General features: G+C 37.1%; 1 protein-coding gene across 1 annotated transcript; it reads left to right on the top strand.

Annotated features, from left to right (window-relative positions):
* Positions 1 to 88,140: 88,140 nt before the first annotated feature.
* Positions 88,141 to 137,455, top strand: DKK2 (dickkopf WNT signaling pathway inhibitor 2; the record flags this gene model as incomplete). Its single annotated transcript, XM_081332324.1, has 4 exons — positions 88,141 to 88,389; positions 133,900 to 134,050; positions 136,633 to 136,782; positions 137,100 to 137,455. The coding sequence occupies 4 exons, from the start codon at positions 88,141 to 88,143 to the stop codon at positions 137,348 to 137,350; spliced, it is 801 nt and encodes a 266-aa protein (XP_081188450.1). The 3' UTR covers positions 137,351 to 137,455.
* Positions 137,456 to 144,179: the final 6,724 nt, after the last annotated feature.

Here is a 144,179-nt window from a genome sequence, read left to right as displayed (position 1 = left end):
TGACTGTCATCTTTACTTTTTCACTTCAAAAAAGGCAGACTACCATCAAAAGCATGTTCTTTGGGAAAGGACTTTATTTCTATCATCCACATCTTGGTAGTTATAGAGCCCATTATATAAACAAAGATTTTCTTTCAAAGTAGTTGGAAAAAATAGTCTTAAACCAATGAGCCAGAGAGTTGACATGACACTAGCACTGCATCTTACTTAAGCAAGGCAATCAATTCCACTTGCTTTCTCTGCAGAAAAAATAGTAAAGTTGAACTCTGAAATCCTAACCCAAAGTTGCCAACTGTTTCAGATTAAGATGACCTTCTCAAAGTGACCTAGCATAAATCTTGATTATCAGTCATGGAGATTTTCAGGGAAGAATGCAGATGTAGAATGCAGATGCAACATTTAGTCATGAAAATAGCAAAATTACTTTTAATTTAATTTAGTTTCATTTTAAAACATTTGTTTAACTTTGGAGGATTCTGTGACCTATTTGTGGGATACCTAGTGATTTACCACTAATGCCTGTCCTAAATAATCTGGGGTCAGAATGTTCAAAAGAAAACTAGTAAAATTTATTTGTTTGTTTTTTGTTTATTCCAAAATTTATTTACTTATTTATTTCCAAAAATCCACTGAAAGGAGAAAAGTTAAGCATGATTGGATATGAACATCGTATTAGAACAGAGATACAGTAAAAGCAATAAACAAGATACACAAGTCAAAAGAAAAGTTGAAAATATAAGGCTCAACGATCCTGATTTTACAAGAAGGAAGTACCACTAATGACTATAGAAGGAAATACTCAGGTTGAGAATCAATAGTATATGCTAGTTTTCAATAAAAATACATAATCTGCTTTATGAAGAGCCATAGACTGATGGCAGAATATTATTTGGTATGCACAGGATTCCAACTTCCAGTTCTAATAAAAGAGATTTTAAAGAACATAACTACAGAATTCTGGACCAGTGACTAGATTGACTGTATGGACAGTTTCAATTTAATATGGGTTTTCTTACCAGATTTTTGCTGAATGTGAGTGAAAACCAGGTAGTATAAGTTTTTAAAACACGTGCAGGTCTTCAGAACTAAGCAGGCATTATGGTTAGGATCCTGCTGTATCAGTAATAGACTCCTGTGTGGCTACCATACATACTTAGGAAAAAGTGCAGCCATTTGAAGAAATTCACTGACAGAACCAACAAACCTGGCCACACTGGATGCAAAGCACCTTTTCAGCTTCAGATCCAAAAAGCAGCACTACCTCAGCAAACAAATTTGATTGTATAATACCATTATAATTTCTTCTAGTATTTAATGCCTTGAAAATTAACAGAGTGTGGTAAAAGCCATTTCCAACAGACACATCACCAACATGATCCAAAGATAATAGGAATATAATGATAGTGGTAACTGTGGAATGGATGGCTGTTGTACTTTTGTAAGCTCAGACATGTCTTCCTGTAGCTGAGAAGAGAGAAGAAATGCAATGATCTCATATAAATGAAGAGAAGGACTAGGGGTAATGTGATAGCAGTGTTCCAATATCTCAGGGGTTGCCACAAAGAAGAGGGAGACAAGCTATTCTCCAAAGCACCTGAAGACAGGACAAGAAGCAATGGATGGAATCCACCTAAAGAGAGAAGCAACCTAGAACTAAGGAGAAAATTTCTGACAGAACAATTAATCAGTGGAACAACCTGCCTCCAGAAGCAGTGAATACTACAACACTGGAGGTTTTTAAGAAGAGACTGGACAACCATTTGTCTGAAATGGTATAGGGTTTCCTGCCTGAGCAGGGGGTTGGACTACATGACCTCCAAAGTCCCTTCCGACTTTATTATTATTTGTATAAAAGCATAGGTAAATATTTGTTTGAAGTTGTTGCTGTATCTCATTGTGTTTGTTTATCTAGTACAAATCAGTGGGATATCCTCATTAATAAGTATGATTCTGTGGAATTTAGTTTGTCTTGAGGTACACTTGAAGTTTCACATCTCTGAAATAACCTTCAAATGTCATACCTTTTCAACAGCCATGGTACATTCTGATTATCTGTTTGCTAACCTATTCTTCAAAAGGATGGTAATTGAAAGTGATTTATTGATGGCATCTCACTGTTGATTTTGATCTTTAGAGTTGAGCTCTATGACAATAGAATCTAACTGCTTCCAAAAATGCCACTGATCCAGGTGAAATGATGCCAGTTCCCAGAAAGTATCCCTGGGATTTAACAGCTTTATATCAGGCCCTTAAACTACATCTTTTAGCAGCAGCTGCATTTGCGAGATTTAGCAGCCGCCCCAATTATCTTTACTACTTGTGCCAAGCTTAAACAAAAATTCTCTGGTGTTTCTTCTGAAGCATTTCCATGCTAGATAAGGTCAAGGCCAATGTGTGTTTGTGGATGCTGGTATAATTAATCTTTCTCAGTTTTTTTTATTTGCTTGGCAAAAGATTATTTTCCACCAGGATCTGAACCCTAGATAAGGGCATGTCCTCATTCATTTGATCTTAGTTTCAACATTCAATTCCTTTCATCCTGAAATCCATAGGAATCCCTGCCCTCTCCTGAATGCAAAAGGTGAGTGTGGTTTATTTATTGCATTATAAATAGCTACTTTTGGAATATTATTCTGCCTATATCATGGAAGGAAGGCAAAACTAGAGTCATTGCTCTTTTGCTTTCACAAATCTTTCCAATTATATTGATCAGAAGTCAGTATGTGCTTATTCAAAGCAAGTCACTAAATCTGGTTAATTATTGTGAATGGAGATGGAACAGCCTTGATTTTGATCTTCAGAGTTGCAGCCTTAAAAACATATTTTTGGATCATAAGACTCAGCAGGATCACAAAATTGAATAGGAATTACAGCTGCCGGGTGAAGAATTTCCCTGAAACATTAGTAATGTTGCCAGATAGATTTTGAAACAGTTTGAAGTGGGGAAGAAAAAGAAATATAATTGTGGGCTGGAAATCAATCTGGCTTCCTTGCAGAACACACCAGACATTATGGCATGTGAACAAAGATCTCAATTTCAGTCATAAAAATTGTCCCTTATTTCTTATGGATTTCATTGGAACAGATATCTGTTTCTGTGTAGACTGCAATGGGCTACTTATAGCCCACTCCAGATCATCAATTCAAATGTCTGATGAGTGGTTTGTGCTAGTTTTTCAAAGCAAAGATGAAGAATTATCTGTGAAGAAATGTGAGGTGTGTGTTGCAAGGTGTGTATATATAATTAAAATGTTAAGGACTTTGATAGCAGATTTTCAGAGATAACATATTGCACTGATTGCTGTCTTTTGTACTAAAGAGTTGGCATAAGTCAAACTGCCGGCCCATGGGCTGGTTGCATCATGTGGAGGCCACGCCTACCCCAGCTCCGGCAATGCAAAAAAAGTCACGGCACATCATGACACATCACATGACACAGTAAGATTGACACCCGTGGCATAAGTGATAAGTATGACGGACTCTGCATAAATGTTAGGCAGTTTAAATATTAATGCTATCTCTGTCTCTGTCACTTTCTCTATATCAGTCAATCAATCAGTCATTAATCAATTAATCAATCAATCATATATTTATTGATCATCCATCCATCCAAAAATCAAGGCAGTCAGGCAGCCAGCCTGCCTGTCTGCCAATCTTCAACTTTATCTTTGGAAACATGTACATATGTGTTAATGGGAAAATGATATGAAGAGGCAATTAATCAGCTCTAGTCCTGCTGTCTTGTTCTATGCACTGAAATTCCTTGAATCCCAGTCAGTTCATTACACATTTAACTGTCCATCAATGTATATCTTGTTTCACTCAACAACAGTATTCAAAATCTAATTACAGAGAAGTAATTAAAAAGTTCATTGGCAGTTAGCAGTGCCAGGAACTATTCCAGTAGGTCTTGTAAAAAATATTTTACAATAATAGTTCATTAAAGACCAAGTGAGCAGTGTAATGTGGTTTTAAAGAAAGTAAATTCACACTTAGGCTGTATCAACAGAATCATTGTTTGCGAACTGCAGGTAGTAATGCTTCCACTTTATTCTATGTTGGTCAAACAATTTCTCATGTTTGTGCTTAATTTTGCTCACAGCAATTTGAAAAGAGTTCAGGGCAACTGGAATAGATTCAGAGAAGACTAGCAAAAAATAATTAGGTGACTGGAAACTATGTCTTATGAAGACATATGGAAGGAGTTGGGAATATCTGGACTTGAGCAACGACTGAGAGAAGACACAATCACACTCTTCAAAGCTTGAAAGAGATGCAGAAAGTCAAGTAGGTGGAAGGACATTAAGTGGGCTGAGAAAAAAATGATCTAAGCTTCATAAATATGATAGGACTGGAACACAGATCTCATCAGTCTTATTTCAACACTCTAGTTACATCATTTTTCCATCTTTCTTTCAGAGTTGCATTCCATTACAAGTTCTGTTTTCTCATCCTGTCCCTCTTATTTCTTTATCTGATGCAGAAATCTGAAATTTTATTTTATTCATTTTATTTTTATAATACATAATGAAAACCATAAGCACAATGTTTCAAGTTACTCTGCAAACAGGAAGTGACATTAAGATATGATTAAGATGTATTATTTAAAGGACTGTCTATGATTAATAATATCCAGTCAGTTTCAACAAGAAGCTAAGAATAGCATAAGCAATAATTGTGTGCTTTTTAATTAAATGAAAGTAGCTATAAAATAATTGTATTAATTGTGGCTTTCAGATCATACTGAGCAAGCAAATGCTGTAGTAGAATATTAAATTTTAAAATTGCCAAAAATAAGCTTGGATTAGGAACTTTTCAATGGTTTATTGTGAGAGGGGAATAGCCTCTACTGTATCTTGAAAAAAATGGTGGAGCACTCCTTTTTTGCGCCAGCCAGGTTAAAAAAACTATTGTCTAGTGGTAGTGGTGCAAGTGAAAAGCAAATGCCTTAAAGGAACTCTATTGCTTATTTGTTTTTCAGTTTTTGTAACACATTCAACCCAAAAAACTCTATATGGATTTCCAAACAGTATCTTTATAAACAAAAATATGAATAAATCCAAATGATAAAAAAGAATAGTACTTAACCCCCCCACCCCACACACAAACCCTTTAGCTGAAATCGAAGACCCAGCAAAACAAAATCACCTTTGACATCTTCTAAAAAATCACTAGGGAAGCTAGATTCTTTTCAGTCAGGATTCAGACCTGCTTGTAAGACAGAAGCCTAATTATCCTGATGAGGATTTCATCAGAATCTGATGTGGGAGATATGCCCTATCTTGGCCTTTTAGTTTTCTCACTATTTTTTTTTCTTTTTACAACCCTGTAATACCTTGCTTCGAGGTAGAGTCTGAGTGACTGAATGAAGCTGAGTGTTTATTGGCCGGATGCCCTTCCTAACGCCTATGTGGAGTTCACAACAAGTATTTTCTCTTTGTGCCTTGGTAGAGAAACATCTGTCGCTGTCTTGGTTTGAACTCTTAACCTTTCCAGTGGGAGGCAAGCATCTTCACTTCTAGGCCTGTGTGGCTCTCATCTCTAGGCCACCTTGCTGTTCAGTTTTCTCACTGCCTTTAATTCCATCAATTATGGTATTCCTTTGGACTAACTGTGAAGATTCATATTTGGGGTCCACTGTATTGCAGTAGTTTCACTTCTGCTTAATTTGGTGTTTATAGACAATTATTTTAGAACAGGGGAGGTAACTCATTGGTTGCCTGAAGAATGTAAATATCTAGATAGGGAGAAACAAGATGAAGTAGAATCAAGCTAGACTTACTGTTTGTCTAGATGTGACTTGTGGACTTCAATACCAGGTAACTTTATTGGATGCATAGATAAGTTTGCTATTACAGGACTTTAAATATATAGAGTTAAGGAAGTGAAAAGGAAATATAAGAAGAGAAGTATAATGGAGATCTTACAGAAAACAGTGGGGGCTGAGCATTTCTTTATGGGGTAAATGGACTAAGGTTTTATTCTCCCTGAATGGAGTGTCCTAGACACAACAACATTAAGCTTAAGGCAACAGTGGTACAGCAGAGAAATGTTGTACCGCCACAATAGAGATAATCAAAATGCAAGACAATAAAAAAATGCAGTCTATTTCTGGAGGCTTCAACAGGGACAGTAACAGATCTGGATGTGTTGGAATAAAATAACTCCCATGATCTATAAACAGCCCCATCCTATCATGCAAACTCGTTATAGGAGTGTTAACTATCCTTTCTGATGTTTGTGTTATAAATAAAGGGATAAAATTGAACTCCTGTACCCAACTGCTTTTAGAAGTAAAGGGTAGTGACATATAATCAGCCAGCAGGCTGAAAAAAGGAGAAGAGGAAGGGTAGGGGGGTTTTTCAAGGGGAAAAAAAATTATTGCACTCCAACTTTCTCTCTTCTAATTTTGATCGTAGAACATAGTTTTCAGAAATGTATAAGTGAAAGATGAAGAGTGTATGTTTCTGCTGCTGTTTTCTTTATTACATTAATATTAACCCAGGAAATCAAGGAAATGCCTGCAAAAGATACTGGGATTTATTCCATGCTCACTCCCATCTCAAAACCTCAATGGGGGCCACATCAAAAGCTAACATTAGCTAGGCTTAGCTAGTTGCAAATAGAGGATTTTAGTTAATGTTTATATACTACACAGTTATAGTTTTATGAATTACATCTTTTATTTCATGTGGAAGCACAAATATATCTGCATACACATACATACACACATACGCATGTGCACATACACATATTCATACACAAACATCATATCCCTATATGGTACTTTGAATAAAAACAATGGTAAACCTCTACTATTTAATATATCCTTCTTAAATGCTTTACATAGCTCAATCCTTCTTTTCCCTTAATTTTTTTGACAGTTTTTTTAATCCATTGCTGATGTTTTGTATTTCATTTTAGAAAACTTTTATGCAGAATGTACCATTTTACAGTATGGCCATATGTTTTATATTGTAAGGCACTTTTTTCTTATTAAAGTAGAGAATATGGAATATTTTTAAGGGTAAAAACAACAAAAATTTGATTATTGTTTCTAAATCAAGAAATTATATTTGAGTAGATTTTATATATTATAAAAAATGAAATATTTTGTTCTGGAAACTTCCACTTCTATCCTCCTTCCCTGTATTCCAACTAATTAACATACAGTATTATATCTACTAGATCAGGGGTGTCAAAATGCCGGCCTGCGGGCCGGATGTGTCATGCCAAAACCACGCCCACCCATTGCCAGCAATGGAAAAAGTCATGACACGTCACGTGACGTTGCAAGTTTGACACCCCTGTACTAGATAGATTGATTATGCGCCATCAAGTCCTTTTCAAGTCCCACTGACCCCATAGTTAGATGTTTTACAAATAGTAATGAGGTGTGGGAATCATCTCAGAAAGGACCCTACCTACTACCTCAAAGTAGTGTTAGGATTCCTGGTATTGGTTTCTTCTCCAGGCTACCTTGAAGGGCTGAGACTTTCACTACAGGTAGTCCTGGAGTTACAGCCACCATTGAGCCCAAAATTTCTGTTGCTAAGTGAGGCATTTGTTAAGTGAACTTTGCCCTATTTTACGACCTTTGTTGCTACAGCTGTTAAGTGAATCATCGCAGCTATTAATTTAGCAACACAATTGTTAAATGACTCTGGCTTTCTCATTGACTTTGCTTGTCAGACAGTCGCAAAAGGTGATCACATCACCCTTGGATACTGCAAAGATCATAAATGTGAGTCAATTCCCAAGCATCTGAATTTTTATCACATGACCATGGAGATGCTGCAACAGTCATAAGTGTGAAAAACGGTCATAAGTCACTTTTTTCAGTGCTGTTGTTACTTCGAACAGTCACTAATGGACTGTTGTACTTGGGTGTTTTAAGCCAACAAATCAGGCAGGCAGGCAGGCAGGCAGGACACACCACAACATCCACAGGCTGTTGCAGCTTTCATTAGAACAAGAGAAGTAGCCTTGAACATCACGTTGCAAGTTCTGCCCATCTTTTTTAGCCCGTCAAGAAAGTGCAGACAAGATGCACAGCCAGAGTATTTACTGTCTTTACTGTAAAGTTACCTTATCTGACTGAAAGTATTTCTCCTCTCCTTTCTCCTTTTCAGAAAACTAGGGTCCCTTCTGAGATGTTTCCCAGGCCATCGTCTCTGGGAATCTTTTACATGCCTGTTTTCCAGTCTGCAGCTCTCCCAATTTCTCCCAATGTCTCATTCCTATGTGCTAGTACATTCTTAGATTTAGATAAGATAAGATAAACTTTATTGTCTTTTTTTACTGTGGGCACAACAGAACACATCAAAAATGAAATTTAATTGCCCGTTCTCAGTGAAACACATACATGACACACACCTAAACATACTGTATACAACATATGTATAGATCCACACCCCTACATATACATAACAAATAAATATTAAATACTGTCCATCTGGAATATATACCGGAAGGAGGAAGCTTGAGAGTTCACAAGGTTAATGCTGTATGGAATGAAACTATGGCTGAATCTGGGTCTTCTGCTACAGATACCACGAAGCCTCCTCCCGGAAGGCAACAAGGAAAACAGGTCGTGAAGAGGATGTGTAGTGTCCCAGATAATCTTACAGACCCTGCTCAAGCAACACTTCTGTGCTATGTCCTGGATGGGAGGGAGGGAACTGCCAATGATCTTTTCAGCCATCCTCACCACTCTCTGCACCACCTTCCTTTCTGAAGCAGTGATGCTTCCAAACCAGACTGTGATGCTGTATGACAGAATGCTCTCGATCGTCCCCCTGTAGAAAGTGGTCAGGACAGGGGAAGGAAGATGTGCTTTATGACATAGTGATGCCAGATACATGATTCTGCCTCCTTCCCTTCCCCCCATTGCAGATATCTATAGGACAGGACTTTTCAACCAGTGGTACGGGTACATTGGCACCTGGCAGGTGGTACGTGACCATCCTAGAAAAGTGGTAGCAGGGGAGGGGAATGAGCTGAACCGGTGGCAGCACCGCACAAGCCTGAGCAAGAGATGGCTGGAGCTGCAGGGCTGTCAGGGCTCAGCGGAAGTGCCAGGATCAGCAACACTTTCCAGCTGATCGGCGCTTCTTCAGGGCTGTCAGGGCTCAGTGGAAGCAGCAGGATCAGTGCCGGGTTCCAGCTGGAGCTCGGTGCTGATCCCAGCACGTCTGCTGAGCCCAGAAGAAGTGCCGATCAGCTGGAATGTTGCAGCATCTCCAGGGTCTTGTGATTTACATTCAGATGCTTGGCAACTGATTCATATTTATGATGGTCACAGTTTCCCAGGGTCATGTGAAGTGACCAAAATCTGCTGCAACCACCTAGCAGATTGGGGGGGGGTAATAAAAACCAAACACCCCACCCTACCCCCGCTGCCAATCCTCAACAGAAATGCTCACAACAATGAGAACCTCAGACAGGAGGAAGAGTGCCACCGGGCAGGCAGGCAGGCAGGCAGGTGTCTTGCTCGGCTGTGGCTTGGGGGGCACTTTTTTCAGTGCCATTGTAACTTTGAACAGTCACTAAGCAAACTGTTGTAAGTCGAGGACTACCTGTACTTCATCAATTTTTTCCTTTTTTTTTTTTTGGTCATCAGGTTTTTGACACCTTGCTAGGCCAGGGCTTTTCAACCTTTTCACCCACTGTACCACTTTTAGGATATGGCAACATCCGAGTATCACCAGTCGCCTAGCAAATCCAAAATAAGTGACAGATTATATTAGCTAATTTTAACAATTATGTCTCACTCCTATTTTGTTTTCATGTATGATCTTTTTTAAAAAAAAAGAATGGCTAGGGATTTCAATGCAGGAAATGGTTCAATACTGTCTGGTTCTTAGACATAGAGGTCTTAGACATAAGAGATCCAATTGTAGCAATGTTAATCTTCACCAGAAATGGTCTGTTATAAAACTAACAAGTCTTAATTACTCATCAAGAAAGGCAACCCCCCCAAAGACGTTGCATTAGATTAGAAACTCATTTGCCTCCTAGATGAGGTGATTTATGAAGTTAAAGTTAAGCTTGGAAGGATCAGAGAAACCTGAGGGAGATCTGACAGACAATTTCATTCCAACAAAATAAAGTCCTTTTTTATTCTCCCTACTTAACAGAGGTTGGTCAGGCTCCATGGGGGCCTGCTAGGGATTTGCTTTATATCAAGACCCATGAATCTTGAGTTTTATAGGTTTTTTAGTTAAAACGTTTTTCATTGAAATACAGAATGACTACATATAACTGTTCGCTTATAAATGCCTCGTAAAATAACCTTGGATGGTTTAATCTAAACAACAAAACAAATAAAAAACCCCCAGTGGTCTTTACCCCAAGTATATCAATTCCCTCTGATGTTCCCTATTGGGTAGGCAATGATCAATGGTGAAACTAGCTAAGATTTTCAAAGATACAGTAGGTATTTCTGTCTGTTCAGCTTGAGTATCCATATTTTAATCAGATCCTGTAGGTTAGGGGTTCCTAAACCTTTTGCCAACATGTCTCCTTTTAGTGTCATCTGAATGTACACACCTCCTTGAAAAGTCCAAACTCTAAAATGAACACAAAGGAGCAATAAAAACAATATTTTTTTTAGGAAAGGTGGATTTGTTGATACAGTACAACAAAAAGGTCCTTCACAATCTGGATATTTCTGCCATTAAGTCTGCTAATTAGAGCACATGACCATGTAATTCTTTTTAGAATGATTTTTATAACTTTTAAAGAGTACCTACAGTATGGTACTACAGGTAGTCCTTGACTTACACCCGCAGTTAAGCCCCAAATTTTTATGGCTAACTGAACCATTTGTTAAGTGACTTTTACCCATTTTATGATCTTACTTGCCACAATTGTTAACTGAATCACTATAGTTGTTAAGTTAGTAATATGGATGTTAAGTGAATCTGGCTTCTCCCTAGACCTATTTTGTCAGAAAGTCACAAACGGGGATCACATGACCCCAGGAAACTGCAATCTCATAAATATGAGTCAGTTGCCAAGTGTCCAAATTTTGGTCACATGATCAAGGGGATGCTTCAATGATTATAAGTGTGAAAAACAATCAGAATTCCCTTCTTTCCTTGCTGTTGTAACTTTGAACCATCACTAAATGAACTGTTGTAAGTTGAGGACTACCTGTAATCTGGTCAGTAAATGTCAGTAGAGTCTGTAGCAGTTCAGCCCAAGAATTTTGTCCATCTGCATCTACAGTACTTAAGAAACATGTTTAAACTAACCCACTAACCCTAAATTAAAGCCTAAACTTTAATTACTAAGCTGCACTTGATTCCAAAGTAGAATGTAATGGCTGTGTTTCAACTTTCAGTCATAAAGCTGATCTGGTATCATTACTGTGGAAATTGATTATATTTTGCATACATCTTTTAGTTGTGTTTGAGACAGTCCAGCACACTAGTCTGATTAAGGTCCTACAACTAGTTCTGATCCAAACAATGAACTGATACTGTCTGTAAGCTGTGGTTCTTGGCATTCCCCCAGACAAATGCCTCCTTCTATTTTCATTCCAGGTTAGATATCCAGGTTCTTTTTTAAAAAGCACATTTATATCAGCCTGTAAAAAATGGCAAGAGTTTCATTTGTGTGGGTTCTGAGTTCAATAAAGCTCAATATATTTTTGACAAGTTTACTGATACTAATGTTCCATTAGGGACATCTTAATGGCAGAAGAAGATATCTGAGGAGGATGAAGTGGGTTGTTACTGTAGTTTTTGCATCTTTTGGAAGTGGTATTTGCAATTTCTTTCTAACATTGAATCACAAACTCAAGGTGACACCTGGAAGCCCCTGGTCCACATTGTTTCATGTCATTTGATATAATAGGAAAGTTTTGATGTAATGAATTCCAGAAAAACAGAAGAATTGTCATTGTGTATTAGAAATGACTTTCCATTCAATGAGAAATTTAAAAAAGTTTTGGGGATGATAGAGATTAATGGGTAGCACAGTGTCAGAATCTCACAAAGTCTACATTAATTAGATGTATTGAATATGAAAAGGGATTAAGTTAGAGAAATCTTGACAACTGGATACTTTCATTTTAGCTTCCCATTTATCTCTCAGTTTATTTACTAGGATGAATATTTAATTCTCTTGTTAATAATTATTTAATGAACAGTGGAGGTAGAGGAATTGTTATAAGTCGAGGATTACTTGTAGCCTTTTTTGGGATAGCCTATACCAGTGATGGCGAACCTTTTAGAGACCGAGTACCCAAACTGCAACCCAAAACCCACTTATGTATCGTCGGTTGCCAGGTGGGTGTGACCCATTGGGTGGGTGTGGCTGCAGTGGTAACGGCAGACTGGGTGGGACTAAAAAGTTTAATCAATCAATTCCAACTTTGCCAGATCTTTTTTTCCCCCCGCAAGAAGTTGAAATTGATTGATTGAACCTTTTTTTTGTTTTGCACATGGCAGTGGAGGCCCAAAGTGAAAAGGTTTTATAAAACCCAGCTGAGGGCCTAGGACTGGGGCAATGGTGCGCACGCCCACAGAGAGGGCTCTGTGTGCCACCTGTGGCACGCGTGCCATAGGTTCACCACCACAGGCCTATACTAAAGAACTTAAAATCTATCAACAATGTTTTGGGATTGGCATGTGAACCTAAAAATCTTTAATGTTATTTATTTTGAAAAAAATATATAATAATATTCAGTGAAATTATAGAGTAAGCTATTGCCCTATTTTAGATAAAGAGAAGACTACTTATATGTAGAAACCTGGTCCACAAGTCAATTACACCACTACCTTGAAATTCTGAACATTAAAGCTTGCATTAAGTCCATAGCATAGCAAAATGTTGATATAAAAAAATTAAATGTGAAAACTAGATTTTCCTGTAAAGACCATAACAGCATTGCTATGCATTTCAACAATTCCTGGTCTTTTCTGAATATAATGTAGCTATTTCCCCACAGTCAATATCCCAGGTTATGCAGCAATGCCAGAAAAATAATTAAACCCATTCTGTGTTCAAGTGATGCAAGGCATAGAGGAGTCTGGTTTCAGTTCTGAACTGAAGTGGGAAATCTGAAGAATATTCCTCAGTTTAATTTAGATCCCAGAGTCAAACCGAGGACGGACATGGATTCTTAAATAGACTGATCCATTCTTCCAAATTAGATATTTTTCTATTTATTGAAACATCTTAAGACATGTAAATTACAAGTAATTTAATTTCCAGATATGCATGGTACAGTTCTGACTTAGAATAGCAATATTTTTTGTGATTCTTATTTTATGCTAGTGAATAAAACATGATAAATCAAGTGTCAATTCTTTTGTCCCTAATACTCAAATGTTATAGAACTGCTATAGCTCATGCTTTAAAATGGATTTGTGGGGAATGAAAATGGCAAAATCAGAGTTATTTGCTCATAGCAATTAAACCATATATAAACATCAGACCATTTATGTTTGTATGTGTCATTAATCAGCTGTTTGCCTTTGTGAATTTCTTTTTAATGGGTAAGAAGGTTCACATAAGAATTGGTCCTGCTGCAAAATAAATCTTATTTATATTATAATAAATCCAGGATTAAAAGTGTAAGGATTTTGGCTGTTTTGATACTACATAAATATCATATATATTTAGTCTTTAAAATTGTAAGAAATTGTGAGTAGTATGAACTTAAGCCAAGTATGATTACAGTAACATAAAAATAGCTAATAAGAATATCCAATAAATCATATTTTACCCTTTTATATTGGAGAAAGGCCTGATTTCTGCCTCTTTATTGATGATGAAGTTAACATGAGACTTGAAATATATGCAAGAGATTGTGTGTACAACAGGATTTTTGATTGTGAGGATAACAGATACCATTGCTATACCATTCTTAGTCCTAAAGTGCTGTCTCATAATTTGTTTACACAAATCATGTAAGTATATCTTAATGCATCTTTCATGATATTTTGCTGAAAGGGGTTTAACTCCTATTCCAAACATTTGGGAAATATAGGATAGCAAAAGTCTTTTAATGATCCACAATAATAGGAGACTAACGGAACTCGTCCCAGCTTCTGCCAACCTAGCAGTTCAAAAGCACGTAAAAATGCAAGTAGAAAAATAGGGACCACTACAGTGGGAAGGTAACAGCATTCCGTGCGCCTTTGGCGTCTAGTCATGCTGGCCACATGACCACGGAGACGTCCTTGGACAAACACTGGCTCTTTGGCTTTGAAACGGAGATGAGCAACGGCCCCTAGAGTCGGAAATGACTAGCACGCATGTGCGGGGGAACCTTTACCTTTACCTTTAATGGAACATAAGAGAGCCATATTGATGTAATGAAGCACTGGGGTAGAATCCAAAACATTGTGAGTTCTAGTCCCTCTTAGGCATGAAGCCATCTGGGCTACCTTAGGCCAGTTGTTCTCTCCCAGCCCTAAGAAGTATGCAATGATGAGCCACTTGCCAAGAAAACTGCATGGATTTGTCCAGGTAGTTGCCAGGAGTCAACACTGACTTGGCACACACATACAATGAACATAAGTTATTACATTGATTAAATGATATTTCTATTAAAAAGATACTGTGGCTCAAAATAAACTTGATTTGTTCCATATATATGTGCATTAGAAAATGTTACTATATTTTGATTCGGTGAATTACATTGCTTAATGCAATTTTCTCCAACCATCTATCCTTCAAAGGTATCAAGACTGGAATGCCAAGAATTCTTGATCAGCAAGAATTGTCTTCCTAACACATCTGAAAAGTTGTGCTGTTGTATTGAGTAGGCTGGTGCATTAATAATATTAGAATCTAATCTAGAAAAACATAATGTGAAGTAATAATGACTGTTGTCTAGGAAAATTATGTTGGAATAAATTAAAAATCTAGGGAAAAATAATATTGATCTCACTTTCTCACTGAAATTTGCCAAGCTTTTTTAGATACATAAATGCTGATTGGTCTTATGGTAGGCCAGAAGTACTACAAAGCAGTGGTATTTCTTCATCATGATATGAACTAAAAGACACAATCAGGAATAATCAATATGCACAAAGTTACATCATGACACTGTCGGTTGTAACTGTCTGCATGATGGCGACATTCTTAATTCTGCTTGGCCTCCCTCCATTCTCTGGGGAAAGTTGAGTTCACACACATGTTGCTGGACAAGAGACAAAGATAATCTGTCACACACGTGTAGAACAGATGCCTGTAAAGGGGGAAATTGGTTCAGTTGTTGCATGACTCATTTCCGTTGTCTTGCTGTCCAGGCAAGTGTTGACCCACATGGAACTGGTCTTTGCGATTTTTCCATCTCAGAAGCAGGCAGACAGCCCACCCAAGAGAACATCACAGTAAATCCTTCTGTACCACAAACTGTTTACTGTTGGGTACCACCTGCTTTTTGAAGAGAAAGCTTATTAGAGAAAAATATCTTAAAAGCATTGAATAGACTGAAAAGGAGGAATCGTTGCTGCATTTGCAAATTACTATTATGTTGTTTTCAGAAGTCACTTAACTTGGCCTTTTGGGAGTAATAGATCCAGCAACAGCTTTTCCTAGTAGATAGGAATACAGCTGTTAAATCAACCAAAGCTGGCAAAACTTGATAACTGACACTGCTTTCATCTCTAAAGCAACAGAGCCAGGATGATCTTAAGAAACTATGTCTGTAATCTTTCAGAAAAAGTGAAATGTTACCCAGAATGGGTCACACGCACCCCTTTTAATCAGAAGATTTTCTACATCAGGGCTTTTCAACCTTTTCACCCATTGTTCCACTTTTAGGATATGGCAACATCCGAGTACCACCAGTCGCCTAGCAAGGTGTCAAAAACCTGATGATAAAAAAAGGAAAAAAGTGTTGAAGTACAGGTAGTCCTCGACTTTCAACAGTTCGCTTAGTGACTGTTTGAAGTTACAATGGCACTGAAAAAAGTGCCCCCCAAGCCATTGGCAGCGGGGGTGGGGTGGGTGTGTTTTGTTTTCTATTCCCCCCCCACTGGGTGGTTGCATCAGGTTTTGGTCACTTCACATGACCCTGGGACACTGTGACCGTCATAACTATGAATCAGTTGCCAAGCATCTGAATGTAAATCACAAGACCCTGAAGATACTGCAACATTCCAGCTGATTGGTGCTTCTTCTGGGCTCAGCAGAAGCACCAGGATCAGCGCTGAGCTCCAGCTGGAGCTTGGCGCTGATCCTGGCACTTCCACTGAGCCCTGACAGCCCTGCAGCTCCAACCATCTCTCAGGCTTGTGCAGTGCTGCCACCGGTTCAGCTCATTCCCCTCCCCACTACCACTTCTCTAGGATGGTCGCGTACCACCTGCCAGGTGCCAATGTACCACAGGTGGTACTTGTACCACTGGTTGAAAAGCCCTGTTCTACATCTTTCACACTGTGCTGAAGTACCCATATGAATTAAATTTCTTATGGCATATCTACAGACTCCTTGCCCTACTGTGAGGATGATCCACTAATATACATGGCACCAATCTAGATCTTATCATTTATATATCAGCTGAGATAGCATGAGCATGACTTTAATTGTCCCAGTCTGCAAGTGTGCGTTCCCTCTTATCCCACCTCTGGCCATTGCATGCAGACAATCTAGGCTGTGTTTATGTATATGGATGTAAAATGATGAGTTTCCTATTAACAAACTTGTGGCTCTAGTTGATTCCACTTGTTTCCTGCAAGATCATCAATGTAATCCTTTATCTGTACCTGTACACCTACTGTTTATATGATGGGAATTCCCTTCCCAGTGAACACTGCATCAAGAGAAGCCTGGAATGTCACTTCCTCTCTTCCAGTTATGTATTAGGATAATTTATAGCACCCACACCAATCTCATATTGACTGTTTCCCCCACTTTCTAGCTCTTATATAGGATTTATTCAAAAGTTGCATAAATCCAGGTGATCTCTGGATGACAACCAAGAGATATTCTTTGCTGCTACCTGATGGTCCCTAGAATGAAAACATTCAAGCTGTATGAAGAACATTGCCGAATAGAATCTTCTTCTTGTTGTTGTTAGCTGCGAAGTCGTGTCTGACCCATCGCGACCCTATGGACAATGTTCCTCCAGGCCTTCCTGTCCTCTACCATCTTCTGGAGTCCATTTAAGCTCACGCCTACTGCTTCAGTGACTCCATCCAGCCACCTCGTTCTCTGTCGTCCCCTTCTTCTCTTGCCCTCAATCTTTCCCAGCATTAGGCTCTTCTCCAGTGAGTCCTTCCTTCTCATTAGGTGGCCAAAGTATTTGACTTTTAGCTTCAGGATCTGGCCTTCTAAAGAGCAGTCAGAGTTGATCTCCTCTAGGACTGACCGGTTTGATCGCCTTGCAGTCCAAGGGACTCGCAGGAGTCTTCTCCAGCACCATAGTTCAAAGGCCTCGATTCTTTGATGCTCAGAATCTTGTTAGCTACATGGTAAGTCATGATGTGGGATTGTGAGGTTGTGTTTAAGGCAACATGGTTTCATTCCAGTTCTACAGTGGGAGGGGATATGATAAAGGTGTTGTAAAGATGTGGCCTTGATCTTTCTTATTCATTTCAATATTTCCTTGTCAGGATTTACCATTGCCTCTTTAGAACTAAACTAGTGAAAAGAAGATCTGAGTATCATCTTCAAAAGACTTCCTTCTGCAGCTTCATGAAGACAACATGGAGCTCTAAGATACAGGACTTGATAGGTGAAAGACCATGATCATTATCCAGTGTTTACCATTTTATTTAGTCCTTCCAGGAAGGATTCAAATCAGAATAACACTTCATTCTTTCCTTTACTGACTAGTTATTTCATATTAATAAAATGTCAGAGATATCAAAGCCTACTTAGAAAGCCATGAGGAATGTACAAGTTCATATTCCCTTAACTAGTATAAATCATCCATCAAAATGACCAAGCCAGTTACGCACTCGATAACCAGATCGCTAAAACAGCTAGCTATATAAGCAGGTCTTCCAACCACCAGCTTTTACTCTGACAATGTCAGCAGAGGACTGATGAAAGCTAACTATTAAACAGTTTGTTTTTATTTATCCCGAAGTTCAGTGTATTTTTAATATGAATATACCTGGGATTCGAGTTTTTAAGAGAACCAAGGATATATACTGTCAGGACCCACCCCAAACCACGTCTTAGGAAGACAAAATTCTTGGAGTCAAATCTATTCCAAAAAGAATCTTTACTATGACATGCTTGGTTGTAGGAACGAGACAGGACTTAATATTATTCCACGAAGTAAACCCTTATAAAGAGTTCCCGGTTTAAACCCCCTTAACCCCCATTTGGTCAGTCCCCCATCCTTTCTCTCGTATCCTCCATCTCGTGGGAAAAAGGAACTTAGGACCCTTCATGTTTATTGCTGTCTTCCGTGACAAAAACCAGATGCTAGCCCCCCCCCTTTTGTTTCCCCAGTTCAAACGGCTTCTCCTTTCCTTTGAAATGCATATTGCCGGTTCAATACACATCTCTTCTCTTCTCTTCGGGAGATGGCAGAATCCATGGAATAATGTTTGAAACATTCCATTTATGAATATGATATAAATGGATTCTGACATATACTGTATATACTGTATAGTATGCCATTTATGACACATGCAGATCATGATTGCAGGGACTACTGCAGTAATTAAATAGGAGTTATATATATTCGTACACTAAAGTTGAAAGCTCAGACATTACTCAGTGTTCCAGTTGATAATGTCCTAAGAAAACTACTGAAAAGTTGGTTGAGTCAGGGCATTAAAAATGGCTTATTCTTCTTCCTCCATTTCTTTCTGAATCACAGTTTTTCCTCCTCATGTTTAAGTGAGCATTGGGGATTATCTCTAGACAGAAGGAAATGGAGAGACTAGTTCACAGTGTTTCTAGTTATCCACAGACATGTTGTGCCTGCACAAATGAACATTGCCTGATAATAGAAACCTGTTGGGGCTTGACATCTTAGTACTTCTCTCTATCAAGGAAAAATATTTCCTTTTCAACAGCAATTTTAGGAAATGGGGTGGGTGGGAGGTAGACAATGACAGCAGACATCTCATTTCCTGAACTGGCAGCTCTCTAAGAGTTGAGAAGGCTTTGAGTCTGATTCAAAAGTAAATACGGTGGCTTGGCAGTTTCATTTTCAAGGATTTTCTAGGACAGTACTGTACTGTAATTATATCATTGAGTGTATTTTTGATCAAGGGTCTTGATAACATCTTTTATGTGACTCCACTTTTCCATCTGCTCTCCTGAGCTTAGCTCCAGCCTAAAACCACTCTGCGTGCGAGAGATCAGTGGCAGGTTTTGGTAGGGAAAATATGGAGAATGTAAATCTAATTTCCATGTAAATGCCAGTGATTATTTTCTAATGCCAGCATGCTGATTTACTACCCCGCAGCAGTGGATTTCAAAGCATTCTGGAAACTGCTGCAGTTTCCTGGGGACAAGAAATCACTTTCAATACTTGGCAAGCATAGCACCTTATTTTGACAGTAGGGGTCTTTTTTGTATGAATGAAGCGTCAGGTTTTCATGCTTTTCCAATTAAGTACATACAACCTTGAATGCTCCTGTAAGGATTCCTGAAATTAGCTTTGTTTCAACATAACGAAAGGATGTCTGTGTCACTGTGTCCCATCTTGGATTATATTCCTCTCTTTCCAATATTTTGCAGCCTCTCTGGCTTTCCACATTCAGTCCCTAAGGAACACAACACAAGAGAAGCATTCCTGTGGGAACATTTTCAAACCTAGGAATGTGCATAGCCAGAAGAGTAGAGGAAGGAAGGAATAGATAACAGAAGCAACATCAACATCTTTTGCCCTTTCATAATAAAAAGTCACTTTAAGAAATAGCCCCAAAGAAGTTGGACATAATTTTTTTTATCTTTCATGAAGGTAAACTAAATGAATGTTACTGACTTGAAGTGTGGGAATGTTGCTGATGCATGAAAATCTCCTGTATGCATGTGACCACCAGGAGATGAGTTTTAAGATAGCTTTTATCTACTCAACACAATAGTTTTAGCATTTAAGGAGTATTTTCACAAGGAAGTATTAGAAATGCATTACCTGATCTGCAGTTTCAATTGGTGTTTTTCAGGTGTTGATATTTTTCAGTACATATTGGTTTCCACTAGCATATTAGGTCACCTCTTATTTCTGGCATAACTTGGTGTCTGTTGGTATTGCCACCTATCTGAACAAGAAGAATATCTAAGTGATGTTTGCATATTGACTAGTAACTTGCAGCCAGCACCACCCCCAATCTCTCCATTCTGTGCCACGTTATTTAAAAAAATACACTCACAAAATAAGGTGTTTTATTCTCTGTTTCAAGAAGTTCCCTGTAGAAATAAAAATGCCAAATTTGATAGAGCATTATTCTACAACAGACATGTCAAACACAAGGCCTGGGGGCCAGATCTGGCCCGTGAAGCGGTTTCATGTGGCCCGCAAAGCCATCCTGGAAGCAGTGAGGGAACGGCCCCCACTGCCTTGGCCCTGGCCCAGAGACCCTCCTCCTGCCAGAGACCCTCAGATCTGTCCCACTCCTGCCCAGGCCCCCATAGGCACCCTTGATGTGAACGATGTAGAGCTGGCCACGCCCACCCAGTAGGCCATATGCACTTTAGCCACGCCCACCTAGTAGGCCACGCCCACCCTGGCCATACCTATCCGGCCCCCTGAGGGCAACCGCAATGCTGATGCGGCCCTCAATGAAATTGAGATTGACACCCCTGTTCTACAACATTCTTGTATAAATTAAAAGGGAGAAGACAGGGGGAAAGAAAAGTGGTTGTGTCTGAGAATCGGAAAAAGAAAATAATGGGCAACTAGACAAAGTCAATTCACAGATTGGGCTAAATCATAATTCAAATTATGATTTGATTATATTTATAAAGAGAGTTTTGATTTAGGCTTTTTAAATTTGGTAAACTTAGCAATTGTAGTTTCTAACCAAGTAATAAGTGCAATCGATCATTTCTCTTGCCATGCAGTTGAAGCAGCAGTCACTTATTCAACGTATAATGCATAAGCAAACCGTAGAATAGAACTATGTGAATCCAGTCAGAAAATAAGTTATGCGAAAGAAGACAAAGAAACAGAGGATGGGGGAGTATGTGGGGGAGAGAAAAAAAGAGAGGAGGAAGGGGGGAAGGGGAGGAGAAGAACTATGGAAGGAGAAACTGAATGAGATAGATGAATGCAACCCATTAAGTCTTTGTGCTAAACTTCTAGATAACTTGGATTCCAGACCTAGCTCAACTGTGCAGTGCTATTGGGCACAGTTATCTCAGGCCAGATAAATGTCTCATGAAAATAAGCTTGATTTTAAAAATTTAGTTTAAAAATCAAATAACAAAAAAGGTTAATTAGAACAGTCACTATTGTATAGGAATTAAATTTAAAAATTCCTATGGTATGGCAAAAAACTTTTTAAAAAGTTTGGGATAGTTTTATTCTTTGAAATAAATCTACATATCATTTTGAAGACATTTGCATTACATAAATAGTTTCTACAATGATTGTAAAAGTACAGATAAGTTCTATCACACAACCCAGATTTCCTGTTTTTACTACATGCATGGTAGTTTAGATCAAATTACAAATTGCAAATTTTGGAATATGTTCCATGCACACCAGCAAGGTGGCTTGCTTATGTTCTGCAATCCAGGTTTAAGGAAGAATTGAGTAGCTGAGGTTATTGATTACTGTAGACTGTTCACATCACTCACCTTATATTATATGGTCTTCTTACTTGCAGTTTAGAAAAACTATGGGCTATTAAAAGAGGTGAGAATAATTTAGGTAGACAATATCTATAACTGGGGTTATTTTGTTACTTTTGTTTCAGTCTTCTAAATTACAGTGACAATTAAATGTTGCCAGTGAAACAGTAAATGTGTGCATTGTTTAGTGCAGTGTTTCTCAACCTTGGCAACTTTAAGATGTGTGGACTTCAACTTCCAGAATTGTCTGGCCAGCATGCTGAGGATGGGAAACACCAAGTTAATGAATAGAAGAATTCTACCCAAACCATGTAGTATTGGGGTTGATAACCTTTTGGTGGTTAAGAGCTGAGAAGCAGTGGGGGAGGCTGATTAACGTATGTGATCAGACTGGCTTTAATAGGTAGAGACTTTATATTTTGTTTTGTTGCTTTAGTTGGTTTGGAGGCTTCTGTCCAAGTTTACAGCTGTTTCCCACTTTAGAGCAGTATGACACTGAGTCTTTAGTTTTCAGTCGACATGGCCAGAAGCTGGAAATTGGCGTGTTGGGGGCCAAATACAGACCTTGACCAATGATATTTTTCTGAAGAGAACAAATTCTCACTTACATTACAACATGCACATAGCAGTCCACTGAGACAGATCTGGTTGCTTGTCTTTGTCACAGCTCTCTGTGCAAAGTTATTCCATGAGTTTCTGCTTACCAGATGTGTGCTGGCTACTTTCTCTTCAACTCTATGTATTTAATTACAAAGCATCTAGGATGTGTTTGTGTCAGTAATGCCAGTAACTATCCATGTTTGGGGTTCTTTAACTAAGAAGTTCAAAGCTCTTCTTTAATGACATATTTAACTATCCTTTTTCCTAATGCAATACGTGGGTGTTAATGGCAATTAATGGCAGGAATGACACATCTTCAAAACCTGGCATAACAGCCTGAAGATATGCAGTGCCTTTGCTTTCATCTGCTGATTTTAAATGGATTCTTCCATGTATTTCTTCTATTCTTATCCTTTTTATTGTTTGATTTGATTTGATTTTGTTCATATGTACAAGGAACTCATAGGAATTTATTTGATATTTGAACTGTATACACATTGGCATACATGCAGTTTATTAAATTTTAAATGAAGTAGTATTGAACAGATACATATATAGTTATTTAGAAAGAAATACTCCACTGATTTAGAATATACTGCCAATCAAAGATGAGGCTTTTGAAGAATTTTTATGCAAGGAAAAGTAAGCATTATTAGATATATTAAGGCTGCCTGGCTCCAAAAAGATTCCAAAAACACTCCAAAATGCTCTTGCATAGATTACAATTTATGTTAACCTGTTGAGAGAATGTAATTAACCACAGAATCCAAGAACATGAATCTTCCATGTGTGAGATAAAATATGAAAGACAATATACAAGTAGTTTAAACATTTCCTTTGAAAAGGAAATTACTATACAAAATATCAAATATCTGGGTGGAACTCTCTTATGACCCAATCCTTACAATAGATAATAAGAGCAATCGTGTGAATGGCCAGGAGTCAACAAATTATGGCAGGATATAAATACAATCAATCAATCAATCACTCAATCAAATGCACGGTTTTATTGGGAGATTCAAGGCTCGACTAGTTTGGGTACATCATTTCATTCAATTTTTAACAGCACATTTTTCCCCAACCCATACTAGAAATCAAAAGTATTGGGACCTCACATATTTAGCAATGTAATTGGCCTTTAGATTTTGATTTAATTTTAATCAAACAGGCAAAAAGTAAGGAGGCCATTTATTCCTAACCTTGCAATGTTAAGGCCCCAGGATAGCATTTCAGGGGAAAATATTTTGATATTTTGCCCTCCAAAGACACACCAGGGCTCTGACTTTTGAAAAAGAAAATCTAGTATTGGATTCTCTGAGCAGCTGATCATTTCAGCACTGGAAAGCTTCAACTCAAAATCTCAAAAAGAGGACATAGAAAGGGTGTCCAACGGCGATGCCGTGTGTGTGTGTGTGTTTGTCTATTTGTAAATAAAAAAGTCAACATGATAGGTGTTTGATAGAACACTTGTGACCATTATCTTGACTTTTTTTTGACTTGTCTCCAGATGCCCCTGGGCCACGCTATATTTGATTCTTGGTCAGAATATTTTTCTCCTCTAAAGTTCTTTCTTCTGCTGAACATGTCAAAGATGTAGGTAGGTGGGTAGATAAATAGGTAGGTAGGTAGGTAGGTAGGTAGGTGGGAAGGAAGGAAGGAAGGAAGGAAGGAAGGAAGGAAGGAAGGAAGGAAGGAAAAAGTTTGTGACCTAATATATTGATTTTTTGTTAAGTAGTAGAACAGATGCTTTTCATTATTTTCTCCAAGAAAGTTCAGTAGGCTCTTGGATCCCTTAGGAAGCAGAGGCCTCTGATAAGAGCAGAAATCAATGTCTGTTCTATTCTTACCAAATGGAAGTGGCAACTTATGCTGCCATTGGTGCTTATGTTTCCTGGAGCATTTTCAAAATAGGAACAATATCACTTTTCAGATTCAGAAACTAAAACAAGAATGCTTTTGCCAATATGGTAGGGCTGAACTCCAGAGAAATGTCACAAAATGTTGAAAAATCCTCTTGCAAGACTTTAACATTTACAGTAGTAGGCATAGAATTACTTCCTTTTAGTACTGAAAAATCCCTCGGAGACTTCAACAATACTACCTTATCATTCTTTGCATCATTTCATTATATCAGCCCAAATCTTTTGGATTCACTAATTATTTCCATTGGATCCTTAGAATTATATAGCTGTATTTTTGGAGATGTAGAAGCCAAGTCACAGTAATCATCCAGGACTCCTCACAAATTACACACAAACATTAACCACACTACTGTTTAATGGATGTTCAAAATTCCCATAAATGACAATAATAAAATAATTATTTTGAAAGGCTTTCTCCACTTTCAGATATTCATTTCTCCTTTCAGACTTCCTGGAACCCACTTGAAAGACTTTGATTGCAGAACACAAGCTGTCGGCTCCCACTCCCAAATCTTGATTGCTCTTTAAAACTCACCAAAGACAAGGAGAAATTGTAGTTCTTTGACAGCTATGGATGAAGTAATTGGACAATCACTTAAATATGAGTCAGCAGTGTGCAGCAGCTGCCAAAAAAGCTAATGCAATCCTAGATTACATTAACAGAGGGATAGAATCAAGATCACATGAAGCATTAGTACCACTTTTATAAAGCATTACTAAGACCACACTTAGAATACTACATCCAGTTTTGGTCACCATATAATAAAAACAGATGTTGAAACTCTGAAAAGAGCAACAAAGATTGGAGCTCAAGGCTAAAACATATGAAGAACAATTGCAAGAATTGAGTTTGTCTAGTCTAGTGAATAGAAGGACTTGGGGTTACATGATAGTAGTGTTTCAATATCTGAGAGGCTGCCACAAAGAAGAGAGAGTCAACCTATTTTCCAAAGCACCAGAAGGCAAGACAAGAAACAATGGATGGAAATTAATCAAGGAGAGAAGCACTTAGAACTAAGGATAATTTTTTTAAACAGTGGGAACAATTAACTAGTGGAATGACGTACCTTCCAAAGTTGTATGTGCTCCATCACTGGAGGCTTTTAAGAAGAGACTGGTCTGGAATGGTATAGAGTCTTGAGCAGGGGGATGGACTACAAAACCTCCAAGGTCCCTTCCAACTCTGCTATTCTTTTTTTTTATTCTGAAGCCAGGGGCAGAATGGATAAATGCTAGTGTTAAAACAGACATAAACCTTCACAGACTCAATATGGTCAAGACTTCATTGTTCTTAGAGCAGACACACTGGAATTAATTGGATTTGGATGGAGATCTGTCTTTGTTATAGGCAAAACTCTCCTTATGTATGTGGAATTGTTCGTGTGTGCATCTACAGACACATGTGTGACTCCTTCCCTGCCAATATACAAGTTTTGCAATGTTCTTTCAACCTAGGTTAGAAAGAATTGCAGTGGCATGGTGCAGTCTAGAGGATTCACACAGCCCATCTTTTTTTACTTCCTTTGTCCCCCCCCCATTCATCTATTAAGCTGAATTAACAGCTTCTTTTGTTTCATTGCAATGTTATAAGAGGAGTGCTGTGCAACACTGACTGCCCAGTGAAGGGACGAACACGAGGAGTGTTGAGGACAGAGCTGAAATGAGATTCTGAGGGCAGAAAGAAGCTTCAAAGACTGTTAATCACAGCTCAAAATAAATGAAATTGGTTTTTTATGCAATACCCGTGTCCTGTGCCTACTGGTAAGCTACAGCATTTTTCTATAAAGCTTTTCATCCATTTGTTTTCAACCTAGACAAAACTTCTAGAAGTACACATAATAAAAATCCTGAACTATGTATATATGCAGAAGCTTTGGCTATTGAAATGGCTAGAGCAAGTAAAAGGGAGCAAGGTAGCCCCTTTGCTCTTGAGGGAGGGGGGGTTGAATTAACTAGATTTAGTTCTAAAAGGAGGGACATGAGATGTTTGGAAATGTATTAGAAACAAAACAAAAATCCTGCCTTTTCGTATTCTTTCTTCATTAATAAAAGTAATTGGAACAAAAACCAGCTAACAGAATGACAAAGAACTTCTTTCTTAAGAATGAGTTTTTTTCCTTTGTGATCAATTGAAAAAGCAATCCCATTTAAACTGAAGTTCCATTGGTGGGGTTTTTTTGTATTAAATACATTAGATCTTGTTTCTCTCTATGCGTACATAGATTTTGGCTATTAAGCAGCTTCAGTATATGTGATTAATTTGAAACAGCATTTGGATAATAGGGATATGACTATGCAAAAATGCAGTTCATTCTTACTATCTTTAGAGACTCAGTGAGTTCTATCATTCCAAAAATGCTGGCAATCTGAAGAAGGTGGATTGAATCAGGTTTCCCAGTAGAGATGCATAAATATATCATTGTATGCATCCTTAAGCCAAAGGTCATAAATAAAAAGTTGCTCACTTAGGCAGCTGACAATGAATTTAAAGTTTCCATCTTTAAACTGGGGATGACTTTTGGATGCATCCACAAGCTCACTGACAAGCCAAAGTCTTCTGTTTTTCCAAAGCACATTAATCCTTAATACTCACACATAGTTATGTGTTGGTCTCATTTCCAGTCTCTTGTTTAAGGCTATATGGTCACTGTATGCAGTAGCAGAATTACCCTTCACTACTTTTGGATATCAACAAGTGTGGAGGGAAACAGCATGCTTAGCATTAAAATAAACAAATATTGCTGGCCAAGAAATGCTTCAGGCAGCCCAACTGCTGGCATTTTTATTTTCTACTAATTGAGCAGTGGCTTTGACTTCAGGAGTCCTAAGAATGTGATATTATATGGTGCATAGAAAGACACAATTCTGTTCATAATTAAAATACACAGGATTTGAGATCAATGGTTTTTTAATGCAGGTCAACGAGATTGCCACATATATATCAATATTTCTTCTAACAAGCCAATGCTTACTTAAAATAGTTTTAATTATGGCTGAAGTTTGCAATGTAGTATGTGTAAATTAGATGGAGACATATCAATAGCTCACTTTAGTCCAGAGTCTGGACAATAAATGAGATAAAAAATGTGGCATGCCACCTTGTAGAATCCATGAAAATGAAGTCAGAAAGTTTTTTCTTAAACAGCAATGACACCAGTATTGTAACACTAGCTAAAACAGATTAAGATTAAGATCAGGTGTGCTGACAGGGTGGATTGCACTCAGTGTATAGATGCGTTTCTCAACTTTGCCAACTTTAAGATGTGTGGATTTCTGCCTCCTCAAATACTGGGAACTAAAGTCCATACTTCTTAAAGATAGTTAGCAGAGAAAGAGTGATCTATAGTATTGATAGATTGTAGTAGATGCTGAACAAGAGCTTGCTTTTTTTTAAAAAAATCCATTTATATCCCGCCCTTCTCCGAAGACTCAGGGCGGCTTACAAGCTTAGCAGTAGCCTTCATTCTATGTATATGCCTGCTTATTAGGGCTTTCACACACACCCCAAGCGGCATTATTACAAAGTCAGCTTAATTGCCCCCAACAATCTGGGTCCTCATTTTACCTACCTCGGAAGGATGGAAGGCTGAGTCAACCTTGAGCCTGGTGGGATGCGAACCTGCACTAATTGCAGGCAGCTGGTGTTACTTAAGGAGGCATTAACCCACTGCTCCACCAACGTAGAAAGCAAGAGGTATAGTGAAACAAGAATAAAGCAAGTTGAAAAACTACCCACAAAGCTTGATATTCCTCCAAAAGAAGAAAGAGAAAAAGAAAAGAAAAGATTTTTTTTACAGCACTAGAAAATCTATGATTTAAGCCTGTTGGAAGAAAAATCAGGTCCAGTTCCAAGCCAGAAGTAAATAAAATGGAGGCCAAGTTGCTGGAAATAAAATGGAGGCTGCTTAGGAAAGAAGGTTTTTGTTTATTGATGAGCAGAATCAGCAACAGCATACAGTTCTGGGACAACTGACCAGTGGCTGTGTGAGTGGATAGACCTTTATGGGGCTCTGAGACTTTGAAGTGGAAATGTTTCTGGGTTGTGCAAAGAGGTGAGCTTTTCTGTCTTTTGGTAGCCTGAAGAGAGTTTTGGGTTAATACTATTATGTCCTAAAGGTCGTGTCCTGCCCTTAGATTTTGGGTGAGGGAATATAAATTCTTAATCCCATTAGGTATAGGGGCTGAAGTTGTTTTGTTTATGAATAAATTGGCCCAGTCTTTCTGAATATCCATTCAAAATCTAACGACGAGCCTTTTTGCTTGAGGCTTTTTCCTGTAGCAGGAAGACTGCTTTCTGCCATTGTTAAGATTTTTTTTCTCCATTTCTCCTTTAGGGGAAATATTCTATCCTGCCTTTTTTATTATTCCCCAAAATATTTCATTCTCGGGGGGAGGGGGAGGGGGGGAGGAAAGTACCGACTTCTTACAAGCCTCTATATAAGTCAATGTAATGGAGATAGCAAAAGTGTAAACATGGAGCTGTTCTTCGTCTTGCCCAAGCTTGCTGGTGACTTCTAGGAGTTGTAGTCTCAGAACATCTGGAGGTTACCAGATGGGGAAGAGAACCTTAAGGCTCCTGCTTGTCTCCTGGCTTCTTGCGTGCTATATCTTCAAACCAGATTGTCCTCAATAGTTCTGCCAAGAAAAGGGATCTTCATAAAGCGATTTGCCCAAGGAAGAAAGGCAGTAAAATAGGACACATGGCCCCTTTAGGAGATCTGCCAAAATAAAGGACTTGCCAGTCCAGATGACTGGTGAATTTATGTAGACTTTTGAAATATTGTTATACTTTTTACACTTTATACAAGTCCTGAGGCCATGGACAACAACGCATTCATATTAAATATTGATATAAATGTGACGCGTGACATAAGCATTGCATTGTCATAAAAGGCTAGATGTTTATCACAATACAATCCTCATTTTAAAAAAAACCAGTAATGAATACTGCATTGTACTAAGTGCTTAGCTTTTTAGCTACTAAAGGGCATAAAGCATGTTTAATAACTATATAAATAAAATCTATTTTAAACGTATGAAAAATTGCTAAAACAAACATGCTGTATGACTAAATTAAAAGAGAGTGCTTTATGAATAGAAAGGGTGAGGCATAGCCAAATGGGACAGTCCTTTGGGAATATCACGTGAGAAGACTCTTTATTGCAGAGGTCTTCAAACTTGGCCCTTTTATGACTTGTGGACTTCAACTCCCAGAATTCTTCAGCCAGGCACACTGGCTGAGCAATTCTGGGACTTGAAGTCCACAAGTCATAAAAGGGCCAAGTTTGAAGAACCCTGCTTTATTGTGTTTCCAAACATGGGGACCAAGCTCTGTGCTTTTAGATTCTCACGGAGCATAAACCAGAAGGCTTTCCACAAAATTTCCTTCCCATTATCCTGTTATTCAATGTACTGGTACTTTGTACTTTTTTGCTGCTGTATTTTGTACATGAGTCAGTCTTCATCATGTTTAGCCAAAATTCTAATGAGAAAGGATTTTTTTTAAAAAAAACATTACTGTTCAATATACACGAATACGCATGAAATCCTGTTCTACTGAAATAAATCTTGGAATTATTTTTCAATTTGTTTTCATGTTTTACATTAAAAGTTATGATGTAACCAATCCTTTCAAATATTAAGCCAGGCTTTATATGGAACTCTATGTGAGGTTGGGATGATTGCCTCCAATTTTCCCTCTTTCAGAATGGACCTCTGGGCCTCTTCAAATAGGGACATCTCCAAAATAACTTCTGCAGCTATTAAAGTTTAAGCAGGCTCATTATAAAACAAGCCATCTCTCCTGATAGATGGTCTCTAAACTGCTTAAATCTTCATAATTATGTTTTACATTTTGTATTGAGAATGAAAAAAGGGTTAATGCAGGCTTTTCAAGGTAGGTGTAGAGTAGACTGATACAATGACATCTATTGGCCATATAGTCAAAATAGGTGGCATTCATTTAGTCAACCTCCCACTGGGTGTCAGTGTTTACTTCACACAAATGAAAATGAATTAAAGTGTACAGTCTTAACATAGAGGGAGAGGGAGATGGAGGGAGGGGGAGAGAATGAGGGAGAGAAAGAGGGAGAGAAAGAGGAAGAGAGGGAGAAAGTCTTATATCTAGTAATAAAAAAATTCCAAAGAATGTATATATGATGTTCTGCCCTTGAGAATGTCCTTCTCATCCAAAAGGAAGAATTTTGTAGCAGTCTACAGAGGAGTAGTTTTTAAAATCATCTCTTCTCTCATGTTGATCTTCACACTGCAGGGAAGAGCACTGTTCTGTACCAGCCTGCTACCGGCCCTGCAGAAAAAGCAGGGACAACCCCTTTTCAAACGGCAACAGGCTGGAATAAAGCCTGCCAAATTTATTAACATAAAACAGACACCAACCATGAAACAGGAGCTATGAAACAGGACTATTCAAGCGGTTGCCTTCAGCAAACCAGCCCTCCCAGACATTCCCCTTTTATACAGTTCAGGGCGTGGCTTCTCTCTGCCTCCTTCCGAGGTGCCCCATTGCCTTCCTCTGTTTACTCCTGATTGACTGCCTCCTGCGTCGGGCGTCCTTGAACAGGGCCAGCTGTGGATCATCTTCATCCACGCTGTCAGGCTCACACAGCTGGGTCTCCGTCATGACCAGGTGGGAGGGGCCTGGCTGAGGGCTCTGCGGAGCCTCAAGGCCATCATCAGCAAGCTCTTCAACACCCCCCTCCTCCTCCTCTGAGTCGTCCGACCCAACTGCCGAACCCACAGGCTGACCCTGAATCACAACAAGCACGTTCAAAGTATGATTCATAAACCTCTTTCCCCTAAATTCCAGATATACAGGAAAAATAAATGCAAAGTCTTCACATGACTTCAGGAACTAGCTTATTTTGTTAATGTGGACAAAAAAGAAGAAAATATTAACAAAAGAGTTACAAGGATTGTGAACAAATGGGGTCCAGAATGCAGATATATGCCATAGAACCAATGTTAGAATGTAATCAGAGTGATATAAAAATGAAAATGCAGATAGAAAGGATATGTCCTACAATACCAGACAACAACAACAACAACAACAACAACAACAACAATAATAATAATAATAATAATAATAATAATAATAATAATAATAATAATAATAATAATAATAATAATAACAATAATTTTATTTGTATACCACCCTTCTCCCGAAGGACTCAGGGCGGTGAACAGGGCAAATATAAAATACAGAAGTACAAAAATTAAAAGTGATTAAACAGGTTGCCCGAAAGATAAAATACATTAAAACAATAAAGCCCTCACCCAACAGGCCAGGTCGGCTTGTTCGAACAAGTAGGTCTTCAGATCGCGTCGGAAAGAGCGGAGGTCGGGCGCCATCTGGAGCTCGACCGGTAAATGATTCCATAAATCCGGCGCGCCCACAGAGAAGGACCTCCCCCTGGGGGCCACCAGACAACATTCTCTGACCGGTGGCACCCTGAGGAGGGAAGTTGATGCCGGCAGCAGGTGATCCCTAAGGTACTCCGGACCCATGCCATGTAGGGCTTTAAAGACCATTACCAGCACCTTGAATCTCACCCGGAAGACAACTGGGAGCCAATGCAGCTCACGGAGCAGAGGTGTAACATGGGAGTATCGGGAGACTCCCAACACAACTCTCGCGGCTGCATTCTGTACCAGTTGGAGCCTCCGAGTGGTCCTCAAGGGCAGCCCCATGTAGAGAGCGTTGCAGTAGTCTAAACGAGAGGTCACGAGCACATGAGTGACCGTACGCAGGGCATCCCGGTCTAGATAGGGCCGCAACTGGTGCACCAGGCGAACCTGGGCGAAGGCCCCCCTAGTCACCGTTACTATATGATCTTCCAAAGAAAGCTGTGAATCTAGGAGGACTCCCAAGTTGCGAGCCCTATCTACGGGGGGGTAATAACTCGCCCCCCATAGAAAGAGGTGGAATATTCTGAATATCCCAAGATGTCGGTACGCACAGCCACTCAGTCTTGTCAGGGTTGAGTTGAAGCCTGTTCCTCCCCATCCAGATGAGCCCAATTTTTTTTAAAAAAGAATCTGGTGGCTCTACACCTTTATATTAGACCTATGATATGGAGGAGATAAAATATGGAAAAAACATGAAGCTAATTGAAACACTATAGCACAGGATTGTATGCAATACAAACATCAATTGGCCTTGTTGCTTTTGGTAATAAACTTATTCAAATGTGTAAGTACTGAAGTATAAGGAGAGTCCTAATTTCATTAGTAACAAAATTATGGATTTTAAATGTTCTTGTGAGCTCTGTCTAGAATAAAGGAAGTATTAATGATCTGGATTTTACCTCTGAAGGCCAAAGAATGGTAATTAACACAACATTGCTGCCTTTTCTTACTTTCCTTTGAAACCCATGTGTGAATTGATGTTGCCTGGCTTGAGGAGGGGCTATACTGCCCTGAGTTAACATGAGATGATGAATTAGCTCTGTTTGAAGATTATGTATAGCAAAGCACTCTTAAGACCACTGTTAAATGTACTTAAGGATGTGGCTCATGCACCATCTTCTGCACAACTTTAAGAGCTGTGGTGGCACAGTGGTTAGAATACAATATTGCAGGCTAATTCTGCTCACTGCCAGGAGTGCAATCCTGGCCGGTCTTCCATTCTTCTGAGGACAGTAAAATAAGGACCCAGATTGTTGGGGCAATATGCTGACTCTGTAAATTGCTTATAGAATGCTGTAAAGTACTATGAAGCGGTATATAAGTCAAAGTGCTATTGCTATTAAGATGGAAATAAGTTAGGTTGGTTGGTTGGTTTGTACCTTCAAGTCAGGGTTGACTTCTGGTGACTACCTGGATTAGTCTGCAGTTTTGTTGGCCAGATTTTTGGAATTGGCTTCATTCCAGCTCTGAGAGCAACTGGGGCAAGATCACCCAGCTAGTGGCCTAAGGTGGGACTCACAAACTCTTAGTTTCTATCTTGATGTCTAACCACTACATCAACTGACTCTCTCTAGTTATAGAATTAGTAGGTGGTTTTTTTGGAGTCTTGAGGAAAACTAGATTTGAATTATTATTTAAATTGAATTAAAGTTAAATTAATGAATTCCAGTTCATTGATATCTTTCACTTTCTTTCATGTTAAAAATTATGATTTCCTGGTGACATTTAAGGGGCTCCGGAGGTTGTTCCCAAATTTTTTTTAGAGCCATTTATGTCATTCAGAGTGTTTTGAGTAAATTGGTTTATAAGTTGATAAATAAGTAAAATGAATAAATGGAGCACTAGGATTTTAGGTCCTGCACCTTAATGTAAAATCCCAAAGGAATATAGAAAGTGCAGGTGAGAGAAATGAGTGAAAGTTCAGGGTTAGAATCCAGATGAATGAGTCAGTGTATAAAATTCCAAATTCACCTGATACCATAACAGAATAACTGAGCTAGAAGGGACCTTGGGGTCTTCTAGTTCAACCCCCTGTCCAAGCAGGAGACCCTATACCATTTCACTCAAATGGCTGTCCAATCTCTTCTTTAAAATCTCCAATGATGGAGCACCCACAACTTCTAGAGGCAAGTCGTTCCACTGTTTAATTGTACTTACTGGTAGGAAATTTCTCCTTAATGCTAGGTTGGTTCTTTCCTTGATTAGTTTCCTTCTGTTGTTTCTTGCCCTGCCTTCAGGTGCCTTGATTGATAATAGGTTGTCAATAGGTTGTCATCTGGCAAAGGTTAACAGTATGATTCTGTTTATAGTTTATTCAGATGCAAACCCCATTCTATTGAATGCTACTCCCTAAAATCAGGTGAATGTGCTTGAAAACTAAGCCAATCTGAAACATACACCCAAATCCCTTCTCAAGTATCTTTGGGTCCCAAACTGCTCAAATGAAAGAAGACTTTTTTATTTACCAGCTTTTCCCCTTTGACAAGGGTTTAAATGTAAACAACTTTGTGTTTGTATTTCATTACTTAAAACTATGGAATTGATATCAAATGAGGGTGGTTTTGTAGAAGAAACCCAGTAGCTACATCCCCAGTAACAAGCATGCCAACTGAAGACTGAAGTTGCATCTCCATGAGGAACACCCATGGGGAAGGTCAAGATGGCAACTAAGATTTAAATTGTAGTCATCATCTTGACTTTTGGGATAACACTTTCCCATCCATATCTTGTCGATGTCCCTAATCTCAGCATAGTGTAAGATTGCCAAATTCCTCTTTCCAAACATGGACTATTCTGAGTTCTCTACCTAAGCAACAACTTTGTTTTTAAAGCAAAAGACAAAATAGCATCAGTTCAAAATATATTACTTGGCCTTCTGTAAGTATAGTAAAAATCACAGGATTGTGATCTATATTGTTTCTTCATCAATTTATTTTTATCTATAATGCGAATAGTTTAAGACTAGGAAAAAAAACACAGCACTAAAAAGATGTGTTGGATGTGTCAGCTTTACCACTGTTATGAATAATATATTGTTAAAAATAGTTTGGGACAAACCCACAAAAAATCTTTAATGCGCATTTTTAAAAAAAAGACTAGCACAACTTGCTTTCTCATTTTTGCATTTACTTTTCAGCTTACTTTCACTTAATCCATTTTTTTAAAAAAAATCTTTGCTAATGACCAAAGGTAAAGAAATTGTCTTTAAAATATAAAGATTCTTTCCTACCAAAGAATTCACAATATATTTAATTTTTGACATGGTTCATTTTTAAAAGAACTTGTGAAATATTTTAGTAAAATCAGGGCTTTTTTCCTCATAGAACGCTCAGAACGGAGTTCCGGCACCTTTTTTGGATGGAACCTTGTAGGTTAGGCAAGGCAGGTTGTATGACATGTGTGAGTTCTGGCACCTTTTTCTTTTACAAAAAAAGCACTGAGTAAAATTAAATGGGAAGCTACCAACATAGGAATTTTACTGTTGGCATAATAAAAACAAAACAGTGACGGCTAATATTATTTTTCTTTCCAAGATGCCCTTTACATTACAAAGAAAATGGTTTAAAATGATTTCAACCCAGAAAAGGTTATCCATAACCTTTCACATAATTGAGAATTTTGTGACTGGATGGAGGCCTTTATGGCAGTCATTTTGTAATTGTTACACTCTCCAAAATAATACATAACATGAGATTCTCAGCGATTATAGGTAAGTCCTATACAGGGAATAGGACTAACTCAACTTTTCTTAACCTCAGTAACTTTAAAATTGCAAAGTAGTTAAAGTTGACAAACACTGGACTAGATGAACTTTAGAGTCTCTATTAACTCTCTGATTCTAACTTAAACATCAAGCGGTTTAACTAACTGAATTTAATTTCAACATTTTTCTCATGCCACTGAGCTTTTTCATTTTTTTCTTCTTTTTAAAAATCTAATAATAAATAAATACCAGTTTAGGAGGTTAGTTTGCTTAAGAGGCTGGTAAGACAGGGTTATGGATATAAGAAAATGTGGTTCAGTCATATGTTTCCTCTTGCATAACTGTTCACATAGTTAAAATATAGGCTCTATACCATATTTATTTAGCAACCAAACCTGCTATAATTAGTTCATTTTGCATCTATTTGGGAATTTTATAGTAATTGGAGGCAATCAAAACTTATGTACTTTCCAGTAATGTCCCAGATTTCTTTTATGCTATACTCAAAAAATAATTTGGAAATTAAAAAAATCAAATGGTTTAAAAGTTTTTAAAAGATCAGAATAGCAATCTGAAATAGAATGACTAGATGGAACACATTTCTGGATAATAAATTCTTAGTTTAAGAGTGTAATGTATTGGGCTTTGTCTTACTAAAGTGTATCACGTGGGGTTAATTGCTAGAAGGTTGCTTAAGCAGGGAAGCTGGCTAACGGCTCCCAACTCCTCAGACAACCCGTCTCCAGCCTGTTTCTAAGGTGGCAATAGGTTGCTTTAAACCTATAGGCTGCCACCTAGAGGCCAGGGTATAAATAGCTGCATTCACAGCCCTGTTTCACAGTTCACTTCCTGCAAGCAAATGAAGAATGATTCTTGCTGAACTCACTGGCCTCATCTCTTCAATCAAGCACAGAACCCAGTACACAACAAAGAGTTCTCAGTCAGATTCCATACTGGAGGAGTAAAGTCTTTGTGTGCTTTTCACATCAATAGTGATTTGATTTTCATGGACAATTGGACATTCTTCATCATCATTAATCTGTTAAACTAGGGTTTTAATATAGTATGAAAGGCAATCAAATGAATGCAAGGAGATTCTCCCTTCAGCTCAGTTCTCCCTACTTACTGAAGAAAAAAAACACACCAGGTATTTTAAAATATTTTATATTTCATATGATTATTATGTTCTTTATGGCAGGGAACACAATTTGTGAATTCCAAAAATAGAACATGAATGATAGAGATGAAAGAGGGAGAAAAAGAGAGACACCCACACAACACACAAACCTCTTGTCATTAAATTGGGAAGTTTGCCTTAATCAGCATGTCTTCTAGGTGTGCGGATTTCAACATCCACAGATCTGACTTTGAATTCTGGATTTATTTGTTTGCTTATTTATTTATTAAGTTTTACATATAGAGCAAAGGTTAGAGTCCATCGTGCAAGATGAGTAGCAGAAATTAATTGCAACTGTTCCAGTGTAGAATTAAAACTGTTCACGAAGAGAAATATAAAATCCATAATGAGGACAACCATAGGCACCAAAACAAACAATCAAAAGAGCAGAAGATCAGAAACTTTTCCAGAGTCTGTGCCAATGAGACCACCAGGAGGAAGGCTGGTTTCCAGAATTGCCAAGTTGGTGAAAGCTGACTTAGCTGTCTTTGGCTCCCTTTCTCCACACACATACACATCCTTACACAAACCCTAAATCGCATATTGTATCTATTTTATTTCACTTAAAAAACAGAAAACCTTATGGGAAGAAGCCCTTTGCAATTGCTTAGTCTATGAATCATGCCAACATTTGGTTTGAGTTGCTTTTAGTTATTTGACAAAAACTAATGCATAAAGGGAAAACTTTAAAATGTTTGACCCATTTTTCGTCACTCGGTTGGTGTGAGTAATGGTGGGGCCCTTTATACATTATCCTATCTGCATGCTTTTCCATAAATGGCTCCCTCACTGCTAGGACAATGATTTAAAAAACCAGTCAACCTCAGCAGAGGTATGAAAGCATGGCTTTTCCTATAGAATCTGCATTCTTTGTGATTGGGAACTTTGTGGTTTCTCTCCCAGTGCAGCTGGACCATTTCAATATTATCCCAGCTACCACTCAGGAGATGATACCATTGTATTATTAAGAGGATGCTTCTGTTGCACATATTTCTTGAAACTAACACAGAAAGATAAAAATCATATAAAACAGATGCTGCCCCTGATGTCATACATATGACTCCCTTTATTCAAGGTTGGTAATTTTATTTAACATTTTCCTTTGTCTATGTCTATTCTAGAACAGCACTCCATAAAGTTGTTCATTTTTCATTTTTACTGTCCTTGAACTGTTCATAAGCACATTAGTCTATAACTGATTCTCATTTGCACATGATAAAATGCATATTTTTTTCCTGATAGAATCAGGTGGTAGCTTGCAAAACTTTTTCCTACAAAAAATAATTGCCAGAAAGAAGATTTGCCTCCATCACTGCCTGCTTTCCAGAACAGGAAATATTTCAAGGGGTCTTTGGTGGTTACTTAGATGATATAGTTTGTTAATTGTGTTAGGATGCCCTGGTTACTGTAGGAAACTCTCTTAATTATTTATTATATATAATCACACTGGACAGTTTAATTTCATTTGAATTTATTTATTTTATTTTTAAATTGATGGTCATAGATGTTTGATTGCACTATATATGTCTCAAACTACTGGAAGCTTTTGTGAAACACAGACATATGGAAAAACCAATAAATAAATAAAATGGGAGAAGGTTTGGCGATGAAGATGAGAAAGAATTTTTGAAGACTTAATTGAAACTGTTATTTTTAAAAAGTAGATTGATTTATTATTTTTAACAGAATGAAATCTCTTATATGCTCTTGTTTGTTTCAAAGATGCATGAATTAATTACTTTTAGACAGCTATAATTTTAAATTAGTAAAACAATGGCAACACTAATAAAAAACAATAACAATAATGAAATGAAAACAAGTGTTATTTGTCATGAGGATTCTGAGCCAGTTTAAATGCAATTCCAGACTGTCACATCTTCACAATGACAGTAATGTTGGATATTTGAACTGATTTATTTCCAATTCAAATGTCTATGGAAATTCTCAGTCATCCAGGTCACGATTGTCTCAAAGGTGCTTTTTCAAAAGTCCAGTTGCCTTTTGAAAAAGCACCTTTGAGAATGCCATTTCAGATATTGCATATTTAAAATGACTGCAAAGGTGGTGGTTTTTTTTAAAAGATGTACTTTTATTTTCCCGTTGAAAAAACAGAGGGGACAAGAGAAAGGCTAATGATGAAATATGCTCCATTTATTTGAAACAAGACATTACGTGCCTTGTTCTAATAATTGTGTGATTCACAATTTGATGAAATCCTGGCTTGCTCTATTGTTCCTGATTTTATCTCACCTTTCTATCATTTCCTGAGTCTCCAGTCTTAGAAAAGGCTACTTTGGTGCTTTTCAGCTTCCCTTCAGTTGTCCTGACTAGAGAAGCAGAGAGGAGATTGAGCAATTTCCCTCTTCTTTTCAGCATCAGTAAAAAAAGTGAACACAGACCTGCAGCCACGTGGGATGAACCACGTATTTTCCCTTATGGTGTTTTCCAATTTGAATTTATTGATTCTTCATTTTGCTCTTAATTATTAGAGGTATGGTTTTCCTTTTCTCCAAGAGCTCAAAGAGACATAGTAAAGGTAAAGTTTCCCCCCGCACATGCGTGCTAGTCGTTTCCGACTCTAGGGGCCGGTGCTCATCTCCGTTTCAAAGCCGAAGAGCCAGCGCTCGTCCAAGGACGTCTCCGTGGTCATGTGGCCGGCATGACTAGACGCCAAAGGCGCACAGAACGCTGTTACCTGCCCACCGTAATGGTCCCTATTTTTCTACTTGCATTTTTATGTGCTTTTGAACTGCTAGGTTGGCAGAAGCAGGGACAAGTAACAGGCGCTCACTCTGTTACGCGGCACTTGGGATTCAACCCGCCAAACTGCCGACCTTCTGTTCGACAAGCTCAGCGTCCTAACCCACTGAGCCACCGCGTCCCGTAAAAAAGAGACATACCTAGCACTTATTCATAAAACATAAAACTTCTTCTTCTTCTTCTTCTTCTTCTTCTTCTTATTATTATTATTATTATTATTATTATTATTATTATTATTATTATTATTATCAGCAGCAGCAGCAGCAGCAGCAGCAGCAGCAGCATAGTGGTCTATTTACTTTCTCTGAGCGAAACCTACCTGATAAGGTTTTTACTGTGGCATGCAAAAATCAATAAGTGCAAAGAGACATACCTAGCACTTATTGATTTTTGCATGCCACAGTAAAAACCTTATCAGGTAGGTTTCGCTCAGAGAAAGTAAATAGACCACTATGCTGCTGCTGCTGCTGCTGCTGCTAATAATAATAATAATAATAATAATAATAATAATAATAATAATAATAATAATAATAATAATAATAATACTGAGTTTTATGTTTTATGAATAAAAGTTGTATAATAATAATAATAATAATACTGAGTTTTATGTTTTATGAATAAAAGTTGTATAATAATAATAATAATAATAATAATAATAATAATAATAATAATAATAATAATAATAATAATAATAATATGTAACAGTGATTCCCATTGTCATCAGGGCACTGGGAACTATGTCCAAAAACTTTGCAAAATACATCAAGAAATTGCAGCTTCCTGCAATAACTCCAGCAAAGCTACAAAAAACTGCGTTACTGGGAACATCTTACATTTTAAAGAGATACCTGGTTGATACCTAGGATGCTGGCAGCAACCTGTGTCAACCATTAGTGCCAGTCAGTCTGAGTGTTCAGTTGACTGAGGTTTATGTTTAATGAATAAAAGTTTAATAATAATAATAATAATAATAATATGCAATGATTTAACCTTCAAACAATTTCAGACATTTTTCAGACTCTACCTGCATAACTGAGAATCTTCATTGACATTTTGCAACTCACTTTGAGAAGGAAGCCCGAGGTGAGTGTGGTAGGAGTTAGTACATTCCAACGACTTTTTACCCAACTGCCTTGCTCTGACTGAAGAAGTTGGCTGGATAGGCAGTGAAACATCTTTCAAACCAACAACAGCAAAATTAGTCCAGTTGCAGGGATTCAACCTTCAAAGAGCTCCAGACAAGCCTCACGCTATCCTGCATGTTTTCCATGACAAAAATTCAGTGAAGGTATCCTGCTTATTGAACTGCTTGTCTCAGCAAAACAGAGAATAGAGCTTCTTACTGTCTTTTCAAAATGTCATTTGGAGAGTTAGGAGGGCTTCTGGAATAGTAGATTTCCTTTGCTTGCTTGCTGTAATTGTGATCATCACCAGCATTTTCCCAGCAACTGCCATTTACATTTTATAAAAATATAAAATACAAGTCAAATGTAAGCACACAATTCATGTCATAGATATTTTAGTTCTATTTGAATTTTCACTCCATGATTCTAGTAAATGAATAGCTATGTTATATTATAAATCAGTACTCTAAATTTTACACATTTAAATTATGAGTCTTGATACAAAATAAAAGTGAGAATATGTCCATTATGAAAACTGAGCTATTATCTAGAGCCTTGAGATGGCATATACCGGTAATATACATAACATCTAAAATGCATGAATATGAAAGCAGTTCTAACTTAAGTTCTTTAACTTAATCAACATGTTTAAATTTAAAAAAAAATAAGAATGAGAGTGTGGGATTATAGTTGTACTGGAAGGAATAATTCGATTAAATAACTATACATATTTTATTGAGTATTTTCTGCCTGTCTTGACATGCATTTGAATTAAATTCTAAGGAAATTGTTTCTTAAAATGAAGATCTCTGAAAAATGAGAAAATGCATTTAAAATTGGCAGAACACTTGCTTTGAGAGAAAAACTGCATCCACAATTCTTGAATTCTGAATTCTTTCTTAATGGAAGATGCATCTTAATGGAAGTGAGCAAAGAAATGATATTTAAAAAGTAGACAATACTTGCATTGTCAGTTTTTCTAATCAGCTACAGTTGCTGGCTATTCTTGTTTCAGTTTTACTGCAGATGCACTTATCTGCATAAGAATATCATAAATATTTTTAAAAATATTTTTTGGAATGTCAGTATGTTGTAACCAGTTTTACTGTAGCTTGCAGCCAGTTTTGAATTTTGAAGAACACTTTAGCCCCAATTTTGGGTCAAAGCTAATAAAAGGAAGATGCTCCCTTGCCCTTGGGAAGTTTCCCAACTGAAAGTTCAAAAGGTACATTTTAAAAATTGTTCTTTCAAAATGTCACAAATAAAAGAAAAACAAGAAAACACACACACAAACATTTATATATATATATATGTTTTGACCTATTGCATTTTCTTCTATCTTTTAGTGTTTTAAAAAATTGTTTATTATGGCGTTTTTTGCACAGCTTTAACTGAATCATTTTTGTTAATATTTGTTAATATTTTGTTGATATTTTTAATTTTTAATATTTAATTGTGAGATTACCACTCAAACAAATTTTAGTAATATTTGCTATAACCCAGAACATTTATGTTTATTTTATTTATTTCATAGATAATAGAAGAATTGTAAGTAACATAGGAAGGTACATTTTAATTTTTTCATAGTAATTTTTATCAAAGATAACTGTAAATACTAATCCAAATAAAAAAGTAGAAGAATAAAAAGAAAGACTAGAAAATGAAGAAAAGAAGGAAGAAAGAAACACAAAGAGAAAAGAAAAGAATATAGAAAAGAAAGAAAAAATACACAAAAAGGACTTTCAACCTTCATCCCAACAAGTATAAACAATTTTAGTAACTTATCACCTCATCTTAAAATACAACAAATGATCTCTTCTTCCTATAGATCCATCTCTTATTTCTAAACAAATCCATAAAGCATCTGGTAAGATGGGCAGCATACAACAAGATGGATGGATAGATAGATAGATAGATAGATAGATAGATAGATAGATAGATGATAAATAAATAGATAGGTAGGTAGGCAGGCAGGCAGGCAGGCAGGCGGACAGACAGACAGACATTATCATTCAAAAATCTATTAGGACAGGGGTGTCAAACTCAATTTCATTGAGGGCCGCATCAGCATTGTGGTTGCCCTCAAGGGGCCAGGTGGACGTGGCCTACTTGTTGGGCGTGGCCTACTGGGTGGGTGTGGCTAGAGTGCATATGGCCTACTGAGTGGGCGTGGCCAGCTCTACATCGTTGGCATCAAGGGTACCTATGGGGGCCTTGGCAGGAGTGGGACAGATCTGAGGGTCTCTGGCAGAAGGAGGGTCTCTGGGCCAGGGCGAAGACAGTGGGGGCCGTTCCCTCACTATTTCCAGGATGGCTTCGCGGGCCACATGAAACCACTTCGCGGGCCGGATCTGGCCCCCGGGCCTTGTGTTTGACATGTCTGTATTAGGAGATACCAGCAATAACATTATATGTATTTCAACCTTGAACAAACTCTCCTTTTATTTCTAACTCTCTTAGTTTTTAGTCTGTTTAAACAATGTCATAGAACTTGATTTTTTTTTTCATTTTTTCTTTGTCCCTTGTCCTGAGACTTTTAAAAAAACTTTAGCAAGCCTCTTTTGTAAATCCAATATAGAAAATTATCCAAATTACACCTTTGGTTTATTGTTTGTGTATCTCTTGTAACTATTAAAATGTCAGCTGGTTTCATTTCTATGTTCACTGCAACATGTTTTTTTTTTCCTGTATCATCCTTGTTAGCCTATCATTTTTAAATCCACTTTTAACTCGACCACTGTCTTGTCAGATATCACACGTAGATGTATATGTTAGGGTTTTTTTCATGCACTTTTTTTTCTTTTTTAATATCTTCTTTGTTTTGTTTTCTTTTCTTTGCTTCTTTAAAAATTGGTTGGTGTTTTTTATTTTAACTTTTTTTTGAATAAAATAAAAATAGAAAAAAAGAAAAGGAAGTATGCAAACTTAGTGTTCTTTGAAAGGGGCCAACTGTGGTTTGAACAAGATTACTATTCCCTGAGCTGGAGCAGCTGTCTGGACCACAGTTGGCAATCTGGAATCACCCCGCTATATTGTGAGGCTTTGAAGAGCCAGTCTACCTGCCATGCCCTAATTCTGCCCTGCTCACCCATCATTTCTTTCTCTGGAAGTCTGAAGTTGCTTATTTTTAAGCTCCTGAAATGATTTCAAAAATTCATTTCCTATCCCAGGACTGCAGGTTTGGCTTTTCCTGATTTAAAGATAATTTAACATCTTTAAACCGTATACAATTTCTTCTTTATCCGTTGTCGAGATAAATGTGTTGCCATGTTAACTTTCTTCTCCCCCCCCTTTTCCCCCCCTTTTTTTGTAAACTTGGAAATATGTTTACAATCTAAATGGGTATCCTAAATGAGTGATGAACCAAATATAAAGGAACAGACTGAATCTTACTAAGATTGGTCACTGAGAACAAGCCTGAACTTGGAGAAAGTGTAGAGCAGGTCATGCAAGGAATCACATTTTTCTGAAGAATTCAAGCTTTCAGCTTGAGGATATTGATGTTGAGGCTCAATCTATATTTTACCTTTTGCAGCCCGAATGAAGTTATGTTTTTGTCAGCCAGTGTAACTTGATCTTAACTATCCTGAATTAAAAAATAAAAAATGAATTAAAAAAAATAAAAAAATGAATGTCTGCTCATGTATCACAAGCTCTGTATCTTGAGGTATACCTTGAATGTCATGATGTATATAGGAAAAAAACCAAACCTTTTGCATCAGTCTGATCCTCTTTGTTCCCCCACTGCAGCCCTAGATACCACTGAGTAACAGCTTTAAATGCTGGATGATTCATCCCAGCTGATTATCTTTGGCTGAATAAAGCATTTTTTGAGAAATAAAAGAATAACTTTTTAGGGAAATGATGAGAGTCAGCATGAAAGTGGTCATAAATGCATGGGTCTGAAGAATAAAACTAGGACCGATGGAGACAAGGATGCTGGGATAATAATAATAATAATAATAATAATAATAATAATAATAATAAATAAATAATAAATAATAATAAACAATAACAATAATAATAAATAATAATAATAATAATAATAATAATAATAATAATAATAATAATAATAATAATAATAATAATAATAATAATAATAATAAGTTGGAAGGGACCTTGGAGGTCATCTAGTCCAACCCCCTGCTCAGGCAGGAAACCTTATACCATTTCAGGCAAATGGCTGTCCAGTCTCTTCTTAAAAACCTCCAGTGTTGGAGCATTCACCACCTCTGGAGGCAGGTTGTTCCACTGGTTAATTGTTCTAACTGTCAGGAAGTTTCTCCTTAATTCTAGGTTGCTTCTCTCCTTGACTAGTTTCCATCCGTTGCTTCTTGTCCTGCCTTTGAGCACTTTGGAGAATAACTTGACTCCCTCTTCTTTGTGGCAGCCCCTGAGATATTGGAACACTGCTATCACGTCACCCCTCACTCTTCTCTTCGTTAAACTACACATACCCAATTCCAGCAACCGTTCCCTATATGTTTTAGCCTCCAGCCCCCTAATCATCTTTGTTGCTCTTCTCTGTACCCTTTCTAGATGTTCTGTACCAGCCTACTGCTGGCCCTGCAGATAAGGCAGGGACAACCCCTTTACAAGAAGGCAAGAGGCTGGAACTAAGCCTGCCAAATTTATGGACACAAAAGCAAACAGAGCAAAAACAAGACACGAACCATGAAACAGGAGTTATTCAAACAGTTGCCTTCAGCAAACCAGCCCTCCCAAGCATTCCCCTTTTAAACAGTTCAGGGCGTGGCTTCTCTCTGCCTCCTTCTGAGGTGCCCCATTGCCTTCCTCTGTTTACTCCTGATTGACTGCCTCCTGCGTCGGGCGTCCTTGAACAGGGCCAGCTGTGGGTCATCTTCATCCACGCTGTCAGGCTCACACAGCTGGGTCTGCGTCGTAACCAGGTGGGAGGGGCCTGGCTGAGGGCTCTCATCAGCAAGCTCTCCAACACCCTCAGCAACCTCTCCAACACCCCCCTCCTCCTCCTCTGAATCGTCCGACCCAACTGCCGAACCCACAGGCTGACCCTGAATCACAACACTAGAGTCTCGACATCTTTTTTACATCGTGGTGACCAATACTGGTATCATGGTTTTCATGATACTATTAGTTTACCAGGTAACAAGTAGCTTTACAGATTTGCCACTGTGGACTTTTTGCAATTAAAGACTTGGTTGAGTGCTGAATGTTCAGTACAGTACTTCTAATACTATTCTGGCATTTTTAGAAAACATTTTCTATCTTTTTACCCATGCTGTTATTGGGCCTGCTTTGTGAAAGGCAATTGATATAACCTTTCCCCTAGCCTACTATCCTTCCTCAAACATGTCATTGTGTTAGTATCATTAATATATATTTGTGGAATGCGGATTCTGAGGGGATGTTCAAAAACCTGGTTGGGGACAATACAAATGCAAGAAGACTCCATGAAGATGGAATCCTGATCTCTCCAGGAAGCAAGAGTGGAATTTTATTTGTACCACTTTTCATTCTGTCAGTCCTTCCCATCTGCTAGCATTTGTCACCCAATATTAAATCATTTGTTCATAACCACAGGCCAGCAGGAATATTTTTTGAATGACCTTGGAAGGTGAAATATTATCAGAAAGATGGAATCAGCAATAGAGTTTGTTTTATTCCTGGGGAGTTAGAAAAGACAGTCAGAGAGGGGATCGTTCAAAGGAACAACTTGAAATTCTTTGGAAATGTTTAGCTTCTGCTGCTGCTAACATGACCTGCCAATATATAAAACAATTGCATGTGAAATATAGGTAGAACAAACTTTTTCTGTCTTTTAATTGGTATTAAATAGGTATGAAGTTTTGTTGCTTGTGTTCATGCAAGCCAAGTAAAGAGACTGGAAATTATTTAGAGATTTTTTTAAACCAATTTTTAATCAGACTTTATTGTTAAAGCTAGAAAGTGGGTGAAGTGAAAAAAATGTAATATTTGCATTCATAGTGTTTTGGAACTGTAAATATTTAAACTAAAAATTTGAAACATATAATTCTGATTTTGTGATAGGATCAAAAGGATTCCTCAATCCATATTCATAATCTCAGCAACAGGATTTTTGTTTATAATAATTAAATAGTTAAAAAACAGATGGGCACAGTAAAGTTCTGGTAGCTGTTTTAAAAAGCAAAACATAGAGAGAACTGAAATTCAGGGGCATATGCAAGTGTAACGAGAATGAAAAGATGCCTCCTTCTTTTAATTTTGCTTCACCCAGTCCATTGTGCAGAAGATGCTTTGGCTTCTTCTACCTAGATATGGTACTTGTTTCCTTATTGAAATGCTAGAATAAGAACAAGCAGTCTGGGTTTTTCCTGTGACAAGTGAACTGGACAAGCAAATAGTGAGAAGAAGAGGAAGCAGGGCCATTAGAAGGGAGAATGGCTCAGAAACTGAGCATGTAGCCTCCTTTACTTATTTGATTTATTTATGTTAGAAAGTTTAGATGGCTGCCCGTCTTACATATTGAATTCCAAGAGGCTAACACCAATCATCAACAACAGCATATTAAAATCAAACACCCACACAAATTAAAACATGATAATACAATAACTAAGGCATTTTATATCAAAGCCAACTATACAAACCATGCCTACATTGGGCTAATCTAACATCTTGAGCCAGTACTTAAGAAAAGCTAGATCTTCATGGACTGCTGGAAACCTGGGAGGATCTGGAAAACCAGGATGGTCTTTGTCAACTTTGAGCTTGTCGATCAGAAGGTTGGCAGTTTGGCGGGTCGAATCCCGAGTGCCGCGTAACAAGAGTGAGTGCCTGTTACTCGTCCCAGCTTCTGCCAACCTAGCAGTTTGAAAGCATGTAAAAATGCAAGTAGAAAAATAGGGACCACTACGGTGGGAAGGTAACAGCGTTCCGTGCACCTTTGTCGTCTAGTCATGCCGGCCACATGACCACGGAGACGTCCTTGGACAAGCGCTGGCTCTTCGGCTTTGAAATGAAGATGAGCACCGGTCCCTAGAGTTGGAAACGACTAGCACACATGTGCGGGGGAACCTTTACCTTTACTTTACTCTGACTAAAATTACAGAATCATATGGAAGAAAAAGGCATTTAGAGCATCAGCTCCAAAATTGTTTAGTGTAAGAATCAAAAAATAAAAAATGTCAATTCAGCTTCTGGTGTAAAACAATCAGCAAAAATGAATCCACCACCATATATGTAATTTGTTCCAGTCTTGAGTTGTTCTTATTCTTCAAGGTCATGTCTCCAAACATTCAACAGGAACCTGCCTTCCTGTAACTTAAGCCCATTATTCCCTGCCCTGCACTTTTGGATGATATAAAACCGGTCTTGATCTTCTTTTGACAACCTTTCAAAAATGTTAAAACCATTATCATATCCTCTCCCAGTCATAGTTTCTTCAGCTAAACATATAACAACCTCATCTTGAAGGACTTAATTCCCATTCCTGTGTTCATGTTTTTTGCTCTTCCCTGGAGTTCTTCCAGTTTGTCTGAGAAGGAGTTTAAATTTATCATTTATCTAAAATGTGCATTAAGTAATAGAGGCAGGATAAAAACTTAATAAATAATAATAATGATAATAATAAGTTGGGTTGTATAGATAGATACATCTTGCCCTAGTAGTATTTGGGGGGAAAAAAGTGAATCCTTGTTTCTATCAAGGCAAAGCGGGTACAGTTTTGTGGCAGGGGAATAGCAGTACTGAATCATGAATAAAATAAAACAGATTTAGCTTTATTTTCTGGAGCTTGTCCTTATTGGAAATTTCAATGGCTCTTTGCCCAGTTTAACTTCTGAACTACTTCTCAGAGTTCTTCTTGAGACAGTCACTGACGTCAATAATATATTTAATTAGAAATAGAAAAGAACAACGAATTAGAAATGACTGTTAATACTTTTCTATCAACTAGTAGTAAAAGTCTTGCCTGAAACCCTATACTTAGTTAGGTGAATGCATTATAATTAATATTTGCCATTTATTTGTTCCTGGCCATGTGCTTTAGTTGTGACCTAACAGTTGGTGATATTTATAAACACAAGTCTAGTCTTACTATTTGATTACTGATCAGTCCCAGTAGGATCTAAACTCCAGGTTAGTCAATTTGGTATCTGAGGAAACCAAAGCGGACATGTTAAAGTGGACATTTTGGAGGACTAAACAGGTATCAGGAAATAATTTATTCAGTTTTCTCCTGAGTAAATAACTAGCTATATCCATCATGGCAGGAGTGTAATGAAGTGCTAACAATATGATCTTAAAATTATAAAAATACTAACTGGTCCATAACAATGTTGTTCACTGTTGCTCACTTGATGTATACTTTGATTAATACAAATATTCAATCATGAATTAAATCTAGGGTCTTCATAGTTGGCCAAAGCTAAGTAGGCTATAGTTCAGCTCCTTGGTAATGGCAACAGATGAAACTTCAGAAAGGCAGGAAGTTTAACATTTTTGTTTATGTGTGGGTTTGCAGCAATCTGCCTATACATTAAAAACATCTTGTCCATTAGAAGCTGATTATAATTAATATCCACTAAATGGTGGTAGATCAATCTTTAGTGCCCCAATATCTGTCCATCAGAACCATGATTTCATGGCTTTTTGTAAAGCAGTAGGGATGGAGTGGGCCATATATCTGTTATGATAAGATTTTTTTTCTAAGAAACTATATTTAACTGAGTTCTATGAGTATACAGCACAGTAATCCATTTCAGTTATGGAATTAATAGAATTAATAGAAGCCTACCAATTCTAGACATACTGGCTTGGACTAGACTGGATTCCTATTGGATGTGGTTCTGTTTCAAATCAATTATATTCATGCTTGAGCACATGGATTGAAAATTTATAAGAGAATGAAGAGTTACTACAAGATAGCCAGAACACAAGTGAACAGGCTACTAGTTATGACTTTTTGTTTTAATGCACATTAAAACACATTAAAGTTTTGGTTTAAAGTTTAAAGATAATAATTTCATAAAGGACTTCAGGGATCTTAAAACTGCCCAACAAGAATTAGTACTTAGCTTTGCAGATACATACATCCGCAAATTATTTTTCCCCATAATCCTGAGCAATATAGGAATCCCATTAAAATATCAATAGAAATATCATTTAGGGTTATATATCTCCCCAAAGTGCTTTATAGCATTCTCTGGGCAGTTTACAATATATAGCATTACTTGCATATTGCCCCCAACAATCTGAGTCCTCATTTTACTGACCTCGGAAAGTTGGAAGGCCTTGAGGATCAGGATCAAACTCCAAACTCTAGGCTGCTGGCAGAGTTTAGCCACTGCACTGTCAGGGCTCCTGAAAATAACTATTATTTTCAATCCTGCATCAGTATGCTAAATCTAAATTAATATTTGCAAATAACATGCAATCCTTGTTTTCTTCTATCTTGCTTTAATGAATCTTCCATGCAACAATTCCCAAATAGTTCTTTCCATGTTTTCAGTTCAATGCATATTAATGGAAATGCCTGTTGGCCGTCTGAATTTGGTTTGTTTCTGAAGCTACGGAAGTTCTTTCAAAGTTGTACAAGTTAGGGATGTTTCTTTAGTTTTATTTCAGTGTTTAGCTATCTGTCATCCAGAAGTGCAATGTTTACTTAAACACTACAAATTCAGTGTAGCAAATTAACAAGCCCTGTCGTAAATTAGAAGCTTTGGACTTAACTGGTTGTGTTGAATGTTATAATTGAAAAAAGCTCCACAAATGTTTTGTTCTTTGGGACCAGATTTGCAGAAATATCTGTTTTAAAAACATCACTGTCCCCAAAGTAATAATAGGTGTGTACTAAACTAAACCATAAGATGTATTTCAAAAAGAATATTATTATTATTATTAGATTATATTATTATTAGACAAAGACAAGAAATGACATGCTTGAAAAAATTCTGAGATTTGTTATTCTGAATTCTCTTTGGATTTTGAGATATATCTCAATTGATTGAGTGATTAAACATTAATTCTTGAAAATGATAAGCATGTTCCATAGTACTGAACTGTACTGTTCAGTACTATATAGTACTGTTCTAAGTAGCTGAACTTCATACTTGAATACATATCCTGCTCTATTAGTTGGCATCTGTAGAATAATATAGAATACACTTTACTAGATTCTCTAAATGGGAATCCCTGTGAAGTAACAAATTTCCTAAAAGCATAGTGTCAACTCTAATACGAACCAACAGCCATTTCCTTCATTCTAAGTTGCCACAGGATTGGGAGGGGGGATTGAGAATTTCTACTAATGAAAACATTTTATTGTCCCATGGGAACCAAGGTCATTTTTGTCAATTAGATAGGGACTGGAGCATTTAGTTAGAAAGCCCATGAAACTCTTCTATTGGGAAACTTAGCTGATTTCATAGCTCTGGGGTGGACAGTTCAGTTTTGTAATATTGTTGCTTCTGAAGGGAACTTCTGACTTGGTTTTACTTTTGACCAAGCTGATACTTTGTAACCAACAAACATGTTCTTTGAGGAAATCTCAAGCCTTGGAGTTTATTTGATTTATTTGGTCTTGTCTATCAGAACCTTGACACATAATCAAAATTCCCCTATCTTCTGGTTGAAGAGAATTTCTCAAATGGTACCAAAAGTTCTTATAACATTTTTATAGCAACAAAGATGGCTTACTTTTGTAGTCATTCCTAATTATTCTGATGAAAAATGAAAGAAATATTATTATTCATTCTCACCAGCTGCCTGCAATTAGTGCAGGTTCGCATCCCACCAGGCTCAAGGTTGACTCAGCCTTCCATCCTTCCGAGGTAGGTAAAATGAGGACCCAGATTGTTGGGGGCAATTAAGCTGACTTTGTAATAATGCCGCTTGGGTGTGTGTGTGTGAAAGCCCTAATAAGCAGGCATATACATAGAATGAAGGCTACTGCTAAGCTTGTAAGCCGCCCTGAGTCTTCGGAGAAGGGCGGGATATAAATGGAATTAAAATAAAATAAAAATAAAAATAAAAAATAGTTTCTCTGCATGTTGGATTAATGTTAATAAAATCACTATTCCCCTGAGGTTTATTTGCTTGTTTGCTTGATTGATATAACTGTCCATTTCACTTAGGTGATTTTGAATAGCTTACAATAAAATGGATAAAACCAACAGCAGCTAAGCTTCATAAATAACCATTTACAAACCTGGGAGTCCAAGCACAATGAGATGGGAATATACCCTTCTATCTTTTAATATTTGGTTAGTATCAAGTATCTAGATGTTTTTTTCTTTTGTCCTCCCATAATAATTTAATTTGAAGTTCATGTTTTGGGCTTCAGTTTTTAAACTTCGTTGGCATAGAGATTCTTCTTTTCTCTCCTGATGGACTGCATGGGTTCAACTTACAGAGAAATAAAAAGAAATAAAATAAAAAGAAAGTATTTCTTCAAGTGATGAGGATACTTCCTGGTGTCTGTCTCTCCATGTGGATTCCTTAGAGCTTTAGACAATCTACCTTTCTCAAGACCAGAGAAGAAGAAATTGTTGGCAAAAGCCTCCTAAGCAGATAGAAAGATAACAAGTGCTCTGCTTTTCAAAAAATTTGTAGCACTGGCAGTGAAATGTTTAATGTGTAAGTAATGCACCACATTGATGAGGTCTGTTAATAGCACTCCATAATAGCCCAGATAGTCTTCATTAAGACACTTAGTGCAGGCACAATTAAGTGGTACACAAGATGGCTCATGTTCATATACAATAAATATTAGCTTAGATGAGTTATATATCCATTCCATTGAAACATCTGTATTTGCAATGCAGTGGCTTTGAGGGCTGCTTATGCTTGGAAGAGGCAGCCCTATAACGCTGTATTTTCTCAAAATATAATAAAAGCCTCTGCAGTTTGTGCACATGGTTGCCTTTTGATCATGTCCATGCACACAAAGTACTGCTAGACTATTAGGGCTGATTATCTGGCGAGCTGTGCTGAAACGGAAATCCTGTCTCTATGAGCACCACAAGTACAGTAATTAAGAAAGCAAACTGGGAACTTATAGCAAAGTGTAATGACTTGCAATGACTTGCAATAACTATACTAGATTGGCATATGCTTGACTGTATGCAGGCCTTCTATCCATTAATGAGTTCTGCTTCTACATAATGATTAAGACAGCTTGCTTCAACTTGGATGCCCCCCAAATGAACTCTCAGAATTCTCCAGCCAGTATGATCATTGTTGAGAGTTCTGGAAGTTGAGGTCCCCACATCTGGAAGATGCCCAGGTTTGGGAAGACTGGATAAAAATTTCATAACTATTTAATTCAGGGGCAGTAAGCCTATTGCCCTCCAGATGTTTTGGATTTCAACTAATCAACCCTAGCAGCCTGGCCAATGGCAAAACTTTATTGATGTTGTAGTTTGAAACATCTGGAGGGCACTAGATTGCCTGCCCTTCATCCAATTAACATGATTAAATCATCAAATGTGGCTCACTGGAGGACAATATGGAGTTATTTACAGTTGCTTCCACACATGGCAAATATCAAATGTAGGCAGCTCAGTATCACTACAAGCTAATATATAATGTCAGCTTTAAATATTGTCCATATTTCATTTTAAATTCCCCTTCACAGGGTGAGATCAGGCATTTGCCAGGACAGATCAAAGCCATGTTTTTAGTACTTTAGCCTGGTGTTTTAGGTGGCAGCTCTTATATTTAAATGAAAGAGGTATGACATAACTTTACCTTTAAGGCATAATTCTGACTAATATCTCAATTGGGAGGCAGGGAGGATTAACAATGACGTTTAGCAAACATTTACAGTACAACTAAGAGCCAATTGAATGTGATATCCTTATTCCAATGGTATTTTGTCTAACTAGTTGAAAAGTACACACTGTTGCACAAGAAGTAACTGGTATTAACACAGAAGAATAGAGAATAGTGATATAAAAATTTGCTCATCTTTAAAATTTGATGACTGTCTTAGAAGCAAAAGTATAGGTTATGTGAATAACTCTGAACAAAGTACATTTACGAAGCTTATATCAAATCATATCACTGTCCTTTATGACTGAGTATTCTCTAACTAAATTTCCCTGAGGGTATCTACTCATACCATCTAATCAGACATCGTGGGGATGTTTTCCCTTAAATGCTGCCATCTAGTGGGATCAAGGCAGCATGTTTCTTAGTAGTGGCCCCTACCCTTTGCAATATTACTCTGAGATTTGGCGGGGGCCTACACTCTAGCCTTCTGAAAGACCTTGAAAAATTCACGTTTCCCACCGACATTGGTTTAGAGTAAGTCTGAACCTCAGTGAAGTAGGGGTCTGCCATTTTTAAAGGATAAGATAAGGTAAGGTAAGGTAAGGTAAGGTAAGGTAAGGTAAGGTGAGGTGAGGTGAGGTGAGGTGAGGTGAGGTGAGGTGAGATAAGATAACCTTTATTGACATTTTTTACTGTGGGTACAATGACACACATCAAAAATGAAATTTAGTTGCCCGCTCTCAAAGTAAACACATGCATGACACACACCTAAACATACTATATACAACATATACATACTATATACAACATGTGTATAGACCTACACCCCTACATATACATAACATATGAATATTAAACATTGTCCATCTTGAATATATAATGGAAGGAGGAAGCTTGAGAGTTCACAAGGTTTATACTGTATGGAACGAAACAGTGGCTGAATCTGGATGTTCTGTTTCAGATACCATGGGGCCTCCTCCCAGAAGGCAACAAGGAAAACAGGTTGTGAAGAGGATGGGTAGTGTCCCAGACAATCTTATGGACCCTGCTCAAGCAACGCTTCTGTGCTATGTCCTGGGCTGGTCACATAGCTAGAAGAACTGATGGCAGGTAGACCAAGGCACTCATAGAATGGATCCCACTTGATAAAAAGCGTATATGAAAGAGACTTAAAACAAGATGGATTGACAACATCAGCAAGTATTGCAGGCTCAATTGGCAAAAGAAAACTGAGGACCGTATAAGAAAGCTGCCTGAGTTTATGGTGCATAATAATAATAATAATAATAATAATAATAATAATAATAATAATAATAATAATAATAATAATAATAATAAGAAGTTGGAAGGGACCTTGGAGGTCATCTAGTCCAACCCCCTGCTCAGGCAGGAAACCTTATACCATTTCAGGCAAATGGCTGTCCAGTCTCTTCTTAAAAACTTCCAGTGTTGGAGCATTCACCACCTCTGGAGGCAGGTTGTTCCACTGGTTAATTGTTTTAACTGTCAGGAAGTTTCTCCTTAGTTCTAGGTTGCTTCTCTCCTTGACTAGTTTCCATCCGTTGCTTCTTGTCCTGCTTTCAGGTGCTTTGGAGAATAGCTTGACTCCCTCTTCTTTGTGGCAGCCCCTGAGATATTGGAACACTGCTATCATGTCACCCCTCGCTCTTCTCTTCGTTAAACTACACATACCCAATTCCAGCAACTGTTCCCTATATGTTTTAGCCTCCAGCCCCCTAATAAGATAAGATAAGTGACTGTATACAACTTTGAAATAATTAAATTAAATTTAAAAATATATAACTGCAACCCTACCTTGATTTATCTGGAATTGAATCTGGATTAGCAACGTCCAAAACTGCTGAAATACATATCAACCCTGGAATGTATTTTGGTTCATTCTACGTTTACAGTTTTTTTTTAATGATCAGCTCAAGGGTATATCAATTATTTGCTTGAACCCTGGAATAAATAATTAGAATTGCTCATATTACCATATTAATATACCCATATTAATAATAGGCATGCTTGGTGGTGAGGGAATACTTAATTGTACAATATGGACTTACCCTATGATGCTTTTTTGGATTTAATATCAATAAGTTTGTTGCAAAGTTCAACAGTGTTTAATGTTATGAAGGTAGCTTCAAATTATATACTAAAATTGAAATGCATTTCTCTATATGAACAATTTTAGATTTCTCAAGCATGGCTGACAACAAAAAATAATAATCTTTGTATGTTGGATAGATACTACAATTCCAATTTCATATCTTGGATGCTGATATATGTTCAACAACAGACTTTCTATGGTTCTAATGGAAATATTAATCAATAGTATTCTGTTTAACAAAGTCTTTAAAATTAATCTGAATGATTGTTGTATTTAATCTATTAACTTTTTATTGTTTCCTTTTCTGTACCATTTCCTTCTTGCTTTTTTTCTATTTCCCCCTCTCTTTTGTACATTGAAACAACATACAATGAACTCATCTTCCAGCATCATATCATTTTGCCTTTTGGTACTGTCCATAGGGTTTTCATGGCAAAGATACTAGAGTGGGTTGTCATTTCCTTCTCCAGTGGATCACGTTTTGTCAGAACTCTCTGCTATGACCTGTCCATCTTGGGTGGCCCTGCACAGCATAGCTCATAGCTTCATTGAATTACACAAGCCCCTTCGCCACAACAAGGCAGTAATCCATGAAGGGGATAGATTGTTACCTTCATGTATATCTATAACAACTGTGTGGATACTTTCTGATATATATTTTATTCCTTTCCTTCATAATAAAGATAATTCAATTATACATCTTTATTTTGCTATAAGTATATTCATTGGTTCTGATGCACAAGATCAGAACACATTAATTCATATCTCTTATATCATTCCTATTCTCCTATTTTGGTGAACACATACCTATTTTTATTTCCTTCACTTCATTTATTAATTCATAGACTTTAGCATTTGCTTATTTTAAATTCTAAGCCCCTATCTTGTGTATGCCATAGCTGTGATCAGATGAGACCATAAATATTGATTTCATATACCCATCATAGCTTTGGTCACCTGTGGTGCACACACACACACACACACACACAGAGAGAGAGAGAGAGAGAGAGAGAGAGAGAGAGAGAGAGAGAGAGAGAGAGAGAGAGAGAGAGAGAGAGAGAGACCCTTAATCATACACATGCCACAATTTCTGGTATACACATGCCACAATCTCTGGTAATGATATTAGTCAGCTTGGGCACATTTTGGCCAACATGTTCCAAGTGCAATGAAATTTTAGTCTTAGTCCAAACAGAAACATGAAGAAAGAGGAGTAAAAATGGGAACAGGCCAAAGATGTCATTAGTAATGGTTAAGGGAAGGCAGGAGTATGGGGAAGGGAAGAGAAGGCATTGGGAAGATTGGAGGCAGTTGGTTTTATATGCCTTGCTGGGAGATGCTCAGGAAGGAAAGAATGAAGACGGCAAGGCTACTATATATGCCAGGATTATCTTATATGCCTTATTAAAATCATTCCAGGATCCATCCAGGAACTGTTCTGCCTATATCCAGGAGTAATCAGTGTTCTGGGTTTTGTTTCAGTTGATCTGTAACTGATCTGAAAATGTTTAGCAAAATTTCTGGAATGCAATGGATTGATCTGGGTTTGAAATAAAACATTCTGTTTTGTGAACATCCCTAGTCAATACTTTAGAATTACAATTGTAATCATATTACAACATCGTATTACAACCTTAAGCCATACAGAAATGTGATCTATGTTTCTGGTGATTCCATTTTCCTTGCCACTGGGAACAGTTCTTGTCAAAGTGCATTTTTCTCCTTAATGGCTATGATGGAATTTTCTGTTGTCCCAGCCTGGTGTTTGATACCAGACTTATCATTTTCTCTGCCACCCAGTGGTTTCTTCGTCAGAGAGAATGCTTCAAATTTTCCATAGGTGAATTAATGCAGAGGGGAAAAAACCCCACATAGATGCTCTGGATTTTTGAGAAGCACATTTATCATATAATTTCTGTTGTGTCATTTTTATCAATATATTTCAGAAAATATTATCTAACAGTCAGCATTGCAGAAATGTTTTCACTAAGTTATTTTGTTCTTACAAAATGTACCAATCAAATAATTTGTTCCATTAGGCTGATGTCAAGTGTGCAGTTCTGTATATCTGACTTCATTTTCCCACAATTTTGATGCCAACAGCTTCATCATTCATTTGAATTATTTTCCAAGATGGCACTTAAGTATAACTTTTTTGAGTGGTGACTATTGTTAAATGCTTCTGGATAGTGCATTAATCCTAGCTATTAGTGCTAACTTGTTAAGGAAGTTTTTAATGTTGGCACATAAAGCAAGTCTGAAGTTTGGGGGTATCAAACATTTTCACAATAGCAGAAACCCATTTTCAAAATCTTTTCCCATCTTCTTTTGATCCTGATTTTCTATGGTGTCTCAAGCTCTTTCACCTAGGGAATCTGATTTTCTCTCTTATGGAATGCCAGATTCTGGCATGAATTTTCTAGTTCTTTGCTGTCCTACAGCTAACGTGATTAGTTCATTAAATGGGAAGAACAGGAGCTCTTGCAGCAAAAATAATATACAGCTGTCTTGGATTTGGGGCTTATAAACCACAAGGCCTCTCCCTTTTGTAACCCTTTTGAATTTTACACCAAATACATAGAAATGGGTAGAAAATTTGTTTTCACTTTCTTGGAGGAACATGGAATTTCCCTCTGCTTACCATTCAAATCCTCAATGGAATTGGAAGATGTATCTGATGGATAGGACTATGATTTGGACTAGAACCGGGGTAGGCAACCTCAGCTCTTTTATGACTCATGGCTCAGGAATTCTGGGAGTTGAAGTCCATGAGTCATAAAAGAGCCGAGGTTGCCTACCCCTGGACTAGAAGAGCTTCAAGGTGCCTTCCAACTCTATGATTCTAGAATTCTATGATGACTCTATGATGCCTAGACAGAAAAACTTCTTTTTCTTTTTCCAAATGCTGCCTGAGAGGAGAATTTTCTTCTTTCACTGGAGATGGCTGCTTTGCACATCTATAGTGACTCTTAAGATTCAAGTGAATGGGACAATGTATGCTGCCTAGTAAAGCTGAACTGAAAAATACATAAGCATATTAAAAGTCTAACTGGGTACTACTAGCATAACCTCCTCTCTCTCTCTGATCATTTGATTTCCTATTTTCCTTGTGGGGAGGGGCAGGGATTAAGGGAAGCTGCAAAAATCAGAAAGCTTCCAAATGTCCAGGCTCTAGAACAGAGGTGGGGAACTATGGCCTCTTTGTGACTTGTGGATTTCATCTTCCAGAATGACTGGCTCAGAATTCTGGGAGTTGAAGTTCACAAGTCATAAAAAGGCCATAGCTCCCCACCCCTGCTCTAAAGGTAAAGGTAAAGGTTCCCCCGCACATGCGTGCTAGTCATTTCCAACTCTAGGGGCCAGTGCTCATCTCCGTTTCAAAGCCGAAGAGCCAGCACTTGTCCGAGGACGTCTCCGTGGTCATGTGGCCGGCATGACTAGATGCCAAAGGCGCACGGAACGCTGTTACTTTCCCACCGTAGTGGTCCCTATTTTTCTACTCGCATTTTTACGTGCTTTCGAACTGCTAGATTGGCAGAAGCTGGGACAAGTAACAGGCACTCACTCTGTTACATGGCACTCGGGATTTGACCCGCCAAACTGCCAACCTCCAGATCGACAAGCTCAGCGTCCTAACCCACTGAGCCACCGCGTCCCTTCTACCCCTGCTCTAGAGGATTCTAAAAAGATGCAAAGAGGTTCTTCCGCCTCTCTGTCTCTCTTTTTCCCTGTTGCCCTTTTCTCTGCTGCCTACTGTCACATTTTCTGATTACTTGGATGAGGAACTGGATGAGGCTGTCAGCAGGCCCAGAGGATGAGAGAGAGGCTTTTGGAGGAGTTGGAGGTGGTGGCAGCAGCAGCATGCTCCAGGGGCGAAAAGGAGCGAGGCCCCTTTAAGGAAAAGGTGGAAGAGACAGGATCAGAAAAAGGAGAGGAGGCGAGTATGTCCTGCAGGAATACAAGCTAATTTGAGGGCTAATGCACATAGAGCTCCCTTTCCATCCTTTTTGCCATTGTTCGCTCCCTAGAGACTAAAATGGATGCTCTGAAACTTGAGCTGGCCATGAACAAGAAGTGTATATCGGAGGTGGTGGCCCTTTGAGAGCATTATGCAATGAAATTTCATTTTGATGTATGCCGATTGGTGTACATTCAAAGTGACAATAAAGTAATAGTAGTAGTAGTTTTCAGAAACAAGTTCCGCAATGATATGATGCTCACCATATCTCTACATTTAGAACAGAAAAAAATTTCTACTCTCTGGGTCTTAATGGTCTATACCTATAGTCTTGCACTGGAGGTACCTGCTTCAGTTTACTTCATACTAAGACCAGTTCAGATGTAGCATCTGAATGCAGGTCATGCAACTGCCCAGAGTGTCATTCTGGGAACAGTAACAGCTACACAGGAGGCTATTTTATTCAGACACATCTTTATATCTTTGAATCTAAAATACAGTACAGGCCTAATAAGCACATTACTATTAATCAGGGGTGTAAAACTGCCGGCCTATGGGCCGGTTGCATCATGCATACTGAGGAGGCCGCACCCACCTCAGTTCTGGCAATGCGAAAAAAGTTGCAATACATCATGACATGTCATGCGATGCGGTGAGTTTGACACCCGTGATTTATGCTATTCCTACTCTGAAGAAACTGTGGCCAGGCAGTGAATGGCCTAGCTATAGAACTTCAAAAAATGTGCCAGACAGCTTAACGAGTGCCAACCAGATAAACTGTTCATGAAAAAATGACCTGCAATGCAGGAGAAAATATTCTCCTGCATCACTGATTTTGCTTGTGCAGTGCAGAAAAAAAATCACATTTTTGTCCTCATGTTTTCAGTCATTTTCATGAAAGAAGTTGTGTTTTCATACATTTCTTTTAATTTCAATAACATTTTTGTGGCATGACATGATATCTGTTAAGTCGTGGGCTCTGGAGAGCAGGAATGATGACATGAGGCTGAGTACAGAATAACTCATACTTTTATTCTTGCTGGAACTGTACTGAAGTTTGGGCTGCAACCAGCCACAATATATAGTCTAGGCGCCCGGGGCTGACCAATTGCAGGACCAGAGATGGCCTGTCTGGGTTGCTGGAGAGCCGTTAGATCCTCCAGCAATGCACGTGGTGTAACACCACAAGCCCAATACATAATAATATCTTTCCACATTTAAGGACAAGATGGTCAAATGGTATCATTGTTCTGGGATCACACTACATTTATGGAGAGCAGCTGCACAAACCTGGGAGAAAATGTAGCTGCTATAAAGAACTAAAGATCAATTAAACACCCTTCTGCCCTTGAATCCAAAGCACTACTCAGGCCTAGTAATCATTTTGATATGACTCATCATGAAGTTTCCCTCACTAGAGAAAACTGATTAAAGAAGACTGACAAAGAAAAATCAATTGGGTCTATTATACAACATGTCCCTTATGCTTATCAATACCAGCCTGATGGAAAACAGTCAACAAATGAAAAACATGCTTGCTATGTTGTGATGTAAATTAAAATGTCATCCTCTGTGACTTCAAAGATAACAATCTATTCCCACCCCACAAAAGACTTCTTAGAAAGCAGAAGTGATATATAAGGCAGCCATTTTCTTGCTTCAGAGGCCAAAACCATGGCATATAACATGGCTGTTATGAAAAAAAAAAAACCTTATCTGCTTCTGATCTTTTGTTCACAAGTCAGTTTCAAATGACTTGTGATCCTTTTGCCCTTAAGGGTGGGGAATCTTAACAACCTGAATGAAAATTTCACCCAGCCTAATAACCACACACAGATTTCTTGGGCCTCCCTTAGTGCTCTGAGTAAATTGGAAGTCTTCAATTAAACATAATTTTTGAATCAATAAACTATCAAAGCCAGTTTTGAAGCAGTTGAAGATAAAGAAACCTAACTTGAAATGTTTGTTATATATCTGGTAACTATTAAAACTGAAAAAAGCTTGAAAGATTAATTCACTTTAAAGGAGATTTGATTGAATCACTCCTTTATTGAATATAATCTCCAGGGTGATCTTGATTCACATTAGATGCTTTCAGTTAGCTTTGGATTAATATATTTCATATATGAAAGGAGGAGGCATGGTGAGAGTGTGCTGAGAAATGTTATGAGTACTTTGATAACCAATGAGGTCATCATTTCCCAAATTCCACCTCTCAGTGTGCCTGGAGGAGAGCTGCTTGGTCCTTGGTTTCTCATCCCAGAATTTGCTTAGGCAGATTATTTTGTAAACTGAGAGAGAAAGAACAATGTTAACATTGATTCTGATGCTTTTTTAAAATCCAATTTGCCGTTTCTTGTATGAACTTATACTTTTCATGTCTTATTTTTCTTGGTACTGAATGAGCCTGTTTCTTTGTAAATATGCAAGGCAAGGTATAAATATAGAAGTAAATATAATATGTACAATTTGTTATAGTCTGTTAATGTACAATAAGAATAACATACACACTTCTTATATATTTCATGTGTAGGTCTTTTGAGTTCTTTAAACTGGAGATCCCTATACCTTCATTGAACACAAATTGGTTTATTAATCAGTACAGGAGACCAATATAAGCCTCCAGAGAAGAGGGTAATGATATCTTTTTATACATTTATATGCATGTATTTATTTATTTATTTATTTATTATTTAAACTTGTATACTGCCCTATTCCCATAGGACTCAGGGCGGTTTACAGGGAAAAATTAAAAATACATAACATACAAAGTTAAAATCGATTAAAACTAAGATTAAATTAAGTCCCTGAATTTAAACTAAAACCCCATTAATAAATAATTAAAACCCCTCAGTCTGTACATGTATGCATTTAATTTTCTAATTTATTCATTGAAGGATATGAATATTAATGTGCAATAATAAAGTGAGGTAAATGGTCCAAATATAATGGCACCATTGAGCTGAAGAAGCCACATCTGAGACCATTATAGTCCTCTGGCTACTCTTGAAATTTTGGAGTTAGTGCTTTGTGTTATTCTCCAACTGCCCTATTTTCTTTGTAGGTTAACACCTTTGCTACTGCTTGCAAATTCTTTGCATGCAAATGTTCCCTCATCTAGCTGATTAGAGTGGATGTTAGTACTTTTGTTTCTCCAGATGTATTTAGACTAGGTCACAGGTCTGCAACCCGCGGCTCCGGAGCCGCATGCGGCTCTTTCAGCCATCTCCTGCGGCTCCCAGTCCTCTGCCATGTGCAGTCCAAAAAAAAAAGTGGGACTAAAAAAGTTCAACCAATCAATTCAAATATGCAGGGTAGGTGCATATCTCACCTTGCCTCCACTCTTCAGTCAAACCCTGTTCTGCACATGTGCGCATGTACGTGCATGCGCACACATTTTTTGCGGCTCCCAGTTTTTCCTTTTGTGAGGGAACCGGTTCTGAGTGGCTCTTTCACTGTTTCAGGTTGCTGACCCCTGGACTAGGTGCTTTTTAGCATTTATTACAGGGATGTTTCTTGGATATGAGGCCATTTATGTGAGACTGTTTTAGAGCTAGGCTTTGACTATATCTTCTTTATCTCTGAAGAACATGTAGATTATTTAAAGTCATCTCTGCCCAAATATCAAAATAAATATTTAAAACTGCAAAATGAATAATCAGTGTACAAAAAGAACAATGGATTTCTAGCAGGTCCCAAACTATATTTAAGAATGCACACATTCACATGTGTCTATCTACCAACCTACCTATGATTAACCTCCGGCCTCTGGAGCTGAAATTAAAATTGAATAAAGTAAAGGACAACTACTTTGAAAGCAACTGCAAAAATTAGATCACAAAAATATCAAAATTCAGTAACACTAGCAGAAGCCCTGGATGAAGAAAGAGCTTGTGTTCTTTTTTCAGAACTTGAACATGTGTGGCAACGTGCGGTTAGAGCTTTTAAGAATAACAGAGAAGTGTTTCCAAATAATCTTTCTTTTATGAAAGACAGTCACATGACATTGATTCTGAAGAAACCCAGACATGTTGGGGTCAAACTACATATGATATTCAGCTGCATGTAGTTCCCGGCTTCAACTCATGTTAATATATTTTCTCCCTCCCTCTCTCCCCTTTTTTCCAAAATGCATTTGCAAAGATTTCAATCTGAAAAAAGAACTATGTACAGTGTGTGTGTGTGTGTGTGTGTGTGTGTGTGTGTGTATGTATGTATGTATATAATATTTGAATAACAGAATAATAGAACAGCAGCAGAGCTGGAAGGGATCTTGAAGTTCTTCTAGTCCAGACATGTCAAACACAAGGCCCGGGGGCCGGATCCGGCCCGCGAAGTGGTTTCATGTGGCCCGCGAAGCCATCCTGGAAACAGTGAGGGAACGTCCCCCACTGCCTTGGCCCTGGCCCAGAGACCCTCCTTCTGCCAGAGACCCTCAGATCTGTCCCACTCCTGACCAGGCCCCCAGAGGCACCCTTGATGCGAACGATGTAGAGCTGGCCACGCCCACCCACTAGGCCATATGCACTTTAGCCACGCCCACCCAGTAGGCCACACCCACCCAGGCCATACCCACCGGGCCCCTTGAGGGCAACCGCAATGCTGATGCGGCCCTCAATGAAATTGAGTTTGACACCCCCTGTTCAGGCAGGAAATCCCTATACCATTTCAGACAAATGGTGGTCCAATCTCTTCTCAAAAACCTCCAGTGTCAGAGCACCAACAACCTCTGGAGGCACGTCACTCCACTGATTGGTTTTTGTTTTCTTCTGACCATTTTCTTTGCTTTAGTTCTTCCTACAAAATATTTTTTTCCAAATAACTTTTCCTCCTCCCACTCAAATATAAAAAAATATTGGTACCTGTTATCTTCTCCTCTTGATTCATAATATGGAACTATCAAATAGGTAATTTCTTTTTTTTTACTGAAGACAATAAAACTCATCAATCTGGAAAGCCATAAAAACGTCTTCTATTTGAAGAATTATTGCTAGAAAACTGCCAGTACCATTGGGTATGTTTGGTTCAGAAAAATAAAGAAATACTTCAGAATTCCCCAGAATATTTTATTTCCAGAATTAATCTTTTGTACATGCCTGTTTCCCCACAATTTCCATCTTTTTCTGAGCCATTGACTATAGTGGAAAGAAATAGAAGACACAAAACTACCATTAGCACTGGATACAGTGAGAAGTAATAATGGGGGTCTGATGTGAAAAAAAGTTCAAAGATCTCCTGAAAGGAAATACAATAGTAGGAGAACTTTTATTTCCCTGTGTCAGGGAGAAAAAAAACACCTGTTTCCTCAGTTTACACCTCTGGTAATCTTCTGTGTAAGACAAAAGGCAATTTGGAATATCCCATACTCTGAACAGATATGGTAGATTGCTGAGGAAACTCTAGTTCAACAATGCCAATAATACCTGGATCAGATACTGTTAGATATATATACTGTAGTTTAATAATTAATAGGTAATTCACATATTAAAAGGCTTATTTATTTATTTATTTATTTATTTGTTTGTTTATTCAATTTCTACGGCCACCCATTTCAGTAAATGACTCTGGACAGCTTACAATATTGCTACAACCCATATATCATAAACTTAATGTTTATTATGTAATCATGATTACTCGTGATTTCAAAATTAGCTTAGTGCTTCATAGCTTTTTTGCACTAATTCCCAGGAAAACATCCAGTTTCTAATCCAAAATTAGGGCCAAAAGAGAGAAGAAGAGAATTTTTAGATGGTGCCAGTGACATTTAATGCAACTCTTCAAACAGCCATAAATAAGAAGATTGCAAAAAGATGTTCTTAGGGGCTGTTAGGGATAGAGCCAACATCAGACATCCAACAGAACAAATGAATGCAATAAGTTTGACACAAGAGCTGCTCAGTCATCAAGGAAAAGGAAAAACAAGAAACTTCTGCAAGTTTTTGGAAATGTTCAGTATAGAGTCACACTGCTGACACGTTCATGACTCTTTATTCACACATATGGAGAAGCTGACCCTTAAAAGGAGCCTGTGCATTACAATTAATCTGGCTTCTAGTAAATAAACTAACAGTGATCCTTACAGTTTAATCCCTTTGCTGTGGTCCATGGAGGCAGGGTCAATCCAACAAACTTTTATTGGTTAAGTAATAAATGTGTGGTTTTCCCCATCATGCTAAGTAATAAACAGGAAAACCACATTGAGGCTTACCATTTCACTTTTAACATGGTGCTTGGGACTTCAGCTTCTGCAATTCCTAACCCTAAGGGGATTTAGTGAAATTGGCCCTTATACATTTGGAAAGCAGTAGATTGGGGAAGAGCGGCAAAATGCAATGTCTTGCCTTAGTCTTCCTCTCTCACACACTGGGAAATTTGATTCTTCAGACTAAATATTTTCCCAAGAATTATGACTACTTGGAAAGCAACTAAAACATACATAATGAAGATAAAATGACTTTTTTTTTTAAAAAAAGTTATTTTTAACAGCTTCCTTGAGAAAAAGGATGTTGGCTGAAATTGCCAGCCCTTGGCTAACCAGGTCAGGAAAAAGATGCCATAATGGCTATTGGAATTCTACTTTATTGCTGCAGAATAATACAACAGGATCTTGAACGAGTGAAAAATCTTCTTTCCCCTGTCTTGTCAGAAAGAGCAATGCAATCTTGAGTTCAGTTGTTCTCCTTCTTCCCTTTCAGGTCTGAGTTGCAGTTTACATAATAGCTATTGAACATCTTCTTCAAGGCCATCTGTGTACAGAATGAGCAGGAAAATTTCCAAAGGTGAAATAACAATGTTAGTTTAATTCATTCAAAAATCATTTAAAAAATACAGCTATGTAAGAAGGTTCTTTTCCTTTAAATTCTACTTTTGAAAGCACTTTTTAACAATGGAAATATTCCATACCTGGGTGATAATTGCAGGCATTTCTTCAAACTTGTGACAAAAAGGTTTGAATAAATGAACATAAGAAATGCCTTATAAGTGCCATGATTTGTTTAATCATGGATTTGTCTAATCATGGATTGTTGGAAAAGTTGGAAAAGCAAAGTTGCCTGGTTCTCACATAATACTTAACTGCAATGATGGATTACAAACTACAACTTAATAACTACAACTTCATAAGTAATGTAAAATTACTTACTTTAAATTAGTAACAATACTGTGATTTGGACTGAATTCTGTTGCCACTCTTAAAAAAAATAATTCGTTAAAACATCATTAGAAGGCATTCCATATCAGCATATTGGACAGAAATGGGATGAATAGATGAGACATTATAAAAGTTTCATAAAACAATTGTGAATCATTACTTTAAAAAAGTTGCTAAACATTAATTGCTTCATTCTAGAAATACATTCCCACATGCAATTTATCCCTAAGGCAGTTAAAATCTTCTAGAAATGACATAAAATAAAAGATAAAGCTGTATCTCTGCATACATGCACTCTCTTGGGATACCAAGATGGACAAACTGTTTCCACAATGCATTCTTTATTTCTTCTAGTGATTCCCTAAGGAGCAAAATCCACCCCAGAAGACTGCTGCTTCTAACAACTTGCTTCTTGAAACCTAATGCATTCTGCTGTAAATTTGGCCCGAAGGACTTTTGAAGAAGCAACTTCAGATATCTTTTTTTTCCTGGCTAGGTCTTACATATTCTGCATTCAGTGGTTTCGTCTTTCTCTTATTCCCCTGATACTTCAGTTTAGCAGCATACCTTAGTTTCAAACTTCTTCTTAATATTTTTGAACTGTGAACAATGCCTTGTAAATTCAGTATCTGCAAACTCATTTGCCTATAAAGGAGAAAGGAAAAATGCTATAATTGACTCATCATTTTTTTTTTAAAAAAAACCAAATCCTTTAAAATATGAATCACCAAAAAAGATACCTTTGTTAACAGTAATTGTAGTTTTACTAATGACTGATTGACTGCTACAAAATATGTTAGTCAAAGAGTAAGTAACTTCAGTTAGAACTGACCTGTTCACTCTTGCAAATAAAATTTTAAAAGTTGATATTTTACCTAAATCCTTCTCTGATCATAACCCAGCATTGTTGGAACTTAGAAGAAAGAGGTTGACTTATAGATGGAGACTAAATGAAGTTATTTTGTAAAAGGAGGTGATTGTGAAAGATTGTACAAAGATATTAAAAGAGTATTTTGATAATAATTTAGGTAGGGAAACAGCTTTAAGATCTTTGCTATTTTAGTCCTGTTAACTCAATATTGTCAACTTGGACTTGTAGTGGAATATCAAGCTCTCAAGAAAAATATTTCCTGATCCTATAATTTCATGTCCTTTTATTGAATTAACTTCAGATCTTCAGGGTAAAAATGCAGTCCTCTATGGTTCAGAAACCACATGATACCCGGGCTACTATCTAGACTCAGTGCTTTTTTTGTAAAAGAAAAAGGTGCCGGAACTCACACATGTCATACAAACCACCTTGCCTACCTACAAGGTTCCATCCAAAAAAGGTGCCGGAACTCCGTTCTGAGCATTCTATGAGAAAAAAAGTCCTGTCTAGACTATATTGTATAGTATTCTACTGACAATTTATGGGCCAAGATATATACCAGAAGCCAAGATCCTGACCTCAAAAAGCTAAATAGAGTTACTGCTTGATTGATTGGTACAAATTAATATCTGATTAGTGTTTAGACGGAAAAAAAATCTAGGATTGTAGATTAGTCTGGAAATTTGAAAAACATTCTGGAAGAATGAGAGAGCATATCATAAAGCCCACCAGGAGCTGGCTGTATGTGAGTCAATAGTTATCCTTGTGTACAACAAAGCAATAGATATAAGCAATAGAGGAAATTTTAAATGTCAGCCAGAGCTGTTTGAAGATAGAGATTTAAATTTTGTTCACTAAAAAATTACCTTTGGTATCTTTGGGTACCTTCCTTATTAAGAAATTAGCTTACGGTAGCATGGGAAACTTGAGTCTAGGAAACTGTATTTTCTGCTGGAAACGTGATATTTGACATGTAAAAGAAATGCACATGGAAAACAAATGTTCGAAGCCCAGACATATGCAATACTGATTATTATCATATTGGAATAGTCATCTACAGTTTGTTTGTTTTAGGGGGAAGGTACACGGATTCAGTCACATGTTATTGTTGCATAGTAAAGCCAGAGCAGAATAAATTCAATGTGTCTAAAATTGAGTGAAAACCACGCTGGCCAACAATAACAGCAGAAAAGAATTAAAAATGAGCTGGAGAAGCAGGAGAATGGAACAAACAGTTTTGCAAATATACCTTAATTGTGACTTTATAATTAGTGCACGGAGGTTCTAAAGGGAAAACATTAATCAATATAAATACAGTGGTTGGAGTGTAGTGTATAAAGCTTTTATTTTAATATTAATCAAATTTGTATTCTGCTTATTCCCAACAACTCTCAGTGACTTGCAATAACAAAAACGAGGAAAGCACAATAATAATCAAATAGTAACAATACTTCTTTGGAGAGATGGATTTGCTTCTGTTCCTGTCTTTCTCAATTCTGACTTTATACAAGTAGTCCACAATTGTTCAAATTTATGATGGATTCGGAAAAGGTAAGGCACTTCCACTGATCGTAAATCGTACCCTCCTGGTGTAACAATTGTTTGAGAACAAAAGGATTGCCTGCCAGGAGGATATCTCAGCTCCATGTGGACCTGAGTTCCCCTCCCCAGGATTGAAATTTCCAGCCTGATTAAGGATTTCTGGCCCCCTCCATCTCCTGGGAGGAAAAACCTTTATTGGGCTGAAGAAACAGAGTTACATTACTAAGATTTTAGCTCTATTCCTGGAGTCAAATGAAGGATTTTCCCCAAGTGGGAGATTTGTCCTTCCCTCCATCCATTGAAGGGGAATTCTTCGTTGGACTGCAGGAAGAGAGATAAAATGGAAGGCAGGAGATATCCTTCTTTGGGCTGCAGGAATGAAGCTGGAATCTTCCGGATTTTATCTCCATTCCTGCAACCCAACTAATGATTTTCCTTTCAGTGAACAGATGGAAATCCTTCACTGGACTGCAGTTATAGAACTCAAATCATGAAGATTTTAGCTCTGTTCTTGCAGATTTGTGAAGGATTTCCCTCCACTTCTCATGAACTTTCCCGGGGCCTCCACAAGACACCCACACTCTTAACTGAGGCTCTATCTGCTTAACAACCAGGAAGATCACTGAATGACTACAACTAGAAGTTCCAGGATCACTGTCATTGAGCAAAGTCGTCATCTGGGTTTCTTGCTTAACAACATCTTTGCTCAATGAGCCCGACTGTGATCTTTGAGGATCATTGAGGACTTCCTGTATGCATTTGTTCTTAATGCTTAGCCTTGTGCACCCAGAATTAGCCCTTCTGTCTCCTCAACTTTTCTGCCTTAGACATTGCCAAGTCTTATTATCCAGTTTGCCAGCTAGTTTTTTTGTGTATTGGCCAAGTAATACTTGGCTTTACTATGTCTTTTTTCTACTCTTTGGTCTCTATGTTATTCAGTAAACCTTCATGGTGGGCTACCTTCAGTGCATCTAAATCACTATCCTTCAGGTATTCTTCCAATGCCCTTTTTCCATCTTCAAATATCTGGTGTACTTGCAACGTTCCATGCCCACCTATACTCCTTGGTAAATAAGGTTTGTCAATGTTGTTGCCTGGCTGTAGCTCATGATTCATTGCTATTATTTTTCTGGTGTTCCAATCCAGGGCTTTTATTTCAGTGGACCACCTAGTTAACTACTGCAAGATTGTTCAGTCTGACTAAAAACAACAGCATGACAAAATACCAACTATGGTGCATTTGAATAACCACAAGAAATACCATTTGCCTGCAGCCAATAACTGGTGAGACTACAAAATAGACAAAGTAACAGAAAATGAAGAAACAAAAAACTCTGGGACTTCATAATTCAAACAGACTAGCAGCTGCCACATAATTGTTGATAAGAAATAAAGAGTCTGGATAGTGGATGTTGCAGTAGCTGGAGACGGTAAAAGAGAAGAGAAAGAACTGGAGAAAATCAGATTTTTTTTAAAAAAAGCTGCAAAACAGTAATAGAATGAGTGTATCAAAAGAAAACAGTACCATTAGTAATAGGCACCTCATGTGCAATTCCATAGCATCTGAAGCACCACTTGAACACCATTGGCATTGACAAAATCACCATCAGTCGTTTGCAAAAGAATACTTTTAACACCACCCAACAACAGAATCTGCCTATCTCGGGTCCTTGGGAAGAACTAAGTGGGTAAAATTACCAAATACAAACTAATCATCTGGCTACTGTACAACTTATCATACTAATAATTGTGCAAAGATTGTGCAAAGAAGCAGAAGAAACTGTAAAACATATACTCAGCTCATGCAGGAAAATTGCACAAGCTGATTATAAACAAGAATGTAAAAATCACTAACATGAGTCACTGGAATATCTGTAAAAATTATCATATGTCAGTAATAAAAACTGCTGGGAACATATGGTTGAAAAAGTAGTAAAAATGAGGAGACAAAATATTGTTGGATTTCCAAATTTTGGATCATTCCAAATCTTGGATCATAAGCACTAGATGAGTTGAAAAGAAGGAAGTGCAGATAACTTATGTGGCAATATCAGGGAAGAGTAAAATAGACAAAGAATTAGAGAAAATCACAGAGTATTAAGATCTGAAAACTGAAATTGAAACATGATGGCACAAATCAGCTGTGGTGGTCCCAGTGACTATTGTCATACCATATCTTGGATGGCACTTAGAAAATTTATGCACTGACAAAATTTCCATCTGTCATTTTCAAAAGGCCACACTGCTTGGATCCACACTTACACTATGCTGATGCATTATGACATCCTAGGTTTTTGGGAAGAACTTGATGCACATAAAGGCCAACACTAGTTAAAGAACTGGCAGCTGTGGTTTCACATTGTTATGAGATAGTAAGGAAAATAAAATAAAATATGGTGAATACAACAGACTTTCTAAGGACAAAACAAAGGGTCTTTTGCTCTCCCTTGTCAAAGATCTGGGTGAAGAGTCAGATCTTCAAAGGCCCTTTTATACAACAGCAGGGTGGAGACCATCCAGATCACAAAGGTTAGGCACCACTAAATATCTTAGGCTATGCTGTGGTTGTAAATCTCTACAAAGATATACTTTCCCAGAAAAATACAGTATTTTTCTCTAATCCTCATGACTTTAGAGAAATACTAAACACATGATCTGCCATCTTCTCATATTCCTGAAGAATATCCAAACATTTTGAATGTCAGGAAACAGCTGGATTAGCTTTACTGTCCTGGCATTTTTTCATAAAAATGAAATAAAAATGATGCAGAAAAAAGTAACCCTATTCTCGTTAAAAGGGATGTGAGCAATTAACACGCTGGGCTTGTTGACCCAAAGGTTGGCGGTTTCAGACCTAAGTACTGTGTGATGAAGTGAGCTTCCATTACCTGCCCCGGCTACCAACTGCTACCAATCTAGCAGTTCGAAAGCTTGTCAATGGAAGTAGATAAATAGGTATCCCTTTGGTGGGAAGGTAAGAATGTTACATGCGCCTTTGGTGCATAATTATGCTGGCCACATGAATACAGTAGCATCTTCAGATAACATTGGCTTTCAGCTATGAATTGGAGATGAGCACTGCTGCTTAGACGTGACTAGTAGGAGAAACCTGTGCCTTTTTTGCCTTTATTTCTTTGTTAAGACATTGAACTGCCTGATAAATAGGTAGAGTAAGGGGCATGGGAGAAAACTACAGAATCTTCCCCATTACTATGGATAAACTTTCTATAGGTCCTTATGGTTTATCAACACTGCTTTATGTTTTATATGGAAACTCACCTCTCCTGGTCCCCGAGATGAGGACAGGCTTATATTTATTCACAAGATACTACCGCTATTCATTTACTCTAATATAAACCTTATGTCATAGAAATGTCACTAGTTTTCAATAATCTCCTAGGAAACGGATCCTTGGATAAGTATCAGTACTATAGAAATTTTACTGCTTAGGAAATAGTATACTGTATATACAGTAGCAATATTCTAATAAGCATATAAATGCTATTGTTCACTTGATTAATTGGTTAGTATGCCAGTTATTTCCATTTCATTATGTGTTTAATTCCTTTCTATGATGTGCACTTCTTAGGGTTAAATTTAGTTGGATTAAATTTGGCAAAAATAGTGAGTTTGCAGTAGTGGTTAATTTGTTGTTGTTGTTAGCTGCGAAGTCGTGTCCGACCCATCGCGACCCTATGGACAATGTTCCTCCAGGCCTTCCTGTCCTCTACCATCTTCTGGAGTCCATTTAAGTTCAGGCCTACTGCTTCAGTCACTCCATCCATCCACCTCATTCTCTGTCATCCCCTTCTTCAATTGCCCTCAATCTTTCCCAGCATTAGGCTCTTCTCCAGTGAGTCCTTCCTTCTCATTAGGTGGCCAAAGTATTTGAGTTTTAGCTTCAGGATCTGGCCTTCTAAAGAGCAGTCAGGGTTGATCTTCTCTAGGACTGACTGGTTTGATCGCCTTGCAGTCCAAGGGACTCGCAGGAGTCTTCTCCAGCACCATAGTTCAAAGGCCTCAATTCTTTGGCGCTCAGCCTTTTTTATGGTTCAACTTTCACAGCCATACATTGCAACTGGGAAGACCATAGCCTTGACTATACGCACTTTTGTTGACAGGGTGATGTCTCTGCTTTTTAGTGTGCTGTCTAGATTTGCCATGGCTTTCCTCCCGAGGAGCAAGCATCTTTTTATTTCTTGGCTACAGTCCTCATCTGCAGTGATCTTGGAGCCCAGGAAAATAAAATCTGTCACTACCTCCATGTCTTCCCCATCTATTTGCCAGGAATTGAGAGGGCCGGATGCCATGATCTTGGTTTTCTTAATGTTAAGTTTCAACCCAAGTTTTGCACTCTCCTTCTTCACCCGCAACACGAGGCTCTTTAGTTCTTCTCCACTTTCTGTCATTAGAGTGGTATCATCTGCATATCTTAGGTTGTTGATATTTCTTCCAGCAATTAATGCACCAGGCTAAAAATGGGAAAACTATGAGTTCTAATCCTGCCTTTCACAAAGCCAGCTGTGTGACCTTGTGCCAATCAATCCCAGGAAGAAAGAAAAGGCAAACCAGGGCTGACTTGAAGACACCCACAAAAATATACTATTAATACCTTTATGATTAATATCTCATAGTGTGAAGAATGACAGCACAAAATTGTATCTATGAAAAAATAAGGCTTTTTTGTAGAATATTCTTGTAATCATCTTAAAAGCAAGAAAGCACTTAGTTTTCAAAATGACATAGAGATAAGCCAACTCTTCAGGCCAAATGAAAGGTTCCCTAAATGCAGTAGGGTTGGTTTGAAGTAGAGAAATTTGTATTGCTTAATTGGGATTAAAAAAAATAATGCCAATTGAAAGGATTAGTCCAAGGTTTAAAGCTACCTAACTGAATCATTTCTTTGAATGTTTAGTTTCTTTGCCAAACCACAATTCCCCACTCCCTCTCTTCCCCTCTCATTATGTTTCACACTGACCTACACATCATTTGTGACCTCATTTTACAAAAAAACCCTCCACATACATTATTACTAGTTTTATTATTGTGGCTTTATTATTATTATTATTGGGCAATCCTCCTCTTCCTCCTTTCTGACCTTCTTTATGACACACCTTTAATAAAAAATACCAACACTTAAAGCATCAGAATATCAACGACAACTACAATTTATAATTTAAACAAGAAAATTACAAAAACCTAATAACCTAATAAGAACACCACACCATTAACAGCAAAATTATTTAAACATGCAATCCTTTATACTGTTATTTATCAGATTTTAAAACTATCTCCCTCAATAAAATTACCAATAAGATATTTGAAATAAATAAAGAATCCATAAACAACACAATGTGATTTCTGTCAAATTACCTAGAAACGAGAATCTGCAGGATTGACCAGATCATAGTCAATTTTTGGATTATACTGATTGATTATGAGCCATCAAGTCATTGTCAACTCTTACTGATCCCACAGTTTTTCTCCATGATGACCTGTCTGTAGCCTGGTCATTCAGGTCCTCTAACATTCATCATAATAGTAATAGTAAGGCCCTCTTCTTTTTCCTTCCACCTTTCCCTATATTATAGCCTTCTCTAGAGAGATAGGTCTTTGCATAAGGTGTTCAAAGCAGAATAATTTAACTCAGATCATCTGTGCCCCTATTGAGAATTCTGGACTGATTTCTTTACTGATCCGATTGTCTGTTTTCTTGGCTGCCCATAGTATTTGCAGGACTTTCTTCCAAGACTAAAGTGTTAATACTCTTTTTGTCCCCTATCCTGCTTCTTGCTTCTCCAACAGCCTCTGACTGAATTAAATCCTTTTTAAATAAGTTTAAAGAGAGAGGTTCACCCATACCTCAGGGATCATATACTAAAAAACCTTTAAAATCAAAGATACAGAGACATTGAGAGAGAAGGTGCTACTAGACATGAACTTGAGGTTGCATGATTCACTTGATGGAGTATGTCAAAAAATAAGAGAAAAAAAGATAGCGTGGAGATTGGACTCCAGGGTCCTACAGATTAAAACTAAACATTTCTGTTAAAGTATAGCCAGATGAAGAAACTCTCCAAGGTGGTGAACGAAAGGGAAGAAATGCTGCTTTTTATTTTATCACTTTATTGTTCCATTTTAAATATAACATTTTGTTTATTATTCTTAATAAACTATTCATACTGTTTATTATAAACATATAAACATTATTGTTAATATTTTGTTTATTATTCTTAGAATAATAATTCTAATTCTTAGAATAAAAATTGTGCTTATTGATTGAAATGCAAGCACATGTAAACATTTATTAGTTTATTACACTTATGTCCTACTCTGTTTCCAAGAGCTGAAAGCACTTTATACAGAGACCTCCCTTTTTATCCCCCCAAAAAGACCCTGTGAGATAAGGGGAGCTGAAAGGGAGCAATCGAACCAAAGGGAATTTCCATGGCTGAGTCTGACCATTAATCTGGGCCCCTACAGTCTTAATTCCTTACCACTTCATCACACTGACTTAGAAAATATTTGTTAACTTTTTTTCCACAATGGTTTTTTGTTTGTTTGTTTGTTTGTTTCTATAGGTAAAGGTAAAGGTTCCCCCGCACATGCGTGCTAGTCGTTTCCGACTCTAGGGGGCGGTGCTCATCTCTGTTTCAAAGCCGAAGAGCCAGCGCTTGTCCGAGGACGTCTCCGTGGTCATGTGGCCGGCATGACTAGACGCCAAAGGCGCATGGAGCGCTGTTACCTTCCCACCGTAGTGGTCCCTATTTTTCTACTTGCATTTTTACGTGCTTTCGAACTGCTAGGTTGGCAGAAGCTGGGACTAGTAACAGGCGCTCAGTCTGCTATGCGGCACTCGGGATTCAACCCGCCAAACTGCCGACCTTCTGATCGACAAGCTCAGAGTCCTATCCCACTGAGCCACTGCGTCCCTTTTTGTTTCTATAGTTGTATTCTATTACAGAAATAGAATGAGCAAATCATAATATTAGAAAGTGATAAATCCTTCTATCCCTATGAGCAGCTGAACTAGTGTTACAGGTTTATTGCAGAATGTAAAGAGGCTGGATAATTTTCAGTTACAGGATTTCAGGTACTTTTCATTGTTTATTAATGAAAGATTCTAATACTTTCTGTCTGACACGCTCTTTTTGCCGGTAAATGAGTTCAAACTTTTAAAACTTAACTTCAATCTACCAGTATAAATGAATACATTTGACAAATATATTCTCCAACCCAAATCAAGTATGGCCATCTAGTGGTCAATGGATCATATATGTCTCCTTAAAATGATTTTTATATGGACCATGAAGAGGCTGGGGTGTTCCTTTGAGCACAGCTATAATCTTATGACATAAAAATCATTTCTACTTTCTATTCTATAAGAGCCTTCTATAATCTGGGTAACCTTCAAGGTTATGATTTCAATTTCTATAATTCACATCCAATATAGCTAAGTGCTTTGGGAAACTATTTCCTAATTGGATTATCAACATTAAAAATGAACTATCTATACTGTAGCTGTCAATTATTTCAGCTTTAACTCTGAAGGCACTTGAAATAGAGCATTAGGGAGCAGGCAGTCATCACTCCCAATCATAAACAGCATATTACATTATCATATTATCACCAAGAGAAAAATGAAGCAATAAAGATTCTTAAATATTGAGAAGTGATTGAGCACCAGCTCAATCAAGGATACTTCCAGACTATCACTGCTCCTAATTGTCTTCATGAAATGCTAAAAATAAATTGTGAGGAAGCTCCAGCTGTCTGTGGCATTGTTGGAACAAAAATCTCTTAAATCCTACTCAACATAAAAGAAAAGGAAAGAAAGGTTGGGATGGAATGGGAGGAACCAAGCATCTGTTCTCAGATTTAAGAGAAGCAGGACGCTTATTAAACTCTGAGAATGGAAATAACCAGCCTTGACAGCTTTGCAGACCCATTGAGAAATCCAGGTAGGAGAAGCAATGCTGAAATTGACAACAACATTGCTGGTCCTACTGGGACTTCTCATTACTGGTCTTGAAGCTCAAAGCCTGAAGGAGTGAGATTCACTACAATATTGTCAATGCTGTCAGAACACAGAGGTCTAGAACAGCTTTTAGACTACTGCAGTCATGTTGTGAAGTGCCAGGAACTGATATGGATATTCCATGTGGTGAAATATTGAACTGGAGGCTGCAGTGTGGTATGAAGAACCCTGAAGACTTGCCTAGAGATTATCCAGGCCAGTTCAAGGACATGAAGTATAAAATGTTCCCACTGTAGTATTTATTTATTTTTTGGTCTTGTCCTGTAATCCAGTTATACCTTTTAGTTTGTCTTCCAGTCTTAATTGCTTTTCAGGCCTATCTTTATGATTTCATGTTGGCTGGAACTGTGGCTTAATACACCTGGAGAATATAGATTGAGGGAGGTGGTTTCTTCACACAGCCTTGTTGCATCCCAATTCTGGTCTATATAATGGTATATGAGAAAAACCTTGGGGGACTGGATGAAGAGATGCTCCCTTGAGAATGGTCAAAAAAGAGACGGCACAGCCCACAGCTGGATAATGAGCGTTACAAGAGAAGGGACTCTCCCTAGTTTATTGGGCTGTAAAGGAGATGATGGGAAAATTGTACTTTCAGATTTGAAAGATCTGTTAGTGTGATTTTACAATAAAGTAGGATCAGATTATTTGGTCATATTCCCTACCTAGGCTGCCTAGTAAGGCTGACATCTAGGATTTGAACATGATGGACTTAGACTGAAAAAGAAGAGAAGCAAAAGTATTTCAAGGGAAGTCAAAAGGAATTCTGAGATAAAGGGGAATAGTAAAATGAGACTTGCCGCTAAGTTTTTTATCTTCACAGTCTCTTTCCCAATAAATCCAGCTATAAATTATTCTTGTACAATTGTATGTTTTAAATGATTCCTCTGGGAGTGTTTTCCTTTAAGAGAGTATGTTCTAAAACAACACCAGAAAGCCTCTGCTTCATCTGGTTTTAGGGCCTAATGAATGTTAAGATCCCTCCTCCCCCACACATGAATTGGTGCCATCGTAAAAAAGAGAAATATGTGGGGTGAGGATAGGGGAGGGTGATGGAGATTGATCCATTAATACAAAACAGTTTGCCTTACTAGATTACTGAAGCATGGCTAATCTTCAAGCCCAAACCCACACATCATTTTTATTTCCCAGCCTTCTGAAATTTTACTACATTCAAACAAAAGAGAAGTTAATTAAAGGTTGGAAAGTACATTTAATGTTGAGAAAATCTGAAGTAGGATTAAAACATTGAATTCACAGGAGAAGACAGGGCAAAATATGCCTTTCTCACGAGAGTAGATGTTTATAATTGACTGAGAAAGATATTCCCAAAAGGCATACAGTACACAATATTTAACTCCTTGATGTTTGTTCTGTAATGTATTTTTTCTGCAAATCACTTGACACCCATAGATTAAAGGGAATATTACTAATACAATTCATCTGAGTATGAACAATGCATTTTTGGTGAGTTGCTACCCACAAACTTTCCCTGTAGCTGAGAATCCTTCTTTCTTATGGCTAATCATAAAGCTGGTTTGTTGTTGTTTGTTTGTTGTTGTTGTTATTGGGGGGGGATTGGTTTGGGGCATTTCCCACTTTACCTAGCACACTCCAGAGGATCCCTACATCCAGGTGAGAGCCAGCACACATGCCACTTATTTATTAAGCATCAGCAAAATTTTAAAATACAAATTGGCAAAAAAAGGCAAACAAAAGCAGGGAGAAAGAATGAAGCAAACAATAGATGAGGATATCTACATTTCTTTCTATGAAAATGACCAAATTTTCCAGAACTACTGGAAACAGTACTAAAGGTAATTAGCACCGACAATCCCAAAAGAAGCGACTTCAGATTATTCTAACTTTAACTATTTTATCTGCATTATCATAGCAGAACAGAGAGGAAAGGAGGGCATCAAGTGATACTTCTGTTCTGCAAAGAAACAATTTGTGTATCCAACAATTGATCCATGAGCGGCACCCGTTGTGATTTTTATGAGACAAAAGAAGAACGATTGCATATCATACAGCTAATGTTAATTAAAGGTGAATATAATTGGTCTTGGCTTTACCAATTTTTTGATGTATGGGTTCCAGATGATTGCTCAGGCTGGTCTGAAAACAAGTGTGCCTCCTTGGCTAGGGTGAATGCCTTGGAGGCACCCTTCCTTTTCCTGGCATTTCAGAAGAAAATTAGTGTCAAGCCCCTGACCTTTGTGACCTGATATCAACATTTTCTGAGAGAAGATAAGTGTAAATTATCTGCATGGTAATTTTTTTTAATGAAAAATCTTTTGTAAAGCTAGAGTTTTTACATTCAAATCACCACAATGTTGGATGAGATCAAATAGTTGATATACCTCTACCACACAGCACTTTGGTATGTATCTTTTGATGTGTCAGCATCAGTTCAGACCTCTGCTGTACTTTGGATAAAAAACTTAATATATCTTTTTATAGGCTTTAAAAATATTCAGTGGATTTGACTGTGGCCCAATAATAAATAAGATCTTGGTTTCTCCCACTTAAATATTCTTTGATCAGTTGTTTCATCAACAGAAATCCCTTTTTTTAAAAAAAAAATGAAACAAATACCCAAATAATGTCATTTGATGGATGTACATTTTGAATATATTTTTTTAAATTCCATTTATATCCCGCCCTTCTCCGAAGACTCAGGGCGGCTTACAAGCTTAGCAGTAGCCTTCATTCTATGTATATGCCTGCTTATTAGGGCTTTCACACACACCCCAAGCGGCATTATTACAAAGTCAGCTTAATTGCCCCCAACAATCTGGGTCCTCATTTTACCTACCTCGGAAGGATGGAAGGCTGAGTCAACCTTGAGCCTGGTGGGACTCGAACCTGCACTAATTGCAGGCAGCTGGTGTTACTTAAGGAGGCATTAGCCCACTGCTCCACCAAGGCTCTTATATATCTGACAAAGATGAAAAAGTATACTTACAGTTTTCCTCTTTTCTGTATCCACTCCTCAACAGATTATCTTACTAAATGGCTTTGCTTAAAGGCTGAAAAATCATGAAATTTGTTTAGAAAATTTCCAGAAGCATATCTATGTTAGTTTGCAGTAGCAAAAACAACCATCTCCTTTGGCTCTTTAAAAACTATTCAATTCATTGAGACATATGATTTTGTGGACTAAAACTCTGCTGGTCAGATGCTATAGAATTCTTGGTTTAAAACATTTGATGGTAATTATTAAACTGTTATGTTTATGGTATATCTAACATAAAGTTAGAAATAAATGCTTTTAAAAAATCTTGATGACAGCATTTTGAAAAACACATTTCTGCTCTTTCAAGGAAATTGTTAACTTCTTTTCAGATTTTCTGAAATATTTATCTAAGAAGCTATTATATCAACACAAACACACAGTGAGGATGATATATATTTAGAGATAAAAGCTGTCCTGTTTAACTTTATTATAGATTTCTTTTTTTTCCTTATTCAACTTGCCGTGGTTCTTGTTTCATTCAGTTTTCCTTATTTGACTTCCAGCTTTTGGGGGAAAATGCTATAAAACTAGTGACATTTCAATTTGCTTCTAAACTGTAGACTGATGTAAATTGGTTTCTCTCTCTCTCCTTCTATGGATGATTTCTCCAATTAGGCAGTTGAGCCATTCCCTGATATTCCATTCATTTTATACTTTGAGAAGACTATGAAGATTAGAAAGAAAGAAAACATGATGAAGAAGATGTATAACAAAAACCCCAGATGAATGAAGAAAAGGCAAGTCAGGTTTTAATGGAAAAGCAAGTAAGATATTACAATAATACTAACCTTCTTAATTCCAAATTATTTCTAGTTTGCATTCTTTATTTTACTGATGGAATGTTGTTAGAACATTGACATGTTGGTTTTACATATAGTGGGTGCTGAAGGACGTCATGGGTTCATATTTCATCTACCATCCACACTTAACCTGAAATATGAATTTGTTCCTCTGTGCATAAATTCTGCATAATTATAACTTAATAAAATTCATATATCTTGAATGTTTTTCTCAAAGATCTTCTTCTGAAAAAGAGCCTTCTGTTCTGATTTTATTTCTCTCCTACTTTTATTGGTGGTGTATAGTTAATGTCAGGTGTGCATCTTTCCATCCCTTCAGCTGCCCTCTCTTCCTTTTCAAAAAGATGCCATCCATTGGAATTTAATGGAAGTGTGGAAATCCAGGGAGGCTGCAGAAACTGGAGAAAAGTTTATGCAGTGAAACCTGGAATTCTTTGGCTATCTGTCAGATGCTAAGCAAAAGTCAGTCTGTTGAATCAGGACCTGTTGGTTGTATTGAAACAAGAGAATAAAGAATAATATGTCAGTACATTCGACAGGATTTAAAACTTAGAATTTATTCTATACTGGAAGATAATCAAAATAGATGAATGTCAACCAGGATATACGAATCACTTGAATGAGACTAGCATATTAGTCTTGGACGAGTCTCAAATACTTCAACATTAAGATTTGGAGCTTAGATATAATCATAATTAGCTGGCTTGTCAATGAAATTATACACATCTTGAACTGTTTAATAATTGCATTGTACTGAGTGGTGATGCATTAGTCAGCAGATTACTCCTTTCACCAGAACAACAACTTGAAATCTGCTTTTAAATCTTTGAATTGAGGAGCTGCTATATTATCTTCAGTATATTTGATGCATGGAATTCCTTCTTTCAGTTGTATTCCTTTGCACATAAGCCAGAAATTCTTGGATTCTGTGCATGGATGCCTTATTTTTATATGTCTGTCATTCTGTCACTATCTGCAAAAGTTTGCATAGAATTAGGAACATATTTCATTTTAAGTACAGATAAGATTAAAGAGGGAGAATGTAGAACGTTGACTTTTCCTAGCTTTTGAATGATAAATGATTGGCTTAAAAGCTTTTGAGATAGAGAGGATAAGACAACTAAAATGCAACTAATTGACACATGTGGAATAGTAGAAATGGAGAGTGTGCATTTGTGTATTCTACAGTAGATGACATAGGAAATAGGCCATGTTTAGTGTTTCTCATGGAAAATGGGAAAATAGGTCCTTGAAAGCAGAATCTAGCATATCAAAGTGAACAGCTCTATGCATAAATACGATTTGCACTTTATGGCTGATGATCAGCTGTACCTTCTTTGCATAGAATTGAGAAAAATAATAAATCTTATTGTGTAATTAGAGGCCACAGTTGTTTTGCCACAGTAGGCTAGAAATGGAAGAAAATAAACAACTACAAAAGCCAATCTAGTAGGATGTGTAAAAAAAGCCATGTATTTAGAGTTTCCTCTTTTCATAGTGTATATAGTATGTACTGGCATGTTTTATGTGTTTTAATTGTAAGATTTGATGAAAAAAATTGCTTCTTCATATCTGTTCCTTTGTGTGAATTCTACTGCCATCTTCATCTTCACCTTCTAGTTTCAAAATCATTGGTTAATTGTCTTGAAATACAAGCAACCTTAAAGACCTTTCAGGAGTTAAACATGATAAAACAATTCAATTTGTATCAGATTTCAAAAACTTTATCCAGATCATACCTGTGGATTATTCTTAAAACTGTCACTCATATTTTGTATGACCTAAGCTTCACAGCTATCTAAAATCATTGAATTTGTTTATTTATTACAAATTCTTTTTCATGTTTTCACTTTTGATTCTGAGGCTTTTGAATTGATTTGTCAATCTCTGAACAAAACAATTACAAAACATACTTTTAAATCACTCTGGTCAGTTTTAAGATGGTTGTCTAATAGAAACAACAGCAGAAGAGAAGTCAATGAATACCATATGTGAAATATTATTTTGGATAAGAGAAATATATTTTGTTCTTTCTGACTTCTCTTATCCTGTTTCTCAACCATCTACTATTTATCTTTGAAGGTACATTTCCTCAATTTAAAGAAAAGGAAGATTTTATTGGGTGACTTGTCAACATCCCAGATCTGCATGATAATTATTTTATAGCACAGGAGCCATCCATGTAAGGTGAACAAGAAACATGACTCATGATTCATTTAACTTCTGAACTTCAACCATATTTTAAATATATTAAACATTTTACATCTGTGTTGGCTAATACTTCTATTACTTCAACTCCAGTTCACCAAAGAGTCTGCAAGCTTTTTACCCTACATCAGAGAAGATGGTAAATAACTAAAAGGGAAGAAAAGGAAAAAAAGATATAAATAACTAAAAGGGAAGAAAAGGAAAAATGCTTACATGATTTTCAAGTTATATAATCTTCAATGGGATAATTGGTAGACATGCAAATTTGATTTTCTTCTATGAAACAAACAGTAGATTCTAGAAAGTCCTGAGCTTGAAAAAACATTAGATGATATTTTTGTTAAAAATAAAATAAGAACCAAATTGAAGTGTGATCAATATTTTTATGCAATGAGATACAATGAAAGATCAGTTCTTCACATCAATTGGTAGGGTTGCAAATCTTCTTCCAGAAGCCCTGAAATGATGCTAAATCTAATATTCACAATGAGGAAAGAAAAGAGCCAGTGTTTTATCTTGATTTAAAGTTATGTTCCCAATGAATTACTGTACCTAGCTTTGAAGTTAAGACATCATATTGCTAGATTCCTAGAGCAGAATCCAACTCATCTGAATCCTACTCATCTGAGTGGGGGAGTCCAAACTGAAGGATGAAGTATGAGGAATGTATGAGGAACTAGGCAGGTGTAGCCTAATGAAGAAAAAGATTAGGGGTAATATGATAGCTGGCTTTGAGGGTAGTCATAAGCAGGAGGAAGTTCATTTATTCTCCAAAGCACCAGAGGGCAGAACAAGAAGCAATGGGTGGAGCTCACTAAAGACAGATCCAATCAGGAAGTAAGGAGAACAGTAAGAACAATTAATCAATGGAATAGCTTACCTCCCTGAGTTGCTGTATCAATGGACATCTTCAACAAAAGATTGCACTATTTATCTGAGGTGCAATAAGGGTTGGACTTGAAGACCTCTAAGATCCAGTCCAACCCTATGATTCTATGAAGCATCTCAAGCATAAAAATATTTGATGCATACAAAGTACAAGTGCACATGCATGGATAAATGTTCTAGCCTCCTAAATGAAATCTATGCCTTAAAAGCTTGTAGCAGGTTTGGCTACCATCATGCCCATGACTTTGCTAGATAAAGATGCTAAGAGTTATGGACCTTTATATCCAAGTGTGAATGAAATAGGTTCTAAAGAAAGAACATCTGTCCAAAGGCACCAATACATGTGTTCATTTTGATCAGCCCAGGATAGGATGACAAGAATATGTATTTACTAATTATTTACTTAACCTAGGGAGGGGTTGCTATACCACATACAGTATATCATCTATAACACTTTCATCCACTTTCTCTTCAATTCCATAAATATAAAATTATTGTAAAGACATGACCTACACTATGTCAAAGTTTTAGTTATAACTAAATCACTAAATGTGTAATAACAAAGTGTCAAATATAAGATTCAGTTTTTTTGCTGAAAAGAACAAACCTGGCTCTTTTTTGTTTAAAAAAACTTCAAAATACAGGAAAAAGAAAAATTGGCAAACACAGTGAAGGAAAAATATTTAATAACAGCTTTTCATTTTTTGTTTGATGGACCTAATTTAGTATGTACCCTGGTTTATGTAATCCAAAGTAAAGGAACATCTTTAAGTACATAAATATCAGAAGGAACATGTGAAGGGCACCAAGGAGGGCAGATTCTTCTAAGTGAATTTGAAAAGAAGTTGTACAAAAGCACAATTAAGCCCCTGCTTCTTCTTCAAAACTAATAAAAAATGTTTAAAGGAGAATTGTGATCTTCTGCTATGTGACTTTAAAGGAAAGCATGGCCTCTGTTCAAGTATTTGCAGTTACATTTAACAGAATCCTTGGAATGGACAGATTTTAGGTATACAAAATTTCTTACTTCATTTTCCGTTATTCATTTCCTAAATATTCAGGTTCCATACACCAAAACCTAATGCAAACCAAATCAAACATCACTACAAATTAAAAGTGTTAGGAACCCAAAAATCTATTCTGAGCTGCAAACTGAACTCAAGGAAGTCACAATTCTTAAAAGACAACAACCCTGCACTCAAAGATTCTTGCTGCTTGCTTTATTTAAGCAATTCAATTAGATAGCTCTTTCTTCTCCTCTTATTTCTACTCTTGTTCAGTTTTGAGAATCTACAGCTTATCTACTGCAAATCACCTTGTAGTCAGCCAAGTTCTTCTTCTGCTCCTCCTGTTTTACAATATATTCCAATGTAGAACAAGAGGTAGGTGGCATCTGAAAAGTTTTCTAGACGATAGTACACTTGGCTAATAGCAAATAGTCTTCTTAATCAAAATGTGTACAGAACTGAATTGCTCTATCTTATATAATTAGTTGTGATGGTAGCCAACATATCCTATGGTCACCACTGGAACAACTGCTGCAAATGTCCTTCCTTTGTACTTTTTTAAATAGATGTTAAAAAATTTAAAACAATGGTTGGAAACTAATCAAAGTGAGAAGCAACCTGGAAATAAGAAGCTTCCTAACAGCGAGGACAATTAACCAGTGGAACAGCTGGCCTTCAGAAATCGCGGAGGTTTTTAAGAAGAGACTAGACCAGGGGTCCCCGATCCCTGGTCCATGGACTGGCACCAGTCTGCAGCAAGGCAGAAACCAGTCTGCGCAAACAAACAAAACCCCATCAGCGGGATGCAGACAGTACATGAAACCACGTCCCCTCTGGTCCATGGAAAAACCTCTCTCCATGGAACTGGTCCCTGGTGCCCAAAAGGTTGGGGACCTCTGGACTAGACAGTCACTTATCTGAAATGGTATAGGTTCTCCTGATTGAGCAGGGGGCTGGACTAGAAGACCTCCAAGGTCCCTTCCAGCTTCTATTCTATTCTATTCTATTCTATTCTATTCTATTCTATTCTATTCTATTCTATTCTATTCTATTCTATTCTATTCTATTCTATTCTATTCTATTTCTATTCTATTCTCAGTTCAGGTGCCATCTTAGGCATGAAGCTAGCTGGTGACCTTGGGCCAGATACTCTATCCGTCTATCTGTCTATCAAACCCTTTTGAAAAACTTTGCCAAGAAAACTTCAGGAATTATTTCAGGCAGTCACCAGGAGCTACACCTAGATCTGGTCAGATTAGCGCCTTTCTGTTTGGTTGCATACAATGGACAAACACTTAGGAATTTATTATTTATTTATTTATGATTGGGACTTATATGCCGCCCTATCTCCCGAAGGACTCAGGGCGGCTAACAACAACAAAACACAATAATACAAATGTTAAAAAAAAGATTAAACTAACAAGCCCCAGTGATAAAATAATAAAAACATTTTCTTTTTTTAAAAAACCCTATCGTCAGTCCAGGTCAGCTTGATGGAAAAGAAATGTTTTGAGGTCACGACGAAAGAACCGGAGATCCGGGGCCATCCAGAGCTCAAGGGGAAGCTGATTCCACAGGGCTGGCGCTCCCACAGAGAAGGCCCTCCCCCTGGGGGTCGCCAGCCGACATTGTCTAGCCCACGGCACCCTGAGGAGGCCCTCCCTGTGTGAGCGCACCGGGCGATGGGAAGTCGTTCCTGGCAGCAGACGGTCCTGCAAATATCCCGGGCCTAAGCCATGTAGGGCTTTATAGGTAAGAACCAGCACCTTAAATCTCACCCGGAGGGCAACCGGTAACCAATGCAGCTCACGCAGGAGGGGTGTAATATGGGAGTATTGGGATACTCCCATCACAACCCACGAGGCCGCATTCTGCACCAGCTGGAACCTCCCGGTGGTCTTCAAGGACAGCCCCATGTAGAGAGCATTGCAATAATCTATACAGGAGGTAATGAGCGAGCGCATGATTGACCATACGTACAGCATCTCGGTCCAGATAGGGGCGCAACTGGCGCACCAGGCAAACCTGGACAAAAGCCCCCCTGGCCACAACTCATATATGATCTTCAAAACTGAGTCGTGTATCCAGGAGGACGCCTAAGTTGCGCGTCCTATCAACGGGAATGGATTCCACCAGTACTTTGACATTTTCCAAAATTAGTTTAAATGGAAACACTTTTTTTTACAAATTTCAAAGGGATCTCATCAGATAGCAAATACTTTCAAGTTCCAGTGGAATCTGAGCAACAAAATTGGAGTTCATATGTGTGAGTAACAAAGGGAGAGAGCCTGCTCCCCCCCCCCCTATTTCTCTTCCTCCTCTTCCTGATCTAAACGTGCAAAACTTTCCACCCTTTTTTGTTGGGCAGAGCCCTGGACCAGGTTGAGACAATTTTCTGGGAAGACCAAGTCTAACCATCCTGAATTAATTAGACAAAGAGTGGGATCCCGAGACTTCGACCCTCTCAATTATTCATCCTCAGTCGTCATCCGTCAGGATTTACCAGAAGACCTTAACTTTAAGGGAAGGCGCTCCGTGCGCAAAGGGGCAAACCTTCCAAAGAACCTTCAAGAGACCGGGGAGCAAGGAGGAGGGAACGAAGGTGCCGAGCGGGACTGAGGATGGTGAGGAGTGGGCTCGGGAATGAGTCAGCTCCCCTCCCCTGTCACTCCGCGGCTCCGGGGGCGGAGGAAAAGAGAACTCCGCCGGTGAAGCTATAAAAGCGAAGGGGGGCAGAAGGCGAGCAGAGGAGGCGGCTGTTGGGGACGGACGGAGGAAAGGGGGACGGGAGGGCGGACTCAACGCCTAACAAGCTGAGCGCCCGATCTTCCGTCCAAGCCTTTCATCTGCCTGCAGTCGGGATGCCCCGGACCAGCCAACGGAAGGTGGAAGGCTGCCTGGATTCCTAGACAGCGAGCTGTCAGCCGTCGCTCCCCGGGCCAGGCTCCGCTTCGCTCAGAGCAGATCTGGGCTGAGTTGGTCCCACGGCAAAAGGCGGCGTGGACGCGGGAAGCGACCCAGGACTGTTTCCTGCCTTAGACGTCCCGGCCGAGCTTGGCGGGTGGGAGGCTCCTTCTCCGGGTTCAGCCACCGCCTCCCGCCCGGGACCAGGTCTCCTTCCGTCTCCTTCCCTTCCTCCGCGACTGGCTCTCCTGCTGAGAAGGAGGAGGAGGAGGAGGAAGGGGGGGGGGCGCCCACCATGCCGCCCCGGAGACCTTGATTGGGAGCGTCTACCCTTTGCTCGCGCTGCTCCGACGGCCGGAGGGCTCGCCTCCCTCGCCGACGCCGGGCTTTTGCAGAAGCTGCGCCGTCCAGCCCAGCCCCCCCCCCGCCCCCGGGAAGGAAGACCTTCTAGGAAGAGGGTAGAGCCGACCATGCAGAGCTGGACTAAGTTCTCCTCCCGCCCTCTCCTCTTCCTAGCCGCGCTCTTGGTGGTGGAGGGTTCCCAGCTCGACGGCACCAAGGCGAACGCGATCAAGGCCACCCTCATGGGCGAGACGCCGACCCAGGCGGCCAACAGGTCGGCCGCTTTCCACCAAGGACTCTCTCTGGGGAGCGGCAAGAAAGGCAAACTCTTCGGCCAGGGGGGGAAAGGCCTCAAGCATTATCACCGACAAGGCGAGGTAAGGTGCATCCGCGTCGCCCTTGGCTTCCCTTCCTCTTGCTTCTTTCCAGACGGGTGCCCCGAGGAGCGGATCGCAGGGCGGAGATCCAGGGCTCCACGCTTTGGGGACGGGCAGTAATCGCAGCCTGGATGGTTAATCGCGGAGAGGTGGCAAGCAAGAAGGGAAGGTTAGAGCAGGAAGATAGGGGTACCTCACCCAGGGTCCCCTCAAAGCAATGATGTTCTTCCTTCCTCTTCTTCTTGCAGCTGAACTATCAGTTACCTCGGATATGTATAAATTCCTCAAGAAGGTAATCATAACCTATTTGGTGATTTTAAGATTTTGTACCTCGCTACCATTTGGAGATAAGTTGTTTCAAGGGAGGGTCTAGCTCTGAAATACCTCTTGGACACTAAGAACAAAGGTAGCATGGATGGAGGATTGAAGATTCAATTTTTCAAGTTTCTAGTACTCAGTGAGCACATTGTTTCAGCGGTAATTGACAATGACGATTGTATTACTATTATGACCACCAAAGAGTTGTTTTCAGCGTTTCCCTGTTTGTTTGTACATTAAATGCACCAAGATTTAAAAGAAATCTTGGCAAAAATTGCAATGTTGCAAATGAAACCACAATGTGGATAGCAGGTTAGCTCTGGGAAGATCACAGCCAGGATTTTTCAATGTAGTCTTTAAACTAGGGGGCGAGGGGTGGTGTTAAAATAACCTGAAGCTATTCCCATCATGGATGAGTGTGGAAGCAGTAAATTTCAAATTAAAGACCAGTAAGCCTTGTTCTCCAAGGAGTAGGGCATTCCTCCTTTCCCATGAGGAATTATTAAATGGAGTGAGATGGAACTTTTTCAATCTCTTCCAGTAATACTAGTTCCTAACCAGAATTTTAGCAATAGAACAGATGTAACTCCAGAGACCTGTGGCCAGATCTCCCCACAAAAACTTAGAAGCAGCTGTAAAAATGAGAAAGGAGAGAATAGAGTTTTCTATTGTTTTTCTTCTGTTGCTAGCCTGATTATGGAAATAAAAATATGCAGAATATCATTTTCATAAGGTAGCCCTATTCATTTCTTCCAACAGACTTATGGCGCTTTAAAGGCAAGACCTTTAAAATAGCATAAAATATCCACTGAGATCCACTGACTTTATGGAATAAGGAAGTCATTAATTCTTATGATGTCTCAACAGTTTCTGCTGTTTCTTTAACGCAAAAGATGTCCCGAAGATATGAACTTTTGTGATAATTGTGCTAATAGGTCTTGTAGCCTGAAACATCTGGAGTGCCATAGAAGTGCTTTTCCCTATGGCCCAACACTGTGCTAAGTAGCTTTAATAGATTTCAAGATATTTTTTTAAAAGCAGGTTAAATTACATCTCTTTCAACTTGGTGCAGTCTGAGTTCAACATCCTTAATTCCCCCGTATCTACTTTTAAAAATGTTTTTGAGAAGTCTTGCATCATTTTCCATTGCCCCTTTTTTGTAATGTAGTGCCTCTAAGATAAGAAAGCAGAAAATAGTAGCTCGATAACATTAAGTATGGTGGTCAGAAAACTTGATAGTAGGAAAAAATGCCTTAAGAATAATTCCATATTTTATATAGGGGCGAGTAACTGTAGAAAGTTGCTTCAAGGTCACAAAATAGGCACATAAGTCACAAATTGTCACAGGGCCTTCTCCTTCTGCTTTTTTTTTCTTTTTCTCCTGGGCTTCTCAAGAGTTGGTTAGAATCATTGCATCTTTAATTATTTTGACCTGAATGATTGCAGGCTACTGAATTCACAGACTATATGCATCTTTTTATTTGTTTTGAAAGGGAATAGAAAGCCTGCGTGATTGTCATGTATGCCAATAGTCTTACACTATTGAGTCATAAGTTTTCTGAACAAAACAAACAACAAAAAAGTGACAACCAAATAGCCTAGAATCAATCAGTGCTTCACAGGTATCAGTTCTGTTCTTAACAGACATCTTTCAGAAGTTGATATGAGATTTCTGACTGATCATATCCTCATGTTTTTTTAAAAAAATAAAAAGTCTAAATAATAGATTTTATATGTATTTTAAAATCTGTTGTGAAGCAAACATTTCCCAGTGTATTTCTCTAGAAGAGGTATTGCATCCATCAACTGCTTCATTTTTGGACCATTTCCCAGTCAGTTGAACTCAAATCCATTCACTAAATGAAAAGACATTCCTTGACTTCCTGCAAAGATAGAGTAACTGATGTCTGTTGTAATAGGAAGCTATCCAATATATATATACATTTAAAATGCGGTTCCCATTAACAAGGTAAACAGCACAGAGTCCTCAAGCAAGGAAATGCAGAATTCTTCATTTTGAATATTCAGTCTGAATACAAGTAGCATTAACCTGAAGATTCATATTGGTGTTAGGCTAAAGAGTTAGGCTTTTTTTCTCATTGTGTGACTAAAAGATTGCTAGAAATTAGGGTAGAATAATTTACAATTAAAAAACAGCAATCAGTGGAAGCTGAGATATACTGTCATTTATTCGCTCTGTAATCTTTAATTGATCGGCTGCAAAAAAGATAACGGAAAATGCTTTACTGGTTTCCTCTCAACTTGTATTATTATGAAAAACTAGAACCCATTTATATTGTGTAGGCATGATTTTTATGGAAACCTAGATTTCATTTCTCTGCAGTGAAAAAGGAACTTATTTGTTGGCTAGCTAATGATGCTTTTTCGAAAGGACTTTCTTTGTTTTGCTTGAAGATGTTTCGCTTCTCATCCAAGAAGCTTCTTCAGTTGAACAGAAGTTGAACTGAGCTGAACTGAAGAAGCTTCTTGGATGACAGGCAAAACATGTTCAAGCAAAACAAAGAAAGTCCAGTTGCCTTTTGAGAAAGCACCTTTGGGGACAACCATGACCGGGATGACTGAGAATCTCCATAGACATGATGCTGGCTTTTTTTTTCTCCTTTGCCATCACAAATTCATGCCTTATCCCATGCTGCCCTATGTGGTTGGATCAAATGTCACTAGAGTCAGAAAAATAAGTTGCCTTAGTCAGCCCATCTTTAGACCGTGGTCTATCTAGACTAATAATATCTAGTAATATCTAATGCACAGCCATGGTCTAAGTGGAAATTTTATTCATCAGTAAATCTGTCTCTTCTGTTTTGTGTTCTTAAGTGTTGTTTTTATCAAATCTGCCTTAGAAAGTTAACTGGAACCTTGCCTCTCCCTGCAATCTTCTCTAATATTTCAGTATTTGCTTCCTAATAAGCAATGGACTTTTCCTATAAACCTTCTGGGCATGTTGAACATCATCTTTTGTATGTTCTGTGCACAATGTACTCAGTGCTAATTATCTTGTGATGATTAGAAAACTGTCCCCTGCTTCTACTCAGAGACAGTGGACTTTCTCTGTGCACTAAGAAAATGGGAGTAAATTGCTCTCTACTTTCTCCTGCCCAGAAAAAGGCCAATGATTATTCCCCTCCCTCTTCTTCCATGAAGCATATTTTCCAATACAGGGGAATGCTTGACCCTACTTCCTTCTGAAGAGAATAGAATGGTCCATGTGGAATGTGACAAGGAATAATTGCTCATTAATTCCTCTTATTCAGAGTGATTTCTGGTTGAGAGACTGTACAGAGAGGAAAGACCTCTGCCAAAATGCTATGGGCCAATTAGGGAGCACTCGCAGGATGAATCTCAATCAAAACTTTCCAAGTTCTGTTTTAGAATTTGCAGTTGAGAGAGAAAGCAGCATAGCAAATGACTTCTTTTTACGCCTGTTTACTGCCACTGTCCATATTGCTGTGTATGTGCTTGTGTTTTTGTGTGTGCACACACACTGACTTCCAAGTGTCAAAAGTTCCATGAAAAATATCCACTGTTAAGTTATGCTTTGTACAACTTGATCAAGATCTGTAACAGTACTTGAAAACTTTGTGCTCCAGGGAGATGACAAGAGTTCTGCATCTGAATAATAACTATCTTTTTTTAAATTATGGAATTTTATGTTGGAGTGAAGATAAATAAATAGGCCCTAATAAGATGGGAAAATGAAAAATTTAACCTACTGTAATCAAGAGATTTTCAAGTATTTCTGCAGATGGATTTAACTCTTAGGAATTATATTTCTTTGGATAAAGATAAGACAGAACAAAATCATCTAGTCCATTAGGAGAGCTGTGGAGAAATTGAGGACAATGTGCTTTTTGATAGAATTTGATTGTATTATGTAGCTGAGTTATAGTTCATAAAAACAAATATCTCATCTATAGGTAAATGGAATGTAACTAAACAGATAAATGATCATGTTTTTTCCATTACTTCTTGTTGCTGTTGCTTGCTTGCTATACATAGCAATGGAAGGATGTGTAGCAGAAAATAAGAATATAGGGAGTAGCACTCCTCTCCAAGTAGTAAAATCAATTTAAAAATGCCTAGAGAAATTTGAGAGAAATTTTCAAGTGTCCCGTGAATAGAGTAGAAAAACAGAAGCCTCTTTCTCAATAGAAGAGAACTTTTGAAGAATTGCAGAGCAGATTTTATCACCAGATAAACTAAAAGCATGTGGGGAAATGAAGAAATGGCAATGTGCACTAGTAAATCAGAACTCATTTTTTTTGTGCTGTTAAAGACTTCTGCATATTGTGATTGAAGGATAGAAAAATGAATCTGTGGCGGAAAAAAATTGGACTGGACCACTTTCTCCAATAACTTTCTAGTTTCAGTACTAAAAGGAAAACATTAGCTTTTGGTTCTTCCAGCAGCGGCTCGTATATTTAAGACTGCCCGACAAGTAATATCAGCGATGGCTGTTACTGAATCTTTTTATTTTTCATTTTTTAAAAGAGCTGCTGAGATGAAATTTCTAGTGTCAGAGCATGAAATCTGCTGTGTTTAAAAATAATGGTTACATGAATTCCAGTTAATTAGTACATAACAATTTTGTTTAAAAGAAACCATTATTAGATTAGTAGTTCTTAAGTTGTTTAGACTGTTGGAATTTGTTTTGAGGAATACAAGATATTGTTTGAAAAATATCAAAGCTTTCTTCTCTCTCGCTCCCCTTCTATCCTTTTTTTTTTACCCTTGATCTTTATGGCTATGACATTTACATGAATGTTTGTGGGTGGCAATGATTACAGTGACCAAGACAGTTTTCCCCAAACCTAAGCAAATTACCCCAAATTGGATAATAATAATAATAAATAATAATAAACCTTTATTGTCAAAGTACAAGATGTGTACATTGAGATTAGCTGAGCCTCCCCCCCCGTGCTCTCTCCCCCCAACACACAGTGACAACAAACCCTCCATCCTACCACACCGTGTGAACCAACTACACCACACACCGGCCTCCCAAGTCAATTCTGCATAAGATTATGTCCCATTTAAAAGCCTAATAGCCCACGGATAAAAGCTCCAGGGAGATGATGATGATAATAATAATAATAATAATAATAATAATAATAATAATAATAATAATAATAATAATAATAATAATAATAATAATCCTTTATTGTCAAAGTACAACATGTGTACATTGAGATTAGCTGAGCCTCCCCTTGTGCTCTCTCCCCCCAACACACAGTGACAACAAACCCTCCATCCCACCACACTGTGTGAACCAACTACACCACACACCGGCCTCCCAAGTCAATTCTGCATAAGATTATGTCCCATTTAAAAGCCTAAGAGCCCACGGATAAAAGCTATTTTTCAGCCTGTTGGTACGGCTGGCTATATTCCTATATCTCCTACCGGAGGGTAGGAGAGTAAAGAGATACCGTCCAGGGTGTGAGTCATCCCTGAGAATCTTCCTCACTCTTCCAAGGCAGCGAGCCCTGGCAATTTCATCCAGTGGTGTCAGGGGACAGCCCACAATGTCTTGTGCTGTGCTTACCACCCTCTGTAATACTTTCCTATCCATGGCTGTCAGACCAGCATACCAAACCACAATACCATACGAGAGGACGCTCTCCATAGTAGACCGGTAAAAGAGGGTCATTAGCCGTTGTTCTACCCTGTTCTTCCACAAGACCCTAAGAAAGTGAAGCCTCTGTTGGGCCTTTCTAGCCACCTGAGTTGTGTTAGATAGTGGTCTTTTTAAATTTTTGGATAACAACCCATTTCCCAATCATCAGCACGACATTCTGAAAAGTGGTTTGCGTAATGAAAGAAAGTTTGGGAACATTGCCTTAGCATTGGGAGTCAGAGAATGAGGCTCAGAACAGATTGTGTGAATTTTGGGTTGATTGTGTTGTCTCTCAATCCAACCCACCTCACCAGACTGTTGTCTTATAGTTGAAGTATATAAATACTGTCAGTGTGTCTGTGTGTTCCGTGTAATGTTTCTTACTGTCAAAGACCAAAATAAGAGACTTTATCTATCTTTTTAAAATGAGAGACCTGCAGTTGAAAAAAGTCCAAGCTATTAAATGTTGTTTAGACAAAAAAGAAACTACAAATAGTATCCTTTTAATTGGTATTACAAAGTTCCAGACTTCATTTCCTTGTATGTTAATAAAAGTGTAGTTGGCATAATTCTAGTCTACATCTTAAAAATGAATACATGCGTAGAAGAAAAGTCAGCATTTACTGGGGTGAATTGATTTGCCTACAAAACACTTCGTATTTGGTTTTAAAATGCTACTATAAAGCCACAAGGAGTGGACTGTATCTGCAGAGCATTCTGTTATCTCTTATACTTTGTACTCATATTTTGGTTATGTGGGTTCATTTTGCATCCCATGTAGCAACATACTGAACATGTTTCTGCAGCTAATCTTATTTTAATAAATATATTATTTCAAAGTGTACACTTAAAAGTGTTTTAAGTATACAGCTGTATTTTTAATACAAAGCTAAAATGTAATATGATTTAACCTTGTGGAATTAAAAAAAAATAAAGACTTTGTTAGCCTAGAATATGTGTAGATTTCTTTTGCAACTCCATTTTCAAGATAACATTTTGCTCATCATCTTCATGAATAAGCCTTTCTTTTCTTTATATTGGAAAGAATATGCAATGTACTTGCTTACTTTTTCACAATTTGACCCCAATTTCCTTTAGCAGCTGTTACACTTGGCTATTCCCTAGCTTTATGCATTCTTTTTTTAATAGTAATTTTATCAAAAATTACAAGTGCACTGATAAAAAAAAATACGTACAAACTGGAAAAAAGAAGAGAGTAGAACAGAACAGAAAAATAGAAATAGAAATAATAAAAGGCATAAAAATATGAATATACCAAGGAAGAAGAAATAAAGAAATGACTTCATCACAAGTATAAACAATTTTAGTAAAATTCTCTTAAAATCCATGAAATTATCTATTCTTCCTTCAGCCATCTCTTATCCATAAACAAATTGTTAAAAACCTCATTTCAGTTCTGAACAGGAATAGTTCGTTATTCATATCTGTTTTAAACCTGATCAGATAAACCAACTTTATATTTTTTCCTTCTACTTTTAACAATCTTGATCTTTATTCCCTTCAAATAATGTCCTAAAACTTGATTACTTTATTCCTTCTCACAAAATTCTTCAAAGATTGAACGATCCATTTTTGAAAATCCAATATAGGAAGATCATCCAGGTCACCCTCTTGCTTGTTATTTATATATCCCTTTTAATGATTAAGATATTAGCCACTTTATTTTGTATGTCCAGTATAGCATTTTCCCCCATATCATTTTTGTGGCTTGTCAATTTTAATTCCACTTTCAGAACAGTCACAGATTTGTCTAGTAAAAGTTGTTCCTTTACCATAGTATAACAGTTTATCAATAGATACAGACTTACAATTAACTTCTGGATCCATTGTTCAATATATCACATGTTAAAATACTTTGCTCCATTCTGTATTAGTTACTCAAATGTAAGTGTTCTTTTCTTATAATTGTAATCTTTAGTATTTTCTAGTTCCTGGTTGCCTTCTGTCCAACCTTCAGATTCCATCCTATTTTTTTTTAAGAATTCAAAACAAATATTTTCCCACAGGAAGGATTCTCATAATTAATTTCAAAATCATATTTCAAATTCATCTGGATCTTTAGCCCATTGGCAACTTTTTAAAATTAAAGTTATAATAACCTTTTTGCAGCTTATTCTTCTCCCACCAAATTCTTTAAATTCTTAAACTTGTAATTAAAACTATTTCACAAAGGATTGAAACCTATTTGGTACTGTAAAAGTTGTCAATCCAATTATTTTTAATAGCTGAAAAGCAGCTACCAAGCAGTTTCTAAAAGTGATTAGAAAAATAACTATGCTTTTCAAAGATGCTAAGCACACTTTGAGTTAGAGGGTTATTCCATCTCCTAAAGCTGTAAACCTGCTGGAGACTGCTAACTTGTAATCTCCTCACAAATACCATCTGCCTGAAGTATTTATGGGCAATGTCAAGTCCTCTCCTTGTCCAGAGTGGTTCCAGTCTTCTCACCAGCTCTTCATTTTGCCATTTCTTCCACAGAAGCCAACTTTATGCATTCTTTGCATGCATGTGACTTTATATATTTTGAGATACATCTAAGTGCAAAATGCATGCAAAAAACTATATAAAAGTATTTATAATGCTACCTATTACATGAAACAAAAATCATTAGAAAGGTCAAAAAGAGAACATGTATTGAAATTAGTGAGCTTATTCTGGCTGTGTCTGAACCACGGTTAGAAAACCTGTGTTTAAATAGGATTATAATAAAGACCTTTATACTCAGAGTGAGTAAGATATGTATCTCAGCTCAGACTGTTGTTTAATTCATTGAAGCCAATTCCTTTCACTCACTTAAAACATTTGGAAGTGAAAATATACATTAAAAAAATTAAATGGTACAGAATAAATTCTGATCATCGAAACAAGAATCCATTTTTCTTTTATTATGTTTATTTAGAGGACTCCCAGCAGTGAGATTATCTATGCTTCAAATAACTTAGTTTTCCAGGTCTGATTAATTACTGAAGACATTTCTTTGTTCATGTGGCCAGCATGACTATATGCCAGGGCATAAAGAATGCTGTTACCTTCCCACCAAAGTGGTACTTATTTATCTACTCACATTTGCATCCATATGCTAACTTCTAGGTGGACAGGAGCTGAGGCAGGAATGAGAAATCAGGCATGGTGCTTGGGTCTCAAACCTGGTCTGTCAGCTTTCCAGGTGACAAGCTCAGTATCTTTAATCTGCTGAGCCATTGTTTAATTTTACATAAATGCAAAGTGACTCACTTAATGAAGAGGCTTCCACACATTCCTCTAAATAATGTATTTAAATATGTAACCAGTGTCCTCCAGGATTAGATTTGGACTCAAGCAAAAGGTTGGTATTTGCATCTATTGGAACAACAACAACAAAAGGATTTCATTAAAAATATATATCAGTACATAGATATCACACATCGAGCTTCACAGCCTGCAGGTTCTCTAGTTCTCTTGTCCGACTTTTAGAACAGCCTACAACAGCCATTTGCCTTTTGAATGCACTTGGATTACAGCTCCCAGCAGCGTCAGAATGTATGAGAATGGTGAAGGCTATATCTGTTGTTATGTGTTTGTATGTAGGGAAACATCCTATATGTTTCTTTTTCTCATCTTTCTATAGACTTTTCTGAAGAAATGAATAGGTATGGAAGAAGTGTTAACATTTGGTTTTAGATATCTTTGGCTGCACATCTCTTCTCTGGTTGTTTCTCCACTCTGCCAAGGAGTAGATGCTTCTTTGTATTGTAGCAGCAGCAGGAGCTGCAACACGAGTTTGAGGCCGGCAGCGAGGGATTTGGATAAGAAACAGAACAGGCATGTAAAAGACCCTGCAGAAGTTTCCACAGCTGTGGACTTAATCTTTGTGCTAACAGTTCTCTGGATGCAAACTGGCAATCAAGTAAGGAAAAGAATACCTTCAGAATCCTTGGCCAGGAAATAAGAATTTAGCTTATCCCACCTTAGGGTTGCTGGTGGCAGATGTCTAAAGAATGATCCATCCTACTAGCAGAAGCTCTATTTTTCACTGATCTGATTTTCTATATACTTTCTGAAATATATGAATGGTTTTGTTACTAATCACTGTGCCCCAGGATAATCTTGTCTCTGTTCAAAACTACTTTCAGCTGGTTAGTATTTTGGATGGGATACTTCCAGGTGATAGTGAAGTTGAGATTCATTCCATTTCTGTGAGTCTGCCAAGAAAACTGAGTTTGACTCAGAAGAGACTTTTCTTTTAATGATGATCTGAGTTGTATAGCGCGATTATCAATACTCTTTTTGTAGGGCCCCTTAAATTGTGGCTCAGTTTGGCTCTGGAAGACTTTTGCCAAGGAATGGTCAGTAGTCCCTTCTCCAAGTTGACATAAGAGAACATGTCAAAGGTCATGCTCAAAAGGTGGGTACAAGACTTGAGAATTTGACTTTCTTCAGTAGAGAGGATTTGTTTGATCTGAATATTGTCCCTTGATGCAGATTTTTAAATAAAATCTATAGAATAGCTATATTTGGTTTCCCAAAAGATTTTATAAAATGGAGGCAGATTTGTATTTGGCCCAAATCTATAGCGAGGAACAATGGCTCTTTTTTTAAAAAAAGGTTTCTTTTAAAACTTGTTTTGTTTAAGAAAAAGTTTAAACAAGAACATCCACTTTCTGCTGTAATTTTTAACATATATTTAGAACTATTACCCTGTGCTTTTAAACTAGATTATACCTGTAATTTTTCTTACAATTCACAGGAATATAAATTAGTATTATAGAATTAAGATAATTATTTCTGTACTTCATCCTTTTTTATTCCAGTTTTGATGCAATTTATTAATGTATTTGAGTGAATAGGTCTAATGTGGCTATGATGCCAAGATAGGCAAAGATTTCCATTGCCTTCATTAGCAAAACTTTTCCATATTGTTCTTACTTTCAAATGAGTATTGAATTAATTTATTAATTATATATGTTTATTCCATGTGGTAGTTCTTAAATAAGTACATTATATATAAATGAGATATAGAAAGAAGTTTCTGTGGATATTCATAGGTAGGAGCCTTTAAGCTTAGGTAGGGAAAATTCTCTGAGAAGGTTTTTGTATTGAATCCCCTACAAAGATAGTTTCAAAAAGTCAGTACGTTGCTCTATTAATTTCTGTGCAATTATTCATTTCCATAGATATTCTTGAAAAACTATGCTGTTGTCAATTTTGAAAAAGGGGTGGGTTTCCAAATTTGAATTACACTTTCATTTCTAAATTATCGATGACATCATGTGGTATAAATTTCCTTTCTAGGCAGTTTTGGAATATTCACATATAGCATCTTTATTTAGTTGGACTGCCTTGCGTTAAAATATGAAATTAGATATGCCATACTATCATACTGATTTGAAAATCCTGATACATTTTGTGGAAAATTGCAATTATCTAAGGGAACACCTGCTGCTGGCATCAACCTCCCATCATCCTGTACGCTCCCACAGGGAGGGCCTTCTCAGGGTACCACCGGTTAAGGAATGCCGGCGGGTTATTTCCAGGGGAAGGGCGTTCTCTGTGGGCGTGCCGGCCCTATGGAACCAACTTCCCACGGAACTCAGGACTGCCCCCGACCTTCGCTCATTTCGCCGGGACTTGAAAACCTGGTTCTTCGAGCTGTTTGGCCCAGACTGAGGGGTTTTAATTTAATTTAATTTAATTGGGTTTTAGTTTAACTTCAGGGACTGTGATTTAATTAATAGTTTTAACTGATTTTAATTTTGTATGCTATGTATTTTAATTTTCCCTGTAAACCGCCCTGAGTCCTACGGGAATAGGGCAGTATATAAATTTAAATAATAAATAATAATAATAAATAAATTTGATCTTATGATAATCATTGTTCTGTGTCAATTCAGACTTTAAAACTTTTCTTTAAAAACTGTTATATAGAAGATTTGGATAGATACTGGGATTTTTTATTTTAGATCAGTTATGGACTAATAGTGATAAATTTCATCATATCCTATTAAAGGATAAAATATCACTTGTCTTTTGATGCCCATTGGTTATAACTACAATTGCTAACATCTACTGATATCTTGATTTGTATTGGCATTTTCAGTTTCAGAGATAATTTAATAAATTTAGTCAGAGACTCACATTATAATTAACAAAACTTATAAAACTAAAAATCATACAATCAATTTTTAAAAATATTTCTTGTTGCTAAATCAATTTGACATGCAAATTTTAAATACAGAATGGAATAAAAAATCTATTTTTGGCTAAACAGTGGAGGAATATCTCTGTGAAAATTTTCAAAAAATCTTAGCCCACAACAATAATATTTCAATTTATTATAAAAGTTCTCTCTTTACGTTCCTAACCCAAATCTTTTCCCACGTGTCCATTGCGATATAATATGCTTTATAGATGGCATTTAGATCCTAAAAAGTTTGCAAGTATGTATCCGGACTATCAGCCAAAATGTTGGAGATGTGGAGATGAAGATGTTACATATTTTCATGTATGGTGGATTTGTAAAAAGATCAAGGCTTTTTGGATAAAAATTTGGTGGAATATGTAGAAGATTTTTAAGCAAAGGATAATGTTTTGTTCGCAAATTTTTTTTTTGTTTTTTTTTTGTTGGGGATAATTACGGATGTTACGGTTGTGGACACTAATTATGTGAAATTTAATTACGGCAGCAAGACTTTTGATAGCTCAGTAATGGAAGAAAGAGGAACTGCCGATTATAGGAGAGTGACTTCAAAGATTTTTGACCTGGCAGAGATGGTGTAGATTTTGGCCTAAGATTTTTCGCAAGAACGTTATATTATGGAATGGAGAAAATGGATTTATAGGGTTAAGAAGTTTCATGTAGTATTTGAATAAGTCTTCTTTCTTTTCTTCTTTTTCTATTTTTGTTTTTCTATATATATTTAATATATATATATATATATTATCCTATATAAGCTAGAGAGTGATGGATTTTAGAGTTTATGGATGTTAGTATATGGTTGTTTATGATTGTTTTTTTTATATACCTTGTATTTAGCTCTGGGAAGTCGGGGGGGGGGAGGGGGGGAGGGGGGAGAGGTAGGGGGGAGGGAGAAGGGAGGGGGAGGGGGGATTGTTAAAGGAAAAATTGTATGTTAAAACTTTTTAATAAAAAAAAATAATATTTCAATTTATTGAATTCCATTGTGTTTATAAAAAAACAGGAATAAGTTAATCATGTTCTTGAAGACACAGTGAGAAGAATGCTTCTCTCAAACACACATTTTTGCAACATCTTAAAATTGTATTATTCTGCTAAGAAGTTTTTCTACATATTGATTTAACTGGGACAGAAGTTTTAATATTTCTTAGTGTCCCTATTCTTTTGAATCCCATATGTCCTATAAGGAAATTGATAGTTGCAAAATGTTCATTTTGGCATTCTTACTGCCAATAGATTTGTTTTTCAACCCTTGGAAGACAGACTTATGGCTCAAGTTGTTGAGTAGATGGAAGTCCTAATGCTATTTATGACTAATGAACTTCTTGCTTACAAGCATAACTTTTTATGGATAATTGTGCTGAAATATGGTAATCCTTTAATGAAACTTCTGTGTAAAACTGTCATTATGTACACATTTATGAATGCTGTTTTATATATATAGACTTTTTTCATTTCTAGCTTTATAACTGAATGGAACAGTGTTCTAATTGTTGTAGTATCAAGCTCTCAAAGTATAATGATATTTGTCTTGTGACAAAACAACATAGCAAAAAGGTTCTGTCTGTCTGCTCTCAGGTGTGTCAATCCATAAAGAATGTGTGTGTGTGTGTGTGTGTGTGTGTGTGTGTGTGTGTGTTGGCAGAAATTATTTAAAAGCATGAATTTTTGAAAGGATTAATCCAAATATAAGACTGCTGGGAATGAAAACATTAATTCTAGATTGGTAGATGTGGAAATACAGTATGGAATAATATTATAAAAACAGTCTGCCAACTTTGTGTGTTATATAGCTTGGAGTTTTTATTCTCTTTATTTTAAAAAAAATCACTCAAATTGCAAGGTTCTAAGAAAGTTGCAAGGGAGAGAATGTAAATCCAACTAACATGCTTTTATTGTTAAAGGGTTTGGGGACTATTTGCATATCAAGATTCCGCATATTAGAAGTTGCCATTAAAATTCAGATGGAAGCATTTTCAGAAAATAGTTAGACGAGGCTTTCTAAGATAAAATATCCTATGAATCAAGTTTGATAGCTGATGTCTTCATGGACATATTCATGTCACTTTCTTGACAACTATGTGCACAAATGGTTGACATTATCTTCTAGTCTAGTATACAGGCTTGGAATTTCCTGGTGCTGTTCAAATTTAGTTTTTAAAATCAGCTAGGGATGGCTAACTGCTATCATCTAGCTGGGCTAAAGTTCTTAATAACAATGAGCAATTAAAATTGCTGTAATTCTGATTATTGTTCTTAGAAGACCGAACAAGTTTTCACAAATGTGCTATAATAACAGGTTGCCAAATCATTGTTTAATTGGTTGGTATCCATTTTGTTTCCCTGTCCCCTCCCCTTCCCCATTAGCCCTGGTCATATGGAGTCTTCTTTGATTTTCTGCATTTTAATATGCTAACATGAAAAGGGAGTAGAGAAAAAAAGCATACGTACCATATTTTATTATCTCTACTATAATAAGGACCAGCTTCCAGACTGAGCCATGTACAAAAGGCATTAGTGTAAGATGATCCTTGATTGGATATTGTTGTACTGTAATTCAAACCAGCATTGCTCCAAAACAATCAATGTTTGGTATGATAGTGTTTTCCCTTTTGGACTGGCACTGCATTTTTAGAAGAAAATGCCATGGTGGAGCAAACACCATGGTTCTGAGAGAAAACACACAATGGTTCTGAGCTTGATTGCACAAGATGGTTTATCTGAAATACCTTATAACCTCCAAGTAGGGGTGATATTTTAAATCTCTATTTAAATCAGTCTTGAATATAAACCTAGTGGTAAATCTATGCTTCATGCAAGGGTACCCCTGGGACTTTTATATTTTATTTTATAAAATATAAAGGAGTTTTTAAAATGTTCTCTTCAAAGAGCAGACTAGAGCTTCATGGATGAAAAGGGAGAATCAGTGTCATAAACCTGGTAGGAGACTTTTCCCCAAATTATTTAAAGCTGTTAGTGAATTGGACAGCATATAAATTTAATAAATATATAAAATAAAAACATATAGAAAAAAACCTTCCAACGTATGGAAACTGCAGATGTTTGCAATGATAAAATAAAAACTGGGAAGCTTTCCTTCATTTTTTCCACAACTATTTACTGCATTAGTAATTCTTCATCCAGCAAGGAGATCGTTTCAGTAATCCATATGAAATCCCAAGTTGTAAGCCATCAATACATGTTATAGCAATGTTTGTTATTAATTTATATGCTGATTTTTCCCCCCTGTATGATATAAAAATGAATTCACAATTTTATCATGAAGAACCAGTCAGTCAGTCCAATTGCAGCAAATTTGATTTGCAGAGGATAAGTTCACCATAGCTAAATATCCATAGTTAATCGGATTGTGCTAAACTTCAGAAAGCCATTTCATTTTAATGAAAGTTCACACAAAGACCCCTTTTGAAGTTGCAACCTGTGTTCTCCCCTTCTTCTAAATGCAAAACAAAGCAGTGATATTGCTTTGATCTGCAAATTGTTTTTGAGCCCTTCATCTGGTAGTTCCTAGAGAACAACTGAAAAAGCTACCAACCGTGCAAACATGGGAGCCATTGAACAGATTTCCATGAATGTAGACCAATAAGAAAAGAACTTTTGGAACTGCTGGATGCATCAACTAAGGTCTCACTGAGAAGATTTGTCACATCTGCTTTAGATAGGTAGTATTCCATCATTATGTTAAGCTGAAGCACAATTGCCTTCCTACATCTAATAATTAGTATGCATGTAGATATTGATCCACTAACCCCTAAAGGAGCAGCAAAGGAACCAGCCAGACTTCTCCTTTTCTATGGCTCCCAGAGTGAAATCTAGTGATGCTTTTCAGTGCATGTGCATCTTGTTAAAGATAATGTGTTCCCTGAAGCACAGCAGCTGTCTGTCAAGAACTGGGATAAAAATTCACTCTGTATTAAAAGTTTCATGGAATGGACTACTTTTTGAAACAGTAAAAAGAGTTTTTGTAAATTGTTAGTTAATACAGCATTTCCAAAATGCTTTTTAGTATTGCTTGTAAAATTCTGGGCTCATTTTTTTCCTCCACTTTTGCTATCTTCCACAACTTCCCGTGTAAGGAAATGGCTTTTAAAGAGCAGAATCCTCTTAAAATTATTGTTTTTTTCCAAGGGATCCTTAACACAGCAGCTGCAACAAATTGAAACTGAACTTTACCCTCAATTAGAGCTTTAGATATGGGTTGCCAAGTAAATAAAGTTGTTATAACCTCACGGTAACGTCTTAGGCAACTGGACGTTAAGGTTTTATAAATAAAACAGAACAAGTGGCATTATTTGTGAAACTGTTCATTATCTCTCATGTTTCAAAGAAAGTTATAAAACTATCCCAATTCGTTTAAAAATAGATCACATTTGAATTTGTCCTTCTGTGAGAAATTTATGTTAGAATTTCTATACTTCTTTTTCCTTAAATGCTACTGTACATTTTAGGATAAAAGATGTGCAAGAGACCAAAGATGTAATAACTTGGTATGTAGCATGTAGTCATGAAGATCAATTGTAATTTGTTCCATTCCTTCACTGAGGTTGATACATATTGGTCATAAAAAGCTACAGATTAAGTAAGCAAATGAACAATCAAATCTCTCCCGGTTGAGTCCACTAGGTTATATCATGGATAAATAAGCTAGGTAGAGTTACAGGAAGAAAGAAGTCTGTAACAACCCATCTTGATACTGGGAATTTCATGTCCCAGTACACGTGACATGTGCATATTGCTATGGTTGAGTGCTAAGGCAATATAGGATAGTGTGTGGATTGTGCTGGTGCTGATGAAGCAATGACTCCCCCAGGCTTTTCCAAAGTTCACTCCCCAGGATACTTAGTTTGCTTATTATTCTACCAATGGCAATCTTTCCCTTGATAACTTGCTTTGGAGTTCAGCTCAGCCCAGTCTTGTCCAGCCAAAGAGGGGGATATAGCACTAAGGCAGCCCCCGAATATAACACTTCAGGGAGTGCTTTAGATTAGTAGATGATATGACCATTTAAAATGGAAGCAAGTCAATTCAAGCATTTTCTGAAAGTATTCTTACTTTGTCTTCCCGTGATTTTGCTGAAGCTCAAATCAAATCAGTTTTATGGAAACTTATGTAGAAGCAACTAGAAAGTTAGTAATTCAGTGTAGGCAATTGCAGTGTTTCTCACATAACAAGATAACTGGATCTTGGAGTCTATTGTTGGGCCAGATCATAAGGATGAAAACTTAGCAAATCCTTGTCTTATTACTTTGGATTTTTAGTACACTTAATCCTCATTTACCAACTGCCTTGTTTGGTAACCATTTGAAGTTACAATGTACGCATTGTGCTATGCGTGACCTGTTGTTTTTCTTTTGTTTTCCCCTTTGCACAGTAGAGAAATTGGAGAGGAAGGCATTCTTATTTTCTTGTAATCTCTTCTTCTCCAGTTAATGTAAATAAAAACATTAATTCTCTTCTTGCTAATTATTTGGTAAGCATTCCAAAGGGTGAGGAAATGGAGAAAAGGAAAGCAGAGTTGCAGTCATGGGATTTCCCTCTTAGCAACCACTTTGCTTAGCGAATTGTGGTTATTAAAGAGGGATTATCTCTATGTAGATGCATTTTGGGAGAGTTCTACCATTTGTTTGTGGCTGGAGTTTCCTGAAGAAGGCATGTTAAATTAACAAGTGCTGGATGAAGGTGAACATGCTGAAATAAAAGTAAAATGGAAATAGAAAACCAAATTTTGGTATTAATTTTAGCTTTTTTGGGGCTAAAATTAAGATTGTATTTTACCCCAACGAACAGATCCACAGTGTGGAATTCAACTTAATTTTTACTTGTGTTTTAACTTTTAGGTAGAGCCTTGGTGGAGCAGTGGGCTAATGCCTCCTTAAGTAACACCAGCTGCCTGCAATTAGTGCAGGTTCGCATCCCACCAGGCTCAAGGTTGACTCAGCCTTCCATCCTTCCGAGGTAGGTAAAATGAGGACCCAGATTGTTGGGGGCAATAAGCTGACTTTGTAATAATGCCCCTTGGGGTGTGTGTGAAAAGCCCTAATAAGCAGGCATATACATAGAATGAAGGCTACTGCTAAGCTTGTAAGCCGCCCTGAGTCTTCGGAGAAGGGCGGGATATAAATGAAATTAAAATAAAAAATAAATAAAAATAGCAAAGATCAAATTTGTACAATTACAGCTACTACAACAGTTTTTAATTGCCTTAGTTTCATCATGATTAAACTATTACACAGCACCCATCTTTTGGAAGTTGGAGTTGATACAAAATGGCAGCAAGGAAACCAACCCATTCATGGCACTAAGATAAATTCTTGCTAGAAGGACAGAAATATTTGCAGTTGTTTCTAGGTACAATTTAACATGTTGGTTTTTCACCTTTAAAATTTTATATAGCTGGCTATGGGAGGTACTTGGTAAAAAAAATTGCCTGCATTCTGTAGGAAAATGAGTTTTAAAGATGTTCATGTTTCAGAAGTCCATTTGTTGGATAGTGAAGAGAAATAAAGAAGTTAACAGCAAAAAGATACATGATCTCTAAGCTAAGGGAAACTACTGTTAGAAAAATGCTAGTGCTTCTTGCTAAGTTTTTTGGGAAGAGATGGATTGATTCTTTTCATGTATGAAGCCCTTTTTTTGCTCATTCCCCTCTGTAGAGGGGAAAAGATTTGTTTTAGAGAGGGGTTAAATGTAGAGACTTCCCATGGTGGAGAGCATTCTGACAAGACTTTTGCCACAAGGAATCATAAATCTTGTAATAAAATTCTATAATTAAAACAAACAAGGAAACCTCATAAGCATATCTTTTTACAGATTCTTACTGAATTATTCAACTGGCTTCTGCATTTTGTTTTACAAAGAAATTTACAAAGTTTTTCTATGTTCAGGTCAATTTTCAGTTTGAATCCAGTAGGCAGCTTTCAGTAGCTCTCAATTTATAGCAATCTTTGATTGATTGATTGATTGATTGATTGATTGATCGATTACGTGCCATGAAGTCATAATTGACTCTTAGCAACCACATAGATAGATTTGGTCCATGATGACCTATCCATAACCAGTCCCCAAAACCTGGCCATTTGTACCTTGTATGAGAACTGTAGATTGATTTGTTTGATGATCTATTTGTTTTCTTGGCTGCCTGTGATATTCTCAGCAATCTTCTCCAACACCCAAGTTCAAAAGTGTTAGTACTCTTCTGGCTGGCTCTATTCTGATTCTTGTAGATACAGAAAAATCACGTCATCTGAATATGTTTTCCAAATGCTAGTCTGTGATGTATTTATTGTACAGAACACTGGTAAGCTGAAGGATAATAGCTGTATAGGATGCATTTCATCAGCTTGAAGCATTCCTTCTATGCATAATTCTTATTCTCTACTGATATAATGTTTGCTATATAAAACTGGACAAGGATGCAAGGATGTTAGAAGCCAAGTTATGGCTTTCAGTTCTTTAATGAATCCCTTCCTGGCCTTGCTAACGTTAAGAAGACAAACTGGTGCCTCATGTGTTCTGCAGCTGGGAGACTGGTGCCAATTCAGGCAGGCAACTCTTTGTGTCTGTTTTGACTTTAGCTTTCCAGAAGCTCCGGCACCGTGTTGTTCTCCAGAGAAGCATCTAAGTGGTTTCCCATTGACCAGGGATATGATGCTGGTTAATGGAAGCAGCATGTGAGGTGGGACTCCCCTCATACAGAATAATTTAAATCGGTTGGTTGAAGGTTTATGCAGCCCATATTCCTGGTTTCTCTTTTTGTATTTCATTACATAGAGAAACCTTTTAGCAGTGTTTTGCATTGTGAACAGAAGAGCACTGGGTTAGCAGGAAAATGCAAAGTTCCCAGCATCACTTCCATAGAAAGCCACTACTGTTAAATCAGCTTGATAGATCAAAATTTTTGCCACAATCTTTATTGATGATTCATGGTTATAAGTAGCTCTCTACATGGGGCTGCCCTTGAGGACCACTCGGAGGCTCCAACTGGTGCAGAATGCAGCCGCAAGAGTTGTGTTGGGGGTCTCCCGATACTCCCATGTTACACCTCTGCTCCGTGAGCTGCATTGGCTTCCATTTGCCTTCCGGGTGAGATTCAAGGTGCTGGTAATGACCTACAAAGCCCTACATGGCATGGGTCCGGAGTACCTTAGGGAGCACCTGCGGCCGGCATCAACTTCCCTCCGCCCAGTGCGCTCCCACAGAGAGGGCCTCCTCAGGGTGCCACCAGTCAGAGAATGTTGACTGGCGGCCCCCAGGGGGAGGGCGTTCTCTGTGGGTGCGCCTGACCTGTGGAACCGTTTACCGGTTGAGCTCCGGATGGCTCCCGACCTTCGCTCCTTCCGACGTGATCTAAAAACCTATTTGTTTGAACAAGCCGGCCTGGCCTGATGGGTTTGGGTTTTAATTATTGTTTTTAATGTAATTTATTTATTGTATTTGGGCACTATGGTTTAATCTGTTCTTAATTTTTGTATTTTTGTATTTTGATATTTATTGCCCTGTTCACTGCCCTGAGTCCTTTGGGAGAAGGGCGGTATACAAATTAAATTAAATAAATAAATAAATTAAATAAATATAATTTATTTAGCTGATATATATGGCCACCCAGTTTGCAGATTACAAATCTAGGTGGCTAACATAGGATTAAAAACAAAACCAGCAATGTAACTTAATGCTATCCCACAAGCATTCAGCATTTCAGTTGTTACACACAGGATCATTCAGTGTTGTGGCCCAGTGCCTGGGGAAAAGCAGGTTTTATTTGAATCTGGGAGTGGGAAAGGGGTATGCTATGCCAAAGGCTAGTGCATCAGAGAATATATGCTTCCTGGGTCCTGCCAGATGACACAAATTTAAAGAAGTGGTGGGAAGAAAAAAAATGGAGACAGGCAGTCCTGCAAATAGGACACAATCATATCCCTGTGTCATTAAGAAATTCATACATGCTGATCAATATCTTGCATTGCAACTATCAGCCTAGTAAATACAACTTATGAAGGGGTAGTATTACATGGTATACCATGATGCATCCATAATTACCTGGGCCATTGCATTTTATGACAATTGCAATTTCCAAAGTATTTTCAAGGGTAATTCCATGTAGAACACATAGTGCAACAGGCATGGACCAAGACATAAGTGTGAATAAGGCTTCTTGAGCATGGGCACAGCATGGGCATACTTGATTCATAGGATAGCTTTGAGCAATGCTCTCTTGGTTATGGTGTCACAGCAAGATCTGAGAATCCAAGAAGACTAGCAAATTGTACAGCAGTTCTTTCTGAGGCTGTGTGACCCACCTATGAGTAAAGGTGGAGAATTCCCAGATCCAGAAGCCCCCTCCCCCAAACCCACAATCACTTTGTCTTCTTAGGGTTAAGCCAAAGCTTGTTCTTCTCATAGCTTCCAGACACTGAATAAAGATATTATCACTTGGTTGGCCCTGGCTAGAGATATACAACCAAACACTGTCAACATATTTATTATACTTATTTTATCTCTTGTCACTTGTCAATGGAGTTTGCATATTTCTGCAAGATCGTTTTCTTTACTCTCTACAGTACCTAAACCAATACCAAAGGATGAATTTAGTCAGTGACTTTGTGTCAGTTTAAATAGATGAAAGAAAAGTGCAGAGTTCTGAGGACCTCACATAGTAGGACTCTAGAACTAGATCCCCTCCTCCTCTTCTCAATGATGAGAACCAGTCCTGGAAGAAGGAAATCTATCACAATCCTATGCTTCTACCTACCTCCAAGCTCCCAAATCAATCTAGATACCACAAGGATGCCATAATCAATACAAGTAATTTCTTTTAGCAACTGACTCAGACAGCTCTTTACAAATATAACAACAATAAATGGTAGTAAACAGTAATAAAAAGTATTTTTACAACCAATGCATTACACCTAGAGTAATGCATGTCAGACTAAGAGTAACCCTTGTATTGTTGCACCAGAGAACTTTATCTGAATGAGATGGCAGCAACCCACAATCATCCAGGCATCTATTTAGTTTTCAGTATGTGGTTTGGTTATCAATTATGTCATTTAGCAACCAGAATCAATTGCAGTTATTAAATAAGGACTACCTGTAGTCTCAAAGGCTGCTGAAGGATTGAAGAGTGCCAGGATGAATGCACCAGCTTTATCCTGATCTCACCAGAGATCATTAGACTAAGTTGTAAGCTTATTCATACGTACATTTTATACTATAGCTATTTTATATGCACAGGTATATAAGCAGAAATGTTGGGATAAAGAGGTTCTAGAGGAACAGTGATTTTAATGTCCATTTTTATAACTGCCCCAAATAATCACTTAATTGCAGATTTTTGTGCAATAGTAGTTGCAGAATTACTATTGTCTTGGAACATAGATCAATCATTTATTTATTTGTTTGTTTATTTAATTTGTTTGCCACCCATCTCGCTGTGAGGTGGTTTTGTGTGGCTTACGACATTAAAAGCAAGAAAAACATAAACATACATACAAACATAAAAATATAGGTTATGACTAAAAGATGGGGAAGGGACCACAATGTACAGGGAAAAGGTGGGATTTTTTTGGGGGGGGCTTCTGAAATAAGCTTTATTGGGAATAAGGATGCAGAATTCAGTTCTTCTTGGCTGCTGCTTTCCTCATTGCTGCCAGGGCATTGCTAAGTTCTTCACACTTTCTCTTGGCATGAATATAAGTTCCTACTCTTCTTTGTGAACTTCAGAGTCCTCTTTTGTTTGAAGACCTTGAGCAACTCCATTGCTCATCTCTCATATGGCACAAAACTGGACATTTCTCATATCATGTCCCATACAAATTTGGTGTGTTGGATGAGCCACCCATGGTGTCCACACAGTGTTATGGTTTTTGCACATTCTGTTCTGTTCCAGCCTATGACCGTCCTTGTTTCCATGTCAAGGACAACCCCTTTTCTTTTAATCAATAGGCTGGAAAAAACCCAACCCTTTTATTTATTTACAGTTCTAACACTTAAGTCCAGAAAACAACAGAATATTTTTCTTAGCAAATAAATGGTTCAAACAGCAAAAACAGAAGTTAAACAAGAAGTTCAGCAAGAACATAAACAGACCAGGATTTCCTTTGAAGTTCTGCAAATGGTTGCCTTCAGCAACCAGTACTGCCCACACCTTCCCCTTTTATTAGCAGCTTCAAGGTGTGGCTTCTCAAAGCCTTTTCCTCCTTTCACTGAGTTGCCGCATAGTCTTTCTCTGACCTGCTCTGCTAAGTTGCCTTCTACTTCGAGCATCAGTAAATACATTCATCTGTGAAGCCTCCGAGTCCGAATCATCCTCCCCACACAGCTGAGCCTCATACTTTTAACTTTTGCATGTAGTACTTTTATTGCCCTGTACACCGCCCTGAGTCCTTCGGGAGAAGGGCGGTATAGAAATTCAAATACATACATACATACATACATACATACATACATACATCCGGAACATGACTGGAGGGGCCCGGCTCTTCCTCTGACTGTGACTCCTGTAAAGCATCAGAGCCTCCCTCAGACTCCAAAGGCTCTCGAAACCCCTCCTCCTCCTCCTCCTCAGATCCCTCAGACTCAGCTGCTGGGAGTACAGGCTGGCACGAAATCACAACACATTCTTGGTCCCTTTGTGACCTTTGTTCAGGCCAGAGGCCCTGGGTTATTGGATTGCCATGATGTCAATAGTTCTGTTGCAAAGACAGCATATACTGTAGGATACGTAGTGAATTTCATATCTGGAACCAGAAAGTTATTTTCACAGGTCAGCTTAGTGTTATCCTGAATAATTACTGTTTTGGTTTGGTTTGCTCTTAATGCCATATAGTCTGGCTAATTATCATAAGGAAATGGGATGATTCAATACTACTGATTGGCTTGTTGGAATAGCAAAAAGATGAAATTGCCCTTTCTGCTTGTTCAGAAAGTCTTAAAAGATGCACTGCGGTAATATAATAAATGAACTGGTCTAACCATCTGCTTTATGTATAGTATAGAATATTCATTTTTGAATTGAATGTTTTTGTAAAAAGGGTGCTGGACATAAATTTTCTACCTGCAAGCCTCACCATTTCTGCATCTTTGGATGTCTTCAGTTCATTTTTCTTGTAAACTAAACAGTTTCCCAAGTTCTGATTTCAGAATTCAGTTTAATTACCGTACTCAGAGACACTCTTTGGACACTTTTTCATGCATTGCATCTCACATTCTGAGAGTTAGATGTGCCAAGATGTAACAATGCCGCTTTGAAAAGATTAGAGATAATAACTTTTAGGACACATTATACTAATTAATACCAGCTGTTAAGGAGGTACAGCCCTGAGGGAGGACCTAGCAGGAAAAAAGTACTTATTTGTACATTTCTTGGAGGCATTTGGTTAGCAACTATGGGAAGTGGCTGCTGGATTAGATGGATCTTTAGCTTAGTTCAGCAATACTTTTTGATGCAAAGCATTACAGTTTTTCCTGCTTTTTTATTCTCTAGAGCAGTGTTTCTCAACCTTGGCAACTTTAAGATGTGTGGATTTCAATCCCCAGAATTCTCCAGTCAGCATATTGAAGTCCATACAAATTAAAATTTGCCAAGGTTGAGAAACACTGCTCTGGGTGACCCAGATTGAATGGAAGAGACCTGGAGGTAGTTGCATAGTAATTTTGCTATGAACCAATACCTTCACTGGATGATTGGAATCCTCTTCCGGGATTATGATTGTTGTTTTATTGTTTTCATTACTGTTGTTATAAACAATTTTACTTAAAGCAAGCATAAAGGAAGTTTAAGAATGATGGTTTTTATTAATTTATTATATTTCTATAGTCACCCTTCTCAGTCAGTGACTCTGGATGGCATACATGATAAAAATATAAAAACAATAAAACAATGCAACTTAATATACATGGTTGCCAAGTAAAAAATATTGCCATGGATGTTAATATAGTTCAGAAACAGGACCCTTAACATACTTAGGTTCCAAGGCACATAACCAGACCTTCATAGTTGTACAAAAGTTGAATAGGGCCCAGACATCCTAATTGGGGCTGCAGCATAGAGGCACTGTTGGGATTCAGTTGGTTTGCACCATGTTGGCAGAACCGGTAGCTAATTTTTTGTTTCCCAGGCCCAGAATGGACTTCCGGAAGTGGCATCCACACAGAAAATCAGTTGTTCACATATTTGAATCCCACCACTGCATAGAAGGCATGTCTCCTGGTCCTTGAAAGCCAACATGTCTTGGTTGATGGGACCCATAACATGCCCAGTTTCCAGACTGAATTGAATAAGTAGAAACAACTGGGAAAAGACAGTCCTTAGACAACCAGCTTCAAGCCATGATGGGCTTTAAAGGTGATAACTTTAAAGGTGATAAATTGCACTAAAGATCATGCTAGCACAATTTACCATATGTGCAGCCACAATCTCCCATCAGCTTCTGAATGCTCTTCAAGGGCATCCCCACATAGAACATGTTGCCATAATCCACAAGGATATGAGGAACTGTGAGCAGAGATTCCCGATCCAGGAAAGGGTGGAGCTGGTGCACAACCTTAAGATGTGCAAAGGCCCTCCTGGGCCTGACTGCCACCTGATCTTGTAACAAGAAGATATCCCGGATTGTGCACTGGGTCCATATGGGGCAGTGCCACTCCATCTAAGAAACGGTGGAACAATCTTATCACCAGAAGACCCAAATATCCAAGCCTCTCAGTCTTTCTGAGTTGAGTCAAAGCCCATTGCACCCTATCTACACTCTTTCAGCCTCCCAGTGCTGTGATAGGACATTCACAGCATCACTCAGATGGCCAGGGTAGAGATAGAAGGCTGAGTGTCCTTGGCATGTTGATGATCTCTCACACCAAATCTTGGATCACTTCACTTAGCACTATCATGTAGATGTTAATAAATAGAAGATGAGAGAGACCATAGGGTACCATACAACATAGGAGCTACAGGCTGGATCTTTTCCCCCCTTCCCATCAACATGAACTGGAACAGATTCTGGTGAAGGAGGAGAACCAGCTAGTGCTCCCTGTTTCATAGGAGCTTCCTTGCTTCAGCTCCTTGACTCTGGGCCAGAGTTCCCCAGACTGATGCTGCATGGGGAACCCAGCCGGACACGTCTCAGAGAGAGGAATCCCCACCTCCTGTCCCATCCAGGTATCAGTAATGCATGCCAGGTCAGCCGTTACTTCAACAATGAAGTCATGAATAAGAGTGCCCTTATTGCAAGCTGGCCTGGCATTCACCACCAGCAGCTGACAACCCATGGCCTGATGGATGGTTACTATGGATTTAAAGGGGAGCCTTGTCTGCTTTGATGTTGAATCAGAAAGGTCTGGCTTCTTATGCCGACTGAAAGCATATGCTTGCATATGGTCTGAAAAAAATAAAACATTCTTTTCATTCCCTCCCACAGCTGCAGTTTCCTGTTACAAGCTGTGGTTTAATAAATATATTAAATAATAATAAAAATAATTTGCTTGTATGCCCTTCTCCTTCCAGCTGGGGCCATGATACATGTGTGTGCTAATGTGAATTCTTTTTTTTTCTTTTTCTTTAAAAAAAGAAAATAATAATTGCTGTTCCCCCTAGAATTCTTCTACACCCCCTCAACCTCCCAGCTGCAGATTTGAGCCCAATGGCACATTTCTTTCCAGCTTTTATTCACGAGGAAACTTCATTGCAAAAATCCAAATGCTACAAGGATCTCTTCCCAAGCAGGCACTCTTCATTCCCTGGGTGCTAGTCAGAGCTTCCAAAAAACGAATAAGAGGAACACTCCAGAAATAGCCCTGAAGGGAAGCATTTTAAAGTGGGCAAAAGACTGAGAAATGGTCCCCTGGTGAAAGAGACAGTAATGCTGTTGCAAATCGTAATAAATATGGCACAACCCACATCTTCAACTGCCTTTGATTATGCTAATTCACAGTCTGAATTGCTCATATGAACACCTCGCTCCTACATTGCTTTGAATAATTTGAACTTAAAGTCCTTCTTTCTTTTCAGCCAATCATAACATTCAGCTCTTTAATTGAACCCAGAAGTTCCAAAGGCCAGTTTCTATTGCCATGAGCCACATGCCACCGTCAGGAAGAGCTTGGATACATCGCTTCATCAACTTTTGTTGTTGTCTAAAAGAGCATAGTGTCTTTATAATAACAATGTTTTGGCCTTTTTACATGTTGGATTTGTGATATGAGCAATCTTTTTTTTTTCAAATATATTTTTAGCAGATTGTATTATTGTATGAAAATAATCCTCCATTTGAAATTCTCTGTTTTAACTATTAATTTACTAAAACTAGTAGTTGTGTCACAGATATGACAATGAACAAGAGCAATTTTAAAACTCTGTTGAATAACAATTTAGATCACTACACCTTTTATAAAATTATAAAATTTCTTTCTGGAGGATCTTTTTTAGTACTAAAAAGGCTGTTTCTGCAAATCATTCTCTGGGAAGTAATAATAATAATGATAATGATAATGATAATGATAATGATAATGATAATGATAATGATAATAATAATAATAATAATAATAATAATAATAATAATAATAATAATAATAATAATAATGTTGAAAGGGACCTTGGAGGTCATCTAGTCCAACCCCCTGCTCAGGCAGGAAACCCTATACCATTTCAGACAAATGGCTGTCCAGTCTCTTCTTAAAAACTTCCAGTGTTGGAGCATTCACCACTTCTGGAGGCAGGTTGTTCCACTGGTTAGTTGTTCTAACTGTCAGGAAGTTTCTCCTTAGTTCTAGGTTGCTTCTCTCCTTGACTAGTTTCCATCCGTTGCGTGAGATTTAAATAAATGTGTTCATGGATTCTATTGTTGTACCAAATCATGCTCATGTTAGAAATATTTGTGAATACGGTAGGTGACTGAGACAGAGAGAGTTTCTCCTTGCAAAGAAGAAAAATGTAAAAATAAACTTATTCCCTTTCTTTCCTGTAAATCAAGTTTCCACAAAGGTAAATATAAATTCCTAAGAATAGATAGGCCTATTCAAGGGGTTGATAAATGTCTGGATATCAATAGGAGTCAACAAATAATAAAGGTTTGATTGGTGTCAATTAATCTTTTGGAGGTCTCTATAGAGCTCCGTGCCAGTCGCTAGCTCTAAAGTTAACATGGCTAGTGGAAAGATTTTTTATTTTTTATTTTATTTTTATTTTATGTAATAAAAATATATAATAGATGTTTGGAGGTGAATGAAGAGTCTGAAACTTCTGGAGGAATTGATGAGCTGAAGAGTCTGAAAACTCTTGTTTTAAAGAAGCTTTCTCAACTTTCAATAGTATCTGCAAATTCAGAGTCATCTTTTGCAAAAGAAAGAAAGAAAGAAAGAAAGAAAGAAAGAAAGAAAGAAAGAAAGAAAGAAAGAAAGAGTCTAGATCCAAATTACTGTTCTGACTGTTTGTTCTTTTCTTATGCTTTGTGCCTCTAAGTCAAAGACAAAAAAAAAAGATGAATTAGAATTTGTGATTGTGCTTTTTTTTTTCAAAGCAGCAACTGCATTTTTTAATAATGGGACATTTTTCATGCAAAAAAAACCCCTTATAATTTCAATGAACTCATGTTGTCCACTCATAAATGAAGATATCTTTAAAAATGAGTTTGTGTCATATTTTCAGATGAACTACTTCAAATGACACATTTCTAAACTAATACAGGAACATGGAAGTTATTTTTCCTTTCATATCTTTTCAGTTTGTGATTCTAGATTTTAAACCTTATTCAAAAGGTATAAAAAAGGTATATATTGTGGGAAATATTTTGCAAAGATTTCTTTTAAAACCCGCCCACCAAGACTGGCTTTAAAATTGTAAAACAGATTATTCCAAGAAATAACTATTATTGATTTCAATTGTACTTTCTCCCTTATTACTCTGCATAGATCTGCACTCAACCTCTTATTAAAATCAATAAGGTTTTAAAAGTAAACATGCATAGGCTTTTACGGTGCATCATTGTACTGTAAACATAGGTAATTTATGAATACCACCATAAATATTCAAAATATTGTTATACTTCCAAAGTATAATAGTTATAAGAATAATAAAGTATAATAATCTAACAATGTTTTAATAAACTTGCATGTACTGTATAAGAAAGGTTAAACACAATTTTAGACTTCATAGTGTGCCATCTGACATGGGGTTGGGACCATTCCATAGGGTGCCAGTCAACACCCAAAGTCCTCATATATAGGCACCTGTTGACCTCACTTCACCTTTCCTTGCTCACCTGATCTGAACTCACATGGTCTGAATGAAAGTTCTGCTTGAACTAAGCAGATCAGATGGATTGGTTCTGCCTCAGAAAGCAGCATCAAAGGCATTCAGGAGCCAAACCTTCGGGGCTTCAGTATTTTTGGCACCACTTTTGTGAATTCTTGTAAATGTCCTGTTAAATGTCAACAAAATACTTTCCAAATTTTCCAATTTTTCAAAGATCTTCCATGACTCTTCAGAATTTCTCTGTGCTGGACATGGAAAATTACTAGTCCCCCCTTTTTTTAGATAATTGCAGTCAACTTGTTGAATTATAGGAGAACCAATAATTTAAAATTCTTTTCCAGCTGTTGCAAATTTTCATAGTGTCCACTAGATGGTGTACATGCTGAGATTAACAGAGCAAACCTGAACTGCAATAGAAGGAATGCAATCTGCAAAGAATCAATAATCATGTTACTAAGGGGAATAAGGGTTTTGTTAAAAGAAGACAGAAGAATTCAATAGTTTTTCTAAAAACGTTCCCATTAGGTAGCAAAATTTCCTTTCTTGACAATTATAATTTCTGCTTAAAGTTAATATTTTGTAATGTCCATACATCAAAGAATTTGCTAGAATTATTACAGACTGTCAGCTATATGTTAATGAAGGAGGAGGACAAGGATCCAGGAAAAGATATGCAAACAAAAGCTATCTTGCTTGATAAGTTTAGACACATTATATCTTTACTTTCTATCTGAAGAAAACAATCAGTTTCAGCTAACAGCAGAAAAAGATTAAAAAAACAAAAACAAAAATGGCACAATAATTAAAATAAATTTTGATTCATAAAACGGTGCAAACAATACTTGGTGTCCTCTTTCATAAAGGCAGAGAGAATGGCAGCAAAGATCCTTTCCTGAAGGAGAATATTTCATAGGTTGGGAGACGACCAAAGGAATTCACAATAAATCAGCTGTGGTTGCTTCTAACATCACCTCAATTTCTCATCAAACACTTCTTGAGAGTGTTTGCAGGGCGCAAACCTGACTCCCCACTGCCATCATCAACTTGCTGAGCTTCAGCTGATTGCATTCATTGTCATCAACTGCCTGTTTTTCTATCACCCCAAGGAATGGGCTGTTTTCTCTTTCAAAAGATTAAATTGTCAAAAAACCACTCAGAATGAATCATATTGGAAACAAATGCTTTTCATCACAAAGTTCTAATTTAAAAGATATTACATTTGTAAAAGAAACATAACAGAGATAAACAGAAAATCAAACATAACATTCCTCGAAATATCAATTTGTGCTGCTTCTCTCATTGTCTCTTTATCTTATTTCCTTTATTTCCACCTATTCTTCAATTTCATTTCAGAATAAGCAGAGCTCCCCCAGAAATAAAAAGAATAAACCTATGCTAATATGTTTATATTATTATTAACATTCTATTATTATACTAATATAATATATTATTTCTTTATTAGTTAATATATTGTACTACTAATTATATAAAGCCATGCTTGAAAATTTCAGAGCAATTTACAAAACAGTCATTCTTTCCCCCCCTCCCCAAATTTGCTTAAGCTTCAGTAGGTATTTCCATTGAAATGGCTTTATTTCATTTTTGGGGGAGTCAACTTGTGTCAAATGTGGTTGTAGTGCTAAACCACATTTATATATATGGAAACATACAATGTACATAAAAATGTATGAATTTTTATGCAATTTGTTTTGGCCATATTTGTAAAATGTACAGAAATGGGACCAATCAGAATTTATAATTAAGATAGTCATCCTTTCCTTAGCCTAGATAGATCTATATTAGACAATTATTTTTTATAATGGATTTCCCTCTGCTAACTTGGCTAACCCTGATTCTGTAATGACTATGGAATTCTAGAAGCTGGATATTAGCCAGAACAAATAAGAATGTCCTAGAGGACAGGGTGGATATTTCAGTGATAATAAATACTGAACATAAATATGTAAAGAACATTATTTGCAGACATATGTGTAGCTCAAAACCATTTCTCTGTACAGTCTTAAGAACGCTGTAGCTTGTACAAAAAGTAGCAAATGAACCTGCTATATTTTTAAAACTTCCATGAATATGCAAGCAATCTAGAATAATGTAAATAAGAAAAGTTGCTAAAAGGTTAAAACTGGAAAACGTATTAATTTTATGTGCTTTCGAGAAACCTGCTTTGAATTCTGCAAAGAAATTGCATAGGAGCCTAAGGAAAACTATTATGAAATCCATAAGCATTCGCAATTGGTCACCTTGTAGGAGAGATGGGTGCCATAAAATTTAAATAAATAAATAAAAAATAAATAAAAAATAAATAAATAAATGAATGAATGAATGAATGAATGAGAAGACCTAAAACAAAAGTTCTGGACATCTATTCTGCTTTTATTAATAGTAACAGTTGCCGAGTGTTCCTTGGTTGGACAAAAGGTTTTTCTGAATTCAGTGCTTCGGAAAAAGGTTTAGCTTAGAGACAAAATGTCTGCCCTGGACATGAAAATTCTCCTGTTAAAATAAACAGATAGACAGTAGAATGAGCAATCTTTGTGAAAGCTCTCCAGACTATTCAGGTCAGAGAGACAAAATTTCTCCTCAGATCATCCCAAAATGTGTTGACCTTGCAAGCTGTGCATGATGGAGAAAGTTATTTAAGTGGGTAAGGCTGATATAGATACAGTACATGGCTTTAGATGTGAAAAATAGCCTCTCTATGTTCTTAATTTAGCATTTTATGTTAACATTAAATGATATGGGACAGCAAGCTAAAATATGTATGTTTTGTAGCATCTTCAGCATATATAGTACACAGAATTCTTCTGATTCATCACAGTGATCTGGAACATCATGGTCACATAATTCTAGAATAATAGTAATAGCGATATTTTTGTTACATTATATGGCATAGAGATAAACATTATATGGGAGTTCATGATATAGTTCAAGAGGGAAATAAAACTGGAAAATATTTATTAATATGGTTCTGAAATTAAAATCAACCTCAAAAAAGAGATAGGCTGCTGTATACCTAAATTGTTTCAAATAGTTCATTTAATGCATATTTTATTTCCTGAAGTAAGGAATTATTTTAGTTTAGTTTTTTTACCCTATTTTGAAGATCTTTGTTTTAAAATAGTCTATGCATCTTGAGAAAATAAACCACACTACAATTGTTTTCTTCAGTGTAGAATATTTCAAATGACTTATTCCAGAATAAGACCTTGTGACCAACTTTTAGAAAGATTGCACAGAAGGATTTTTAAATGATAGTGATAATATTGTTGATGAGGAAGCCTAAAATATGCTGGTGATAATTGCAAGGTTAGAAATGATTAGTGTAATTTCAATTCAAAAGTAATATATCAATATAGTGATGTAGCTTTTGGTCTGGTACCTATATGTTAAATTTGTTGAAGAAAACATCTGTCAATATTTTTCTTTAGGTATCTTTGCCTTGAAGTTGATTTGGATTGGACAATTTTTCAAATAAAGAATATATTTAAAGATAATTTAAACAGAAATTCTCAATCCTATAGTAGGACAGATCGCAATGTAAAGAAGTTTCTTGCTGAGGGAGCAAGAAAGCTAGGACATAGAAGAGCTCGTTTGATTGGATCATGCCTTAAATCCTTACTCGTAACTAGATTGGGAATCAATAATTTTTCAGGTTCTGAGTGTCATTTCCAAAGTTACAGACACCAAAATTTTAAATGAAAAATGACTGAAACTTTACAAGATCATAGCCTCAGATATGAATGCTAAACTCTCACATTATTTTATATGAGAACATTGAACTAGGAATCAGAGTGATTGGGAGGTAGATGACATATAGATTTTAATCACAATCAACAACTTGTTTGGTCTTTATTTAAGATCAAACTAGTACGCTAGTTCTATTAGAATGTGTATTCCATACATAGGTTCATATCATAGTTTCAGGGGATTCTTAGCAAAAAGCTTTCTAATAGGCTGGTTCCTGTATTAGTTGGCCATTGACTTGCTTACAGCTGTAGTAGCAGATGAATTTGAGGTATCATCTTACTTTATATTTCGCACAGAACTTTAGATGCTCTGCCAAAGACTTTGGAGAAAGTTAAAAAATAAATTCAAATACCTGGCCACCCATTATGGAGATTCCATAGCACATATTCACATTACTAATCTTGTGCCTGAAATAGTGTCGCTTTTAAAGCTGTCTTCTCATGGGCACCAGGGCATGTGCAGACTTTTTATGCTAGATTGATGATAATATTTCAACATGCCCTATTTTCAAACTCCTGTCCCAAGGCTCTTCTCTTGATAACTGTCAGATTCCCTGTTTCCCCTAATAGTTAAAAACTGGCAGAATTGGCAGGCTAACATACTGCCAAGTATCAGGCTTCTGTTATCAATTCATTATTTCACATTCCAGGAATTTGGCCAAAAATAATGTTTCAAAAATCAATGTTCCATCATGTGGTAGGTAGACCCAACTTCTACCTTGAGTGTAGGTTATCGGGTGTAAATGTCTTTTATTTTAAATATACTAGTTTTCCTATTGGTAAAGAGGCAGTTTTGGATCATATCATTCTCCCTGTAAATAATAATTTGGGGAATGGAGTTCTTAATTGTTTTGTGAAAACAATAATGAAACTCTGAATTTCAAAGGTATTAACCTGTCTGGAAGAAGGTAAGAATCTGGAAAGATTTGATTTGTCTTGCAAATGTTTACTATTTTTTTAATCACATATCCAACTTTCTTATAAGCAGTCTATTTAATTAGCTTCCTATAAGCAGTGGGGATTTTGCTGAGAATATTAAAGTTCAGCACTGGAAGAAGCTAAAATATGTGTTTGAGTAATTTCTCTCCAAGAAGTTAGTAGCCTGATTTTTCTGCATACCTAAAAGCCAGGTTAATTTGGGGCAGACAAGGAAGCCTTGACCTTTAACAGGATGGGTTTAAATTCCTTTTTGCCAGTCAAGTAACTTTTTGCTCTCTTACCTGGTTATTTTTTGAAGGGATTTTGTGTATGGAATGTGTTCTGGAACATACTTGTTCCTGAGCTCTTCTGACAGCTTTTAGAAATTCCTGGTGACTCCCAAAAGATATGTAATTTTAGAAACAGCAGCCTGATGCTAAACATCCCCACCTGTTCTCCATTATCTCCCTTCAAACGAAAACAATGTTTGGCTAAAGTTACAAACTAATGGAACCCATTTTCACTAAATAGGTACATTTGGTCATATGTAATTTGGTAGCTCATAAAAGACAAAAAATACAGAGAATGTCTTCAAACAGAGAGAAGGAAATGAAATGAATTCCCCCACCCCACAGCTGTAATTCTTACTCCACTTATATGAAAAAAAAACAATCCCATTGACTTCAATGGGAATTGCTTCCAAATACATATGTTTTGGACGATGATGAAATCAAGCCTAATCTCTATTAATATGTAGAGCAAGAATGGAAGGATTTATCCAGGGGTCATAAATAATTGCATGTCCCCCAATTCTCTTTTACATAAGCTCATTCTAATGCAGGAAGCACCATAACCTCTTTTCTGCTTGATAACTTGAAAACGTATGCTGCAATGAAAAATGGATGGGATATTTCTTTGTTTCCTATACAATATGAACTTTTCCTGGGAAAGTTAAATCCTTATTGGGCAACAAGGCTATAGGATTATGTGTTACAACCAAGATAAAAATAAATTAGATATTGCCATTTATTTAATGCTGCAATAAATGCAACCCCTAAATAAGATTGTAGCAGTTGAAACTTTTAAGATCAGCTGCTAACATTTTGTGGCAAGCTTCCTTCATTGATTTCAAATTTGATGAAATCCCACTTTAATCAAACAAATTTGGACAGCTAACATGGCATCAAAACAAGAACCCAAAATTAAAAATAGTTATAAAAATTTTGTTGTAAAAAGCTTGACTGGGGGCTAATGTAGATTCCTGTGTTCAGAACTTTGGGCTCAGTGCTGCTTTAAAATCTTTTGTATGACTATAAATAAAAAGTTAATATATAAAAAGAATAAATTAAGGAAGCTTCAAGGATTTAAGTAAAGGTTGAATATTGGGATGGGATTTATTATTAAACAGACTGCCATTGTTTCATGCTGTAGATGCTCAAAGGTGGCAGCAAAGTTTTATGCACCACATCACTTGCCCTGCAATCCTTGAACTAGTTTGCTGCCATAGAGAATGCTGCCCATTGCCAGTGTAAAGAAAGAGTCATGTGACAGCTACTAGATAGCTTTGTACACAAAAGAGAAAGTAATAGCATCTTGTTTTAGCTTCAGATTGATTCCACCAAGTATCAGAGACAATATGAATAGTCATAATAAAACAAGATCGCACACTTTAACAGGTCAGGTAGATGACTAAGGGGCTGGAGGCTAAAACAGTTGCAAGAACTGGGTATGGATAGTCTAGTGCAGGGGTCAGCAACCTGAAACAGTGAAAGAGCCACTCGGAACCGGTTCCCTCACAAAATGAAAAACTGGGAGCCACAAAAAATATGTGCGCATGCGCATACATGCACCTACCCTGCATATTTGAATTGATTGGTTGAACTTTTTTAGTCCCACTTTTTTTTTTACTGCACATGGCAGAGGACTAGGGGCCGCATGTGGCTCCGGAGCCGCGGGTTGCAGACCTGTGGTCTAGTGAAAAGAGAGACCGGGGTGACATAATAGTGTTTCAAAATTTGACGGGCTGTCACAGACAGGAGAGGGTTAACCTATTTTCCCTAAGGCCAAACAAGGAATAATGGATGGAAACTGATCAAGGAGAGATTCCACCTAGAAATAAGGAGAAATTTTCTGACAGTGAGAACAATCAATTAATGGAACAACTTGCCTTCAGAGGTTCTGGGTGCTTCATCACTGGAAGCTTTCAAGAAAAACTGGACAGTCACTTGTCAAAAATGGTATAGGGTCTCCTACTTGAACAGGGGATTGGACTAGATGACTTACAAGGTCCCTCCCAACTCTGTTATTCTGTTTACTGTATAAGCAACCAAATGCAGCCTCAAGTCTGATTTCAATTTTTTGTTCTGCCTCCTCCTCCAGCATTTGGTTTAGTTCTGGGCATCATTGACACATATAGTTCCTTACTATGAAAATGTTATCCTCAAAAAACAAATAACAAAAGATTGTCTTTCTCTTTTTTACATCATGTTTTCCCTGTCTACCTTATGGCCAGAGGACATCTCAAATGTAAAACTGGCAATTTGCCCTCTCTACTACTGCCCTCCATAATTGCAGTCCAGCAGGAACTTGCAGATTTCTTTTGTACAAAGAGGATGCTCATTCTCACGGACTCAAGTTTGAACACTAAGCAGGGGAAAAATGTTCATTATTCTATAGGGACCATTTTTAAGCATGCTTTTTATTCTTGGCCAGAAGCTCAGAAAACTCAGACAATATAAAACAACTTAAAAATAGACGTTGGATTGTAGTGTGAAGAAGGCTTCAAAGAAGATGCACAATATTAACACTGTTGATGGTATTGTCAGATATCGTTTGTATCCCATTAAAATTTCCTTGCAATCCTCACATGTGAATGGAATTACAGCACAATGACCCCTTTTCAAAGTTTTAAAGAAAACAACAAATAAATGTACTGCCAAATTTTTGTAGGCATCTTTGAGGGTTGAACACACAATGAGCTGCATGGACAATAGGGCCACCCGCTAGACAAGAAGGAAAGGATGACCAGTGTGAAAAAAAAACCTTTAATGAATATTCTACAAAGAAGCCTTTAGTCTGATGTTATGCCAAACCCAGAGGATTTAGTGTTTTAAAACAAAAGGAACAGAAAAGGAAAAGATTTAACTATGGACTACTTTTTAAGACATCCAAGTGGAAAGATGAGGTTCCTATATGAAAAATAAAAATAAAAAATGTTTTTACAAGAAAGTCAGGATATTGAAGCAGATCAAAGGGTTATTGTAAAACGAGACAAGGCAGATGCTAACGTGTACTGTAAAGGCCATTGCAGTGGAGGTCATAATGTCTCATCTATTATGTGGAAACATTTTTTGCTTCTAATTTCATTGAATGGATTTGAAATATCTACCCTAAAACATATTAAGAATTAGGAATAAAAACCTAAAGCAATATCATAATAACATTTTAAAAATCTGCTCATTTGAATGAAATATTTACTTTACTATAATAATATTTGCATAATAATTATGTCATGCTTTCTTTTAATTAATACAATTATATTTTATAATGGTGAGCAAGCTCATGGTATCCTTAAGACAAACATTTATGGAAAGCTATGGAAGATTGTATTTAATTCCAAACATCTTTAAAGAGACCTGGCTGAATATGGATTGCAACTAAGCTTTTATTGTAATGAAGGAGAGGAAGTCCTTAACAACAAATTGATAGGCTCAGAATGAATAGGAAAGATGGTATAAAATTTGTATTCAATTCAAGTTCAGTTCTCTGGGATATTTTTTGCATGCCCTTTTCCCTATACAGATGCTTTGGTCTCCCTGTTTGCATGTTCACACAACCCATTCGCAGAAGTCCCAAAGGTGCTTTTTCAGGAGGCAAATTGACTTTCTTGTTTTTCTCTGAAGATGTTTCACTTCTCATCCAAGAAGCTTCTCCAGCTCTGACTGGATGGTGGGGAATGGAAGAATTTATAATCCTTGCAGACAGCTGGTCATTTGCATTCTTTTAGAAAGTCATTGAGGCCACCTGTAAGTTTATTTGTGTCATCAGGGACACCTGAGTAGTGCAAATGGGCATGGAACCTTCTTGGAATTGCTGAAAGGAATATGCTGTAGACTGGAGATAGATGATGTCGTATCCCTCCCCCTCTGTTGAGAGAGGGCTGTTCAGTTTTGACATAGATGGACTCTTTGACCCTTCTTTCAAACGAAGGACCCTCTCTGTCCAAAATGTGAAATTTTCTGTCTTCGAAAGAGTGGCCTTTGTCTTTGAAATGCTGAATCTTGTTCTGATTGGTTTGTTTTCCTATGTTGTGCCATGGATTTATGAAGTGGTTTGTTTTGTTTCCCCATGTACAAGTCTGCACATGGCTCACTGCTCACATATACTGGTTTGTTCCTTGGTGTTTTATCCTTGAGGTGGACAAGCTTCTGCTTTAGTGTATTCATGGGTTTGAAGTGTGCATGTATGTTGCTGAAGAAACTGGTGAGCTTTTCTGATATTCCTGCAATGTATGGAATGACAAGGTTGCGTCATTTATTGTTTTCTTCTTTGTCTGTTATGGAGCAGTTCCTGCCAGGTCTTTATGGTCAACATAAATTTTGCTACCCCCATTACTAACTTTATTCTGCTCTGTTTCAAGTTAATGACTTCCTTTAAGATTTTCTATACCATGTAACTGTCACAATAGGGGGATGATGGTTCAGCGGTTAAAGATGCTGAGCTTGTCAGCTGGAAAGTTGACAGCCCAGGTTTGAGATCGAAGCACTGCACCATGGGTTAAGCTCCTGTTACTTGCTCCAGTTCCTGCCCACCTAGCAGTTTGAAAGCATGCAAATGTAAGTAAATAAATAGATACCACTTTGTTGGAAAGGTAACAGCATTCCGTGTGCCTTGAAACATAATTATGCTGGCCACATGACCATGGAAATGTCTTCAAATAATGCTGGTTTCATTATCTAGGAAAAGGAGATGAGCACTGCACCCAAGATTCGGACATATTGGACAGGGCAAACTTTTACCTTCTTTGTAACTATTATTAGATGTTGCTAGTATCAGCTTAAGAAAAGAAATACTATTTTAAAACCTCTACAGCCAAAAACAAAAAGGCTTTTCTCATTAGCTGTAGATGAGATATAGGCAATATCATGGGAATAATTGAGAAAATAGTAATTCTCAAAACATTGGCCAAGTGAAAAGAGAAAAGCTATTCTATATCCCAGTTAAGGTTAATGTTGATTAATGAAGCCTTTCTGGGATCTCTTTTCAAATATTTTGAGAAAACTGCCCATTTTCTAGACACTGGGGCATAATCATAATTTCCATTTTCCAAAAAGGGTCAAAGCTGACTTCCCTATTACTGGCCAAGTAATCTCCTAAATATAAAATATCTATAATCTAATTGGATTACAGTGATTAATAGAGGCTTCCTCAATAGATTGGTAGTTACTTTTCTTCCTATATAAATGGCATGATCTGAGGATGAAGTTTACTCTGCAAAGACAACTTCTTCTTATACAGAAAGGACTTAAAGAAGGTTGTAGCTTCTTAATTTGTATTCAAATTACTTAAGTTCTAAGCCTTAAAATTAGCCAATCATTTCTTATTAAGCAGTGATGATCCCATGGTCCTACTATGATCTATTTTTCTTTCCATGGTCCTACTGTAATCTATTTTTCTTAATCACTCTTAAACAATATTGTGCTGCTCCTCACACTGTAAACATTTACAAAAGAACAACAGTTTTGTTAATAAACTCAAAGGCACAGAAAAATATTAATGATTATGATATCAAATAATTTAAAACTCTTAAACAGCATTAACACCTACATTGTGTCATGCACGAAAGATCAGGACCACACATGAAATTCCAATTAAACTGATTTATTATTAATCTTGCCTATGCACAGGAATCTACTCCACTAACAGTAAAGACTGTCTTGGTGTTAGAACGGGTCAAAAAATTCAAGAAGGGTTGGACTTTGTGGCTACATAGAGATTCGAGGCTGGGGGGGGGAGGAGGGAGGGGGAAGGGGGGATTCTTAAAGGAAAATTGTATTTTAAAACTTTTCAATAAAAAAAAAGAGATTCAAGGCTGATTCTTCTTTTAACTTTTTACATGGGATTATATTTTACTAATCTACTATATATGAGGACATCCTGCTCTGATTCTGCACAATATGGTACTTTTTTTTAAAAAAAGGCTTTCTTAGCAGATGTGAAGACCACTTGACAAGATATTAGACTTAGATATATAAATGTAAAATATATAGTATCACATCCAATATAATTTTTGCATTATGTTCATTTTCAGCCTTAGTCTCATTAAGTGTCAGAAGTAACCATTAAACATAAATAAGTTTTTAATTCCTAGTGTGAATGCAACAGTCTACTGTGCTGTAAATAAGAGATGTGGCACTATTTTCCCTTTAAAAATTAAAAAGAACTGTTTGTATAGCACAAATTTGTATAACACAAATTATAATAACATTGTTTCATTGTGGCTTAGGGTCAGCAAGGAAAAAAATCAAGTCATGCCAAGAATATTAAGGTTGCAATAAATCAGATACAGTTATTGAGGTTAAAGAAAATAAGTATATAACAAGTCAGGTCAATGTGGATCAAGTTATGGTAACTCAAATCTAACAAAGTAGCTGGTACCAAAATAAGTCAAGTTGGGATAAATCAGTAAATGACAAATCAAATCAAGGTCAGTCAATTTCCCATTTACATAGTTATGTCTGGTTCTATTGAGCAGTGATCAGGACCTTGGATAGATCCCAATGGGTTCTGCTAGCTTGAGTGATAGAAAGAGGTCTCACTGAAGAACCAGAATCATCTTCAAGGTTGAAAAAGGCCAGCAAGGATTGACCTGCCACTGGCTCCACCCCTGCCTTAAAAACTGTCTGTGGCTAATTTATACTTTAGAAGAAAACGGTGCTACATAAAATACTACCGATCCTGAGACAGCCATGCATTCAGACTATAAAGAGAGATTCAAGAGGTTTTGACAACCTGCAAATTATTCAGATCTGAAGCTGCAAGAGCTGGGCAGGAGCTGAATGCAAAGAATATGAGTTTTAGTTTGCTAATTTTTGATACCCAGTTGAACATAGTAATCTCTAATTTGCTTTTTCTCTTGTATTTATTTTGTTTGTCTTTGGAATTTGATTTTGAAAATACACACAGGCACGATAATTTTCACATACTGCTAATAGAGTGAAGGGAACCATAATAGTTTCCATTCAGTACTGACTCACAAAAAAATCATGTTATTTCCATATAATGAAAGCAGGAAATAACTGCAGATCATCAGGAGGAGCAATGAAATCTTATGACTGGAATAGATATCCACTAGAGGCAAAACTGAGATCATCAGGATCATTTTCACTGAATTAATATATTAACTTATGTCCCCAGCGGCCCTTACTTTTCACAATATACCAGCTCTTTGTGATTATTTTCTATCTTAAAATGAATTAACTGTTCACATGTATATAACACAATAGTGTACAGATTTGAATAAAGATATGCAGAAGGAATACTTTGAACTGGGATGAAGAATTATCTACTAAAGTTAAATAGCAGAACCTCCATAGCTCTTTCCCATGGAAAGATATTTCTCTGAGGCTTTAAAGATGAATTTGGCAATTTGTAATTAATACCAAGTGAACTAACACATATATTTGCTTAATCTTATGTCATTTTGCGTTTATTCATTGTGGAGAGGAATTAAATACCATGAAAACCATTGTGCCTCTCTTCGATGAACAATATTACTTCTACGTATAGTAGAAATACTTACAATATCCTCATAGTATAGGATTCTATCATTTTCAAAATGCCATTATATGTAACATTTTAATAGTTGCCACTTTAAATGGGGAAGGTAACACAGTGATATTTTACAAATTAACAAATATTTATCAAATGTATAGCACCTTAAAATAGCCATATTTCCTAGCTATTTTAAGTAATATAAATATATATTTATTAGCATATTAATCATTTATTTAATAATTGCATCTTTATTAACATGCATCTTTGTTTATGAAATATATGAAATATATATATACAAATATGGACCCAATAATTTGTGTACAAATATGCCATGCAATATTTGTTAGTGTGTGAGAGTTGCATAAAAAAACAATAACTTAATTAATAGCAGCATATTTAGCAAGGTTAATTATGCAATCAAACTGAATAAGATAATGAGTGTAGTCCATTAATGCTGGAACTGATACTATTTTAAAGATTATTATCAAATGTGGGTTCACATACCTATTTTACCTCTTTCAGTGCAACTTTTTAATCCTGTTCGTGGTTATAAAATTTTAAGCACTGAGGAGGCACAGGGATAGACATATCACTTTTATCCCTCCTTGCTTAATTTTTCTAGGAGACATGGGGTAAGGTCCAAGGGTGTCTACAAACTATTTCGTTTTGTAACAGTTCCATTGTAAATGTATGTGCATGTGCAAACATGCTGAGAAAGCCAGGACAGTCATATGAAATTAACAAAAAAAGTGTCTGCTTTCACACTTGAAAAAGAGTTGCTTCGTTTGCACTAATTATGCAAAGCATCTCTTTTGAATGTTTTGCACAACTCTGTTAGACGTTTGTGTGCCTGTCTTTTTCATTGCAGTAGTAGAGGGGATAGTAATATGAGTTCACTGTTTTATAAATGTGATTAATGCCATTAGTAGTTTATGTATGTTGTTAACTTTCACTCTGTTAGATTAAGAGAGAAAGGGTTTTCAAACAGCAGATCATTTAAAAATTCTATGCAGAGATATAAAGTAAAAGGTTTTCAGGCACTTACTTGGGAAAGTGACTCCTGTTTTCTGTCAAGATAAAGCCTTCTTGGACCCATCTTCTAGCATCATGATGTAGTAGCCGTTACCAAGAGGCATAGACATAAAATGAAGAAAGAATTTCCCAAAAAATAGTATCTAACATTGTGCTAGTAATACCAAAGGCTTTCAATGAACCGTAACAATTCTGAGGGAGTTGTAAGAAAAAGGCAGAAATCCTGGATACAAACAACAGCTTGTCTAGTTTAGTTTACCACTTTGAAATGTTAGTAATAACAAAATGTGGATAATTGAAAAAGATTTTTGTGGGGTTCAAAAGCTTATGTGTTCCCACCAGCAGAACATGTTACAGAATTGACTCACTATCTGTTCTTGCATAACAAGCGTGCCTCCTGTTTGATTATATACGTAGTACTGTTGCCATGTCAACCTACTTTTAACTTCTATATATTCAGCATTTTTCTAGAATTATGGAATCACATAATATATATGCATAGTAAATTTCCTGCCAAAAAGTATATCAATAATAATAAAATCACCAACGGTCAATTGCAAAAGGCAACTTTACTTATAATAGCTTACATGTTGTGACAATATCTTTAACACTATCAAATAACAATATCTGCCTATTCCAGGTCCTTGGAAATGACTCAATAGGTGAATAAAAATACCAAATCTAGTCTAAACATCTGGCTGACTGTGCAACCAACCATAATATATTATGATTGCCCACTCCAAAAAGACTCTAATAATGTAACCGAATCTGTATTCTTAGACTTCATAAGTTTCTGTGATGTAACACGGCCAACAGTGATGTGCTTAAAAATTGCAATATTGATTTCAGTATGTTAAAGATACACAGGGGAGGGAGAAGAAAACATCAGTGGGGCAGATATGAAATGGAAAAAATGAAATTGCCAACACTATCAATTTCAAACCTAGTTTGACCTGATAATTGGAATTGCTTTAAATTAAGTTATCCTTGTTTCAGTATTTTTTCAACTGTTTAATTCAGTATTTATATATGCACAGGTTGATTCATGGAGTTATGAATTATGAGATTTTACTAGTTCTTTAGATTTTACTAGTTCAAGCATTGTGTTTGTATAAACACAATACTTGAATCTTAAAATGCTTTTGTGAATAAAAAATATTACTGACAGGAGGCAATATTGTCACATTTCTCTATTCACCTTCCACTGCAGTCTTGTGTCCAATCCTATGTCATTCCAGAAAGCCCTTCAATTCCAAGATGTTCTTTATAAAGAATCAAGTTAACCATGGGACAAAATGTCCAGGATTTGTTTTTTTACAAACTAGATTGCTCCCATGGCTTTTTGACATCAACTGAGGGTTTCACCAATGGGTTCTTGGCATTGTAAAAAGGAGTTTGCACTGTCCCATAGTGGACCACAAAGGATTTAGGGAAGTAACAGGATACTTTGAGGTAATTTAACATTTTATGAAAAAGCAATGGTTTTAGCATGAGAGTACACCCTTCTGGGGAAATAAAGTATAACAGAAAATATAACTCTTGATGCCAGTCAGACACCCTCTCAACAACCTTCCTAAGAAAGATGAAGTTGGAGAGAGGTGCTTCCTTATAAACAACTTGTGCACTGTACTATGTAAAGATACAAAAAAAACCCCTCAAAAATTAATTTATTCAAAGAAGTTTGAAACAGCCCCAAATAGCAGCTGATTCTCTTAAATTCAGCATCGGTGGACAGATTGTTGGAACACAAACAAAATATACCCCATCTAGATAAGACTCATAAATTTTTTAGAAAAGATATGATTTTTCTTGATGCTTTTTTGTCTCTTAACAGACTTTTAAAAAAGAAACTAGTCTATAGACAGATATCTCTATTTATCTGTAATATTTCTATCTTTAACACTCCCTAGTAATTTTTCACATGAAGGAGTGGTATTCTGAAAGTAAAGTGGCTCTCATGCTAAATTTTGGTCAAAGATCAAAGGAGCTGCAATAAATTTCCTTGGCTGCTTTAACTGTAGGGATTTATTTATTTTTTTGCCAAATCATGGCTTCTTATGGAAGGAAAGATTTATGGGAGAGAATTGATATGCATTTTTGTCTACAGATACGAAATAAGGTAAATCCTGCAGCTTAACTGATTATGAATGCAGAGATTCGCTTTTAAGCAAAGGACCACTTATGAATATAGTGGCATGTGAAGTTCTCCTATATTGCTATGGGAAAATTAGACTTTTATTTTGTTTGTTTGTATGTTGTTTGTTTCAGTTGGAGAAACTATTATCAGTGTCTCAATACCATTCTTGTAAGATATAACATTATATCTTTATAACATTATGTACATTATATAGAAAATGATCCATCTAAACTTACTTCTTGATCTTACCTCTATGATAGTCCTTAATACACAACAAAATATAATTTATGTGCTACCAGTCATGACAAATAATGATTGGAACGCCATAAATCTGGATATTTTAGTATTACTGAATACTGAAAGTACAAATAAACTTTAAGTTGGTATCTGAAATTATGCCTGCACGATCACTTGTTTTGACTTTTACACTGTTGTTGACTCATTATGACACTTTTTAATAACTACCCACAGGCTTATCCTTGCACTAATGATAAAGAATGTGAAGTTGGGAAGTACTGCCATAGTCCCCATCAAGCTACATCTGCCTGCATGGTTTGTAGAAGGAAGAAGAAACGTTGCCACAGAGATGGCATGTGCTGTCCTGGAAACCGCTGTAACAATGGTATTTGCGTGACTCTTAATTTTTTTTAAAAAATAATGAAAAGTGTAAAATATTTTAGTGATTGATTTTCATATTTGCTCTTCAAGATTTGCCAAGTATGAAGCGGATTCATTTTGGGAACATCAATGGTCATTTTAGAATGAGAGAAATAAATGAAGAAACAGTTGATTTCTTGAATTCATGGATTATCAAAATTGCAATGGAACTTTCTTTCCCATGAATTAGACACATATGTTCCTTCTTAACCCATTACTCCACTGTTTCTCTCTCTTTTTGGTCTTTCCATGTGGAATAATCTTATCTGGAGGGATGTGGCTTCCTTGCAAACTTCTGACCATCTCACAACTCACTTTTGCAGAAGGAGAAATAACAGAGTAGAGGAAGGGGTGAAATGTTACAGCATGGAGAAGAGTAAAAGGAGGGTGTTGTAACCACCAATCACTCGGTTGGAAGAAAAAGAATCTGTGCTGTTTGTTATCACAGCATGGCTCTCCTGGGAGAAAAAGCACAAAAAGTGACTTAACAGCCTCTACTGTTTTGCAGACTTCCATATTTTAAGAGCAGTTTAAGATGAGCTTATTGAAGGCCATGAAATAACCTTTTCTCTATTTCTCGTCACTTTAATGAGTAAGAGAGATGATCTTCAAAAATGAAAGCCAGATTTCTGGAGTTCTATCAAGTTATATCATCCTTCCTATTAAAGATAAGGTTTTAATTTGTATTAGGGATTTCTTCATTTCTAATTCTTTAGTAACATTGCAGGGTTATTTCATTGGTTTGGTTGATATATAGTTTAAAATTTAATTTTTTTTTAATCCCATTTATATCCCGCCCTTCTCCGAAGACTCAGGGTGGCTTACAATCTAAGAAGCACAAATCAATATGCTTAGCAATAGCCTTCATTCTATGTATATGCCTGCTTATTAGGGCTTTCGGGGGGCCCCCAAGTGGCATTTTTACAAAGTCAGCTTATTGCCCCCAACAATCTGGGTCCTCATTTTACCTACCTCGGAAGGATGGAAGGCTGAGTCAACCTTGAGCCTGGTGGGACTCGAACCTGCACTAATTGCAGGCAGCTGGTGTTACTTAAGGAGGCATTAGCCCACTGCTCCACCAAATTATTATTATAAATTATTAAAAGTAAATGGTAAATCTTTGTCTTGTTCATTAAAATTGTTCTTTTATTCATGGAGGTCATGCACGTTGCCATTTTAAGGGGTCATGCTATTACAGATCTTGAGAGCCATTGCACTACTTCAGTGAAAGGGACTTCTGTCCTACTCTAACATTGGGCATAGTGTTTTACCTAATCTACAGACATCAGTGTTAGTGCCAGCTTCTTCAGGAAAGAAAACCACTCAAGCATAGGCTTCCATAGGCCCCAAAAATTGAATTCTCCATCCAATTTATGGAGAGTGAAATGAAAGACGGCATTCTCTCTCCCATTCATTAAGACATGCCCACATTCTTTGGCTATCTTGCAATTAAATAAGTACAGCAGGACCTAATTTTGATCAAATCCTTTGAAATGATTTCTAAAGTAATTTTTCTTTCAACATATTGAATCAGTGATACAAGAAAAAAATATAAGGAAATTGTTTTACCTGGGACTACCATATTATTTAGATAGCAGCATCATTGGAGGTCTGATAGAGTATCCTATATGAAAATCATTACTTCTTTTTTGTATATCTGGAATCAGCAATATAATATCCATGAAAAACTCTAACATTTTACATTACTATCACTATCATCAAAGAATTTATTTTAATTGCACCAAATCTTTTATCATGATTCTTTCAGAAATGGCATGAAAATTCTATATCTGCAAATTTGGAGGGGAGATGCTTGAGGCATGAAAAAAATCATGAACAGTTGCACATTAACAGGTCACACCTGTATACACCTACACATACATACATACATATAAAATCAAGTGAGAAGAATGACAAAGTATATATAGTTAATATATTAACTATTGTCACTCATTCATATTTAGCAATAAATTTCCTGTGGAATGGTTTCTACTGAGATTTGGATTTATTCTAATTAAATATATTGTGTTGAGCCACACTTGCTTTTTAAAGTAACACTGGCAGGGAATAAACTGGTGTCTTGAAATAGATGGTTCTTAGGCTTAGGACTTTCATTTTGTCCTTTTGTTTCCCAAACCAAAAATGGGCTTAACATTGCAATTATACCAGTTTCAGGAATGCTCTGGGGACTGCAGAATGAGACTGGGCAGATGCATGAGCTCCACTGCCTGCAGGTTGTTAAATCTTACTTTCAAATTGTTCGTTCTCAACTTAGTGACTGATTGATACATTAAATCCAAACACTATATTGGTTGGAAACAGAAATCCTGCTAAAGACCAGCCTCTCAGCCTCAGTACCCCAACTGCAGTTTCCTGATAATAAAATTAACCAATGCTGTATGGGACAGCCATGGAAGATGTCAAACATGCATCAATTTGAGTATTCATTTTCTTCATGAAAATTAACAGATTCTTCGTTTGTGGCATTCCAGATATGTCATTAACTGTTGTATTTCCAGCTCTAACATGCTTCATTCATTGATTTAGGTATTTGTATACCAGTGACTGAGAGCATTCTCACACCCCATATTCCAGCTCTAGAAGTACCTCGTAATAAAAAAAATAATCACTATCCCACCAAGGATTTGGGCTGGCAAAATCTAGGAAAAGGACAGTCTAAGCTGACACACGCAAAAGGTAGGATAGCTTGATTTATAAACAGTCTGAAATGGTTTTATGAGAAGGGAAGAACACCTTTTTGTAAAAACAATAAATTCATGTATTAACATTTTGATTCTCTTCAATGATGGGCTCCCTTGAGGTGAGAAACAGGAGACAGTTACAAAAATGGCATCTCTTTGAATGTTAATAATGCCTATTTCTCTTATCTTCTAAGCTGGTCTTGTGCACAGCTATATATAAGATCATATTTGAAGGCATCCTTCCCGTATCTTTAAATACTGAGGAAATTTTTACATTTAAATACAAACTAATGAAGGTTTGTTTTTTTTAAGGTCATGAAGGAGACCCTTGCTTAAGGTCCTCTGATTGCACAGAAGGGTTTTGTTGTGCTCGCCATTTTTGGACCAAAATTTGCAAGCCTGTGCTACACCAAGGAGAGGTATGCACAAAACAGCGGAAGAAAGGGTCCCATGGCTTGGAGATTTTCCAGCGATGTGACTGTGCCAAAGGGTTATCATGTAAAATCTGGAAAGATGCCACTTATTCTTCAAAAGCAAGACTTCATATGTGCCAGAAGGTTTGATGCGGGATTTGGAAATTGTCACCAGCAGGCCTTGATAAGTGTCTACTACATAGACTATGGTGGAAAAAATAATTGTAAATAAGAAATGACTGGCCCAAGTATCCTTTGTGGCAAAAAAAAGCATCATCCCTACCTGTGTTATAATTCTGCTTGGAAGTACGACTGAGAACAGATGGATGTTCTTTTTAGTATGACGCCATTCTACGGTGGGGCCAAAGATTTGCAACAAAGCTCTACTGATAGTCTTGTAATTTCTCTGCATTAGGTAGTTTATCCCATTTTGATAATAAAATAGGATATATATTTACAATACAGAGCAGGACTTTGCCAACATATATTTCTATCAACACATTATTGTGTACTGAATAATAACTACAAAAAGTCCCTAGTAAAACTAAAAGTATTAGAAATAAAGGAAGAAGTTACTGCATGTGTGACTATGGACTTTATTGTTTTACAATCCAAGTCCCTCTCTTGCATAGGGATTTTTAATCCCCATCAAGATATATGAATAGAGGCAGTTAAACTAGGTTTACAATCTAGATTCATATTTGTCAACCTTAGCAACTTTGCTATACCGGCTGGGCAATTTGGGGTTTTGAAGTTCAGATATCTTAAAATTGCCAACAGTAAAAAACAACAACACTGATCTAAATTCATATAAATGATATAAACAGACTTCATAACTCAAACTGAACCTTCTTCATTTATTGTAGCTAATGGCTGCCATTAACGGTTTACTGGTTTATTCATAGCCATAGGGACTTACAGTGAAAACAGACTATTCATTACTATATACAAAATGGAATGATATGCTAAGATGCTGGTTGTAAATATGCATTATGAATTATTCTTCATTTTTGCCCTTAAAGTGGGCATTCAGGATCATGACACCTGTTTTGCAAAATAATATGTTAATAAGGGTCTTAGATCAGAACACAAACCATGAGATATCAGTGTTACAACACAAAATAATGCAATAACTTTAAAAGTACTAAGATTAATATGGAGATGTGACATAAGAATACAGTGAATATGTTCTGAATGCACCTTAGGAATGTGGTTAGCATTGGCATTACTGGATTGCTGTATGTATATCAATGAATGCCAGTGGAGTTTACTTCAGCAGTATTAATGGGCTAGTAAAATGGATGCCAATTTCTTCTCTTTTCCTCCCCATTCACCATCCTTGTATGTTCTTTCACAGTGCTGATGTCCCCATGGTATGATCTGGGTTAAGTTTAAGAGGCTGATGGTTCCTCTTTGCTTAAAAGGAGAAAAGAATTTTGTGTGCGTGTGTGTTTGCGTGTGTGTTTCTAATTCTGCTCATTTTTGTTTTATTTGGGGGTTTCCTTCATGTGAGTTTAATACGCTGAGGCAATATGCCATTTGTAATATCTGTTTAAAATGGAGTAATCAAAAGTAACCACCAACAACAATAGCAACAATGTCTTTTGTAGCTAGCAAGATTTTTTCCCTGACTTTCTGAAGCCATGAAATGACCATGTTTTGCAAAAATTAAAGTTTATCTGTAATTAATTTATATTTCAAAACCCACAAATAAATATCAGCCAAATGCTACATGTTTTTCATGTCTATTAAAAAATACTTTCAAACCATTTTCCATTTCAGTGCCAAACTGCAACTTCAAAAAGTACCTAAATTATCTAAAAGCATATGGTAGTGGTAAAGTGGTCTGCAGCCTGTCCTTCGTTGTTTATACACAAAAAAGGCAGTAAAGTGGATTTTGGCAGAGGTGTTGATAATTCTCTAAGTTTTTGCTTTAGAAACAATTCTATAAACCTTTGATGGAATTCAGAGTAACCATGAAACTATGCTAACAGTCCAGTTGGTAGAGTCCTTATTCCAGTATTAATAGGATATTATATGTTCTAATTCCCTCCCATATTATTCATGTAGTTTATTTTAATGTACATGATCTAGGAGGAAAAATGGATATTACTTGCAAATTTGTTTTATGAATGTTAGGCAAAATTGCTTAAAATAAAAAGTAGCTTTGACAGATAGTTAGAGATACAATGCAGGTTTAGCTTTTTCTGGCTTAATTGTTCTGCTTAAAATATCCCAAGACATTGCCCCATCCATCTATGTTTAAGATATGTATTTTCTTTGGCAAACTTCTCACTGGAATCTCATTCAAGAAAATCAGCTTGAGGAAGAGATTAGAAAACTGTTTTTAGAAGAAGCACATCAATTGTTCCTGCTACCAAAACATTATTATTTCTGAAGCACCAGATTGAATATTTAATTTTTTTTTCTCAGTAATAGGACACTTATATAGAAACTTATTTAAATTTTAGAAAGTTCAAATGATTGAGGAGTTTGAGCTCTATTCAGTTTACTTCCATACAATGAAAATAGGATGGAGATGGACAAATTGTATCACTTCCTTTGCTTAAATAATAGAAGCAGGTTACTGACATCCTTTTACCTTAGCAAGATTATTGGAAAGAATCCTCACCCTCTCAGCACAGCTAATAGTAACAAAGTACATCCCTGCCTCATTGAAATGTTATCTGCATGCCCTTCCCCACTTTATTTTCCCCCATATCTAGTATTTGAAATAATTTATTTACAGGAAATGTTTAATGAGATGTATTTTCTTATAGAAGAGGTTTCCTACAGAAAGCTTTGTAGCAAACTATACTTGCAATTTGTTGACTTTGTAATTTAGAAAGAAATGTATAATAAGATTAAATATATTAAAATGTTTTTTCCACACTTTGTCTGGGTATTCTTTCTCCATCTCCTAAAAGGGGATGGAGAAGAGAGGGCTATGTATGAAAAGTAACACATCACATTCAGAACTTATTGCAATTAGTAAGCAATGTTCCTTTGTCAGTCAAAGTCACCTGGAATCTCCTGGGTTTCTGTTTCTGTTTCCATGGCACCATTTCACATATTGAGATAATGATCATGCCTTTGATTTATCTTCTTCATACAAGTATACCTGACTCAATAATTTCTCATCTACTTAAAGGTAAAGGTAAAGGTTCCCCCACACATGCATGCTAGTCGTTTCCGACTCTAGGGGCCGGTGCTCATCTCCGTTTCAAAGCCGAAGAGCCAGCGCTTGTCTGAGGACGTCTCTGTGGTCATGTGGTCGGCATGACTAGACGCCAAAGGCGCATGGAACGCTGTTACCTTCCCACCGTAGTGGTCCCTATTTTTCTACTTGCATTTTTACGTGCTTTTGAACTGCTAGGTTGACAGAAGCTGGGACAAGTAACAGGCACTCAATCTGTTACGCCGCACTTGGGATTCGACCCGCCAAACTGCCGACCTTCTGATCAACCAGCTCAGCATCCTAACCCACTGAGCCACTGCGTCCCTCTCATCTACTTAGCATTACAGAAAACATCAAGAAAGAGGTGAATTGAAAGTTCCTTTCTCTTTTATTTCAACGATTAACTGGTCTTAAAGTCTTCCTGGATCCCTCTTTTGGCATTTGGTATGCTGCCAAAAACCATTATATTTCGTTCAATATTACTCTCTCTATCTGAACCTCTGACAGATGATTAATTCTTCATTGTTTTATTTAATGGGATAGGGTTTTTTACAGAATGTACAGAATTTATAGGAAGAGCCCACTTTCATAGACCCTGGGAAATAGTCCAAATTTTTATAGAACTATATATTTTCAGAAATAGAGAACTCAGTTATTGTGAGTTGTTTAATTATTCCTGCAGACCACTGTCTGAATGTCTCTTCACTTCTCTCAAAACTCTGACCATGCATTCTTTATACTTTTCATATAATCAACCAGATTCCTTGTCCATGTTAAACCTCTGGCTCTCTGATTTTCTATAATGTTATCTGATTGAAGAGGTTCAAAGTTTGCTCACATTCTTTATGCCTATGGCCTTGCTGTGCATTTCAGAATTTTCATACGGACCAATACAACTTAAATTGTTTCATTTTTAAAACAAGGACATGTTAACATAAACATCTGAACTTATAACCTTATTGTAGAGAAAACTGAATTTTGCATTCCTATGATAATTTCATTATGATTTGAAACTTTGGGGGATTGATACTTTATTGAATGCTTTGTGAAGAATGACTGCCTTATATACATTATAAAAGTCCTATGTGAAAACTCATTTCTGTGTAGAAAATTAAGCAAATCCTTCATTTATGTCACAATTTGTGGCAATCATATATACACATATAATACTGCAGGTGCATGCAGTGTTCTGCAAATATGTAAAACATGATCTGCATGTGGGAATTATATGTAATATTTGTTGTGTGAAGCCTACAGTCTGAGCAGCATATTTGTTTTAAATCATTCACTACAATTAGTTGTGTTCTCTTTGTATTGTAAATCTAATGAAAGCACAAAGTTGCATGTTACAGATTAAAATTGGGGAATTCATTTAAGTAAACCCACAAGGATTGTAGAATGGATCTAAGTGAAATCAATTATACTTAGGCAAAACATGAATAAAATTTCAATTCTTATGATAATCACTTAGTAATATGAATCACTGAATACAAAGGAAGTAATTTTGAGTTACCATACACAGGATTGCACTGGAAATTTGCAATCTATCATAGAAGTAGTTAATAGTTATATGTTACTTATATGTAAGGGTGTAGGTTTATATATGTTGTGTATGGTGTGTTTAAATGTGTGTTATATATCTGTACACTTTGAGAGCAAGCAACTATTAAAAATTTCATTTTTAATCTGTGCCGTTGTGCCCACAGTAAAAAATGATAATAAAGGTTATCTAATTTCTAATATCTAGGTCAACTTTTGTGAAATGACTGGGTTTTCCTATAAGAAAACAAGAAATGTATAAAATAAAATAAAAAGTGTCTGGATTCAATTTGAGTTGGTTACTGAGACCAAAGGTTTAGTCTTCCAAGTTCTCAGGTTTATGTTGGAACCCACCATCAGGGAACTTCTCTGTCTCCAGAATGTGTGTACACATTCTGTTCTACACATTGTATTTATATGGTTCCTGGCTGTATATAGCGTTTAGTTGTTATTTGGGGTGTTGATGGCTGGCTATTAAGTTGCTAATTGTAATTTTCAATGTCACAAGGAAATTACAATTAATGTCTTAATAGCCAGCCATCACCATCCCAATTAACAAGTGAAAGGGAACCATATTTATACAACATATAGAACAGCCCAATTCACATATTCTAGAGAGAAATTCCCTGAGAATGGGCTCCAGCATGAAAGCGTGGAAGAATATATCTTTGGTCCCGCTGACCAACTCAGATTGGATCCTGCAACATTCCCTGGGACACTTATATTTTACCTTCATTCATGAAAAATGTTTCTGTTTTAGTGTTAATTTTAATTTGTTAGTCCATTTTCTCCAGATGAAATGCCATTCACATTCATTCTCATAAATCATACTGGTGCATAACTTCACCTACTTAAAAGAAGGATTGTTGTATAGTGGGTTCTGAAGAGTAGGAATGATGCCAGGCAGATGAGTACAGTCAAACAGCTGTTTATTTGGTGACCATAACTGCACTGAGGGTTTAGGGGGTACTTGCACTCTTTATATACCTTTCTGAGTAAACAGCCAACCAATCAGATTGAACCTACATCTTCTGCCATAATTGACTCCCGCCAAACGGTTACAGTTCAAATGCATACTGGTAGTGACTGTTATACAAGTGCTTAGGTGTTACTTTAAACCTTAATACACAACACCCCTTCCCCTTTTAAGGATTAAACAATATAACTTTATGCAACACATATTTACATTCCACTTCCTCATTCCATACTAAATTTGAAGGATTGCCCTCCCTCAAGGTTAAATACAGCAAAACCCTTATGTAAGGATTTTAACTCACTCCAACCTCCACTATTTGTTTATGAGTGATTGACCCCACTCAAGGTAGCATGAGTGATTGACCCCACTCCAGGTAGTAACTTCCATACAAGCAAGGGGAGGGTTGCTCTTACAGACCTTTAACAACCCACTGTCGTTGTCAGTTGCGATGTACCATTTAGGGTACACACTGACCCCAGGATATAGATTAGGCAGACCCAATTTTTACAGAAATTAACAATAATAAGACGTGCCCAATGAAGACCATGACAAACTTCTTTTTTCCTCTTAGTTGACCACATAGTCAGCGAGGTAAGCGGGTGGCCTATGAGGCCGAGATGAACGCCTTATGGGTTCTCTCCCCTGTTGGTCTGACAATTTGCTAGGTGTTCCCTGGAAGTCTAAGTTCTCCTGAACTGGAGAGTCAGTAGGGAAGCTCTGGCTGACCGTTTCTGGCAGGCCCACCTCAGGGTCAGACCCTGTGGCAGAGTTAGCACAGCGGTCATTGAAGGGTTGTTGATCTGCATGATCAGGAGTCTCCTGCTGCAGTTCTGTCATTGTGGTCCTCCTCAGACGTGAACTCAGTTGTTTGTTGGTGGCTCTGGTAGGGAGGATGTGAGCTAGCTTGTATGCCAGCTTGAGCATTCAGTGAGGGGTCATTTACCCCGAGGTCGCTTGGTGACCGTTCCGGAACTCTTTTTCGTAACTGGTCTATATGCCGTCTAAACTGTCAACCCCACTCCACCCCTAGTAAGTATGATAGGGGCCCGGTTTTGTCAACCACCACCCCCGGAATCCATAAATGTCCCGGACCATAGTTCCTGGCCCAAACCAAGTCACCCTGTTGTAGTCCCCTTTGGGGGGGTTGGGTTGAGTAGCCTCAGAAGCCACTGTCGGGGTGGAGTCTGTCTAGTTTGGTGATAAGGCATCTGCCCCAATGGAGCTCTTCAGGACTCTTTCCAGTGGCTGTACATGGTGTGGAGTGTTGACATAATAAGAAGTCTGCT

Source organism: Vipera berus, assembly GCF_964194415.1.
Source record: "Vipera berus genome assembly, chromosome: 7".
Taxonomy (NCBI): domain Eukaryota; kingdom Metazoa; phylum Chordata; class Lepidosauria; order Squamata; family Viperidae; genus Vipera; species Vipera berus.
The sequence above is the reverse complement of the archived record's forward strand: the minus strand, read 5'-3'. Positions and strand labels throughout refer to the sequence as shown.